Here is a 124,290-nt window from a genome sequence, read left to right as displayed (position 1 = left end):
AACCATGTTATTTGAATTATGAGTTGAATCTAATGTGGGGTGAAGAAGCTTGTCTCGTTACAATAATAGGACTGTCTATGCTGTACATTTTAATATAACTAATCTTTCTTTACATCTGTTTCAGTTTCTTTATTTTGTTTTAAATATTTCATGTCTCATTTTAGTGGCATTTTTTCCGCGAGCCCAAGTTAATTTCTTGGCTTCAGTGATATTATCTCCTGGTAATCTAGCGTGTCTATTATGTACTTATATCCCCATCTAGTGGTAAACATGATAAATGGCTTACTGTTAATGTACAGCCAAAGATTGTCCACTAGGTGACATAATATAGCTATCATTTAAATTGGTCATGGATTTGAAAATGGCTCTGTAAATAATTTTTCTGACTGATTTTCTGTTTGATCTGCACATGTCAAGAGATTGCGGATTGCTCATATTTGTTGGTGTTTATAAGTTGGGTCAGTGTTGTCTGGCCTCTGTCCAGAATGCCTTCAGGAATTCTTTAGAATTTCCTGCTGTCAGCCTGACAAACAGACTCGCACAATATTCTCCCGATGCTGTTTTATGCTTTAATGCATCACTCTGTTTGTCATGATTCTGGAAGCGTGTAAAGAATGTTGTAGGCCACAGAGTCCGAAGCGCTATCCTGTGAAACTGTGCCATGCAAGCAGAGTCAGAATGGGAGCTTGTAAAAGTGGCTCAATGGAGGAGGGGTGAGCCTAAAATTACAACTCACTAGTTTCCTTTTAGATAAGACGCTTAATCAAAGCAGTCAGATGCGTATAATTCACATTACACATGCACAAACACACACTACAAAAGGTCTTTTGATTGTTGTACATCTGTGTCTTTTCTCATGTGTTCTCCTCTGAACCAAAATGACATGCCTGACATGAAAATCTGATTATGTAATTATCAAAGGCTTACATAATTGCTTCAAATGTTTGTTTATTTATTTATTTATTTTAAATCATGTCTGTGAGTGATATAAACTGCCTTCTGCAGGATTATAGATGGTTTCATATTTGTCGGACATATCCATATCTACTCTGGCATTTGATTTTGAAGGTTTTTAATAGACTTACAAACATGAGACAAACTATTTGTGTATGTGTGTGAGAGAGCGAGACGGCCAACAGACAGTACGGTGGCAGATGTGACACACGTTTGGATGTTTTCCATCTATCCAAAGAAATGCCAGTAAATGGGGTGATATTTGATCGTCACATATGCAAGCTATTTCTCTCAGTTTTCCTTTTTTAATTTAAATTACTTGTGTGTGGACACATATCGTCACAGTAAAGATGACCATTCAACTTGGTCTATATATTACAGACAGACACAGTGGCATGCAAAAGTTTGTGAACCCCTTGTAGAAAATGTTAATAATTTTACTAAAATGCATGTTATTTTTTATTTAGGACTGTCCTGAGTAAGATATTTTACATAAAATATGTTTACATATAGTCCACGAGACAAAAAAAAATAAAAATAGCTGAAATTATTAAAATAACCCCCTTCAAAAGTTTGGAAACCCTTGGGTCTTAATACTGTGTGTGGTTACTTGGATGATCTATGACTGTTTTTTTGTTTTGTGATGGTTCTTCATGAGTCCCTTGTTTGTTCTGAAGAGTTAAACTGAGCACCGTTCTTCAGAAAAATCCTCCATGTCCTGCAGATTCATCCGTTTTCCAGCATCTTTTGCATATTTCCAGCTTATTTCCCTTTCCAGCTGTGACTGTATGATGTTGAGATCCATCTTTTCACACTGAGGACAATTGAGGGACACAAACACAACTATTAAAAAAGGTTCAAACATTCACTGATGCTCCAGAAGGAAACGCAATACATTAAGAGCCGGGGGGGGGTGATCACTTTTGTGAAAATTTTTCTTATTTTGTTGAAATATCATTTTTTCCATTTAGTACTGCCCTTCGGAAGCAACAGAAGATACTTGCATGTTTCCCGGAAGACAAATTAAGTACAATTTACCTTGATCTTCAAATTCAAAAAGTTTTCACCCCCCAGCTCTTAATGCATCATGTTTCCTTCTGGAGCATCAGTGAATGTTTGAACCTTTTTTAGTAATTGTGTTTGAGTCCCTTAATTGTCCTCAGTGTGAAAAGATGGATCTCAAAATCATACAGTCACTGCTGGAAAGGGTTCAAATTTGCAAAAGATACTGGAAAACTGAAGAATCTGCAGGACATGGATGATTTTTCTGAAGAACAGAGCTCAGTTTAACTGTTTAGAACAAACAAGGGACTCATGAACAACCATCACAAAACAAAAACCAAACAAACAAAAAAAAAAAAACAGTCATAGATCATCCAAGGGCTCCCAACAAAGGGTTCCCAAACTTTTGAAGGGGGTTATTTTAATAATTTCAGCTATTTTTTTTGTCTTTTGGACTATGTAAACATCTACGTAAAATATCTTACTCAGGACAGTACTAAATAAAAAAAAATAACATGCATTTTATATGATCTCTCTTATTTAGTTCAAATTATTCACACGTTCACAGATTCTGCAAGGGGTTCACAAACTTTCGCATGCCACTGTAGATAGATCGATCACTTACAAAATAGCCAATAAATTAATATTTTTGAATGCACAATTGAATGTAGGCATCACAGCATTACTTTGTGCAATATGAAAATGGATATTCATTTTGAGATTTGCTGAAGATTACATTTAACAGTGTATTAAATTATTAGTTTTTTGAAAGATAAACCTGACCTTTGACATCACCTACAATTTATTTACAGTAATTATAAACACTTAAATATTCAGTATCAGGGGATTTAGATACATTAAAGTATTACTATGGAATAGACTAAAACTGTATGTCATTACCTTTTTGAAAAAGAACACACAGCATACAACACACTGAAAAAAAAATGCTACTACATTTTTTTAAGGTAAGTGGTTGCAATTGTTTCAATTGTTTATTTAAATATAGCTAAAATAAATTGATTGCAACCTCTTACCTTAAAATTTGTTTTAGTAAATTCAATGAATATTTTTTTTCAGTGTACAATAAACATTCCACGTGGGCATTGGAAGTATATAGACCTAAATAGGCTATACATAAAACAAAAAGCTAGGCTATGTAACGTACACAACACATACAAAGATGGGAGATTATATTAAAAACTTTTCAGTCAGAAGTATATCTCACCGTGTCATTCCCATCAGCAGAGTTTAATTTGTAAGAGGAATTATGGAGCTCGGCCGCTAGGGAGTGGATGAGTACATTTCTCTGGCTGTTTTTCAGCTCGGGAGGGGGAGACAGAGAGGAATGAAAGCTTTTCCTCAGAGTTGAGGAGCAGGTTGGGCTTTCGGTCGCGAATGAACGATAACAGACCGACCGGCGAACGAGAGGAGTTTGTCGAAAACCGCTTCCATACTTTACAAACAGCCGCGCGAACGGAGACGAGGGCATGAGGCGGAATATGTGCAGACTTTGCTCGGAGCGAGACATGAGTCTAGGATACTGATTAGAGTTGACACAAGCCCAGCTCCAGTAGCAACTCTATCCACACTTCACCTCCAACCCCCTCCTTCACTCCTCAACCAGGAAATCATCGTGCTGTGCTGCTTATCCTTCTTCCCACAGATTAAACAAAAACACCAAACCCCTCCGTGGGTTCATCCATGAGGATCTCGTCGGTTTCTCTAGTGTTTTCGGCTCTGGAAGTTCGGCTCTACGTCTGAAGAGGATCCGCGCTGTCGTCGAACAATGAGGTAAAGCGAGTCAAAGCACATTTGTTGCCGTCGCTTTTGTGTGTGTACTTAGTTTAGCGCGCTACAATGTAACACACATAGTATCGGTCATGACTGAGGCCGCATGTGTGAGTCCGGTCTGTTACTGACTTTCTGCTCTGTTACTCGCTCCCGTTGGAGGTGGGTCATCGCAGGAGCAAGTGTGTCTTTTCTGAGTGTTTACACACTCCAGCTCGTTCGGTTTGTCTGGCTTTGACAGCCGGAGAGTTATCGTGTTGCCCTGCTAGCTGGTCAGTGAAGCTACTGTGACAATTTTGCACTGATTTTTCCATGGAATACTTTGAATGAGTTTAAATTAAACGAACCGTGCCACCGAAATGAGTGTCTCGAGGTGGTGATTTTAAGCCTTCTGTCAAACGAATGATGTCTAAATCGTTAATAGGACACAGAATTTTGCCATCTAAAGCTAAATTATTTTTAAATAAGTATTTGAAATACCTATCCTTTTACAAATAGTGTTTCTGTTCATTTTTAGTCATTACTAGCCTTGTTCCATAAGAGAATACAATCCTGAGATTTCTTGAAATATTCAGTTTACAATGATTTATCGTTCACTGTACAAGCAGGGTTGAATAAATACAATACTGTGTAGCCTATACCTACTTAGCCTAAATATTTACATATTATTTAATTTATTTGACATTTTAAAGTTACTTTATACAATTAAAAAATATATATAATGTATATTTTAGTATTAATTGTACTTTTTAAATTTGGGGAAATAATAATAGCCTTTATTTTATTTTTTCAATTTTGAAAATACGTTTTTGGGAAATATATTTATACTTATTTCACCAGTATTTAATTTTCCCAAAACTGGGAAATGTTTTTAAGTGTTTTTAAAATATGGTGCACCTTCATTGTGCAGATGTAAAAAATTTTTTGAATAAAATTAAGAACTTTGTTTTACAAAATGCACAATTAAACAAACTAGTATCGATAACTGTATCCTCAGGCGGCTCACACGAAGTTGTTTATTGTGCATGTTGAAAATGCAGCTGTCAAAGGGTAAATTGGCTCTTTGTAACCAGTCCTCTTTTGTGAGCCCTCCCGGTTCTTTCTGTTCTGGGAGTTGGCCGCGGTGCGAATGCACAAATCCTACTGTGGGGAAGGCTTGGCTCATGAATATTAATTAGGTCACGGGACGTTCACCCAGTAGCGAACGTCAGGCATTCTTATTAATATTTATAAGCAAAGCCTTTACCGTAGTAGGATTGTTAATTTGGCGGTCAGGGCTGTACCCGGAACTAACCTACATTTGCGCCATACATGGAGCACTGAAGCCTGACAATTCCACATCCTGCTGCGGCCTGTGCAGTTTTACAATTAGACAGTTCAAGGCCACTTTGTGTTTAGTTTAAATTAAACAAATATACACAATTTTAGTTTAGTGCCAGAGAAGTCTGTGGTCAGAAACCACTAGTGAAATGTTCTTTTTTCGTTTCTAATTTATTATATATTAAAAAAAACCTCTGAATTACGTTATCAGCACTAAAATTGAAATGAAAACAATCATTTTTCAGTATTTCTGAATTTTTTTTTTTTTTGTATTTAATATCTCCACTTTTGCTTTTATAACAGAAAAAGTGGACATATTAAATACTGAAAGGAACAAAAACTGATGATCATGTCCTCCAGAATGATATGAAATTTTCCAGAGTATCTTGTGCTTGAACGGATGCAAGAAAATCTGATCATCTGTACAAAGGAGTTAATGGTCTGTACATAATGTCACACATTTGTTTATGTTTGAATAGTGTAGTCGTGTGTAGGCCAGAATCTTAAATATTTCTTTTTCGTTGTACTTTATGATTTTCTATGTTTTATGTGTTCTTAAAACATTGTTAGTTTATTTGGTTTATGTAAAATTCTATAAAGTGGACATATAGACACTGTGGTGTGCAACCATCCAGTTTTGTTTAAAGGAAGGGAAGCACCAACGCATCTTGAGAATTTAAAACACTCATTTTGCTATTTAAATAACAACAGTAACCTGCATGACGGGTTTTCGTCAGTGTAACTCTTAGATCTGTCTCACACCAAAAAAAACAAACCGTTTAAATAAGCAGATGCCCTAAAACCTCGGACATGCATTTCCATGCAAATTTTAGTTCAGTGATGTTATCAGACATTTACAGGTTACATGTTGCTGTTGTGACACACAGGAAATTTGGCTCAGGAAGGCATACTGGGTCCAAGCAAAGGGCACCGGGGTCGGTGCCGACCACGCGTACAACCGTGAGTTTACTGTGTTGGGTCTGCTTGCATAATAGGTTAAGAATGGAATGTTGTCACATTTACAAGTTTATTGTCCTGTCATGTTGTGGAATGTCAATATCAGAATGCACTGGAGCGGTTAGCGCCTTGTTTTGAATTTCCATCCAATGCAACAATAGCCCCTCAAACTGACCTTGTCATTTGGGAAGCCCAGAATTGAATTCATGGGAACCCAGGCTAAGTCATTGACCTCCAGTCCCTGGGTTAAAATTACAAAGGCAAACAATCAAAGTTCTAGTGATATTCAAAACAATTCTATACACAGTTCTCTTTTTTTAAAAAGTGAAGTAGGCCATTTACTAGTGACTTAGAATGGATCAAACAGTGTGAGTGGCCCAAGATTTACTTTTAATAATAAAAAAGGATGTCTAATCAATTTAATTTAATAAAACCTGAAAGATTTATTAAAATTGTAGCTATAATAGTGCCCTATGAAATGTGGTTTAGAAATTCTGTATTGTCTTTAAGTTTTTCTAGATTCTGTGGTTTATGATTTGATAAAATTTATCATAAAAAATGGTGGTAATTAAATAAATGCATAAAACGTTTACTATTTATTTAGTCTTGTAAAAAAAAAAAAAAAAAAAACTATATATATATATATATTATTATTATTATTGTTTTTTTTTGGCAAAGATTTTATATTTAAAATAGGAGGAAGATTGTGTGATATTCCTTAAAAGAAATTATGTTTTAATAAACGTTATTATATTATTACTTTTATAAATACATTCTACTGTACAATAGTAGTGTGTTTCTGTCATAATTTCCTTGTGGTTTAATATTCACAGACACTGGTTCATAGGGCCCTAACTATTGCTTCACCAATTATACCGCAGGATATATATTTGCACGACTATTAGTGGTGCGGACAGCTTTATGATATTTACACATTAAGTGACACAGAAACATTGAGTAATGGGAAAATATAAGGCGGGACATGTCCCAAACAAATCAAGTTGAGGAAGAACCTGTTATTTTAGGGGTTGAGTGTAGTTGTTATGGCGTGAGTTTGGGGCAGGACTGTCTGTTTTGTCTGAGCAATGAAAGACAAATTTTTGAAATGGAGAACGTTTTTTTTTTTTTTCTCAGTTGTGTTTGGTGCCCCTAGTGGAACCGAAATGACACCCTTCAACTTTAAATGCAAACACAAGTGCACAGGTGGTTCGCATGCAGTTGGCTTTCCACACTTGCTGTGTAATCAGTCCAGTTTGTTCCTGTGTGTATTTCTGTCACTGAGACACAGCCTGTCATCCTGGAAGTGCATGTCTGATTAATGGCAGCGCTGTGATTCACTGCTGTTATCAGACTGATGACTGTGAGGGACTCGCCCAGCATGTCTTTATCTAAATGACTTCCACTCAAGTGCTTCTCCAGGCTAAAGGGCTTTAGGGTGGCACTGGTGGCTTCGCGACCCATGCCAGATGCTGCAGTGCGGTCCTTCTGCTGCTGGTATTTAATTTCTTATGATCCTGGGTGGTTACAGACCATTAGATATCGAAATGATAGAGGAGAACAAAAGCGTCAATTAAAATGGGTTTTTCAATGGCTGATAATGATATCTAGAGAGCAGACTGACTGATGGGTGATATAATGGAGATATAAATGAATGAATAACACATTTTTATGTAGAAAAGATCTGAAATATAGCGTAAAAGACAGACTGGGCTGTTGAATTTTATAAAATGTGCTGCTGATATACTGCGTTATAAATGGTACAGCAGAATCTTTTATAGTTGAGATATTTTTGCCATGCTCTACTTGATTAAACTAACATTTTTGATCAGAATATTGGCATATACAGTGGGGGAAAAAATTATTTGATCCCCTGCTGATTTTGTATGTTTGCAGACAAAAAAATGATCAGTCTATAATTTTAATGGTAGGTTTATTTGAACAGTGAGAGACAGAATAACAACAAAAAAAATTCAGAGTGAAATAAGTATTTGACCCCTTCGCAAAACAAGACTTGGTACTTGGTGGAAAAACCCTTGTTGGCAATCACAGAGGTCAGATGTTTCTTGTAGTTGGCCACCAGGTTTGCACACATCTCAGGAGGGATTTTGTCCCACTCCTCTTTGCAGATCCTCTCCAAGTCATTAAGGTTTCGAGGCTGACGTTTGGCAACTCGAACCTTCAGCTCCCTCCACAGATTTTCTATGGGATTAAGGTCTGGAGACTGGCTCTAGGCCACTGCAGGACCTTAATGTGCTTCTTCTTGAGCCACTCCTTTGTTACCTCGGCCGTGTGTTTTGGGTCATTGTCATGCTGGAATACCCATCCACGACCCATTTTCAATGCCCTGGTCCTGACGGTACATGGCCCCGTCCATCATCCCTTTGATGCTGTGCAGTTGTCCTGTCCCCTTAGCAGAAAAACACCCCCAAAGCACAATGTTTTCACCTCCATGTTTGACGGTGGGGATGGCGTTCTTGGGGTCGTAGTCAGCATTCCTCCTCCTCCAAACACGGCTAGTTGAGTTGATGCCAAAGAGCTCTATTTTGGTCTCATCTGACCACAACACTTTCACCCAGTTTTCCTCTGAATCACTGGCAAACTTCAGACGGGCTGTACATGTGCTTTCTTGAGCAGGGGGACCTTGCAGGCGCTGCAGGATTACAGTCCTTCACGGCGTAGTGTGTTACAAATTGTTTTCTTGGTGACTATGGTCCCAGCTGCCTTGAGATCATTGACGAGATCCTCCCGTGTAGTTCTGGGCTGATTCCTCACCGTTCTCATGATCATTGAAACTCCACGAGGTGAGATCTTGCATGGAGCCCCAGTCCGAGGGAGATTGACAGTTATTTTGTGTTTCCTCCATTTGCGAAAAATCATACCAACTGTTGTCACCTTCTCACCAAGCTGCTTGGCGTTGGTCTTGTAGCCCATTCCAGCCTTGTGTAGGTCTACAATCTTGTTCCTGACATCCTTGGACAGCTCTTTGGTCTTGGCCATGGTGGAGAGCTTGGAATCTGATTGATTGATTGCTTCTGTGGACAGGTGTCTTTTATACAGGTAACAAGCTGAGATTAGGAGCACCTCCTTTAAGAGAGTGCTCCTAATCTCAGCTCCTTACCTGGATAAAAGACACCTGGGAGCCAGAAATCTTGATGATTGATAGGGGATCAAATACTTATTTGACTCATTAAAATGCAAATCAATTTATTACTTTTTTGAAATGCGTTTTTCTGGATTTTTTGTTGTTTTGTATCTCACTGTTCAAATAAACCTACAATTAAAATTATAGACTGATCATTTCTTTGTCAGAGGGCAAAATCAGCAGGGGATAAAATAATTTCCACTGTATATTGTTTATAACTCGAGAACCACAATGTAATGGAAGTCATGTTGTCAGCTGTATGGATATGTCAGCTGTGGGGATGGTGTGCCCTTTGGGTCTACACATTATTGATTGAGCAGTATTGAATGCATTGATAAACTCTGAGCAGATGTTACGCCCAAAGCTCACTGGATGGACCTGTAGCCTGCTACTTCTTGGCAGGTTACTTCATCACCAGTGTGGCTTATAAGAAGGTGCATTTGTTGTTTGTTATGAATACCTCAGTCCAGGGTACATTTCGATTAATGCAAAACCTTAATGCTTACAAGAACAGTAATGAACTATAGTGCTGGATAAAAGCAGAGATGAAGGGCAAGATAGAAATGTAAAATGGTAATAGAATATTGGATTGCTACATTATATTGATGAGTGTTGTACGGAAAAACAAATGGATCATGGCTTTTCGGATAAACAACCAGAAAGAAACCAGTGATGCATAACAATTGTATGGATTCAGGTTTTGTTTTTGGATAGAAAAAGCTGAAAGTGTTGGGCAAAATAAAAATTTGCTGAAACTTCACTTACCCTCAGGCTGTCCCACATGTAGATGAGTTTGTTCTTCATCAGAAAAGATTTGGAGAAGTTTAGCATTGCATTACTTGCTCACCAGTGGATCCTCTGCAGTGAATGAGCACCATCAGAATTGGATCCAAACATTAGAAAAATAATCCACAAATAATCGAATCTTGTCCATTGATTAATGTCTTGTGAAGCGTAAAGCTTTCTGTTTGCAATGAACAAATTAATCATTAATTTCAAATCATTGCTTCCGGCTAAATGATCCAGTCCTCATGTATAATATTGCTTTCTTCAATTAAGAAGTTGTCTTGTCTGATCAAGCACAGTTTTTTTTAAGCAAAAACCGTTCTAAACAAATACGTTGGTAGATTTTGATGTGAGAGGACGATAGGGCATGGACTTTTTAACTAGAGGTAGCGTTACTAAGGTTTATGGACTGGTATTTTGGCCAGAAGCAATGGTTAATGGTGGATTTGTTACTTATAAACGCACAGCTTTTCACTTCAAAAGACACAAATTGATGGACTGGAGTCTTGTGGATTATTGTGATGTTTTTATCAGCTGTTTTGACTCTCATTCTGACGGCACCTATTCGCTGCAGAGGAATCATTGGTGAGCAAGCGATGTAATGCTGAATTCCATCAATGAAGAAACAAGCTCATCTACATATGGGATGGCCTGAGGGTGAGTACATTTTCAGGAAATCTTCATTTTTTGGAGAACTATTCCTTTAATGGAGAAAAACGAGTTTAATTGGTAAACTCCAGCTGATGATGGAGTTGTTCTCTCCTCACAGCAATGGCTTGTGGGGAGGGGTCAGCTTGAGGTCAAATACTGCATATCATTTGGTCTTCATCAACCCTAAGTGGTCATCACTGAATGTAAATCTTACAGGAAATAGTCACTGCCAAGAAAGACCATTAAAGGGGACATGGACCTTAGGATAAGCAAAAAGATGTACACCATGATGATGTTGAATGCTGGATTCTGATTAACTGACAGACTGACTTAAACTGAGTAATGACACACTTGTCTTCTGTAGAGCTGTTGTTATAGCTGAAATTGAAATGGTTTCATAATGATTAACATTAAAACTGTTATTTTCCTGTTCATTACTGGGATGCTACTGAGACACAATCTGTTTTGTATAAAGCGCTGTAAAAATAGATGTGCCTTTGCTTGACAGCCATTCAGAAGTGTTGATTACTTCATAGTTGCAGTTGTACATAGTTGAAAAATAGCTTTGAACTGCATTACAAATCTTAACCACATTAGAGCTTCATATTACTTTGCTAAATTAAGATCCTTACATCCTACCACAGAAGAACCTGAAGACATATTCAGTAAAAAATTTGACAATCAACATGAAAATGACTATGAAAGCGTGTTTCCGCCACTGAATAAAAAAAATAAAAAAGGTAATTGTGACTTTTTCTTTAGAATTGTGTGATGTATACTTGCAGTTCTGACTTTTTTCTCTGAGTTTGTTCCACAATTTTGATTTATTTTCTCAAAATTGTAAAATATAAACCTGCAGTTGTGACAACTTTTTTTTTGTCCCCCCACCCCCCCACCCCACCAAAAAAAAAAAACAATTACCTTTTTAAATTTTTATCCAGTGGCAGAAACAGCCTTCCATGAATGACAATGTTGATATTTATATGAAATTAGTAAAGAAACGAGTTTCTGTTTCTTACTTTCTCAGAAACTTGCTCACAATTAGTTTCTCCACTGGAAATCTACATCAGATTTCTCAGTAGTGAGGTAACTTGCTATTTTTGAAATCGTTGCTAACTCAAATGGCTTTGCTATTTGTAGAGACTCTACTGCCCAATACTGCTGAGAGCGTAATGCACAGTGTGGATTAATTTTCAATAATTCAATGGACTGTCATTAATTATTCTGTACGTAGAGGACATCCCGTCATACACTCTTGTGTTATGACTGAGACCAAAAATGGCTGTTTGATTTCAAGTGTTGTTCGTCATGAACCAGACTCGGTTGTGTAATTACAGCCTTTCTTGCCTCAACATGTCCTGATTCTCTTTGGTATTTTTTTTTTTGGTGCTGGCCCATCGTAAATCTTTGGAATTGCAGCCCTTATGCTAGCCATGAATCATCCATAGGCATTGAAAGCTCAAATGCGTATTGATCTAACTGAGCTTTTATGTATTCAAATGGCTTAAAATATATGAAGAATAACTGCCTTAAATAAAACAAAGCCATTACAGTCTTGCATGCAGTGCTGTACTTTGACATACAAATCTCATTGCTAATAGCAAATCACAGCATGTTTGGAAAAAAAATCTGAATAATTAAGACAGCATAATGGGTTTCTCTGTATGGCTACTTTACAGTAAAGCAGCTTGTAACAGCTGAGTTGGTTATATAGTCATGTTCTGAGGGGTAAAAAATCACATTCTTTTTTGGTTTTGTTGGTTGGTTTTGTTTATGGTACTTGGGTACTTTTTGGTTCTAGACCTTTGTTTATGGTTATTTTTTCTTATCCCTATGAAAAAATATTTCTGTAACTAAGGTTTTTTTGCACTGCACTTCACTTTTACAGTAACAGTGGAGAAACCGTTTTGGATTTGTGCAATTGTGGAAATCCTTGCAAGACTTCCACATTTGCATAACTGATATAATAATAATAATAATAATAATATTACTTAAAATCTCACTTCTCTTTCTGTATTCAAATGTAATATGATGTCTCCAAGATCTATTTAACATGTTAGATCAGTAGTGGGGGTCGCCGTGCACCCTGCGGTGTATTTGCTCGCTGTCGTTGGCCTCTGTTCTGTTAGGAGCCTGGCGCTCGGCCAGAGTCACACCGCTTAGCTTGGCCTCCATACAAAGCCTCTGTCACACCCTCGCCACTTGCTGATTGGTTCATTATCCAGCTCAATTGCTTTTGAATGGCTGGTGAAACAGCCCTTAGACAAGGTTAGGTGCTTGAATTGCCACAAGTTGCTTACAGAATCCTCTAGAGTTAAATGCTGGCAATATCCATCAGTTTTTTGTTAAATGTTTGTGGGTGTTCAAGTCAAAATAACCACATTGCTTGTTTTGTGTCATGTGAATTGACTCTATTCTACAATAACCATGTTTATCAGGACTGAATGCTCTTTAAATAAAATAATTTGCTGACTTTGAAAGATATTCTTCTAAAATAATGTAAATATGGTAAAATGTGTTAAATAGAACTGACAGTACTATTGGAAGCTGGACGTACAATCAAGTTAGTCAAACATTTATTAAACGCACAAAAATGGGCAGGCGAACTTTGTCATTAACAATAGTTCCATTTTCAACAGAAATCGCACACCATCTTTCTAAACTTGTAATGAGAAGTGCTTATAAACTTGCTGTTATCAGCAAAAAGGGAAGCTTTAAGGACTTCCTCATTGCTTTGAGGATCACAATAAATATTAAATATAATAATAATAACAACAACAACAATCATAGTAAAAATATAATTATATAAGATTATACAGTGGTGGCCAAAATTATTGGAACACCAGCTAATAAATGTTTTTATTTTAATTTAATTTTAATTTATTTTTTTATAGTAATCCAGTGAGACAAGATGAATGTTTGGAAATGTAAACTGATATTTCCTACTGACACATTACAGCAAAAGATAGAAATAACTGACTTAAAACTGACTTTTGTTTAGCTGGTGAAAATACTAATAGTTCTAATAATTTTGGCCACCACTGTACATCATAAAATGATAAATATTACTAATTTATATTTTTCTAGTTACACTCAGCAATAAAATATTAAATTTTTAGAAATTGTTATAAAATGTTTTATAAAGATACACTAAATATTTGATGATTGTGAAATTTTGTCTACATTTATTTACAAAATCTGACAGTAATAATATTTGAATCTACAAATTAAGGAAATTCATTAGTAAAAAGATGTTGGGAACCCTGTGTGGAATGCACAGGTTTTGATTGGCCTGCTGATACAATATGATTGGCAAATGACGATGAACTTCAAATGGCCAAATATCAGGCCTTTAATCAGACAAGTACAATACCAAACAGTCGGAGAAGATAGATAGAACTGAACTAATTTGCGGCGTTTATTTTGTGTTGTGGACATCATTGTTTGATTTTTGCGAAATACAAATGCATGTAAACCAAACCCCTCATGTAAAGGAAATGTGTTGCTCTGGGACTAACAAAAAAACGTTAGAGCCAGATTTACATAGAGACATCCAGGCAACCAAACGACTCCTAATCTATTGAACAGCTGAACATGAAAGCTGATGTCTCATGGTGCCAACAAAGCTCCCGATTGAAACAGTGAAATTTATTCACTGGGGTCTGGTGTGGCTTGTGTCGATTCGTTCTTTAACAGCAGGAAGTTGTTGTAGGCCCCAAGCAGTTTTTCACACATAATAGTAACCTTTAAACTGTGACGTATTCTGTTATACCGGTCATAGTACACTTATTTGTTTGAAGACTGTTTCTTTCAGCATATGTGTCCAGATAACACAACACTGAGACCAATGTGCACAGGTGGTGATGTCATAACGACCAGCTGTTCTGCAGAGAACAACCGTTTTAAACACACTCTGTATATTCAGAGAGAGAGAGACAGACTGAGTGTAATGGGGTTTAATGGACCTGGTGGTAAAGGAGTCCATGATTTAGTCTTTATTAGCACAGATGTCATGTCTCTGAGTATGTCTAGACAGATGCGAAGAAATTCAATAGCACTGTATTGGCAAGAAAAAAAAAAACTTTGAAGATCTGTCTGGCGTCACTTCCATAGACAAGGCTTCCCTGGATATGGAAACATAGACATCATATTTTAAATGTTAAAATGGCAATTTCCAGGTCTAGAGAAGTCCATTTGACTTACTGGATGATAAAATGGTTTGACAAAAAGCAAATAATAATTAGTGAGCGATATGTCAAAAAGTTAAAATCTCCAAAAAAAAAAAAAAAATTTTCAGAACGTTTGGCCGATTCTCAATTTTTATTTATTTATTTTTACAATTTTTAACTAGTCAACTTGAAAATGTAACTACAATATGATTCAAATAACCTTTTCTTTGTTAACCCTCTAGTTAAAGAAAATTATTTTCAAAGTGCACCACACATGAAGTTGTCAACATGATGTAAATGTTAAAGGAGACATATTATACTTCTTTTTACAATATGTAATATAAGTCTCAGGTGTCCCCAGAATGTGTCTGTGAAGTTGCAGCTCAAAATACCCCACAGATCATTTACTATATCATTTTGAAAATGCCTATTTTGAGTGGAAGTGGAAGCAAAAATATGCTGTTTTCGTGCAGGTCTCTTTAAATGCAAATGAGCTGCTGCTCCCCGCCCCCTTTTCCAGAATAGAGCTGCACCATTACAGTTCGTACCTGCTAAAAAACATCTGTTTTGGTTCTGATTATCATGTTTATTGCCTGAACTCATGCGTTTTAAACCATATTAGTTTAAACTTTGGATATACGGTTTTCTGAGCGCACACATCTGAAGCAAACATACAGAAAGCGGCTGTCACAGCATGTGAGTACTAAACTAAGTTCTCATTCACACAAGTTTATGTTAAAAACACACAGGAGTTACAAAAACAGTTGGTAATGTCTGTGAATGTAAATGGCTGGGAAAGAAATTGCATGTTTATATTAGATCTGTGTGGCTGCAGCAATATACAGTAAATAAATCAATAAATCCACTGCTCTCTTGTCTCCTCTGAGGACTCTAAATAGTGTTGTTTGCTCGTCTGTGCAGCCAAAGGCAGAACAGTTAGCATGTTTTGCTCAAACTTTCGCCATGGCATTAGAACTGGTAAACTGTTGTCACTTGCAAAATCAAAATGACGGCGCTGTGGGTGGAAACTTACAGATTAAGGGGCGGTAATATTATAATGAGATCCCTTTGCATGTCACTACGGGTGCAAAATCAGACGCGCTCGTTTTTTCAGATGCTTGCAGAAAAAGGCTTACCAAAACAAAGTTACTGGGTTAATCTTTTTCACATTTCCTTGGTTGGTAGATGCACCGGGGACCTGGTTATAGCACTTAAAACCTAGAAAAGTCAGATTTTCATGATATGTCACCTTTTAAACAAATCACTTTTTAAATATCTTTGCAGAAAAGATGCATGAACTACAACTACAACTACAACTTGTCTTATACATATTATATGTTCAGAAATGATGAGGAAAAATCTCAAAAGTCAAGGTAATTCAAATTCAGAATGACTGAAGGTATAACACGAGTTGAATATAGGCCTATATATTATTAACGATGAATGTTCTGTAAAAACAATAGCAGCTTTCAACCTGTCACAATGATGCAAACATGAAATATCAGACATACAGTAATAGTTACAGGTTTTTTTTATTTACTTGCGCTGCTTTTCCATTGTTTTTTCTATGTAAACATTGATGCGTTTGACTGTTGTGATCACGTCTTTTGCAGTGTCTCATGCATGAAACGGCATTCTAAAAATGCAGCGCTCAAGTTAAAAGAAGTCCACTCCCATCTTCTTGCATGTTTTTCCTTTTCCACTGCCCGAGTCGCATCTTTTTCTACACAAAAGTGAATTCTGTGTAAATGGCGCCTAGCGATACGAGCGCGTCATACAGCGGTTAATCACGTGCGCCGACATGCGGTTGACAATATTCCAATGATAACAGTAAAGAGAAAAGAAAGATCCAAAGTGTCTAATTCAAACGTTTGGTAATATTTCTATTCAAAATCACGATTCTTTGATTTCTAAAATATAAAATGGCAAAACATTAAATTCAAATTAATCGATAAAATCTGAAAAATCGCCCAGCCCTAACTACTACTACCAAAAAAAAAAAAAAAAGTTGGACTGATTCAAACTCATGAACAGTGTTGGGTAAGTGACTTTCAAAAAGTAATTAATTACAGTTACTAATTACATCATCAATATTGTATTTAAATTACTTTACTGATTACTCTGTCTGAAAAGTAACTTAGTTACTCAATAAGTAACTTAATTATTCAAATCGCTAATTAGGCTACATCTTAAAATCCCTATAAACCTTAATAGAAATTAAACTGTTTATTCTTTCAATTTGTGTCAAACATAGAATAGTTGAAAAATGAAAAATAATCACGTTGTTTGTATTCACCAAAACTGATTTACTGAAGTCAAAACACGGACGGAATTGGCGATAGTGCGAGTTTCCTGTTTTTTTTTTGTTTTTTTCAAGTTAATTTAGAAAAACGTATGGAGTATTTTTGTTCATTAAATATAAGGTTTATATAATGTATAACGACCAAGCGGCCAGCGGCATACAGTGAGCTGACTTGCCTAAAATAAAATCTATAGATATTCTAAAACAGTTCAAGCATATAACAAGGTTTAAACGTTAAACCTGCGCTATAATAATAATGTGCGCTAACCTATATCCAAGTTTGTGCGGAGAGTGGAAGCTAAAGCGCGCTTTGCAGGACATGGAGGCACCAGCTCAAACACTTGCACTTTTTTTTCAGTGGAAACAACTTAATATAGCCTACGCTGTCATTTTTTTTTCTTTTCTGATAAAGGTAAGAGTAATGCATCATTCGGAACTGTAAAGGGTCTACTTTTATTTGTGTGCACTCACAATACCAACAAAACGTTGTGCTTTTATTAAACAAAGAAAACAAACATGATGCGCTTTCTGCCGTCTCGTCTTGAACAGGAGCGCTTCACAAAAACGAACCAAAGCTGAGTGAATACATGCCTCACAGACATGATAAATATATCTATAGAAAGCTTTAAATTATCACGTAACGAAAAAAAAACATCGAAAACAAACTTGTATTATAATCTTAATCATAATCAATAAAGATGCATTTCTCTCTAAAGGCGTGCGTCTAATGAGGAGACGACAAGTCAGGATCAGCAACTTAATCCTTGCGACACGGACTCAGAAAACATTAGTTTATTAGTAAATAATTCAAATATGTCCTTACTATTTCCCGCGGACACATTCACGGTCATGTTTGCTGGGGCTTTGCGGCAAGCTTTAGCCTATAGCGTGCATTTGAACGCAGAATTCTTCAGCTGCGCTGAAGTCACTTGCTCTCGCTGCTGCTGCGGGACACTAAACACCGTCGAGCCACTCTCAGTCGCGGCAGCACGGTCTCGGCTAATACGGGACGGTTGGCAACCCTACTTGTATGTATCTGAGTATTTAATGTTTCTCTGTGAATCAGGAAAATCTGAAAGTGAACGAACCGGCGTGCGGAGGGTTAATGCCGCTGCATTCAATTTTATCTTTAGATGGTAAATTTAGATTTCAAATACAATATTGATTTTAGAACTGTTGAAATTATTTAGTGTATGTAACGCAAGTACTTTATAAGTAACTGTAATTACCGTATTGACCCGAATATAAGACAATGTTTTTTCCTTGGAAATACATCTGAAAAAACGCGTTCGTCTTATATTCAGGGTCTAGACTTTGACATGTCAATAATACACCCACAACAATAGGTGGCGCCAAAAACGCATAAAACGAGTGTGCCATGAAATATGTAATGTAATGTGTGTTGTAAAGATCGCGAATGAAAACAAATGAAAAAGAAAAGCTTACAGCAGCATGATCGTGACTGTCATGTTAGCCTGATGGGACCAAACTTCCTCTGTAAGTGATTTTAAAACATAAGACAGTACCCAGATTTGAAGACTACAATAAGATTTCACGTCTACTGATAATAACATTTTGGTAGGCTACTATGAGTTGGATAGCCTAATTGTTATATAATTCAGATGGGCTACCTGTTATTTCAATGGTATATCAAAATTCATGTCATTGTTGGTACATTTTACCAGTATTTACCATACTTTCAAAACAAAAATTAGATTTGGAAAAATATGCAATATGAAAATAATTTAAGAATAAATGTGTTTTACAGAGAGAGAAAAAAAAAAAAAAAAACAAGATTTGGTTTTCAAAAGCCTTTTTCCAACAGGTACATCTGGAAAAAGGGGGGTCGTCTTATAATCAGGGTCGTTTTATATTCGGGACAATACGGTAAATTACCTAAAAATGAACAGTAATCCCTTACTTTACTTTTTTCAGTGGATAAGTAATTTAATTACAGTAATGCGTTACACCCAACACTGCTCATGAGTTTAGAATTTTAAACGGATAGGCCACCCAAAAATAAACATTCTGTCATGATTTACTCGCCATCATGTTCCAAACCTGTATTAATTTCTTTCCTTTACTGAACACACAAGAAGATATTTTGAAAAACGTGGGTGACCAAACAGTTTCTGGTACCCATGGACTTCCATAGTGTTTTTTAATAGTATGGATGTCATTGTTGATTTTTTTCTAAATAAAATAGATTTTTTTTTTCAATGTAATACCACCTACTATTCTGGGCTGCGTTTCTCAAAAGCATCGTAAGCCTATTAATGACAATGGTTCTACGATCAACTTAGGCTTATGATGCTTTTGGGAAACGCAGCCCTGAGTAACAGTAGCACATTGCAAATGCAAGGCCATTGGCTTTTCTTATTTTAGCTATTTTAGGTATTTTGTAAAAGCTGTAGTTATTGACTCCCACAGCAGAGACTGCTTTATTTTCTTTTCCCTAGTTTGCCTCTTAGTCAAATGAGAATGCATACAATACAAGTGTTCTTGTTTGAGGTTGCTGTTGGTTTCTAAGGTTAAGTGCCGCAGTCATGGACAGCTTGAGATAAATTGTTCTGGTGTCCTGAGATGTCTGGAGTCTGACCCCAGCGTTGGCCTCGACTCTCACCGTTCTGTTGCAGATCAGCGTTTTCAGACCAGACGATTCATCCCCAACAGATCTCCAGTAATGAATCGCATTTACTGCATTATTAACTCCAGGAATTTCATATTAAATTTGTCTTTCTGGTTCTTTAACTCAGCCTACTTGATATTAACTGCAAGCGCCCCTGGAGTTTTACTGATGAGCGTGTTAGGACAACAGGGAGCGGAGTGATTGGCTGCCTCTTCTCGACTTCCCCTTCCCTGTGAAGGGGGACTCTCCCAGGAAAAATATCTGTCAGGGGGAGATATGCTCCAACCTGTAAAAGGAATTAAGAGCAAAAACCTACTGCTGTGTTTGATCGGCCAAATATGGCTATGTGGAGTGCCAGCCAGGGACGTGAAGGAGGAGGAATGTGTTTGTTCTGTCACTGCTTCAAAGAGCTTTCGCTGAATGTTAAGGAAGCAGTGTCTTAAAGGGCTAGTTTAAAATTGTCATCTCTTGCGCGGCCTCATATCACTTCAAACCCGTATGATGTTCTTTCTTCTGTGGAACACAAAAAGTACATTTTTCAGGATTGTCCTGGCCTTTGTTTTCCATACAATGGAAGTGAATAATCAGTGCCACATCTAATGGTTCAATATTGAATTTGATGACAAATGTTAACTTGAAATATGGTTAACAAGTCAAATTGAGCTACTTTAATGATGCTTGTTTTGTCTGTTTTATTATGGAGTTTGACAGCCCATTCACTTTCATTAGATCAAAATACAGTAGTGACAGAAAGCTTGTGAGCCTTTAAAGGTATAGATCACCTAAAAATGTAAATTTTCTGACCCTCATGTTGTTAAAAATTGGTGTGACTTTTTTTTTCTTCTGTGAAATATGAAGATATTTGGAAGAATATGGATTCCAACAATGCTGGACCCCAGTGAGCTTTAATATATAGAAATAAAACACCTTTTTTTAAAGATGTGTTCCACAGAAGAAAGTAAGTCATACAAGATAGGAATGACATGAAATGTAAGTAAATGATGGCAAAATTGTCCTTTTAAAGACATTTGCATACATTTTTGCATAAATTTAACAAGCAGTCGAGATCTTAGTCCAAGTCATCATCTTCAACACAGATAATCAAATTACATGATGTATTTTACTTAAGCAAAATTACCCAAGAATGAATACCTAGAAAAAAACTAAACCAACCAAATGCTTATCTGTGGAAAAAGTGCTTGTGCTCTTCAAGTCCTTCCCCAACATTTCTGTTGGATTCAGATAAGGACTTTTATTTATGCCTTTCCAAAACATGACATTCTTCCATTTCAACCACCTTCAAGACATTTCCAACTAAATGCAGTGACTTGCTCCTTGCTTTCCTGCCATGGAATGCTGAACACTAACCTTAGCCAATGCTGGAGAGACCTATAGATTCTTAGATGTTACTGTGGAGTTCTTTGTGACGACCTTGACTATTATACATCTTGCTCTTGGAGTGTTTTTGTTGGACGACCACTCCTAGATAGAGTAACAGTAGTGTTGAATGTTTTCCATTTGTAGATGGTGGACCTCAAACTCTTTTTCCAGCCTGGTAGAGCCTCATCAGAAATATCCTTTGACCAAGATGTGTGGCAAATCTTGACCTGTTTACACTTGATATTACGATGCATTTCTGTCAATCCAATCACAAGTGGATTACACTAAATACAGGCATAAATAGGGCCTAAAATGTTTTGAGTTTGTCCACTGTCGATCGCTTGTGAGAAAGCACGCAGAACACACGGGATGAAAAAGCCACTTGAAATTGTGCTTGGGATTTGTTTTTGATAAAAAATATTTTCACAGAGGAGAAAAGCAAAATGAACTGTTAAGGTGACTCTTGCATGATTCAGTACTACTTACAGAGACTCTAAAAGCTGTAGCCCACAGCACTTCGAGCAACAAGCTGAGACTTGAGAGACAAAGAGAAAAGTTACAATAACTAGAGCAAAGCAAGGAAGCGCTGTCACTTCACTTTGCCTCTGTCTTTGACAGGCATCACAGACTTTCCTTCAGCTTTGAATGACCAATTAAACTCTTTAATCTTGATTGAAATTGGTTTTGGATTTATTTGTTTTGGTTCCGTCAAAAGAAACAAATCATAAAACTAAAGAAATTTAGTTTTAGCAAGCTCCAGATGTTTTAAGATATTTTAAATGCAACAATATGTAATGATGCCATCTTGCTTACCAGCTTAGACGTATTCTGTTTCCAGTAACACTTTAGAATAGGGAACACTTATTCACTAGTAACTAAGAGTTTTCCCTGAACAAACTTCGAAATTGCGATTTATATATAGTTAATAAGGTAATTGTTAAGTTTAGGAATGGGGTAGGGTTAATCTAAAATATGTCCATGCAGAGTAAGGCATTAATATGTGCTTTATAAGGACTAATAAACAACCAATATGCTAGCAATATTCATGCTAATAAGCAACTATTTAATAAATTGGTCCTTAAAATAAAGTGTAAACCTGATTCCTAACATCCAAAAGTTCCATGTTACTAGCATGTTTTTATTTTTTAAACCATAGTTCATTTGGACGTCTATCCTGCAGTTATCTTATCGTATTTCTTGGAAGTATACCATGGCTCTCATATGAGAATCATTCTGTGCCATTATAGTTTAGTTGTCTTGCTCAACAGAGATAGCTCTTCCAGTACTGAGCTTGAACCATTGACCTTTGTATTTTCCAGTCTTAAACCACTAAGCCACCTCACACACGTCCTCTTCAATGAAAGAGTGATTAAGAAAAGTTTTATTTCGTGGCTGCATAATGCTGCTCAGTCTTTTAGTTAATATGGAAATGTGGTTAATGAAAAACATAGTGGTTGTAATGTTACACAGTAAATGTTGGATGTCTGTGTGCCATAGCAGTGTAATAATGTAGCAGATTCTCTCAAAATAACATTGACCAATAGAGAGGAAAATACAATATTTGGATTACGGGGAAAAAAAAGGAATTTTGGCATTCTGGTAGGCACATATGTGGTGTGTAAGATTTGTTTTTATGTAATTTCCAGTAGCCTGTCATTTCAACATTATAGCTTCTGAGAACACATTAGAAATCACTTACATGAGTGGAAAAGCAGATCTAGAATTTCACCCATGGAAATATGCTTTTTTTCTCCAGTTCTAATTATGAATAGTCACAAGTATCCAAAAATTTGAGTACTTGGAAAGGACAGCAGTGATGAGTCATGAAAAACAAAAATTTTCATTCAACTTTAAAATATTTCACACCAGTCAAAATTTCATCCTTGAGTACTTGACTGAAATATATTTATGATTAATTTATTTCTTTGGCCATCAATTTCTCTGAAGATGTTGGCAGTAGGTCATTTTCACACCTCTTATAAATAAAATACAACCAAAAGCTAAAACTATTTTAGCCCAGCTGTTAATTCTATTTATACCATTCAATAATTGCTTAACCAGAGGACCTGTGGAGTGTGAGCATTTATTGAAATTTACTTAAAACCCATACAGAGTTAAAACTGTGTAATCAAGACTTGACATCTGATCTCAACAGCTATAAAACATGACACATTGTGCTGAGAGAAAGACCCTTCACGTCCCACAAGTCCACATTCTTTTCTTCTTTTGTCCAAACACTCATCTGCCAGTTTGCATGTCTTATCCTCAGTGAGTCACTTGTAATTACACTGTGACCATTCAGCCCTTAGCTTCCCCCATTTGAGGTGTTGTTGAGCTGGAGAACCAGGTGAACGGAGGGGAACAGAACATATTTGAGACGTTAAAGGAGAGAGAGTTTCAGACACATTAGTGGGCTTGACTCTACTTGTTAGTGTTCAAGGGCAGCTGTCTGCACAGCCTTATACAGACATTTCTTCAGCCATGCTCTGCAGTTTCCTGTTAACTCATTCATTCCTAGGAAACTGGCAATTTGTGGTTCTATAGTAGAGTGTCACATATATTTAAAGTAGAGACAGTCTGTTATGTTGTTTAAATTGCAGATAATTTCTAGAGAGCTGCGTACTTAAACTTTGCACAAAGCGGCTTACTTGAAAGCACAACTAAAACTTATATACTGATATTGATATACTGATTTGTCACTACTTTGTAGTGTATATAAAACGTGTGTTTGCCATGGGACTGTTTCCAAGACAAAGTCCAGCTTGTTTTTAAGTGATAACCAATAAAAACTCAGGATGAACAATAAATTGTCACCATAAAGGAAAGGCAATATTGGCAATTAAAACAGACAGAAACAATTAAACATCCAATATTTTATTTTATAATTTTTTTTATTTATTTATTATTATTTTTATTTTATTTTTTTTTTTTCTTGAATTATTTCTGCCTATTATAAGATTTTAATTGAAATGATTTGACATGGATTTAAATCTATCATCACCTCAAGCTTATAAATTAAAAATATAACTAAATGTCTTTGTGAGAATTTATGCAAAATGCAAATTATTGTGTGAAAGGATACAATGTAAAATGTACATTTTCTGTATGCCCGTTTTTGCCTTGGGTGAGAGGGTATAATGCTGTTCATATTGTGAATATATTAGATCTGTTGTTTAGTTACTGTCATGAACGCTTCATACAGTGTGCATTTGCTTGTTATCTGTCCATGAAGGCAATTGTTTTATGTACAGTATGTGTGTGTGCGTGCGTGCCTTTCTCTTCATTAATAATTCACTGCACACACTCAGTTTCGTCCCTAGTTCCAGCTCGGCCTTCCCATATTAAAAATGTATTTATTTCTCATAACAGTGTGGCTGATTCTAAGCCAAGCTCATCCTGATCTCCCTCCTCCTTCACTTATCCTCTGTTCTTTCTGTGATTGCTGTTATCCCGTCTTTCCTTCCATCTGGTTAACCTAAGCTCCCCTCCAATAGCAATCAACATCTGGGCACGAGGAGTGTGTGTGTGTGTGTGTGTGCACAAACCACTCGACAGGCCATAGAGTCAGTCCTTATTCGGCATTTCTTGAAGCAGGAAGTGGGCTGTGGCCTCTGTGTGATGTCACAAGAAGAGGAGATTGTATCACAGTTTGCAAAACATGAGGGAGAAAATATGGAAAACTTTTAAATATAAGTGACTTTGGTCACTTATGTCACAGGCCTTTTCATTTCAATTTTATATTTATAATACTGTTTGTTTTATGAATTTAATTAATTTTTTTTAACTTTTCAATGCCTTTTATGAATGCCTTTTATGATTTGAAAATCCATTTTACATATATTTAGTCATTTTAAAATGTATGAAAATATAAATAAATATATTTTAATATTTATTTTTAATAGATTTGTGTATTATATTTTTTATATTTTATTTGAAGCATTTAAAAAAAAAAAAAAAATGTTTTGTCCCTCTATTGTGGTGTCATTTCCCTCTCGAACAAGGTTTTGCCCCTGATAAGCTTTTATCAAATGTTAGTGTAGTTGACTACCATTTCAACACAACTGTCAGTGAAACACAAGAAAACAGAAACGTGTAAACAGAATACATTTTTTGAGTCATTTCCAACCGAGCTGTATTTTTGTCAAATTATGCAGTGAAACTAACAGATTTTAAGATTTTGTCCCAAAAATCCTAAATATTGAATTTCCACCACAAAATGCTATTAAACACAACACATAATATGAGATGATGAAAATAAAATAGTAGGAGCAAAATATTACAATAACAGATTTCTGTTGTGATGCATGTCCACTGTTGATAGAAGACAAATGAAATAATCTAATGAGAGCTTGAAAAGTGTATTAGGTTTATTCTCTGTTCACAGGACCTAAAGTGTCTGTAGTTTATGGAACCACTATAAACGTCTATTCATTGTCGTCTTTCTATCCACAGAAGACTCCAGAAATCTGCCTTTAGTTGAGTAATTGTGAGTGTAGGTCAAAGGATTTCATTTAATAAACATGGAAGAATGTGAACAAGGAGCCAGTGCAGCAGCAGCAGCATTTGAGTTTGAAGATGATTTGTTTGTGTCCAATCTATTTCTTAGAGACATTATAAACAGTCCAGGCACAAATGCGCCGCCACACGCGCACACCACAAACAAGATGATGTCAGTATGACATCACAGCCCTTGCTCGATGATATCCTTGTCCTTGTTTGTATATGTTTGTGAGAGACACATCCTGCTGGGGTTTTTTTCCATTCACTATCAGTGGAATTCTGATTCGTTTAGCCCAAAAATTAAAACTAACATTTTTTTCCCCCACAAACCTTTACTGGTTGACAGATATATCACCACGGTCGTTATTTAGCATTTTAGCATAATTGTTTTAGTAAATATTATGCCAAATAAATATTTAATTTCAGGAATTGTTATACATGTCTTATTTACTATGTTTGTCTCTCTAGTGCTGCTTGTGTGGTGGTCAAGAATGACCTTTTTATCTTGTAAAATGAATGTGCTAGGCTATATTTTAGTTTCATAATGTTTTATTTATGTTATATTTTGTAGTTTTAGAGGATTTTTATGATACAAAATATTTATGGAATATTTATGATCCATTTATTACCTGTTAACCAATTTTTGAGCATAGAATTGAAATTTGAAATAGAATTGAAATTAAGTTGAAATTTTCAAATTAAAGAGGACATAGGATGCCCATTTTCCACAAGTTGGTACGATTCTTTAGCATGAAATGTATGCAACATACTTTAGTTAAAATTAGGTCTGGGCGATATATCGAACACGATATTCATGCGCATCTCGTCAGTAAAGCCAGGTCCGTGATTAGCGCTAAATCTCCATCACCTGTTTTCAAATAGAGCGCCATTTAATACACAGAGCCGTAGTTCACTGACAAGCTACGCAATATCGCGTTCATTATCGCAGATGAATCGCCTTCGATAATGAACGCGATATTGTGTAGCTTGTCAGTGAACTATGGCTCTGTGTATTAAATGGCGCTCTATTTGAAAACAGGTGATGGAGATTTAGCGCTAATCACGGAACCGGCTTTACTGACGAGATGCGCATGAATATCGTGTTTGATATATCGCCCAGCCCTAGTTAAAATTCCTCAATGGTCTTGTAAAACAACGACCTATTTACCTATTAAAAAACCGCTCTGTTCTCAGCGACCCATTTCGGTGCATGTCTCTTTAAATGATAATGAGCTACTGCTCACCCCACCCCTCTCTTCCATGAAGACTCTACACGCAAGAAACCTAACAAATGTAAAAAAAAGAAATAATTTAATTAAACATTTAATCTGATGTCCCCTTTAAACTGTTGTAAACTGTGTGAAAATCAAAGCCTTATGGCAAAACATGTTATGTTTAAAATTTGAGGTTGATATATAGAACATTTCGGTAAGAGCTTTCAGTAAGATTTTGTTTGGGCACAGTACCAAATGTTTCCACTAAATGCAATTTGCTTCCCATTCATTTTTGACCATGAACAGTACTAGTGTGACTCCTTTTTTTTTTTTTTTTTTTTCTCAGGACAATTTAACCTATTTGAATTAGTTTCGTACTATTTTGATGATTCAAAATTCTAAAAAAAAAGGTGCTGCATTTTTCAGTAAATTAAATATTGTGTTGTGATATATAGGCCTGTACTGGCTTTATATATCAGTCATCGACCATCTTGCTCTCTAAGATATCTCCATCAGCCATCAAACAATCCAAACTCTACTCACCCTCATGTTGTCCGAAATTGTTATTCTGAAAGCGCCGCACATATACAACAGAATTTCCAGTCAAACAGTTCCTTTAAGAACCGGCTCTGTTTGTACATTTATGTGTGGTAATGTGATACATGGCCAATATGTTTCTAGAACCTGCTTTCTCTCCTGAGCATCGGAATGTTGAGCACTTCCTGTCTTTGTCTGCCCCCATTGTTGGTACTTGCTGGGCTTGTTTCGATCAGACAGACTTCTCCTCCTACCTCACACATTTCTTACCACACTTGTCCCTTTGTTCATTATATCTCAGACTCTCTTCCCCCTTTGTTTGTCATCCTTTTACCAGTATCCAATGCCTGTTTCTCTTTCTTTGCTTTTCTCTCCTATCTTGCAGCAGGTAATATTTATGCACTGTAAATATATTTAATGTCATCTCTCTCTTTCTTTTATTATGCACAGTGAGTCAAGTATCTGTCAGGCACGGGCCACTGTGATGATCTACAATGATGCCGATAAGAAGTGGGTCCCGGCAGGCACGGGTACCCAAGCTTTCAGCAGGGTCCAAATCTACCACAACCCCAGCAATAACGCCTTCAGAGTGGTGGGACGAAAGATGCAGACCGACCAGCAGGTAAACAAACTACAGTCAGCCAGATGTAGCGTGGGGTTGCAGACAAACAAACCATTTTTCTTTGAAGGTAACACTGCAGAGGGCTGACACATTCAGGGTAACTGGAAAAAAGGTCTTTTCAAACTTTGCCTCAAGCTCACACTTATAATAGTCTTCCAGAATAAATCCTTTTCACTTGCTAAAGACCAGCAGCACATACTGCAGTCTAATACTGTGTTTATTTTAATAATGTCAAAGGGGTGGTTCACCCAAAAACTTTTCAATAATTCATTTACTGACCCTCATGTCATTCCAGACCCATATTATTTTTCCCGTCAAGATTACAAAAAGAGAAATTTAGCAGAACGGCTACACTGCTTTTCCCATGTTACAAAACCGAGTGCATACTGGGGTGTCAAGCATCAAAGACCAAAAAAAAAAAAAAGATAAATGTACAAACATGTATATACAAGTGAGCCCATCAAAACCCTTGAACTGATATAATTCCACCAGAAGTGCATTTAATTAATTACAATTCCTATCCAGGATTTTCTGTTTTTCTTTACCTTCCGTCCAAGTCACTGAGCAGAAAAAAAAAAAAAAAAAGTAATAAATTTTTTTTAGAAATAAGAAAGTCGTGATATATACCTTTCAAAGGCAACACAGTGCAACAAAGTACATTTTTTTTCAAAAGAAATTAATACTTTTATTCAGAAAGGATACATTATTTAGATAAAAAAGTGTTCTTGTAATGTTACAAAAGATTTCTATTTGAAATAAATAAAAACATTTCATGAAAAAAGCAGCACAAATGTTTTCAACATTTATAATAATTTGTTTTATATTATGATATAAATAATAATAACAAAAATTGCTCTAACTGGCAGAATATAATTTCTGAGTTTACAGTCCATCCATCACCTGCATCCCTCTATCTTCAGTTCCCTGTTCCCCTCCCAGCACTGTCGCCCTCTATACGCACAGACACGAATGCTCCCCAGAGATGACTACTAAAGTAGATGTTGTTTCCTGTAAGATAGCCAAACCATTTCCTGTGCCAGTTAGGCCCTCCTCCCCCATTCCCATGACTCTACCTCTCCACACTCCATCTGTCTGATCCACAAACTCAGTTCTCTTTGTCTGAATGACTCAGTGAATTTTTTTTCTCTTTCTGTACAGCTCTCTCTGTGCAGTGTCTGCTATTCTGTTCTGTATTTTTGATGGCAGTGCTTCTTTGTTGCTGTCATGTTGAACTTTTTTGGACATTTTCTTCTTCTCTCTCTTCCCTTTCTCTCCTCCGCTCTACTTTGTGGAATTCATGATTGTAATACAGAGAAATGAGGTGTCAGCACATTCACTAAAGGCGAACGCTCACACACTCACTCATGCGTTCTGCGGAGGTGGAGCCACCTCCTGGATGATCTGTAAAACAAACTTTTATTTCTGTTGCAATATGCAAAAAGTTTACAAATCTGTTTGAGCTTTGGGATTGAAGCTTAAGGGTGGGTAGGAGAAAGACTTTTGGCACATTCAAATATATGTAGAGATGTTCCGATACCCTTTTTCCCTTCCCGATACCGATTCCGATACCTAGGCTCAGGGTATCGGCCGATACCGAGTACTGATCCGATACTGTGTATCTGGTTATACAGCTATACTTACTAGCCCTGTATGAATTGATACAATTATTTTATGGTGCGCTTCACCATAGATAGATAGTCTGGCAAGTAAACAAAAATATAATATATAATGTTTGGAAAAAAAGTACACTCTTAACATCAGTCAGTCAAGCATTATAAATATATTATGATAATCAAGTATTATTGATAGAACTTTAGCAATTAGAATTAAAACTTGGTAACCATGTATGAATGCATATTAGTCATTTTAACTGAACTTAGGACTGGTGGTGGTGCTTTTTTGGTCATTCAGTGTTTCTGTAAAATGGGGAAAAACTATCAATAATACTGATAAGATAATAATAATCATACAATGAATTCTACTAAGAACAATATAAACGCACTAAGGAGTAACAAGCTGCTGGATTCATGAATATTAATCACGTTGTCTGCATTGGCTCGAACTGAATTGCTGAAATCAAAACAGGGATGATAATAGGTGAGTGCCAGCCAATGGGATTGTCGTTTGCGCATTAGCTCCGCCTACTACCGGAGAACCCGGCAGTTAAGCTGAAGAATTCCAAAGGAACTCCGTTATTTTGACAGAAAAATACAACAAAGAATATAGTTTACATACCATTCGGAATTGACGCGCTACATATAAAAGACTCTCTCTCTCTCTCTCTGCGTGTGAGAAAAAAAAGCAAAGTGACGGCGAGTTGTCTGCTTCACACTAGAGCTTGGTGCGTCAAATACAGGTGCGCTGCGCATTCATTCAGATGATCTGAAAAATAGATCGCTTGACGGAGAGCGAAACTCTGAAGCGCACAGTCAGAGTGTTCAGCAAGTTACAATATATCTGTGATAAAATCATACATAGCCTTCAACTCACACACTGGCGAGTAAAATCTGATTATTTATCAGCCAGTGGCTAATATTAGACATCATTTAGTCGCCCAGGGTGAAGATTATGCAAGTGATTTACTGGCAGTGTGCTAGCACGTTTGTACTTCTTCTTCGCTGCTCTAAATAGTGGTTACTTGTGGCAACACAGCACAGCTTCCTGTGTTTGCATTCTGAGCAGCGAAGAAGAATTGATTTCCTATTTGCAGCATTAAGCAAAGCTAGCGCGCATAACTATAGGTCCTTTAAGAAAATGGTATCGGATCGGTACATGGGTCCAAGTACTCGCCGATACCGATGCCAGAATTTTTTGTGGTATCGGTGGAATTTCCGATACTAGTATCGGAATCGGAACAACCCTAAATATATGTTAATATAAGTGTGTGCCAAGTTCTTAGATGAGTTGTTCTATGATTGATTTAAAATATGTAAATAATTGTAAATAATCACATATTTGCTGAGAAAATCACCATGATGTAGATCATTTAATACATTATTTATGATGGCAGAGCAAATTCTTAAATAGAAAAGTGAATTTAAAGATAAATATTGTTTATATATTTCATATGGCTGAACATATGTTTGCCACTGACCTGTTTACACTTATATCTTCAATTTTTTTTAATGAACCTTGAGAAACTTGCATTTTTATATCTTTCAGTTGCACTTTTGAACACAAGAATGCATCTTGAATTTGACATTTTTCAAACCTTGTATTCTTAAAATATAATTACTACTTTGTAAGCAAGCAAGTAAATACATCCCAGCAGCTAATTATATTATTGCCATAAAAAGCCCCACAAAAGATAAAGTAAATAAATCCATAAACTAAAAATATATTCATCTCAAGAGGTGTATTAAAGTATTAGTCTCTATGTATTGCATTTTTAAAAATAAATAATATTAAAGTGCCCCTATTATGGGCAATGAAAGGTTCATGTTTTGGAAGTCCCCAACAACAGGTTGACATGCTGCTTTGTGTACAGCGTTACCGGGGAAACCGCTATTCTTACCACTCCAAAAGCTGCACCTAGTGGCAAAGAATGAATTTGCATTTTCATTCAGACCAACACGAAAAGACCAACAAGTGGGTGGGCAATATGCTAATGTTTCAGTGTCACAGTGCTTGGGATTCGTTTTAAAAACGACTCGTTTCAATGATTCGGAGTCGACTCTTTCTTTTGAGAGACAATAACTTTATACACGGTGCACTTTCAGATTTCAAACATTGCAGGATGTTTTCATTCACTTAGAGCTGTGTTACACACTGCATGAAAGGTCATTTTCAAAAATCCATAATAGGGGCACTTTCCCTGCTGAAAAAACAATAGAACCCTGCCCAAAACACAATAGAAAATGTAATGGTTTTAATGGTTATAATGGGAATTGTATTGGTTTTAATGGAAATTATAATGGTGTCTACTGGTATGTAATGGATTCTACTGGTGGGATGTTAAATCATATTGGAAAAATGCCAAAAAAACACTACAAAAAGGAATTTTGTAATGGTTTTACTGGAAAAAGCTAATGGTTTATAATGGTGTTTTAATGGAAACCATTGGACTTTCTGTGATGGTTTCTATTGGGCTTCTATTGTTTTTGTTTTTTTTTGTTTTTTTTAGCAGGGTAATACATCTGGACACCAAAATGAGTGTCAAAAAGAATAATTAACTTCTCAAATTAACTATAGCAGAAAAGAGAAACTGCACTTGTGTATTTGTGTGTTTTTTGACTTACATTTTGACATTTGTGTCTTCTCCTGTACAGGTTGTGATAAACTGTCCAATTGTAAAGGGATTAAAATATAATCAGGCCACACCAAACTTTCATCAGTGGCGGGACGCTCGGCAGGTGTGGGGACTAAATTTTGGCACCAAGGAAGATGCAGTGCTGTTCGCCAACGGCATGATGCATGCGCTCGACGTACTCAGCTCCTTGCCTGATGGAGGTAATGAACATGTGCATTTTCACACCATTGTTACAGAGCACATGTTTTAAAGGGGTAGTTCACCCAAAAATTTAAATTCTGTCATTAATTACTCGCCCTCATGTCGTTCCAAACCTGTTCATTCATCATCTTAACACAAATTATTATTATTATTATTATTATTTTTTTTTATAAAATCTGCATAGACAGCAATGCAAATACCACGTTCAAGGTCCAGAAAAGTAGTAAGGACATCAGTGGTTCAACTGTAATTTTATGACACTGCAAGAATACTTTTTTTGCGCAAAAAAAAGTAAAGACTCATAGCTTCATAAAATTAAGGTTAAGGTCCTTACTACCTTTCTGGGCCTTTAACGTGGTAGTTGTGTTGCTGTCTATGCAAGGTCAGAAAGCTCTTGGACTTCATCAAAAATATCTTCATTTGTGTTCTGAAGATGAATGGTCTTACGGGTTTGGAACGACATGAGGCTGAGTAATTGATGATAGTATAATGGAAAAAAAAAATCAATGCAACCTTTTACAACTGCATTGTCTTTAGGTTTCCCCACACGACCTTTGTCCAATGGACCATCCCCAGAAGAGCTGGAACAACAGAGAAGGTACAAACCAGAGATTATTTGTAGTGGTGTATGTAACACAAAGGTTTTATGTGAAGTAAAGTTTTTAAGTGAAGTTCCTGTTGCATCGTGTGAATTGCCTGAAGTCATGGTTTCCCTGGTCAGTCTTTGACCTCATTTACAGATGCGCACACACATACACACAAGCACACACTCTCAAGGGATTACTGGTATTAACGCTCAAGTATTTAGCTTTCTGTGAGCCCCTGAAGTGATGGGGCAGAAGTCTGGGTCAGGCCTTCTGACACTTAAATCCCCTTCTTCCCTGCCTCATTCTCCTCTTCTTGCAGTCTTGCAGGCAAAAAAAAGAAAAAAGAAACACTGGTGTCTTTTCAAACTTAAAATCTTATTTTTATTGTATTTTTGTACTTTTTTGGCAGCTTAATAATAAAGCAGATATTTATTTAAATAATTGCATTGCTCACATAGCTAATCACTATGTCACAGCTCTGATTTAAATCAAATTCGAATTTAAATTGTTTATGGTCATACTTTTAAAACTACAGCACAGCTGTGGTAGGTTACTATAGTTTAATTTGATTGGTTGAAAGAGTTCTTCTGGCAAAAGTTTGCTACCTAAAAGTAAGTTCACATCTACTGGTCACATTTTTTGGGAGCGAAATCCAGTCATTTAAATAGGAATCACGTAATCTTGAATTACGCATGAGGGTGAAGGATTTCCCCACACAGATCGTAACCAGTTCAAGTTGGTCACGTGACTTTGCCACATTGACCAACAGAAAACTGAGTGGTTTGAAAGCGAATTCTGTGCGAGCTTTGCTACATACATCACTTAATTACAGCACTTTTGATAATAAAGAATGGACTTTTTGGCAATTAAATTTTGGCAAAAATGTGACCATACCTTAACTATTGGTTTAAAACAAGCTGCAAAAGTTATGGCACTGCTGAAAATTAGTGTGCCACTAATAGCATAAAAATGCCCTTGCAATATTATTAATGCAATTTCATGCTTCTGCACATGAATGCATTCAGTACGAGTAGGAACATAATTACTTACCTTGGGCACCTTATATCCCTGACAATTTTAAAGCGACAGCTGAAAGCTCATCTTTTTCGACACTGCTTGACCTCATCCTAAATTTAAAAAAAAAAAAAAAAAACGTCTTTCTCTTTATTTATTCCTTCCCTTTTTTGCTTGTACTTATTTGAACAATGCCTGAAACTTGGTATTACGAGCACTTCCTGTGTCTGTTTGCCTCTTTAAGAAGAAACGCTTTATGTATTCCCCAATTTTAAGTCGCTTTGTATAAAAGCGTCTGCAAAATGACTAAATGTAATTTAATTTACCATCTGTTTATTACCATTAATTACATTTTTTCTTCTATAAGAAAATATCCCTGGCAAGCAGTGGAAAACTGAAATTATTTTCCAAATCTCTGGAATGAGACTGTAATTCCAGAACATGCTGCACTCGTCTCTCTCTCTCTCTCTCTCTCTCTGTCTCTCTCTCTGCCTGTCTAGTTGTTTTGGTTACCTTGATAAAGACTTTACATGGAGCTGGTTGACTCATGTCTTGACTTGACTTGACTGAAATGTTTTGAATGGCTCTCAGAGAGGCTTGACTTAACATGAAACTTGACATTGCAGTCTTGTAAGTGTTGCTACAGAGAGTATTCATTAAATGTTTTTCTGTTTACATGCATGTTTCAATTTTGAAGTCATGTTTTATGTATACTGATCATTTGAGGGGTCTCAGAGTGATTTTAAAAATATATAAACCCACCAAATAATCGCCATCTCATCCCACATCTACTGGAAACTTAAGTTAAGTGACAAAGACTAGGGTCACTCCTATTGAATTTACTGATTCAAGAGTAAACTCAAGATTCAAGAAGCCTGTGTGAGCTCATTTTATATGACAACAATTAATAATTTTTTAAATGTCCATGTATACGTCCATTTAACTTTTTTGACCTTGTAATTTTTAATAAGAATGTCATAAATGGATCAGACTTTTGTAGTCCATTTAACCCTCCTATTATTTTATGAACTTATTTACTTGAAGTAACACCTTAATTTTTCAGTAATATATCAACAAATTTCAAGTTTATAATTCTTTGATGTTGGTCACATGACATGCAGGTAAACAAAATATTTAGTGTTTTATTTATATTTTATTTTACAATTTGTGTTTTTTTTTTTTTTTAAATTAATTATTACCTTGTCAACTCACAAATCTCATTTCAAATTGCAACGTCAAAATAATTGCAATGCCTTAATGTCTTTTACTGCAGATTGGAACTACAGAGGATGGAGCAGCTAGAGCGAGAGAGACAAGAGAGAGAGCGACAGGAAAGAGAACGGCAAGCAGCTCCAGGTCAGTAGAAAGTGTTTAACCTCAACAAACAACATTTTTTGTAGTTGGATTATGAGATCATTGCTGTCTTCTACAAGTAGAGACCAACCACAATGTTCTTTTGATGCAAATTGTTTAAGGATCTGATAACCAAAAGGCAGATTTGTTCACTGCTCAGAATTTTTACAGAAGATTTTAAATTCCTATGAAAGAAGTGAATCTTTTTTTTTTTTGTAATTTACAATCACATCTAATTATTTGTGGTAATGCAAAAAATATTGGTTAAACCAATTTCTACCTTTGTTTCTGAGGTAACTATTTTAATAACTTAATTTTTCTGTTTTGAAAATTGTGCTTTTGTTCTATAGTAGTCATCCCCCCTGCACCACCTTTGGCCCCTGGAGGTCCTCCGGCTCCCCCTGGACCTCCACCTCCTCCTGGGCCCCCTCCGTCTGGACCTCCCCCACCACCTGGACCTCCTCCCTTAGGAGGAGGAGCTCCACCTCCGCCTGCTCCTCCTCTGCCCTTTTCTGGAGGAGGTGGAGGCGAGGAAGGAGGACTAGGTGGCGGTGGTCTTGCTGCTGCCCTGGCAGGTGCCAAACTCCGCAAAGTGCCCAAGGTGAGACAATAAGTGACAAGAGAATCACAATGAGAGAATATCCAGTTGTCAAAGCAACGAGTCACTTCCTGGTAACATTATTTACGGTCTTGGTGACATCACCTGAAAATGAATTTCCTTTTTAGAGGCAGGGCAAGTTATTACATTTTGATGACACATTTTTAAATTTGGAATAACGTTTCCTTATGAATCATCGGAAAAACAGAATGTGTTTTAAGTAAGAAATATGATAAAGTCAGTATTTCATGTCAGAGAATGAATTAAACTTGAATGAACTTGTAAACTAAACGTTTACAATTTTTTAACATTTATTATTAAATACTTAGTACTTACATACAATTATGTAAAACAAAAAAATACAGGCAATGAAATCCATTCACAAAGATGAAATTTCATATAAATGTACCGATTTAGCTTGATCAGTAGTTAAAATGTGTAGCCTGTTCTCCCATGGTGTTTTGCACACGTTCCTTCCTGGCTGCTGTTATTGACTCGGTGCTTCCTCCTGCAGGATGATGTTGGTAGTGGCGGAGGTGGCAGCAGTGCTGCGGCCAGTGTGGCGGCAGCTCCTAAAGCTCCAGACAGCAGCCGCAGCAGTGTGTCTGTGCCCAGCGGAGGAGGAGGCCTGATGGGAGAGATGAGCGCAATCCTAGCACGGCGGTCAGTAGAAAAAAATCCAAAACCATGCTGTAAATGTGTACACAGAGCACTGGAACTTGTCTCAATTTAAAGGAATCAGTTACCAAAATAAAATAAAAAAAGGCAGGAACGGAGCAGTCAAACTAAAATATTCAAAGATAATCAACCTCCGCTGCCCTACTGTTGGAGAAACATGAAGGTCAACTTGGATCACGTGTGCCTTGATAACCAAACACATTATAGCTTTTGACATGATTGAGTTGCAGTCAGACTTGTATGTAAAATTGCTGTTTGCAGATACCGCTAAAAGAACAAGAAACGACGTAAACAATCCTACCTGTTGCAAAGTTGTCAGTGATACTCTTACAAAACTATTTTTTTTCCATTGTGAAGTCTTAAATCAAATTGAAGGTTTAATGGCAAACCTGTTGAAGAATAGGCGAAAGCCTGTCGGTTCATTATGTGATAAGCTGTTTCCTCACGAAAGCAGTTTATTCAGCCTACTGAAGTCTTTCCTCCATTTGACATCCATAAAAAAAGAGAAGAAAAGTTTTCTCTGCAGTTTAATGCTTTCCCCGGATTTCAATTCAGATTTCTTTTCATTGCCACCGCAACTCCTTGTAAATCCTACAAGTAGGTGCATAAGAATAAACAGCAGATTAAAAAAAATATATGGATTCTGGATACTGCAGAATAAGGCGTACAGTACAAATAAACCAGCTCATAAGAGTTGTTTGAATTAGGCTGAATTCATCACACTTTGTGTTTGGTTCAGTAAAAAGAACCGGACTGATTCATTTGAGAGTGGTTGCGCTTTGTTGCGTCACTACGGAGTAGTAGTTGGATGTTCAAGAACTGAAAGTCATTTGGTTTGGATAGTTTTTCATTTAAAGGTGGAACCGGTTCTAAATGAGAATGATTCTCAGTTTCTAACCCTAGATCTGAAATAATTTCACATGCAGATACTAAGTGCACATACTAAGTGGATTAGATTATTGTAATTTTAATCTTGTAAATTGGTTTGGAAATTTCCCCGTGTTCTCTGTTCAACCTGAAAGAAGATATACTTGTATGACTAAAAAATAACAGCCTGAGGTGTTACCAAGATAGCTGTTGATCGAACAACTTCGTAATAACCTTTTAATGTCAAGGCTTTAATAGCAGCGATGTATAGCACTTACATGAATTCCTCCTTAAATTAATTCCTCATTACAAAAATATTTGTTACTTGAGCTGTGAAGAAGTGTGACTTGGGGGATGAAAATCTAGTTCTGCATTACTGACATAATTCCTGTAACTACACGTGCATAACTCTATACTATAGTGTTTTATAACTTCCTGGATTATATGTTTGCATATGTTGCATGCTTGTGAATCACTCTGTCCTAGATTAAATTGCCAAATGTGTGCCACAGTAAAGGGATAGTTAACCCAATAATGAAAATTCTTACTGATCTTCATGTTTTTCCAAACCCATAAAACTTTTACTCATCTTTCAGACACATTTAAATACTTCAATGAAATTTTTAGCCTACGATTGAAAGTCCATTCCACTAAAAGATATACATATAAGTCTTCTGAAGAGACACGGCCTCTTTATAAAAGGAAAATATTTAATTTAGGCTTTTGTTCACATATAAACATTGATGAATAAATAAGTAGATCACATCAAAAATGGTAAACAAAATTTCAAAAGTGCTTGTACGTTTTCATGACTCTTGAGAATGAACAACTTTCACTAGTTGTTGCAGAAGCTCAGATGTACTTGCGTAATGTGAGAACAAACCTCATTGGCTCTTGCGCATCAAGCAAGCACATTTAAGCTCATATTTACCATATTTGATGAGCTCTATATATGTGGACTATATATTAATCCATCAGTGTTTGGGTGTAATGAACTTTCAGTGGAGGGACACAATTATTATTATTTATTTAACTGACGTCATGCTACTGATACTGTTTTCGATTTTGAGTAGTAAATAACCAGTGATATTCCATGAACTCTTTGGTTTTTGTGTAGAAATGTGCTGTAAATGACTGATGTTTTTAGAAATTACTGTTGTCATTGTGTCTGTTGATACAGGAGAAAAGCAGCAGATAAAGGGGAGAAGGCACCCCCCAAAGCAGAGGAGCCCAGTAATGTATGAACACCTTCAATCTTTTAAGGCTCATTATGGATTAGTGCTGTCAAACGTTCAATCCAAAATAAAAGTTTTTGTTTACATAATGTATGTGTGTGTGTGTACTGTGTATATATAAATACATACACACACACAGTATATATTTTGAAAATATTTACATGTGTATATATTTGTATTCATATAATTTGTTATATATAAATATATTGAATATATGAACAACATATTTTTAAAATATATACCTGTACATATACACAGTGTACACGCATATATTATGTAAACAAATATTTTTATTTAATCTGACAGCACTATTATGGATAACTGTGTCAATTCCACAAACAAAGTATTTGTGTGTTTTTTTTTTTTTTTTTTTTCCCCAAAGCAGTGCAAAAACAACCCTGCAGCCAATTCTAAAGATTTCATTATATCAATTGATCGCTGTGCTGATTACCTACATAACGCTAAAACAAATTCCAACCTAATACTTAACCTTAGTGTAGCGTTGATTGATAGGATTATTGTGACTGGAATTATCTAAGATTTTTTTGAAAGTCTAAAAGCACTGAAATTGGCTGCGGGGTGGTATTTGTTTGTGGGGAAAATCCTGCAAAAATTTCCTGTAACATTCCTGTATATCCTGTAACTTTCCTGTAAATCGACCATTTAAAGTGCATGCAAAAGTTATTTAAAGACGTTATCTATAGACTTGAGATGGAATATAGCCTCTATTACTGTATTAATGTAAGTAGTACTAAAATTGAGTTAGACTTGAAAAGCCAGCACTAATACTGAACGCTGAGGAAACACTTTCATTCTCCTCTTGGTCTGTTTCTTTTCCTTTGCCTGATGATCTTCAGGATGATTCCGACATTCAAGGTCCAGGCGGTAAGAACACAATGCATTTGTGATCGATATTTGTGACATTTAGATATTTATTGAATGTTTTCTCATTATCTGTGATTTTTCATTAACAGAATTTAGGAGACCATGGGAAAAATCGGCCACTATGCCCAGGTAAACATTCATTTACAGACACTAGATGCTTATTAGTTATACATAGAACTGAAAACTTTGTTTGTATCAAGTACCAGCACTGTCTCCCATAGTCTGATGTCTGAAGAACTCCAGCTGTTGAGTGTGACTGTCCATAGGGCCCTGTAGTTTAAATTTAAAGTGAAGTGTATATATACAGTACATGTCTCAAACAGGACTAACTCAGCACCCAGAGGTCTGGAGTCACCCTCTTCCTCTATCCCATTTACCAGGTATTTTTACTATAGTATGCTCTCATGCGGTTATGGACTAACACTGCTGGCGCCCCCTGGGTTCCCCTGCTTTCACACACACATTTACCTAAACATGCGATATAGTAGTAAACCACTCAAGTCCATGGATTACACTGATTTCACATAGTTTAAAGCTTTTTAACATAGCGCTTTGCATCATGGCCAAGAACACCCTTTTAATCTTGAGGCTCCATTTATCACAAGAACAGTAAAAAATAAAATCTTGTGAAACATTACTATGGTTTTCTATTTCAAAATATTTAATATGCAATTTAAAATGTAATTTAACTTTTAGCAGCCGTTCCTCCAGTCTTCAGTGCATCATGATCCTTCAGGAATTACTCTGGTGTACTGATTTGGTGCTTAAGAAGCATTATTAATCATATTTTTATAATGTTGCTGTGCTGCTTAATATTTTTATTTCAACTGTGATGCATTTTTTCAGCGTTCTTTAAATAGAATGCTCAAAAGAACCATATTTATTTGAAATAGAAATGTTTTGTAAATGTCTTTACCGTCACTTGATCAATTTGCATCCTTGCTTAATAAAAACGTTATATAAACATTATAAAACATCTATATAACCCATGGTCTGTAGGCTACCATGGTCTTTCTGAATACTTGATTCTGATTGGCTGGAAGGTGTGCATTAAAAGCATGAAATTACAGTTCTGTACTGAAGCGCACACACAGAAACATTCAGGAGCACAGAAACTTGTCAAAACTGCCCTGTGACTTTTATTAATAAAATACCATCGATTTTTTTTTTAAAGTAATAAAACTGTTGGTTTGAGTCCCTGGTAATGGTGCCATGTAGGACAGCGACTGTGCTCTCAGCCAAAACAGTGGTGTGATTCTGTACAGGATTTAGACAATCTTTACTACAGGGGGGTGTCGAGTGAACCTATGAAAGGAAAATGTTACTTTATGGGGCACTTTTATCTTTGAGGACATTCAACAAATTAGTCAGATCATCAGCAAGTTTATCACCAGTGTAGGGATAGATTATAAATATAGTATACACGTATAGAAGTATACAAGTATAGGTACTGTTCTTAACTTGACCCATCATGTGACTGGAGTGGATCTAAGTTTCTGAGCTTGTTTGGCTTCAATTTGTGGGCTTTGGAAAACTCTTCAGTTTCTGTAGTGTCTGTAGATCTCAGTCTTACATGCTTTTTTTCAACAGTATTACATGCTTTGTTTGAGGGTTCTTGCAGTTGCCTTCAGGCTTGGATTTATTTTATTGATTCTGCTGCTGTGCTCTTTTCATCCACTGGGGGCTCTCTGTTACTGACTATATTTCTTTTGTTCCTAAATCTGTGTAGGAGCCCATATCGAAGCTGTCTCCACATCCATGACTTTTTGTCCAAATTCAGATATTAACCCTCCTAAGTAGTGTGCAAGATTAGAATTGGCACCCAAAATTGTTCTTTAAAATATGAAGTTAGAGGTGCACAGACGATGGGCATTTTTTAAAATGTATATCCTTGTAAATTTGTCCAGCTGAAATTGCATACATGCCCTTGCCCATTGAAAGAGGAATTTCTGCTTTTTCAGATAAAGGAAATGCATAAATATAGAAATGAACTGCGCTCATAGCAGCCTTTTTTTGCGATGGCATTCCAGTTGAAGGCATGGAAGTGGATGAGACTTTGATGTTGGTCTTTCCTTTGAATAACTCAGTCTCTTTGGAATTCTTTAGTCTGGCTTATTGCATTTTGGGATGGTGTACAGACCATTGCTTTTGCCTTCTCTTTTTGTTCTTATTTTTCTTTCTCTGTTTCTTTTTAATAAATACTTGTCTTCCTGTATTTTCAGGATGAAACCCAGTAGCCAATCAGCAGAGCCTGAGAGTGGAGAAGGAGAGTCAGAGATGGAACGAATTAAACAGGTCAGAACTGAAGTCGATAAACGAATAGCTAACCATACAGGTCAAAAGTGCCAGTGCTTTGACAATATACATATATATTACTGTTCAGTATCGTTTATTTCTTCTAAAAAAACAACAACAACCCTATAGATATTACAAAGATTTATCATCATGTGAACTCAAATTTTTTTAATACGTGTCCATCTGATGTTTAGGAATTGCTAGAGGAGGTGAGAAAAGAGCTTCAGAAAGTTAAGAATGAAATTATTGGAGGTGAGAAAATCAATTTTTCCTCTGCATTTCTCTTCCTTTTTCAAATGATTATTTGCTGTATTCATTTATTCCTGTGTGTTCTTTCACAGCCTTTATTCAGGAGTTACAGAAACGAGGATCTACATAGTCCCACAGAAATTGATGGGAAGGGATCACTCGGTCCTGAGAACCCAGGGAAACAAACGCATACATACATACATACACACACACACACACACACACACACACACACAAGCGCCCAGGGACTTAACCCTTAATCATTACCATTCAGCCCAAGATGAGCTTTATTCTACCTTTACCTGCCACTGTCTTCTTTCACATTCATCCATTTCCTTTCTCTCCACGTTTAGTTTTACATATTTTGTTTTCCACTTAATGTTTTACATACCGTACACATCGTCACCCTCACGCTTGATTCCTGTAATACACAGTGCAGAAATCCTCACCCATAAACTCAATACTTGCCTAAAGTTATTGTATTCAGGGAATATAGCATATCAACTATCCCAGTGACTGTAACGGCCATATACAGACCCGCAGAGCTATGATGCAACAATGAGGAGGCATAAACAAGACGGATATTGGAGAAAAAGACCTGCAGTACACACACTATCTACCACACACACACACCTCATGACCGGACCGTCATGTCAGGTCCCGCTCTTGTGCTTTTAGTTGGGAGATTTTCACATCAAACCTTGTTTAGGGAAAACAAAAGCATATTTTTCACTTTAACTTGAAGCTCAGAGCTTTGTTTCATGTGTGTGGATGCATGTTTGTGTTTATGGACGTATGGCTGCACTTGCCTCTGTTTATCAGTGCCATCTTGTACGCGGCCACCTGACCGCCACTATCCGGTGGTGCGAAACAACTGTTGTCATAGCTTCAGCCCTCATTTGAGATGTTTTTAAACTTTGTGTTGAGATATGAAATAATATGGCCATGATCATTTTTGTCTGTTGGCCATGCCAAACTGCCTTGGAAAATGCATATAAATATAAATATATATAAGGTATATATATTTGTTTTGAGGGAAAAAGATAGAAAACTTGAGATAATGTTTCTATTTTAATTGAAATGATTGGTGAATGGGGACTTATTGTGATTTATAATGTTTTCTTTTCAGAGATTATTTTCGGATTTCTGTTAAACTTGTTTCCTTTTTTTTTTTCTATAGAATATAGGCTTTTTACACTGAAATATATAAAGAAAAATTGCGTAGAGACACTGGATTAGATGCCTTTATAGTCAAATACAGCTGCTTCTTCTACTGCACTTGTGTCTGCCTGTTTTTTATTTTTTATTTTTTATCATCATGCAACTACATATGACAAGAAAAACACATTTTATGGCCTTGCCACAAACGCATTGGGCTAATTCATTAGATTTTATTCTGTTGATTTAACTGTTAGAGGTGCTTCAGATACAAAAACGGATATGACAGTACAGGTTAACCTAGCATGGTTACATAGGATGAGATATACTGAAGTGAGACCTGAAATAAGCATTATTTCAACGCAATAGTATATACAGTAGTACCATAGTAAAACTTGCTCTTGAGCGATGAAAACATGTTTGCAGCACATGTGTTGTCATCCACACATACTGGGCATAATAAAAACAGCCTTGTTATGAAATCCAGGAAACAATTTCTTTGACTATATAAATGTTTATTTAGCCGTGACTGAGAGAGCAACAGCAGAAGGATAATGAGCTGTTGTTTCCTGTTATGAATGGACCCAAGCAGAGTTGTCAACAACTACTACTATCTCGCTCTGCTTTTAGTAGCCAACCCTGATAAACACATTTGATTTCAGAATAGCGGATTAGAATAACCTCAACAACAGACCAAACCGAGAGCAATAACAATACACAAATGTTACAATTCTTCAGATAATATCTGTTCTTTAGAAATAGTTTTCTTTGTCACGCATGTTTTTCACTTTCCACTGGTCCTGTCATATGGAAATAAACACAGTCATAAAAAGAACCACAAACATGTGTTGTGTTACCGTAATCATCCAGTAGGCTACAAACAGTCTGACCAGTTCGATAAACAAGATTTTAGACAACATTTAACCTGTCACTTCATAATTATTCCAAAAATCAAGAGTAGGCTATATTACATTGTATGATGCTCATAATCAGAGTACAGTTACTTGTTTATGGATTATAGCCTACATATTATTCACACAGTGGCAGTAAATTATTTATAATGTACTGATTCTTCCTAATTCTTTTTTTTTTTTTTTTTTTTTAAATGAATAAAGCACCTCTCAAGCAATTGCCATGTATGAAACAAATAATTACTAAGTTACTAAAACACAGGTGATGGCTGTGAAACACTATGTCTTCATCATATCCAGAGTGAAATGTTTATTTCAAAGAAAAAGTCTGGACAAACATTTTTCAAACCTGAAAGACTTTGGGCATGGCGTTGTTTTCATGTTAGTAAATGTTTGTTCATGAAATGCAGGGATTCCCAAACTTAGTAGAGGTGCGTGTTTGTGAATGAATCAGTGTTTTTGGAACAAATCAGCTGAATGAATGATTCAACGAATCACTGGTTGCAGCGTCCGAAATTGCATGGATGCAGATAGATTCATCATGGTGCCATTACCTATTATTACCTAGCTGCATGCTTTGCTGGAGATAATTATTAATATATCCCTACTAATTTGTGAATAATATGAATTCATACATACTATCTTTTCACATACGGGGTTTCCCTACTATATTAGGACTCAAGGGGTCACTTTTATTTTGCTTCTCAACTAACGAATCAGTGGAGTGAAAGATTAAATGACTAACTCGTAAGGTCAGTCTCTTGTTGCCACCTAACGATGTAACTTGCAGAAAAAAGGAATTGATATATATTCTATTCTATCCTTACTCATATATTCTGTTTAACACATATCTGTTGTGGTGTATTTAATTACCCCTTACAAAAATAATGGGGTGATAACCATATATCACACACACAATTAATTGGTACTCCAGTGCACTTCAAAAATAGCAGCAAAAAAGGTAGTATCATAGAGCTTTTTGATTATTTTAAACACTATTTAGAAAAATACCCACAAAACATGCTCACATTGGAGTAAACAAATTCTCTTTTAACCTCAAGCCTTTGAAAAATAAACTCTGCAGAGGAACTGTGGCAGATAACCAGTAGAGGGAGCTTATATAGAGTAAATGTATATGTTGCAATATTGAAACAGCAATCGACGAAACAATCCGGACATTTACGATTTTCTTATAAAATCACAACCTCGCTATCACATAACCGACGAACAGCAACACAAAAAACGGACCTTTTCAAATTTCGGACGTTGCCCGTGACGTCGCGCCGAGCGTGAGCTGAGGTCATTTCCTGTTTGTGCTCCCGTTGAGTTGCTAGACGGAGGCCTATCCGCGATACCACCACCACCGTAACATCGCGCACAGACCTACAGGACGGCCACGGCGAGCTTTTCAAAAGCCTTAAACGCGTCAAATAAGCGTTGTGGGATGAGTTTGGGCGACCGGGTTCGAGTTTCGGGCCACTGAGGGGCGGTTTGTGAGGATATTCGGCCGGTTGGGTGTTGTTATTTTTGGGGCAGCTGAGTGGTCATTGGCAGAGCTCAATACACAACAGCTCGCGAGAGGAATAAACATACATTTCACGTCTCTAAACACCCTTGTTTCACTCCACTTACATGGGCTTTTGGAGATTTTTACATTTCGGTTAACCAACACATCGCAGGAGAATAAAAGTGGAGGTAAGGGACTAAAACGTGCATCGATGATTGATGGCTAGCGTGATGTTTAGCCTAGCGCGAGTCTCTATATGTAAATTGCACTTAAATGTTTTGTTGCGCTTTGGGATACATTCCCAGACAAATCTGTTTGTTAATATGCGTTTCTCAGGTTTACCGTACAGATAAACCGCATCTCCCGTCGTAGCACATGTTTGTCACTCCGTTTTTCTTTACAAATCAGTTTATTAAATACAAGTAACTTACGCTTATAGATTAATTTAAACCCATTTGGCGCTTCTGCTGATCTCTCCCGCGGGGTCCTTGCTTGCTGATCTATTGTAAGTGCATCATTGTATCTTGACGGAGATCTCAGTCTATTAAGTTAAAAAAAGACCAGCTGAGGTAGTGGGAATGAGAGTATATTATCGATCAGGCCCTTTACACGCTGTACAGATGCATGATGCATGTGGATCTATAGGGTGAACTCACTGTACATGTTGTATGATCGATCAAACTGATGCCACTTTGCCTTTGGTTTTATTAATAGAGTTGCCATGCTGTTCCACGTGGAGTTCAATGCAATTCTGTAGGCATGTTTAAAATATGGAAACTTTATTTAGGTTAAAAGTAGTCAGATGTTTGACATATATGAAATAATGCATCTGTCGGGTTTGTGCATAAGGCCTGAAGGTTATCGAGGTTGAGAGGGGTCAGATTCAGGACATCGCTGTCTGGAATTATTCCACTCGGTACAGAAAGTGTGTAATCATTAGTTTGTTGAAATGGTCACAGCTCTTGTTTGTCTTTCTACTGTGGACTTCAAAGTGCGTGCGTGTGTGTCTGAGAGAGAGAGAGAGTTGTTGAAAAAGAGGAACAGGCAGACCACTGACCAACTGATACACGCACACTAGATGCATGTATATATGCCAGCAATAGAGACGGACGGTCAGTGTGTTTTTAATGCCAGTGCATGTGTTAAGCAGTTGTGTAATGGACTAGCAGGGGCGTCACAAGGTGGGGATTTTATTTTGCAGGGATAATCCAGTGTTGTGCCCATGGTGATAGGGACAACATGCCAGATCTGTGCCAGAGGCACTGCTATGCCAGGAAACTCCTCTGGCACAGACTGATCGTATACTCACAACAACAACAAAAACCCCAGCTTTTTTTTGTGCTGTTTGCAAAAGCAAGAATCTCTTACTATTGTATAGGTTTAGTGAATTAAACAGACACTAAACTTGAAACCATGACATGCATTTTGTCCAGCACTGTTTGTACTACAAATTTGAAAGATGCTATTTCAAATCGTGTTTCTTGTTAAGGAAAGGTTTGTTAATATTTATTAAGAGATCAAAGATAGAAAATGAGCAGAAACTACCACAGATTAAAGAAAGGACCAGAGCCATATCAAGGTGCCAGAAGTTGAAACTGTGCTTTTTGGAATTGTGCCACTCTGCAAAAAAATTAAATCTTAAAACATTTTCTGGTCACAAATAAAAGTTTAAATATTCTTTGATAAGCTGAAATTTTCTTATGAGTCCAAGAAGTTTTTTTTAGAATGTAACCTGTTTATACTATATACTAAGTTTATTTTTCTTACCACTCTGCCAGTTTATTTTTTATTCTCTTAAGCTTAAATGTAACATAATTTGGTAAGATTTATCCTTAAAACAATTTACAGATGTTCAATGCAGTAAGAAGAATAAATTCATTTGGGAACTGACAATAATTCTTTTCATCTTTAACATTTTACACAATGTCACTATTCATGTGGATTTATCTAATACCTTGTTTTAAGCATTTAGAAGGGTTTTAAGCATTTTTAGAGGGGTTGCACCAATCTTAACACTCTGACAGATATAAGCCAGTTATTATTTCAATGTCATGGTCAACAGATAAAAGGACAATATTTTGATAGTTTTGACCCTCATGTTCTTACAAACCTGTATGACTTATGCGTAACACAAGATATTTTGAAAAAGTTTCAGCTGCTTTTTGGCCATGCAATGAAAGTATAAAGGGTTGCAAAACAACACTGGAGCCCACTTACTTCAATTATTAACAAACAAACAAAAACAAAATGTGGGCAGGTTGTGAAGTGATGACTGAATTTTTATTTTTAAACTATTCCTTTAAGTAATAAGTTATATTAACATGATTTGTTTTATATATATGTATATTAATATTATATGATCATGAATTGCAATGCTTAAGAAATTCCCAGAAATGCTTTGGCAGCCACCCACAACATCAGCTGATACATGTACAAACTATGCTCACATTTTCTTCAGGTGGATGAACATTCTGTCCCCGAGTTATCAAGCGTTGTTTTTTTTTACTGCAAAAGCTTGTGCTTTCTAATGTTGCTTCTGAAAACAGCAGGTGTCTTGTCTTGTTCGCCATACAAAGTGGCACATTCACCTGTGGCTCAGACTGGCTTTACTGCAGTCTAATTGGCATCTCCATGGTGATAGAACAGTGCTCTCTCATTTCCTTTCAAAAATGGTTTAAAAACACTTTTCGGTAAAAGAGGCTCATCCTTGTCCCATGTTCATTAAGTGTGTGTTATTCTCTTCACACGTGTTGTGATTTTAAAATCCCCAGCATTTACATTATATGCATATTATCAGAGTAAAAGCCTTGCAAATAAGGACTGGGAATGCAGGTTTCATGGTTATTTTGGTGGTTTAACTCTTTGCACACACTTTATTTATCTAAGCACAATGTATGAATTAAACATGTTTTTAAATTCAAATTAAAGTTCCACAGGAACATAAAGAAGAAAAGTTGTATTTGTTCCTTTTGTAACTGAAGTCTAATTGCATGCAAATTAATTAAGGTAAATGGTTTTAGAAAAAATACACCATAAACATCATATTCATCATCATCATAAAGGTAATACATGTAATTATATTAAACACATAATGAATATAATTTTATATAAAAAATTCTCATATGTTGATTTCAATATGGATACAATAAATTATGAATCAAAGAATGAGGCGTCTTTAAAAGAGAATGTGATGTATATGTCTTGGATTGGTTGTGCTTTCCGACTCTCATGACAGACATGAGATTAATATTTGAATTGTTCACATAAGCCATTTTATAATAAAAGGTGATCAGTGGTCCACTCATAGGCTGCACATTGATAACATCATCTTAAAGATGTCAAAGACAAAAAAACTGAACATGGATTATATCCATCAGCATCCACCCGGATCGAGACCCTGATCCTTCATCAGCACTTTTATCCCACATATAAAGATACTTGTTTGTGAATAATGACTCCGCACTTTGGATTCATTCATGCAGTGTATAATACTGCTGAAATTTTCCACAGCACATCTTGCTTTCACCTCTTTGTTGTGATCTGTTCATTCATTGCTTTCCTCCTGCCCCCGGTTAGACTAGCTCGATATTGGATTGTGCATGGGACTCTGTTTTATTCAGTAAGATGATAACAAATGAATTTCAGCTGTCCCTCATCTGTTAAATGTGAAATTGAGGCTTATCTGTTGCAGAGTGCTGAATGCTGCATTTATGTGAAGTTTACATTACAAACATTTCTAAACAGGTGGCATTCCTGCAGCTTTAGTCAGGTGACCATTTGTGCAAAATCTTTCAGTTGATGAGTTCAGATGTTAGATGCAGTAATGATAATAATGAATTCACATACACAATGTTTTTATTAAAGGACTCATTTACCCGAATATGAATATTTTGTCATTTACTCACCCTCTGTTCCTTAGTCTGTGGAACACTAAAAAATACTATTAAAAAATGAGGTTCTAATGTTGGCGTTATTCTTGTTTTGTACATAAACACTGTTTGCTAAAAATGAGCAACAGATATGTAAAACAACTTAGTCTGTGGTGCTTCCTGTGTTATACTTTATTGTGGTTAACCTTGGTTTATTTGCATGATCCCAGGTGAGTCTGGCTCTGTGGTGCTGAACGTCTGTCTGACCCGAGACTCGACGCTTCCCCTCCCCCAACCTCCCTGCCACCCTGCCCTACGCCCTACGCCCCACACACCCCTAACCCAGCATGAACGAGGTCAGCATCGTCAGAGAGGGCTGGCTCCACAAGAGAGGTGAGAATCGCTTACTCGCTCACTCTTTGTAACAGTCCATATCATATTTTTGGATTGTAAACACCGAGTTGTTGTCTTCCTTGTTTCTGCCTTTTTGTTTTTTCCCTGCTTTCTTCCTCCTGCCATCTACTTCCTTGTATCTTTTCCTCCTCCTGTCTGCAGGTGAATACATTAAGACTTGGAGGCCCCGATATTTCATCCTAAAGAGTGATGGCTCTTTCATTGGCTACAAGGAGAAGCCAGAGACGTCAGACCACAATCAGCCCCCTCTCAATAACTTCTCTGTCGCAGGTCTGCCTCTCTCCACACACACACCAGATTGTGTTTAGTATTCTAACTTTATGGGTTCCCTTTAGGTAGTTTAGTTTTTGAGCTATGGGTTATTTCATTTCTTACCAATTATCATTTATAGAAACTTAAGTCAAGCGATGCATGATAAAGTTAATTGCACCAAATAGAAAATTGGACAATATCAACAGGGTTTTGTTTGTTTGTTTATTTTTATACATTGATTTATATCTGCCAACATTGAATTTTTCATTGTTTTTGCATTGTTTTTGAGATTTTAAGGATCACTATTCCCTTCTAAACACCTGAAGTTGTAGTGGTAAATTATGGCAAAAAACTTTTGTTTTTCTGACCATTGGAATATTTGTAGTGTTTAAGAAAGCCTTTAAATACATAAAAGCATGAAAACACTGAAACTATAACATGCAAAATGAACAAAAACGAAAGAATTTGACTTGAGTTTTTCATTCTAAGTTGAATGTTTGTTTAAATCTCCTAAACCTGGATATCAGCGTATTCGGTCAAGAAGAATCGCCCAATTAAGAAAGCAAGAAGCCATCCAATCAACATTAAATAGCAGTTGACTTTTAATATATGAGGTTTAGAAACTTTTGACATATTCAACACATTTAAATTCAAAATACAACTTTTGAACTTTTCTTTTATATCCTTCACAGAGTGTCAGCTGATGAAGACTGAACGACCTCGGCCGAACACGTTTGTCATCCGCTGCTTGCAGTGGACCACTGTTATTGAGCGGACCTTCCACGTGGATAGCACTGCTGAAAGGTGAGGAGATGAGATGGAGGGTTCTGATGGAATCAGTGTCCTCGTTGTGAATGAATGAGTGGAAGAGAGAGTTTAAAGGGATAGTTCACCCAAAAATGGAAATTTGATGTTACGCAACGGTTTGAGTTAAAAATTTTCGTTTGTGTTCTACTGAAGATACAAAGTCACCTACATCTTGGATGCCCTGGGGGTAAGCAGATAAACATCAAACTATCCCTTTAAGAAGCAGATGCTGAATGGTATTTACTGGAAAAGCAGATTTAGTTCTATTAGCCAGATTTTTGCCAACCAAAACAGCTTATTACTCATTGCCTGTTGCTTAAATTGAATCGTAAAGGAGTTGAAAAACATTTCAGTGGAAACAGGAATTGCGTTTAGGTCATTATGTGACTAAAAAGCCCAATTCTTCAAAAGGATGGCAATCATGTACATGTGATCAGCGTAAGATCATAGAAAATAACAAGAGGAACCGAACTTGCTTTATAGTTTAATGTTTTCTTGGATTTAATGAATGACTAATATGATTTCTTCTTGATGTCAATGCAGAGAGGAGTGGATACGTGCAATCCAGGCTGTGGCCAATGGGCTCAAGTCCCGGGAAGAGGAGGAGCCAATGGACATCAACTTTGGCTCCCCTGGAGACAACAGCCTGGAGGGAATGGAAGCTGCCATTGCAAAGTCCCGCACCAAAGTGGTAAGTACTTTAACTCCAAGTGTAGTCACGTTCTGGATGTTTGGGTAACATGCTTCACTTCTCTATACGAAACTACCTCAGTTGTCTATTGTCCCATGGAACCAGTTTCCTACACAGCTTTTAATTTCATGTCTCTTGTATCACCTTGCACTCTCTGTCTTCAAATCTTCTATGAAAAATTTACCCCAAAATAAACATTTTACTCACCCTCTGGCCATCCAAGATGTAGATGAGTTTGTTTCTACATCTGATCAGATTTGGGTAAGTTTAGGATTAAATCACTTGCCAACCAGTGGATCCTCGGCAGTGAAAAGATGCGGTTAGAATGAGTCCAAACTGAATAAACGCATCACATTAATACACAGCTAATTGAAATGACTCTAGTCCATCAGTTAACTTCGTGAAGCGAAAAGCTGCATGTTTATAAGAAGGAAATTTATTGTTAAGGTGTATTAACTTTAAACTGTTGTTTCTGGTCAAAATATGAGTCCATAATCCATAATAACACTTCTTTCAAGTCCATCCCCTGTTGTTATCTCACATCAGAATCCACCAACATATTTGTTTAGAGCTCTAGGAATTTTCACTGGAGAAAGAAATATTATGGATAGAGTATTTTAATCATAAGCAACGGTTTGAAGTTAAAAACCTCTTAATGATGGATATGTTCATTACAAACACACAGGTTTTTGCTTCACAAGATATTACCGTAATTAATGGACTGGAGTCATGTGGATTATTGTGGTGCTTTTATCAGCTGTTTGGACTCTGATTCTGATGGCACACATTTACTGGTGAGGAGGAGACGTAATGATAAATTTCTCCAAATCTGTTCTGATAAAGAAACAAATCCGTCTGCATCTGGGATGCCCTGAGGATGAGAGAATTTTCAGCAGAATTTCATTTTTGGGTGAACTGTTCCTTTAAGTAGGCATGTAATAAACAAGATCATACAGAATCAGCAAGTCAAAATAATCCCCTTCAGCATTATATGAGACTCCTCCACTCTGTTTTGGTGTCCCAATCACCCTGTTGTGGTTTATTTTGAGATACTGACAGGCTGACTGTGCATTTATCCATTACTTGGCATAATTCTAGGTGATATTGCACAAAACAGTTAAATTGTGAGTTCGCAGGTATGTGACAATCAGTTTGTTGTTAATGTTTGTGTGACTAAAATGTGTTTTGTCTCTTTCTATTAATAGAAAAATATAAAATGTAAAGTTTTAGGTTTATTTATAAAAGCCTTGTTTTAAATATTGAGATTTAATGACTGATCAGATCTGTTTTTAATATGAAAAACTTTGACTCATTATTATTATTTTTTCTTTAGACAATGAGTGACTTTGACTACTTAAAGCTGCTGGGTAAAGGCACTTTTGGAAAGGTGATTCTAGTGAGGGAAAAAGCTACTGGCATGTACTACGCCATGAAGATTCTACGCAAAGAGGTCATCATTGCTAAGGTGGGCAGCACACGAATCAGAACTTTAAAATGCTCCTGAATGATTTGTTTGAGAGTCATGACAAAGTTGTGTGTCTTTTTTTGTCTATTTCAGGACGAGGTTGCACACACAATCACAGAAAGCAGAGTGTTGCAGAACACACGGCACCCCTTCCTTACGGTACGTTCATTTCATTGTTTTTTTTTTTTATTATTATTGCACAATTATCTTGGTTCTAGATTTGTTAATTCACATTGTTTTCAATCTCTCTTTCAGACACTAAAATACGCCTTCCAGACACGAGATCGATTGTGTTTTGTCATGGAGTACGCAAATGGAGGCGAGGTTTGTCACATCCTGTCGCTCCTTACAAAAACAAACTAGAAAAGCCTACACCATTCTGTCTCTTTTAAAATTCTGTTTTGTCTCCTTTTTACGTGTTTCCAGCTGTTCTTCCACTTGTCTCGAGAGCGTGTGTTTACGGAGGATAGAGCTCGCTTCTATGGGGCTGAAATTGTTTCAGCATTGGAATATCTGCACTCTAAAGATGTCGTCTACAGGGACCTAAAGGTTTTCTGTGTTCTCAATGTTTAATGTTCTATATGTAATTGTTGTAAAAATATATATATTTTTTTATTGTGAGAATTGTTTTTTGGAAATTGTGTCATAGACCACAAAGACATGAAGTCTGTGTTCCTTTTTTTACCACAAATGGCAAAACGCTATTTCCTAATTCTCTTTCAATTGCGTTTCTCTCTGCAGCTGGAGAATCTAATGCTGGATAAAGATGGTCACATTAAAATCACAGACTTTGGCCTGTGTAAAGAGGGCATTACTAATGAGGCCACCATGAAGACATTCTGTGGGACCCCAGAGTACCTTGCTCCTGAGGTACTGCGAACTCACTCCATGAACTTGTTTTTTTTCAGTCGATTTTTGGATCATAGTTTGCTAGATTAAAATGTAGAAAAACGCTGTGAATCAGGTCCAGCTCTGATTTGCTCATTTTCTGACCTATTATAATGGAATCTCACAGTGTTTTAAAGCAGGAAACAGTCTTGTTGTTTTGAACCACATTGAAAGGAGAGCAGAAGCTAAAAAGCATCTTTGCAATATTACACAATACATGTCAGGAAGTACTAGATGAAGGTTTAAGGGAAGACAATGCAGGCAAAACCCTGTTTTTTCATGCACCTGTCAAATTTGAGATTTTGGGCTTTTTGGGTTTTCAGAAAGTGTTTCTTCAGACTAGTGGAAAGAAAACATCCAAAAGACACTGTTAAGTGTAGCACTTTATCTATTTGTGTCAATAGATTTCAGTTACAATACATATTTTTAAAGGCCGTTTTCTCAAAATGAGTTGATAAATGACAATGATAAATGAGCCATAAATCTCCATTTCAGTAGCACTTACTTGTCTTAAAGGCATAAGGTTGGTTTAATATTTGGCAGTATTGCGCTCTTAGCTAACAGAAAAGATGCATTTTGTTCCAATGAAGAAAAAAAGTCATTGCGATTAATCCCACCTAACATTAAAGTTTTTAAATATACTTTTATATTGCAATAATTTTACATTCATGTTCAAATGTATTTACAAACAACATAAAGACGGTATATTTTTTATTTTTTTGTTTAATGGCATCTTTTTATGACTGAAGGCCAGTATCACTGATACCAATACTACTGATGTCTCTATAAAAAAATAAAATTAATTTATTTTATTTTTTTTGCCCGTAATATTTAACCATTGACTATAACCATTCAATATTACAGTATAATTGAGAGATAGCAATTTCGATATTTTTTTAAGACTAAAAAATAAACTTCTAATTTAAGTGAACTTAAAACAATCTTCACATAAACCCATTATAATAAATGTCATATTTACCTGTGGCCTTCAGCAGAAATATACAGAAATTGAAGTTATTAAACACTAAATTCTAAATTAAATACAGATGAATCCTTGAAGCTATAAAAGTTATACATTTTTTTCTTTTTTTTTTCTCTTTGATTAACAGACATTACAGCAGCCGGGTTATTAGGTTGTTTTGGCTATTATTTCTTTAAGAGCTGCCGCTGCTGAACATGCATTGTATTTTCTCTCAAATCTCTCCATCGTTTCTGACCCACTTCAGTTCAAGTCTCTACTAATGAACTGACGAATTGAATCGTGTGTGTCAGATGAGGGAGATAGTGCTGGGATGCTGTTTTGAAAATCATTTCGGAGACATGTTCTTAAATGTGACTCGTATATATATATAATATATTACATGCATGCAGATTTAATTGCCTTTTTGATCACTTCATGACTTAACAGACCACGACATTGCATGCATGTGTAGTTTCATTTGCGCTTTGATATGAAATGATACAGGTACAGCGTGCCCTGGCGCCGTTGTGCGTGCAATTGAAGAGCACCAGTTACGAGCACAGTACCGTTTCCGGGCTCGTTTGAGTCCAACAGTGAAGTTGTGAAGTGCGTGTCTGAAACATCTCCCATTTGATGTGGTCATAAAGATGTTCAACAACTGAATAAATGCACTTCTTGTCAAGAAAAAAAAGACAGAAGCAACAGTTGTGAGTGGGGTGGCCAACCCTAGCTCTGCCCCTGTGTTAATTATGCTAAATATTTTTAACGTGTAAAACTGAAAAACTAATAATAACAACATTTCTAACAATAATTACAAATAAGGTTTTACCATTGGGATACGTGGGGGTAGGGGTGGGCGATTATACCGGTAGACACAATTAACCGGTAGAAATTTGTCAATTTGTGGAGATTTTCGACTATCATCTCTATCGCGGTTACATGCTCACGTGACATTGCTGTGCTACATGGTCACAAAAAAGTGTAGTTTGCACACGTTTTAATGCATTGTGGTTTAAAAACAAGTAATTTTAAGCTGTTGAAACGTAATCGGCAGCAAAAGAGAACTCATTTCGCTATATGTGCGCGCCGTCTGAGAGATAGTTTCTGACGCCTGTTTCACACATGCTCCGATTTAATACGTCGTTTATATTAACTGAGTTTAAAGGTGAATATGTCTATGAAAGATTGTGTAATTGTACTGTGATAAAGTGCTTTTTCAGCACTGTAGTGTTCCTCTTTTAAGTATATATGCTAACAACATTTGGATTTGAAATTTTAAAAAAAAGATAAATGTTGTGTCTTTGGTAAACCGCCGCAGATCAGGAAAGCACAATGAGTCCGTGCTGCTTCTGCACCGCATACGTAACGCACACGGACCGCATACGCACTGCAAACGGAGGATGTGTGAAAGAGGCGTGAGCCCTGTCAGAGAGGCGTGCGTATGTAAAGACTACTCATAGAGAGCAGGAGTTATTTTTGCCATTTTATAGGCCTTTAACACTAAAATACACACACTTGTATGCGTTAACATGCCTGTCTTTGTTAGTATAATCATAATTTAGGTCTTAAGTGAAAGCAAACAGCTGAGAAAGAAAACACATGTAATAGTATATTGTATCCGGGTAGCTCTTAAAGTGACAGCAGTCTAAAATTTCTGCTGTCTGTCATTCATGTTAACCAAACTACAAATAAGAGAAAATAATCATATATATATATATATATATATATATATATATATATATATATATATATATATATATAAATAACTGTATCGTGATGTATATCGTTACTTTGAAATAAAAGGTGAACCTGGTAATTATTTTTTTCTTCTCTCATTTAATGTTGTCACTCCGGATTATGCTACATTATCAAAAGCAGTTTCTTGAGGTTTTTAAGCACTATCTGCATGAACCTTGATATACCTTCCCAATATTAAAGGATGTCTTATTTAAGCTTCTTGTTTTTTTGGTTTTTTATTGCCATCTCTAAAACAGACTACTTCATTTTTCATCATCTCCTCGTTCTTTTCTGTAGGTATTAGAAGACAACGATTATGGCCGTGCAGTGGATTGGTGGGGTCTGGGCGTGGTCATGTATGAAATGATGTGTGGTCGGCTGCCGTTCTATAACCAGGACCATGAACGTCTGTTTGAGCTCATTTTAATGGAGGAGATTCGCTTCCCCAGAAACCTCTCGCCTGAGGCAAAGGCCTTGCTGGCTGGCCTTCTCAAGAAAGACCCCAAACAGAGGTAAGAAGAGCATCTGTTTCCACTTTTGTTATGAAAGAGGATCTTGCGTATGTTTTAATAACGTGTTTTTAAGGCTTGGAGGAGGTCCTGAGGATGCCAAAGAAGTGATGACACACAAGTTCTTCAGTTCCATGAACTGGCAAGATGTCCTTCAAAAGAAGGTAAGAGTTTAAAGATTTTTGACACTTTGACAGATTCTCTCGAATCTCGTTTACTTTCATGTTCCAATATCGTGTGATTGATTGCAGCGTGATCGGAAGACATATCTTCAAACCCAACATTGTTTTTTACTTCATTAGACATTTAACAGTAAACAGTCATTTATGCCGATCTCTGCATGTGGTTAATGAGGGATGTGTGAAGACCAAATGTTCTCTAGAGCTCTTTCTCAGACTCATTTCTCACCCTCCTGTTGTTTTCTGCAGCTTATCCCACCCTTCAAGCCGCAAGTGACCTCAGAGACAGACACGCGCTACTTTGACGACGAGTTCACTGCACAGACCATTACTGTCACGCCACCTGACCAATGTGAGTACCTCAGTTCTTCCTCCTTGTCTGTCTGCTTGTGACATGTCACGATTCTTTGTGTGTCTGAGAAAACGATTAACAAGTGGAAAATGACAGCAAATATTTTAGCCCTCAAAAATGTTTCAAATAAGTGGAGCTCATCCATCCGCACTCATCTGCAGTTGAGTATACTTTGAAAGCTGTGCGGACGTGGCTCGGAACGAGACGGAACAGAACGTTGAAAGTCAAGTATACACGGGCCTGAAGTTGCACTGAATCAAAAATGCATTGTTGAGAAAAAAAAAGTTGCATTGGTGTATAACTCGCTTGATAATTGATATTATTACTTTCAGAAGTAATGTAAACTATCTGTAAATGATGTACAAACATAAGCAATATGAAGATTATTTTGGCGTTCATTATAAACAACATGTAGGCTATTATAAAGGCCAAACCTACTTAAAGGGATAGTTCACCCAAAAATGAATATTCTGTCACTAATTACCCGTAAGACCTTAGTTCATCTTCGGAACACAAATTAAGATAATTTTGATGAATTTTGATCTGAGAGCTTTCTAGACACTAGACAGCAATGCAACTGACATGTCCAAGGCCCAGAAAGGACACTTAAAATACTCCATGTGACAGAATTTTCATTTTAGGGTGAACTCTTCATTTAAGAGGAATAAATGATTGAGATGATTTGGTTTTCCATTGCTTGCAGATGACAGTCTTGATGCGGAGGACCCAGATACACGCACACACTTCTCGCAGTTCTCTTACTCAGCCAGTGTGCGGGAGTGACCACTCCCCTCCCCACTCTCTCACCCTTACCAGCAAACCGGACGCCCCTCACATACACAAACGCAAACTCATACAAGGACACGTGCACCAGCAACCCAAGCCTTCTGAGGAGTGGGTTCTAGGCGGGAGTACGGCATCTGTGAATGATCCTGAACAGGTGGTACCCTCTGGTCAGTCCTGGTTTCCGATTGGCCTTGCATCCAGCCAGTCGTAGCCTGACACTACACACTGCAACACAATCCATCAATGAATCACTGAATAAATCTCAACCAATCAGGTACCATCGAAAACACAGCTCAGCACCAGCAGGTTTCAGGACACGTGCTCACACTCAAAACACTGGACTACGGGACTAAAGCCTCTTGTAAACACAAATATCGAACACACTCTAAATCATCTTGTGGGGACATGAGAAATCAATTTGGACTTATTTCCCACTGATTGTTACAGTTTTAAAGCCATATTTCTGCAATTGTACAAGTGCTCTTTCTGGAACTAGCTGTTACCAATAGTGTTTTTACAGCGGGAGGACCGATGATGGGGTAACACGGAAAGGAATAGTGCTGTTTCTCTGCCTGGGTAGCGAACCGAATGCTGTGCGTGTGCGTGCGTCGACGGATGCGTGTTCTCAGTCTACATCTTCAACTGTGTGTCTTTTTGTGTTTCCATTTTGTACATGGGCATAACGTTAAGGAGTTGAACGGGGGTGGGATTGTTAGGGGTTTGGAGACTCTCACACACTATAGATGTGAAAATGTTTGTGCTTTAAAGGGAAGAGAGAGAAAGGAAGACAGCTCTAGCGTGTTAACAGAGAGGCTGTGGTTTCCTCCACATCCAGGAACCTTGAAACCGGCTTTCTGGAGAGGCTTTTTTTCCAGTTTTCATCTGCAGCCCCAGAGGCTTGGTGTTCCAAGGTTAGTGTATCATAGAAACTGTCCATCATGTTGTTTTCAGTCTCTCGAACGTTTTGCAGGCATTGATGTTAAAATTTAGAGACAAACAACCATAACGAAAAAAAGGATTTGAATGTCCTGTTATTTAACTGCAAGAGCTACTGCATCAGCATGACCGACTGGTTAAAGTAGCAAACAGTGGAAACGAGTACCTGCGTGCTACGCCATTGTTGTCGTAGCCTTGACACTCTTTTCCATTTCTCCTTTTTTTTTATTAGTGTAGTCAGAAAAAAAATGGATAGGATGTTTGAGAGAAAATGTTCAAGTTCATCTCCAGATGTTTAACGTAGGTGTGCTTCCCCAGACAGAAGCTGTCGGAACACACCGCTTAGATGTGTGAGGTGTTTTCTTCTTTTGCCTTTTTAAAGATGCTTCATGTGCAAGGAACATCAAACGATTTTGTTTTATTCCTTATTTTATTTGGATCATTATTTTTTCCTCATTCGCCCACTCCCTGAAATTAAATTGTCTTGATAAAATATATATATAAATATATATTACAATAGTAAAGGTTTTTTGTTTGTTTCTTTTGTCCATTTTTCCATTTGTGTGAATGTGTGGTTCACTTGTGCATGTGTGGGTGTGTAATAAGGTAGTCACAGTATATATTTGCAAGGGGAAATGAAAAGCTTCCTTTGTTGAGATTAAACATGATATATTACCATCCCTCCGCCATAAACTTGCTCATACACAAAGGTCCTCACTGGTATCAACAGCAGGGCCGAACTGAAGTGCTTCTATGGGTCTTAGGTGCATCGACTGAGAGACCGCCAGATGGCGCCATTTGCCCGTGTCATTAAATAATACATTGCTCCGGACATGACTAACACATGCACACTCTTAATTCACACCATTAATGATGCTCAATTATAGTTTTTAAAATAAACTTTTGGGTGGAGACGTGAGGGGTGAAGATCTAAAATGGCCTGCTGTAGTGCTTTCACCCATTTTTCTTGTGTGTATATATACCTACCTGTAGGACAAATCAGCTTTGAAGTGAAATTATTTTGCAAATTTAACCATCGACTGTTCTGTTCTGAATGTGATGAACAATCACGAATGTCATCATTGATGCTCGGTTTGCTTTTTTAGTGCAGGGGATGCAAACGTTGGGGGAAACTTGAAATATTTCAGCAAACTGATTTTTTTTTTTAATTATTATTATTATTATTTTTTGGCTACAGAGTGCTGTGGGATATGCTTTGCTATTAGGACATACATGCAAGTAAATTCTTTTACCAAAAAACTGTATGATGTCTGCCTCCTTTACTAACCCAACAGTATGTCAAATTAACCAAGTGGACAGTAGATTTTGAGACACAAAGTGTTCTTCGGCTAGGGCTCAAGGGCTAAAGAATTTTCACAATTTTTGTTTTATTGAAGACGTTTATAATTTAAACATTTATATATGTATATATACACACAGTCATGGCCAAAAATTTCTACACCCTTGGTAAATATGATCAAAGGCGGCTGTGAAAATTTATCTGCATTGTTAATCCTTTTGATCTTTTATTTTTTTTAAATCACAAAAATCTGGACTGGAATGGAAGCTTGGTTTTGTGCTCAGTGACCCATTTTTGTGTTGTTTTTGAGGTTTGTGTTTGGATTATTGTACGGTTGGAAGATCCAAACATATTATAATATTTCTAACAGAGTCAGTCACTTATTGATTTTTTTATCTGTTGGTATTTGATAGAATCCATGATGCCATGTGTCTAAACAAGATGTCCAGGACCTCCAGCAGAAATATAGGCCCACAACATCACAAATACAGCAGTATATTTCATTGTACACATGGGGTACTATTTATCCCTGTGTTCACCAAACCCATCTCGAGTGTTTGCTGCTAAAAAGCTCATTTTTTAGTTTCATCTGACCATAGAAGCCAGTCCCTTTTGAAGTTCCAGTCGTGTCTGATAACTGAATATGCTGGAGTTTGTTTTTAGATGAGCGAGGAGAATTTTTCTTGAAACCCTCCCAAACAACATGTGGTGATGTAGGTGCTGTTTGACTATATATATATATATATAATTTTTTTTTAAGGTTTTCTGAACCCCGAGACTCAACTATTTTCTGCAATTCTCCAGCTGTGGTCCTTGGAGAGTCTTTAGCCACTCAAACTCTCCTTCTCACCGTGCATTAGGACAATATAGACACACGTCCTCTTCCAGGCAGTTTCGTAACATTTTATGTTGATTGGAAATTCTTAATTATTACCCTGATGGTGGAAATGGGAATTTTCTCTGCTCTAGCTCTTTTCTTAAAGCCACTTCACTAATTTGTGTAGCTCAATTATCTTTTCTATATCAGAAATATATTCTTTGGTTTTTCTCATTGTGATGGATGATTAAGGGAATTTGGGCTTTGTTTTCCCTCCTATTTATATTTCTGTGAAACAGGAAGCCATGGCTGGATAATTTCATGTTCATAATCACCCTGGAGTGCTCAAAAATGTGAATATGAATGGGAATATACTTCAGAGATATTTTACAAATAAGAATTTCTAGGGGTGCCAATAAATGTGTCCAAGGTGTATTTGAGAAAAACATTCATTTTATAATGATATTTCCCCCCATTATAAATTCTTATTGTCCAATGAAAGGTTAGATTTTTGTGATTTTTTTTTAAATAAAAGATCAAAAGTATTAACAATGCAGATGAATTTTCACAGCCGCCTTTGATCATATTTACCAAGGGTGCCAATATTTTTGGCCATGACTGTATATAATATGGAGTCCGTTTCAGCAGTTGCCTGGATAATAATGTACAACAGTCATTTTACCAAAGAATGAGGGTTGAGCTTTGTCATCTTTACAGCTGAAGTATCAGAATATATATATATATATATATATATATTTTAACTTCTATGATCTCAGACAGTGGAGAACCCTGCGAGTCAAAGATTAAGAACCACTGCTGCTATGGATTCACAACCAAAGATTAATTTTTTTCTTTGGCCATGGCAGTCACAGTGCTGATTGCCTACACACAAAAAAAACTAAACTACATTAAACCCTACACTACTAACTCTTAAACCTACAGTATCTTAAACCATAAGCTTAAAGTGATAGTTCACCAAAAATGAAACTTCTTTAATCATTTCTGTCACAAAACCTGGTCATATTGTGTCATTTCATGCCTGTTTGACTGACTGACTTAAGTGGAACATAACAGAAGATATCATAAGGGTCATTCTACAGAACCGTCCACTTTTGGCATGGCAAGATGTCTTAAAATTTATTTATTTTTTTAACATTTAAACTTAGACCACATTATTAGATTGCCTTTGACTTCATGAATACACATAAATGACAGCTTAATTATTATTATTTTTTTTTAGCTTTTTTGTGCAATTATTTCAAGACCACATGCATCATTTTTTGTCACTGGTGTTACCTTCTTTAACAATATTAAAAGTTTTTATGAAATATTATTTCTTTTTTTTTTCAGTACATGTAGTCAGAGTTACAGAAAAATGATGAAAATGCAAGAAATAAGTAGATTGTGTTTTATTTATTTAACGTGATGGACAAAAACAGTACAGTGACACATGAATCACCAGTGACATAAGACCTGATATACTGATCTTCACTGGTGTTATCCATAAGGAAGCTAACACCAGTGACAATTTTAATGAAAAATACATTTTACAAAATGTCTGCTGCAAGGTATCAAGCCACATGTCGTCAATCATGGTATGCTCACTAAATTAATTAGTTTAAATCATTTGTATTCTAGGTTTTTTTTTTTTTTTTTACAATTCCCTAACAATAAATAGGTCATACCAGTGACCAGTCAACTAAAAGCTTCATATGAAATCATGAGATAAATTAGAAAATTTGTCATAACAGAAAAGAAACAGTGGACTAAACATGGGCCTTTTTTCATAGATGTTTAGAAAATAGGAAGGAGGAAGTCGAGTGATGTCATCAGTGTGATTTTTTTTATTCCAAAATAAAAGACTTTTGTTAAGCGGTAACACCAGTGACACAACTCCAGGGGACCACTATTTTCATTATATATTGTATCATATTTATTTAGCATTTTGTTTTGTTTTTATGCCATTTACATCATATATTTGATAGTTATGAATATACTTTTGTATTGGTAGAAAATCCTGTATTTGACCTCAAAATAAAGCACTTTCCCGCTGTACATGGCTGTGGGGACGAGCAGTTTTGTAGTACTTGGAATTCTGTATAATTAATTTAAAAACAATAATGCCACATTGATGGCTCAGGAAGGTGTAATTGTTCAAATAACATATTCTTTCATTTTAAAATATATAAAAAATTGTAACCCTAATGTGTATTTCAATTCTAATATTTCTGTAAAGTCTAGGGACAGAGAAGTGGACGTTTCTGTAGAATGACCCATAAATTATATATTGTCACCAAAACTTTTGGGTTACCAACATGATTCAAAATATCCTCCTATGAGTTCTGTAGAAGAAAGTAAGTCATACAGGTTTGGGATGACATGAGGGTGAGAAGATGACAGAATTTTAATTTTGAGAAAACTCTCCCTTTGATATTACGGTGCGTTTCCACTACAGCGTCTAATCTGTGCCCAGTGCCGCTGGCAACGCTACGACGCCACTGCTTTGGAGCGTGTCAAATTCACGGCAGGGCACGCTTCTGAAAACAATGTTTAACGTTACACCCTATTTAAGGTTCGTCTTCTGCTTTTCACAGCGATTGGTTGTCGGCGTTTGGTGCTCGATATTTGCATAAAGTCGAGGAATGCTCAACCTTGTTGACGCTCTCGGCTGCTCAAAGCTTTCTCCGCGCTGCTTTCAATCCCATAATGCACCGCCTTCGACTTCCATAGGAATGAATTGAAAACCTTCGCTCCGTGCCAGTGGAAACGCACCGTTAGTGTCCTATAGAATTGGTCAACACATCTTGGTAGATAGCATTTCCACTAGGTCCACCAGGTCTGACAAGAAATGCACAGAATATTGTACCTTTCGACATTTTATTGAAGACACTGAGTGTTCAGAGAACTGGTTGCATAAAGTGAACCCTCTGTCTAAAGCCCAAGACACACTGCACGCTTTTCGGCTGTTCCAGAGGAAAGATTGGCATCGTGAAAAAATCGGGGCCAATCAGAAATCGCCGCGATTGCTTCACGATGCCAATCTTTCCTCTGGGACAGTGTTTCGGGCTTTACAAGTTCTCCAAAAGCTAAACGGTCTCAATTAAGGATGAGATTGAAAGTGTGGGTTGCACAGCAGGGACGTGCTGAGTTCCTCAGGGGCAGGGGCTCAAATGTAAAAAAAGGCAGTAGCCCCTCACTGCAGAACAAAGATCAAAGGAGCGGGGTTGGATCCACATCAAGGGAACCATCTTTTTATTTATCAATGAACCCAAAAAAGTATCACAGGTTCCAATAAAAACAAATTAAAAAATAAGCAACACAACGGTTTCCAACATTAATAATAAATCAGCATATTAGAATGATTTCTGAAGGACCATGCATTGAAGAATGGAGTAATGATGCTGAAAATTCAGCTTTGAATCACAGAAATAAATGATATTTTATTAAAATAGTATAAATGTATATTAAAATAGAAAAACATTTTTAAATTGTAATAATATTTCACAATATTAGGCTACAGTTTTTTTCCCCTGTATTTTTGATCAAATAAATGCAGGCTTGATAATGCTGCATAATTATCAAAAATGGTAATATAATGAAGTCCTTTCATGTCACCATTTCGCCAGCCTACACTTCACATAATAGGCCTGTAGGTGGCACTTGGGCTTAAATAACTAGTTTCATCAAATAGTAAACGGTGTAAATCATACATAAATATAAGTGAATTGAATAGCCTACTGATTACCATTATTATCGCTGCACGGTTTTAAGCAGTGCTTTTGTAGTCATTTAGCATCTGTTTTCTCAGCGATGTAATTTGATTTATAAAATGAGACAAACCTTAGATCCAGATCGCTCCACAAATAAGTTCGTCTGTCCATGTCATTTTCAACCGATTTATGAATAAGAACGGAAAATAACCGCTCCACTTCACATATTGTCCAATGAAATTTGAACTTCTTGTGCCAGATGATGATTGGTTGGTGTATTATACATGACAAACGGGCATTGATGAATTATGTAATATTCTAAAATATATAATTTGTGGATTTTTAATTAATTAGACACACTTGCTTTGATTATTGATGAAAAATGTTTAAAATATTATTTGGTTTATTTTTTCCTTCCGTCGACCCATAGGCACTCACTGAAAGAACCATATATGGCTCGAGAGCCTCGGTTTCCGAACAGCTTGCGGAATATCAGTCAATCGAGCAAAACGCACGAAACCCATAGCAACGCCTCATTATTGACAGATATGTAAAAATAAACAGGAATTTTCAGACTTTTGAGCGATTAGTTACTGTTTTGTACAAATTGTCATGTTAATTAGAATTCAAATGCATTTTGTTTTATTGACCACAATATCATTGCTATTTGTCCGAGAGGCGCACTTTTGAATAATTTTGAAAAAGGGCAGGGGCTCGAACAAAGCCATACAAAGCCTGGTTACAAACAAATCTGTTCCTCTCAAGAAAATTGGTTAGTGCAAACCATGACTCAATCCCAGAAGCTTTCATAGGAAACAAATGACAAAGACGTAAAAATAATAATAATAATGAAAAAAAAAAAAAAAATTCACAAGGGTACAAAAACATTGCTGATGACCTGGGTGTTAATGAATCCATGGTTAAATACCCTTAATATGTGGAAGATGTGGTCTTTAAGATATGGAAAATTCTGGAATGTTGCTGGCAGACATCTTGTGAAGATCACTCTAATAATACAGTGGACAATCCTGAAAGAGCTGAAAAAGAACCCAAGAATAGCAGCAAAGGGCCTCCTGAAAACTTTGAAATCTGTTTCATGTGTCCACTATCAGAAAAACACTGAACAAGAATGGTGTTTTTGAAAAGTCAACATGTAGGAAACCACTGCTGCCAAAAAATATTGAGCCATGTCTTCTGTTGGCCCAAAACCACTTATTACATGTTCCACAACACTTCTGGAAAAATAATCTGTGCAGTTGTGACAGAAGTGAAGGCGAAAATGAACAGTTTTTTAATTTTTGATGACAAAAAAACCCGGTGTTATGGACCAACTTGGGATCGTGTTAACTGGGGACGTGCGCGTGCACGCTAATAGTTTTACCTGAGTTTCCAGCAGATGTTGGGCCTCCACAGATTTGTCAAAGGGAATATTCAACGGAACAGATTTTAAAGCTTTGAATGTTTGTATCATTATTGGACTCTGTTGTTCCCCTGTCGATGTTCCAATGTATCTGACGCGGTTTAAGGGAAGTTTTAATGCGCTTTCATGTCGCGTCTCAGACCACGCCCAGATTAATTTGTTTAGGCTACCTTCGTTTCAACAGATTTTTTTTTCCCAATGGCAGTTGTAAATGCATTAAATAAGGTGTTTACTTAAATGAATTTGAGCATCAATATTACTGTGGTCAAAGGAATGTCAAGCATTTCATTTTCTTTCTTTTTTTATATTGCTAAAGAATGAGTGATAAACAAGCTATAGTTTTGCATTATGCATATAATTTTGAATTGGTGACAGATAAATTGCAGTGAATAATCCTGAATAGGGAATGTTCAACAAACGTATATTCATAGTTAGGTGTTGAAGCAAAATCATACACACACACACACACAAAAACACTTTTAACAATACATAGCTTCAAAGCAGCTTTATATAAAATGCTTTTTTTTTTCTATGTCAGAAATGACTGTCAATGTAATGTCCATATTGCAGAAATGTACAGTTTTATAATAGAGGTCTGTCAAGTCAAGTGGATCTGGGTAGTTAACATCATTCAGTTAAGCACAAACATGTTTAGGCAATGATTTACATATTGTGATCATAATGATTACAATATAAGGATAATTGTGCAGTTTTGCATGTTGATTCTTAGGACCATAATTTTTTTGCAGGGGTTGTTATCTCTTCACAGGTGTTAGGGTCATCTAAAATCTTCACAAAGGCTGAATCCAAATGTTAGTGAGGTTGTTACCTTAAATGAAGATAACTGGCATAATTCAAAGTTATATATATAAAGAGGCCCACACTCATTATTTGTGCAACTGACAGACTTTTGTGTCATATTTTTAGTTCAAGAAGTCTGCAATAAAGTAAATATTGAAGGTTTTCCTATTCTAATTAATGTTTGGGAGAGAGGTATCATATTCGTGTAAGATGCCAAATGAGGTTAGTGATGTATACTGTCTTTTGCAATATTAGCCATATATGTAATAATAATTCATCATCACAGCATCATATGTTCTGCCTGTGTCAGTCATGAAAAAGTTGTGGGTGCTGAGTGATTGTCACATGGAAACTAGAAAAAGAAGCTATGAGGCAGTAAGAAAGATCCTACAGCATGGTTCACTTTTAATAAACACCTGTCAAACACTTTAAAAATATAAACATGCCATACATGTAACATATATCGCTCATTCAAATGATGGAAAAATGCCTTCCTGTGTTCATCACACATACTTAAAGAGTTTGGCTTTGATGCACTGCACATAACATGTTTTCTATGGTTGGAAACACTAGTAGTCTGGCAAGAGACCAGTAGGCCTATATGTAAAATGAAAACCAGGAGTCATGAACTTAGAATTTACTTTAAACAAAGTGTTCTCTACATGTTCAATGAAAGACAACAGATTCACAACATTTATATTCAAGCACCTAACTGAGCATAATGCACAGTACAATACAGACACACTATTAAGCATATGAAGTTAATTTAATTGATTATATGATAATAAGAAACTGAGTACAGAATTCTAAGCAGAGTTCTAAGCCAATGCAAAATGTTGATTTCAGATCAGTCATAAATCCAGGATGAAACTTTATGTCCAGGTAAGAGGATAGAGAGGCACCAGAGCTGACTGTACAAGCAAGAAATCTCAGATAATAAAATCAGCTGAGTAAAATCACACAAACTCAAGCCAAGCCAAAGTAGCCCATCTCTCTCTCTCTCTATAATCACTCAGAAAATAAATAATTTGATTAAGAACAATAGCAAACTCAATGAACAGGCTTGTCAATAAAAAATTAAAGGACTTTGCAATTCATGTTTGCTTTAGGTAGCCTAGCTACTGCTAATTTTAACTTAATCTATATCTGTTATTTAGAACACATGACAGCACACTACAGACACAATGTGATACAGTAGGCTAATATTGAAAAGAAAATACTTAAATTTTTTACTTCATGTTTGATCATCCATTGAAACAAATGTCCCTTGTTAACGTGGGCGTGGTTGTGAGCGTGAGATCGGAGCATGGTCAACTTCCCTAAAACTGCGTGACATACGCAGGTACGGATACCGCGGAATCAAAACGCTTTATTATGCATGATGCCAATGTATACAACTGTTGAAAAACGATTTTTAATCTATGACCCGTGGAATATCGCAGTGACGAATCTGTCGCCGTCTAACATCTGCTGGAAATCCAGGTAAACATACTTGCGTGCACGCGCACATCCCCAGTTAACACGATCCCCAGTTGATCCATAACACCGGCACACCACCTCCAAAAATTCCCAACTCAGAACATGGGTGCTTTGCAGTCATTGAAGAAGCAATGAATCCTAAAGCAAATCTAGACATTTTACAGGAGAATGTCAGAACCGCAGATCATGTCTTCAAGCTTTAGATTGGGTTGGGGGATTCAACAACACAATGACCCGAAACACACAGATAAATAATCATGTGTGGATGATAAATTAGGTAGGGTGACCATACGTGCCATTTTTCCCGGACGCATCCTGGCCAGGATTTCTATATTGCCTAAAATATCTAGGATTTGGCTTTGTTTGCGTGTGCAGACCGATCGGTGTCTGACATCGGTTCCTTATATGTTTTCAAAACGCTCTCGAGGTACTTTGAATCAAAGCAATATAAAAATCCTGGCCAGGACGCGTCCGAGAAAAATGGCATGTATGGTCACCCTAAATTAGGAAATATGTGTTTTCCTGTGTCCTGACCTTAATTCAATTGTGATGCTGTGGCATAAATGGACCGTGCTATCAAGACAATACTGGTAAACTGTAACACATTTATGGGGAGGAATTCAAAGCTCGTCAATATTATCTCATTATATTAATTTATCTTATTTTATGTGTTCATTTGGGAATAAGACATGCTCTTACCATGTTTGGGAAATATATGGTATTTGGGTCTGTCCAACTCTGTTTAAAAGAACCCAAATACACAGAACCTCCAGCGACTTGCATAACAAAAGCAAACTTGTGGCACAGGGCGGGGCTTAGTGAAGGGTCAATTAGTAAGCTTTATTAGTACCACTGGTGTTAATTAGCTGATGGTATGTGCCAGTGTACAGCTGCAGATTCAGCGTGTGCAGGTAGCTGCAGTGTCCAGGTGAATCATGGCTCGAACTGGGTTTTGTGATTCCAGGCAACTGTTGGACCTCCATATGGTGAGAGTGCTTGTGAAATCTCAACTTTAATTGCTAGACCTGCTGTGTAAATTGAATAATGGCCAAAATGTGACCAGAAAATCTGTCAACAGGAGATTTTGTGTAAATTCACCAGTATCTGCACACTCAGAAATAAAGGTACAAAAGCTGTCACTGGGGCGGTACCTTTTCAAAAGGTATATGTTTGTACCTAAAGGGTCCATTTTGGTACTTTAAAGGGACATATTAGTACTTGAAGTGTACATATTTGAACCTAATAGGTACAAAAGTGTACCTTTTGAAAAGGTACCGCCCTGGTGACTGCTTTTGTACCTTTATTTCTGAGAGTGTGCTACATTATTATGGATAACTGAACACATACTGAAGTTGACCAAAATAATCTGATTTCATGTGTATTTAGTCATGAGATCAGTTTGAATGCTGACCTGGAAGGCCACTCCCGTGGTTGTCTTTCAGAACTTCTGTGCGTTCTTAGAATGGCAGGTTTTATCTTGTGTAAACGTGGTCTGTGGTTAACATTCCTGGAAGAAACTATTTGTTCTAAATTAAATTACATGGTTATACCTCAGATGTGAACTTTGAAATGGTTGTTCTTTAAATAAATGCAAGAACTTTAGTTGACTTCAACCGTTTCAGAATTAACATTCATTTGTTGCAAAACAAAACATTATTTTGCTTGTATTAGGAATCCATGGTAATTTTCTTCCAGGGTTTAAGACTGAAAACTAATACTGTATTCGGGTCACTCTTCAGTTGGGGTGGCAAATGAGAGGCAGAATTTGTAAAAATGTTTGTTTTCTTTTTAATAAAATGTATTACTATGCACTTAAAATTAGTTTAATATGCTATATCCACTAAAATTGAAGCTTAAGAACATTTTGATTTTTAAATAATTTCAATCAAACTGGTAACACACTCACTTATGTTTATGGTGTTACTAATATTTTAACTACAATTTTGGTTTGTTCTAAAATGAGCAAGGATATGCAACTTTAGGTAATAATAAATAAACAAGTTACTTTAAGGATTCAGTTTCATCGATCGCTTAAATTTCAGTTTTTAAAAGAAGTGTTTAATTGTTCATCATGGCCCCTATTTCTGCCAAAGGAGAATAGTTGCTTTTAAAAAGAAAAGACAGGAAAAATGGTCCGTGGTACCTTTTATAGTCTTTATTCTAAAAGATTAAAACCACTTTACAGTCTAAAAACATTAACTTAGAGTAAATGGCTCCGAAGGAATTCTGATATGTTTTGAAGTAACACCACAGACTAAATATTGCGAGTTATTATAGAGTCTGTGGTGTTACCAGGAAAGACAGCAACACCACAGACAAATTAGCTAAAACTTTCTCAAATGGAGGCTGCCATCATTATGATTTTAAGATCAGGGGACATGTTGGAAATATTAATAAGAATGTATTTATCAAAACTGTTTAAAATGTCAGATCTGCAAGTTATCAAAACACCACAGACACTACTAAAATGCGACGTATGAAATTGTCAGAAATTTTGCTAACTTAAAGAAAATTGATAAAGAATGTACTCCCCATGCACCCCCTCAGATCAGCCGGCACCTGCAATGACCTTTACACACAGCAAGTAGTCCAAGTAGAATTCCCCTTTTAGGGGCGACATCCATTGTTGTAACACCACAGACATGAATTTGGGGGACACAACTCTTTTTCTTAAATAAAACAATGTATTTTTTTTAAACCATTTAATATAACTGTAAATGAACATGCATATTTTGATGCAATCTCTCAAACTCGATTGTGTATTTTAAAACAAAAATGTAACTATTGCAGTGCACAAATTGTGTTTACCCTACAGAATGCAAACATTTTATGATTTATTGGTCTTTAAAGTTTTTCAACTGTTTTAAAGTAGAGGGATGCCACTTGCCATCACAAATGAAGAATGATCCATTCCTGCAGGTCTTTTACATGTATTGAAAACTGCTGCTCTATGAAGTGTTAGTGCTTTACAAGCTTATTGTGAATAAATGAAACCATATTGTGCTTCGAAAGACTGACGACAGACTAGCGCCCCTGCGGACGCGGGCAAACTCCTGTGTTCTGAGGGAGCGCAAGGTGTTTGCTGAAGGAGAGGAGGTGGGACCCGGGCAGCACTACAAACCTGCACAGGAGAGTCGATGGGTAACTGCTGCTCTTATGTCATTATGTGCCAAGCTGTGACTTTGCTACCATTTGTAAATGGATAGAAAATCAGCCCATTATACAGGTGGATCTTCAAATGATGTGCTATCACCATTCTGCCATCACAGGGTTAGCGTTTCTGTTTTTCCTCAAGGTCCGAAGGATTCCCATATCTGCAGAGGATGGGATCATAATGGACTACGCTCCACAGGATGAGTCAGGACCTTCAGGTAATCCGAGATGGCTTGAGTAGTTCATGATTTGGCGCATCATTCTCAATTTAGTATATTTAAGTCTAGTTACCATTGTAGTATTCTAATGGTACTACTACAACTTAATCCAACAACTACTTTCTTCAGGCATCAGGCTAGATATTAATTTAGTTAACGCAAATGCAATGACTGCATGTTGATTTGCTATATTTGTGTTTTCTGACTAAAATGTGTTTTTACCTTTTGTAAAACTTACCACCACTATGCTAAGGTGTTGCTGTTCGGGGTAGTAGCTCAGAGTGCTCCAGCCATGGATTCCTTGGAAATTTTCATGTGGGTTTTTCTTGTTAAAATTGGAAAAACTGAAAACCCCCAGGAATATCTCAAGGGAACCAATGGTAAATTAGTCTTCTGGGTTTGACGTCAATACTCCAAGCAATCTATATTCTGGACCCTAAATATAACTTTGATTCCTCCAATTTAAGATTCTTCCCTGATTTTTTTTATTTACTTTTTTTGGATGCTCAATTCATGTCTCTAGCACAAACTGTGTTCCCTAAAGTTTAATTTTTACACTGCAAGAAGAAATTTTACCTTCTGGCAGGTATGTTATCTGTTGAATTTACAGATATTCCTTTAACCCTAAAACGACACAATGCAAAGCCTAATAATAAAAAATCAATATGGAAAATTCCATCACATTACCTGCATTGAGTTTCAAGCAAACGCATTACACTAAGTTTTCTGGATTTCAGAAAAATGTTATGGCCTTTCTCAATTGTATTTTTTTTTTTTTTTTTTTAATTCTTTTGCAACAATGCTAGATGTCTATGAAGAGGAGGCTTTGGTGAAGTATCTGAACAGGTTGCCAGGTCCAACTAGTCTGCGAGAACTGATGCCTGAGCTTCTGCGCAGAGAAGTGGAAGTAGCCATCAGTAAGCTGGGGCTCCTCTATGACAAGACCTACGCATGGGACATCTTTTCAGACATGATGGTAAGGATGACATGCAAAGTACTGTTGGTTTTTCGCCATCATTGTGGTCATGTTTGTTTCCTCTGCTTGCAGAGAAGTCAGCTACTATGTACTCTCCCAAACGCTGACCTGCCCAAGCATTTCAGTGACACTACGAGAGCTATCTTGGTGGACTGGCTAATTCAAGTCCATGTAAGTGCAATATTCAGATTTGTGCGACCTGTTTGTTCAGTTTCTGACCTTGAGTGGCTGTGACTGAAAAGGAGTTAACCAAGTTATCCCGATTACGTGTTATATAATATACACTACTGGTCAAATATTTTGAATAATTTTTACTTTATACTACGGGGCTGTTGAATGCTTGAATCTGATTGGCTGCCGAACGTTCTAAGGTGTGCAATTATTTTCAGGGAAACGCACTGCGAACGTAGTTCTAGGCAGCACTTGACCGCATTACATGACCATATCACTTCGCCAAATGATTTCTGTTATTTCAAAGGTCTTACAACACTGAAAAAAATTATTCATTGAATTTACTCAATTTTTTTAAGGTAAGTGGTTGCAATCAATTTATTTTAGCTACATTTAAATAAAAAAATTTTTTTTTTTTTAAATAACTTTCAACACAGATACAAAACAGAAACAAACACACACTGCCAGATATACAACAAAAGAGAATACAGAAACAAAATTATACACAAGATGACAAACAGAGCATTGTATCACCGATCAAAATTTAAAAATAAAACCTGGGGCGGAGTACATGAGTAGTCTATACACTGTCATACCAAACCGCAAAATGTCACAGGTAGAAGCATTTATGCAATTAAGGTAAGGTGTCCATATACGATTAAAAGCATCTGTTGGAGAATGAATAATACAGGTCAAGAGTTCCAGAGGAATAATCTCCCTAATAATAACTGAATGCCAGCCTTTGATGGAGGGAGGCCTATCACTGATCCATGACATCAGTAGATTCTTCCTGGCAGCAAAAGTTAACAGACTAAAGTCGCCTTTCAAATTTATTAGAAATAAGCTTACAGGGAAAACCCAGAAGAAGTGACAAAGGATCCAGATCCAAACCAAAGATGTTATTTAATTGAGCCACAACTCTGGACCAGTAAGCCTGAATCATGTGACCGTTCCATACGCAATGAATATAATCTCCTATATTAGACTTGCATTTAGGGCAAAGTGGCGAGTGAGATGCATTGTATTTATGTCTTAAGTGTGGCGTTATATGTATTCTATGTAAAATTCTGAGCTGAATGGCTCTTGCCCTATTACAAACTGAGAGCCTGTTAGCTTGGAGCCAGACTGTCTCCCATTCCTCTTCTGGAATAACCACCCCCAGCTCTCTTTCCCAAATCAGTTTTAAATATGAAGTGCTAGCTGCACCATAGGAGCATAGAGCTTTATAGAAAAGGGAAATCAACTTGTATGGAGGAGGGTCCAGAACGATTTCCTCAATGACTGAAAAAGAGTATTTAGAGGTGAGTGTAGTATTTTTGAATATGTAATCTCTAATTTGCAAAAATAAAAAAAAATGCTGTCTAGGCAAATTATATCTTGAAACGAAGTTATTGAAAGATGCTAGGGATCCTTCCTCAAACAAGTCACCCATCCTACATATACCAAGAACAGCCCACAACTTAAAACCTGAGTCTGTAGTACTTGGCAGGAACTCTGGATTATTCAAAATTGGCAGAAGAGGGGAGGTTATGTCGCTCCTGCCTTCCAGCCTTCGAATAGCACGCCATGCCTTGAGAGTATTGCGTACTAGAGGACTATTACACAAAGTTCTGCTAAGCTTTGAGTTATGAACAAATAATAGATTTCGTAAGGGACAACTGGACTGTGAGGATTCGAGATCAAGCCACACTGATTTAGGGTCTTCAATAAGCCATTCATTAATAAATCGAAGTTGGCAAGCCAATTGATATAATCTAATATTTGTAAGGTCCAAGCCGCCCTTTGCACTAGAGAGCTGAAGTTTCGATAATTTCAATCTGGGTTTCCCTTTGCTCCAGATAAATGAATTTAGCCACCCATTTAACTCTTTTATAGCCTTATTGGACAATAAAACAGGGATCATTTGGATACAGTAAACTGGGCAGGACATTCATTTTTATCAGAGCCACCCTCCCCAGCCAAGACTGAGGGAGAGCCATCCACCTGTTCAAATCATCACGGATTTTTCCTAGCACTGGTGTGAAATTAGCTTTGTACAATTGCTTGAAAGTAGGGGTTACATGTATACCCAAATAATCGAAACCATCTTCAGAGCATTTAAAGGGAGAGGAAAGAGACTGGTTTGTAGACTTCGTATTACCTAAAAGCATGGCAACTGATTTAGAAAAATTTACCTTGTACCCAGAGAATTGCCCAAACTCCTGAATAAGGTCTACAATTTTTGGCACAGACACCTCAGGATCTGAAAGAAAGAGCAGCACATCGTCCGCATATAAAGAAATCTTGTGCTGCCGACCTCCCAAAGACACCCCGACACAGCTGCCTCCTGTCTTATCATCTGAGCAAATGGCTCTATTGCAAAAAGCAATGGGGAGAGGGGGCATCCATGTCTGGTACCCCGAAATAAAGGAAAATTGTCAGATCTGTGACCATTAGTAATGACCGCAGCAAGAAAATAAACATTTAGTTGACTAACTTTGAACATATATATTTTTTTAATTAAATGTAGCTAAAATAAATTGTTTGCGACCATTTACCTTAATTTTAATATTATTATTTTTTTTTTTTCAGTGAACGACACTGGCCAAATAAATATAGTAAACAAAAGGATAAAAACGACAGATCATGTACATGTTTTGCCACAAAATTACACTATGTATGGAAAGCACATACTCTCCCGCTCTCTCTCCCTCACAGACCGCACATACATAACGGTTAGTTGCACACACACTAACATAGCCTATCACACTAATGTTGTTAGCGCTACTCCTGACGATTTTATCAGTAGTTTAACAATTTAAAAACTACATGACTTCTTACAAGTGCGGTAACAACAACGGCGCTGTTGGTGAACAAAAGGAACTAAGTTTAACTATAACGTTACTAGGTTTAAAATGACGTTTTGGAATTGGGAACGGAGGCGTTGGATGAGATGTGGAAGAAATAATCCTACTCACAATAGCGATTCAAGTAGAAAAATCGGACGAATGCCTTGAAATATATCATCTGATCGATGTCTTGAGGTGTGGCAACTGTAGTATAAGCGGAATAATTGACTTCGGTCCGTTGAGTTATTATGGTGTAACCACGACGCGAATAATTCAACGGCCCGTCGTCAATTATTCCTTGCATATTTAAGGTTGCATTAGTGTTTGATCAAAGTAAAATACAAAAAATTTAAATTGTGACATACTACAATTTAAAATAACTATTTTAAAGTAATTGTGACGCAAAGGCTGAATTTTCAGCATCATTACTCCAGTCTTCAGTGCCACATGATCCTTCAAAAATCAATGTAATATACTGATTTGGTGATAATTTGATGTAATAATAATGGTTCTTATGTTTAAAACTGCTCTTTGCTGAATTGACTGTAAATTTGTATTCCTACAAAATTTCTTTTTTTTTTTTTTTTTTTTTGTCCTTTCTGAATAAGGATTAAGTACTAGCCTACTGACCCCAACATTTTTGGGGCAGTTTCATGGCTTTCACAAATATTAAGCAGCACAGTTTTCACAACTGTTTTCAGTGTTAAGAAGAAATGTTTCTTGAGCACAAAGTCATTAAAATGATTTCTGAAAGATCATGTGACACTGACTTCTGGAGTAATGGCTGCTTTGCTTTTTTTTTGTTTTTTTTGTATTTTAAATTGACATTTCATGTTTGTATTTTATTTAATTTTTTTTTTCCTTCAATCAAATAAATGCTGCCTTGGTGAGGATTTAAATTTTAACTTTTGACTAAATGTGTGTTGTGTGTTTTTGATGTTATCGCAGTCTTTTTGAATTTGTGATTGATTGCTTGTTTTCACCTCAGGAAGTGTTTCAGTTCTCCGAGGAAACGTTGTATCTGGGAGTTCACCTGTTGAATCGAGCACTAAGGCTCGTCAAAGTGTCCATCTCTGGCCTGCAGTTACTGGGTGTGGTTTGCCTTTTTCTGGCTGCTAAAAAAGAGGAATGTCTGTTACCAGAGGTACTTAAGTATTTAAGCAAATGTTTAATGGAAGCATGACACCATTAACATACGCTAGACATGTTAACATGGTAATGTTTGTCAGGTGTCAGAGCTCTGCTATCTGATGGAAAACGCCTACAGTAAGAAACAACTGCTGCGGATGGAAAGGAGGGTTTTAACTGGGCTCAAGTTTGATCTCTATCACTGTCCCCCTCTTCATTTTCTTCTCATCTCGGCTTCCATTGCATGCTGCAGTGACAAGGTCAGTTAACTTCATGCGTCTAAAAATATTTACTTAATTGTGAACTGAGTGTAATGTTTTTGGACACTTCATGTTATTTGCAGTAAAACAAACAATAGTTTAAATAACTTTTTTCCCTCAAGTACATATGTGACTTAATTAGTCTTTAAAATATGGCAAAAGACTGGTTAAATATGGTTATTTTTCTCTATGCGATGGTCTCTATGGTCTAATGTTATATATATATATATATATATATTTTTATTTTTTTTTTAAATTGGATTGTTGGAGTTTTGTATTTGCCTGATGAAGGTCATGGACCGAAACCTTTTTTAGTTAATATTTTCATACATTTGCAAGTGCAGATAGTGTGTAGGATTTATTCTTTTGCTTTGAAGTTGGACCTTTTTTGGTAGTTTTTCCCTACGCACCTATCAATTGCTTACAGGTGTGCGAGGGTGATTTGAGGAAATTAAAAATGGAAATTCTGTTATTTACTCACACTTCCTTTCCTTTTTAATGAGGTTGGGTTTTTTTTTTTTTGCTTAACACCAAAGATTTTTTTAGAGAATGTTGGTAACCAAACAGTTGACAAGTCAAAAGCCCCCATTGACTTTTGTAGTAGTTTTTATTTATTTTTTTTTTATTTTTTAATCATTTTTCATACTATGGAAGGCAGTTGCTACCACCAACTGTTTGGTACGATCATTCTTCAAAATATCGTCTTGTGTGTTCAACAGAAGGAAGTCGGTCATACATGGAGCAACAGGGAGAGTAAACGAAACAATTAATTTTTGGGTGAACTATCCCTTTAAGCTGCCTTTTTATTTCACTATTACATTATCTGCAAGTACCAGTGTTTCAAATACTTATGATTTGAAGCACACTTTTTAAAATGAAGGAAAACGACCTGTTTGTGCTTTCTATTTTTTTCTGTTTGTCTCCGTGTGGTCTTGTATTAAAATATGGTCCTAAATCGTCTGTTCAGGTGGTCTGGATGGCACGATACCTGTTGGAGCTCTCGCTGTTGGAGGGGCAGTGTGTGGTGTATCTGCCCGCCCAGCTGGCAAGTGCTGCCCTCCGTCTGGCCCGCAGGATCCTGCAGGAGGCACCCTCTCCTGATGGAGAAATGGCCTGGTGCATTGCCTCTAGTATCCACATAGGAAGGTCAGGACAAGTAATGCAATATTCCCCGAAGTTACTTCATTATTTTAAGCTTCTTAAAAGTCTGCAAAATCCACAATTTAAAAAGCAGAAATGTTGAAATTGAGCTATATTTCAAATCAATCTTATCTATCTTCCCACTATCTCTGATGCAGCGAAGCAACTCTCCTCAGTATAGTGCAGATCATGGCCACGGCCGCAGCGAGAGCACATGCTCGTGAGACCCGTGCCACTTTCATCAAGTTCTCCACTATACAAACCCTTCATGTCAGCATGCACCCTGCCCTGAAAGCCGCCCCTGGCCTACTGGGCCTGTCGTGCCCTCCGACGTGATGCTCTCTAAACACCAGTGAGGAGGCCAAATGGAGCTGGAAATGTTCAGGACGGCTGCATAGCACTGCTACTCTAGGGAGGGAAAGAAATGCTGAATATGGCCAGTCAGGAGGATTGTGTTGCACTGGACATCAATGAACATTAAAATGCCTCTGTTGGAGAGCTGAAAACTCAATTTGTACTGAATTGTTTTCTGTAACTTTTTATAGTAGTCTTAAGTCATTGGATGTAAAAGGATAAAGAAAAAGTGTATTTATGTATTTTGTAGCTTTTAAGTGTTTATCAATGCTATGGTGAAAAATGTATATACTGGAATATGGTGTCTTATGAAATTAAAGCACTTTGAAACATGTAGTTTTTAAGTGTTTTTGCAAATTTGGGATTTCCAAGTATATTTTAAGATTGTGAAAAATAAAAATGATCTGTCTTCACAAACAGCAATGGAAATTCTATTCTTTTCCACAATGTAGTATTATTATTATTTTTTTTTTTCTTGTTTCGGTGCACTCCACTTTTTTCACATGACTCTCTCTCAGCAGGGGCATCATGTGCAAAGTTGCCAGATTTTCATGCTAATATCTAATTAAATGTACTATTATTTTATACTATGCCCCCCAGTTGTAGGTCTATTACATAAGGTACATGACAAAAAAAGGTACACCCAGAAAAAACAACTATTGATCCGTTGTAAAAATGGAGAAAAAAAAAAAAAAAGGCCCAGGCAAGATGACCTCACTATCACTAGATTGAACTAGAAAGGGCTTAAATGTTAATGGGCGTGTAGCCTTAAGTTTGTGCTCGACCTCTATCTGCTGTAAGGCGCAGTTTGCCTGTAAATAAATCATTATTCTACATTGTTCAATATCCCTCAAATCACGAAAAAGTAACTTAATTACGCCGAAAAATACGGACTTGGCAACTCCGTTGTCTATTTTTAATTTTTTTCTTTATGACGTCACTTGAAATAGAGCAATTTTTCATTGGGCGTCAGTGCACAGTACCGAACATGTGCACGCGGCTTCTCTGCTCTCCTCCTCACATGTCCGCGCACACCCGCGCTGCTGATTGGCTGACGGGAGCCCGCTGCGTCATTCCGCGTTGCGAGAACCACGTGGCGCTGTAGTAGAACAGCTGACCTCGAGAGCGCTGGCACATTTTACAGGCGCGTGTGAGAGACCATGCCTGCGTCCCAATGTGCATAGTATCCACCCTATCTGCTCTAAATAGTATTGAAAATGTCAGATCACACAGAATTTGGGATGGATAGTATGCACATCGGGACGCAGCCTGTAAGATTTCACGGAGCGAAGCGTTAGCGTTTCCCCTGTGCGCCCTGATTTCTCCGGAGTTTTGCTCCATAGTTTAGTCTGACGCGCATATTTCTTTGAGTGCCATTATGTTTCACACATTGCACTCTTATCACTTTCATTCATTGGTTCCATGCCCCACTTGCCAATTTTTAATTGCCAGAATGTTAATTAGTAATCTAAATGTACTCATAAATGATAGTCAATAGAAAAAAGTTATGATAATGTATTGGTTTTAACCGCAACAACCAGATAACTATTGCCTGTTGATATGGGTATTTATCTCTACATTGAGTTAAAATAAAATATTTGTAGAATTATTGTACATTTTAATTAGCCTAAGTTGTTCGAATCGGATAAAGCTAAAATATTATAACTGTAAACGCGTACAATAAAGATCATTAAACAACAAAAAAATAAATATAATAAATAATTGTTATGCTGCAAGCAGGGGCTTCAGACGGGGTAATAGTGGAAATGAGTAACAGGGGCCCTTTGGTGAGGGGTATACTGATTATTATTATTATTCATATGATTGATAAGGTGGTGTGTGACTGGGGGCCCAACATTTGGTGCTACGCCCCTGGCTGCAAGCAGTGATTTATGTTGCCAAAACCAGCACTTCTGCCCCTTATTAAAAATACAATGTTGATGGCTTTTCATTTTTGGGGTTCAAACCTAAAACTTTTTCGTGTCCACTCTACTTTCTTTGGTCATATTGCATCGAATTAGCAGCATCCAATCTGAAAATCCTTTGTGATTGACTGACATAAAAGCTGTAATATCACACTTTGCCCTGCAATGACAAGTGTTTACTGGTCATACACTTTCCTGTCTTTGACTCAGCTGGTAATCAGTGGTCAGGAAGATTACAAAATAGCTAACACATGGACAGCCAAATGTATTCACACTCATGCGTGGTTTCTTCGCCACTCCTCTTGTTATGTTTCGTGTCCGTTCAGTCGGGTCCTCTCAGACCGTCTCGTTCCTCCTCTCCACGTGCCTGATCACAGGATTGGCCATGCCACTTATTCCCTTGCGTCACTCGTGTTTGGGGAGGGATTACGTGGAATCTCTTTACCGCTATTGGTCCGGTGGTGTGCTAACCACCCAAATGGGCGTGGTCCATGTATGCGGGGCGGGGCTTACGGCAGGTGGAGTTGTGTCAGTCTGCAATTTTGAAGTAGGGGCTGGAGGAGGTTAAACAACCCGAGCTGGAAACGATCAGAAAAAGTACAGGCAAACGTAATGTGTCTCGGTCACGCTGGGTGGTCATCCTTATCAGCGAGATGACGGGAGGTGCAGATTGCCCCTGGACAGGTAGTTAGGAGTGTGTGCTCCTCTGCGAAAAGCTGAATACTCGGGACCAGGATCAGTGTTGTACATTACTGAGGTAGGCAATGCTGGTGTGATGTTTTGCTCTGTTGGTGCTTATTTTTGCCCATTTGCTCTGATAGGTTATCTGTCTGACGGGATATCTTAAGGTCCGTCTTTATTTGCACGTAAAGGTTGTCTATGCTGGTGGTAAAGCTCGTTATTTTGACCGTGTATGTGGTGTGAACAGGAGGAAGTGCAGACTGAGCTCGGCTGTTGTAGTATTACATAACAGTCAGGAGGAAGGGAGGGCTGTGTGTGTGTGTGTGTGTGTAATGTTATTCCATCCATGTTATAAAAGCAGTAAGCCACAAGATCCCATACGTTACAGTGATTTTAGACTTTAGTTTTGCTTTAGTGCCATGTGCCCCCCACAAAAAAACAAACAAAACAAAAACCAACAAACAAAAAAAAAAAACCCACTAAAGTAAAAAAACGAAAGGCTAAAATCACTGTAACTTATGGGATCTTGTGGCTTACTGCTTTTATAACATGGATGGAATAGCATTATGACAAAGCACAATTAAATAATAAAATTTATTTTTAATAATTTATTAAATAAGAATTTTTTTTAATGAAAGTAGTAATAGTTAAATTAATAATGATAATCAGAATGAACAATTAGCAACTAATAAGTTCCTACTTATAAGTTTGAAAAATATATGCAGGAAAAGTTTTCTTGTTTTTGTTTCTTTGTCAAAACTACACCATCATGGCAAAAAAAGAGAGAGAAAAGTAGGGCTTCTGCCTTTGACGAGATCACATGGCAAATGTTCCAGAATTCATGAGTGTTATTGAGCAATGATGGCAGCATTTTATAGCGGCAAGCACAATTAAATACAATCATAATTTAGAGTTGGATGTAGGCTATCCGATATGTAGTTAAAGTGTCTTTGACCTTTTATAAATGCCGTTTATGTGCACTAACATGTTGGTAAAAAGCGTTTTAACTATCATCAAGTACTCCACATGTCTGAAATGTTGGTCAAAGAGAATGCATACATTTTTTTTCAGTTGTAGAGTCCTTTGCTCAAGTGTTGAAAAGATGTTTCATATGTGTAACACATGCCACAGGCTGGGGATCGCAATAAACAATTGTGTATTAGCAGTGAGTTCAGTGTGAACTTATATATAAAATGTATGTGCGTAGTCACTTAATGTTCAGGCGTGTTTTGTGTTCTCTTTGTGGTGTTGAGTCATTTAGAGAAAGGTTACATTTTGCACAGTAGCTCTGAGTACACTGTAATTGTCATGACAGAAAAGACTTGACTCATTCTGAAAAACTGACTAGTGACACAATGTGCGCCTTGTGTTTTGAATTTACATACATTTCCTGTAGAATAAGTGTTCTTATAACCTTTAAGCAGTTCACAGAACACAATATACACTTTTTCCCCCCCCTTGGATTTGTAAGTAATACTTATCTAATTAAATAAAAAAATAACTTTCCCCTAGACTAATTTCCAAAGTTCATCCTTTGTTGCCATAAATGTAGCTTTTTGGAATTAATCTCTTCAGTTTATCATTGCTACTGATCAAGCATGTGTGTATGTAAGGACCTTGAGAACAAACTCCATGCCCCATGTTAGAAATGGGTAAAAATATTCTGCATGAGTCCACTGTCTGCCCAGCTATATCTCTCTGCTTTCAAGGCCCGGAATGCCCAAGGAACCAAGAGGAGGTGCCCAAGGGTGTGTAGGGGAGAGGGAACGCATCTCCCGTCCAGCAAGTAAAAATGCTAAAGACAAAAGCAACAGTGCCGCGGTTTTGGCCTCTAGAGCGAGAGCACACACTGAACAGGAAACAAATGGACGTGACTCGCGCTGCTCTGAGAAAGACTCCGGTTACTCGGGTGAGTATTGATTGACTGTTAAATTCACCCTCTAAGAGACTAGTTCACACTATTTTTACTATTATGACAAACAATACAGTTTGCTCAAAACTGTATAAGAATAGGGTTGCAAAATTCCGGGAATTTTCAAGACTGGAAACTTTCCATGGGAATATATGGGAATTAATGGGAATAAACTGGAAATTTGCTAAATTGCAGAAACTGGGAACTTAAATGTAGTTGAGAACAAAAACTTGCAGCATAATCTTGGTTAAAACAACCAGATTTAATGCAATTTCAGTTTAATTTCTACTCTACACATTGCACAATCGCACAGCACACTGCTTACTGCGGGGCTATTGAGGCCACACCCCCTACATGCACTGTGCTTATCTACCATTACATGCACAGATCATTTCTTAAATCCTGCATACAAAATATCAAAATGTCCATCTTGGCGAGTATTCATATAAATTACATGAATATTACAAAAAATGTTTAAAACTTCCTTGTGCTGTGTGTAATATACTGTGCAACTAAATTAGGCTATACCATAGTAAAAACAAATACACTGACTGAACAAACATTTAGGTGAGATAATAATAAAACAAAAGTCTAAAAATGACCCTCCCCCCACACAATCCTCTCTAGTCACCTAAGAGGGGGATTCCCCTCTATTTTCTCTGCATTTGAGCCCAAAGACCACATCTAAGTTTTGATATTCTAAATCAGGGGTGTCAAACTCAGTTCCTGGAGGGCCGGTGTCCCTGCAGAGTTTAGCTCCAACCCTGCTCCAACTCACATACCATGTAGTTTTCAAATAAGCCTTAATGACTTGATTAGCTGGATCAGGTGCGTTTAATTAGGGTTGCATCTAAACTGTGCAAGGCTCCGGCCCTCTAGGAACTGAGTTTGACACCCCTGTTCTAAATATATTTGATCTATGGGATTCCCATTTAACTAGTAAATACCAAAAAGTGTTTTATACAGTTGCTAGACAGTTTATGAGGTAGGCTATGTGCTATATAGCTCAAGCTGTGATGCTCCTTCTGCTAGCAAGTTTTCTGTTATAATACAGTAGTGCAGTACTGGTCAAAAGTTTGGACACATTACTATTTTTAATGTTTTTAAACATTGCATATCTTTTGCTCATCAAGCCTTCATTTATTTGATCAAAAATACAGAAGATATTGTGCAGTATTGCCGGTATCACAATTTAAAATAATGGTTTTCTGTTGTAATATACTTTAAAATATAATGTATTTCTGTGATGCAAAGCTACAGTATTCAGTGTCACATGATTCTTCAGACATCATTCTAATATGCTTATTTATTATCAATTTTGGAAACAGTTGTGCTGCTTAATATTTTTTATTATTATCATTACCTGTGATTCTTTTTTCAGGATTCTTTGATGAATAAAGAGTTTTTTTTTTTTTTTTAAACACATTTATTTAAAATAGAAATCCTTTTTTAACAATAAACTACCATTCAAAAGTTTGGGGTCAGTATCCCCGGCCAAATGTCTTTTTTACAATTTGTATTAGTTTGCATGCAAGTGAGCCTATAATCAAAAAAATGTTTTTATTTATGTTTGTATATGATACAGTTTTATAAATTTCCAATTAATTCCCCAAAATTCCCGTAAATTCCCATAGATTCCTGGTAAGTTTCAAATTTGGAATATTTCCAAAGTTCCCATGGAAAGTTTCCGGAAAACTTCCTGAAATTTAACGGAAATTTTCCGCCCCTTTGCAACCCTAATTAAGAACAACAAGTATCCCAACATACAATATACAAAAACACAAAGCAATCCTCCTTCAGGATTCTGTGAATGTCTGAATTTCAGATGTTGTTGTGTTTTCTGGTAATCACCTGAACATGCAGAACATGAGGATTTGTATTTAAATAGTCTTTTTGCAGTTTAATATTCACAGACAATCGCCTATATCACGATTTGGTTTAAGTGTACTAACCTTTTTTTTAAAAAGACGTCCTTACTGAAGTGAAAGGTTTGGCTGGTGTCACTACAGTGACCTGGGTCGCCAGTAGCAAACAATGGAGTATGCTCTGTTGGACAAACCAAGTAATTACATCATTTACAAGCATTTTATCTGGCATATCTGCGCCATATACGCCAATGCAGATATATCTATGACAGGCTCATATCGGCCGATAAAATCGGCAGAACTATAAAACGGTCGGGCTCTACATGTGACTGCAGTGGTTTAACTGTAATGTTATGAAGCTATGAGAATACTTTTTGTGTGCTAAGAAAACAAAAATAGCAACTTCATTCAACAATTTCTTCTCTTCCGTGTCAGTCTTTAATGCGCGTTTACGAGAGTACTCTCATGAAAGTGCGTTGAAGAAAGCATTCCAGTTAATCCCAAAGGTGTTCATTAGGTCACATCATATTCAGAAAACACTTTTCCTGGTTGCATTTAATGACAGTGCCATGACAGTGCCACTGAGTCCCTTGATATGCCTTATTCACCTGTTTGTATAAGGACATTTATTGGCAATAGGTTTGATTTTATGCACATGCAGCTGAAAGAGTCAAACCTCTTCATAAAGTGTAGTTTTATGAGGCTTATGTAACATCCGTGAGAAAACTTCAAGGTTCCGGCATTGAATGGTCCTTCATTGGACTCGTCATTAGTAGACTGAAACTGCCACCCCTCTTGCTTTTGTATTTCTCTTTCTTTGTTTCCCATCTTTCCTCTTGCCTTTTCCTTCTCTTTTTTTTTCTGTTCCGTCCAATGCCCTTTTTCCTCCTACTGCTCTGTTTCTTTTTTCAGACACTGGCTCAGACTCTTTGCAGATTGACGCAGATGACCGGCAGAGCAGTGTGAATGAGCCTCAGGTCTGCAAGGGTTTGGGTGGGGCGGAGCAGGGCCCCCTGCAGGGAAGACACATACTGGTGTCTGGGACACCTGAACTCACTCCTATATTCATCATTAAAAATGTGGTGTTGAAGCAGGTGAGTCAATCCTGAGACAATGAAGTTGAAAGAGTAAAGGCGCTTTTCCACTGCATGGTTCGGCTCACTTTTGGGGGGTTTTCCACTGTGTACAGTACCTGATACCTGGTACTTTTTTCAGTACCACCTTTTTTTCAGAGCCATACCGTTATCAAAATGTGACGTGTAAACCCTGCTGATCACTGATTGGCTAGAGAGAATCGTCACTACCTGTGTCATTGAATTTGCGACACGAGACACCAGACCCGCTAGATTTAAATCTAGCCAGCGAAGGATTGATTTTTTTTTTGAGTGAACGCAACTGTTTTGAACGAGCGCACCTTTTTTTAACAACCAAAAATGGAAGTACAGGCGTTCCTCTCGAAGCGGAATGAAAATGTTTGTATGTGTATAATCCATGTGTGTAATCCCACGCACTCTAAAGCGGTACTAAACTGAAGTGGAAACACAAACCAAGCTGAGCCGAGTGGTACCACACAGTGGAAAAGCGCCATAAGACGCTCTGTCCCAAAACACTTACAAGTTTCCTTTTTATTGTGTGTAGAATGTAGACAACAAGGCAGCTCATTATATTTTAAACCAAATCCAAAGATAAAATTAATTTGGCAAATGAGAGAGAGTTAAAAAGAAAACAGAATGATGTGTTGCATTGAAACGCATGGTAAGAGGTGTCCGAAGGTCCTTAGTGCTTATGATGAACACAAGACTGGAAGTGAGTCACATAGAAAAGAACGCATCCTATAAAACAAGATTTTGCTGTGAAATGTGCTACATCATTTACTTGTGATTTCTTGATGTAAAACTGCTCTGTACAAGAAGGAATTCTGTCTCTCCTCCTCTTTTTCTTTTTCCCAAGCCTGGGCAGTCTGGTCAGGACCACATCCTTCCTTCATCTCTGTCATGGGATGGAGGTGCTACAAACAGTCAGGGTCCCACCCACGTCCTCTTGCTACAACAGCCTGGCATTAATCAAAGCGCCCCAATGCACATCCTCAAACCCCAGCCACAGAGATCCGAAAGCAAGGGTGTAAAGAAGAGCAAAAACACTTACCTCCCCATCTTAAACTCCTACCCTCGAATCGCACCGCACCCGAGTAAGAAAACCCCAGAGAAACCAACGGCCAGTAGAGGAAGTAACACAGAGGAGCACAGCCTGAGTAAGAGAGTATGCACTGAGGAGAAGAGAGATGAGGTGTCTACAACCACGCAAGCGGCCAAGCAGCGTCTGCACAAACAGCCAGAGAACAACTTGCTGTTGCAATCTCATTCCCTCTCACGTTCACTGTCTGCAGGCCATGAGACCCTTTCTGGCTCTCACCAGCACCAGAGCCCATGCCGCCCATCTAGTCCCTCTGCTTCTCTCAACGTGAGCTCTCCGTCCATCTCAAGCACTCAGACGCTTTCCCCACCTTCTACCAACATCCTCATCCAGGGCAGAAAAGAGCCCCATAAGCATTGCCCAGAACCGAATAGTGACTCTGGCAAAGGGTCAAACAACCTCAAAGGGACAGCACGGCGTCGTCGCTTCCTCAACACAGTGGAGATTCTGAGCCAGCTGGGACTACTGGACATCACCTTAAGGACGCAGGATCTGCTGCGGCAAAATGCGGCCACCGAACGAGACATAGCCCAGCTCCGCCAACATGCCCATCTGCTTTTCCAGGCCGTCCAAGCAGGTGCTGATGCTCCGGCTGCCTGGGAGAAGCTCCAACAGGTCATGGCTGAGTCTGGGCACTATCCCAGCCTCAAGTGCCTCCCTACAGACAGCAGCAATGGAGGGTCTCAATCAAAGGTAGAAGTCGAGGCAGCCACCAGCACCAAACCTGATACTCCTGTGGTGTACAGATATGGGCTTAATGGCACTGAAGAGGTGGCGCCCCCATCTCCTCTTCTAGCTCCAAATCCATATGCAGAATGGCAGTTGACAGGTCAATATGCTTCTGTCAGTGATAGCACCACCGCTTCTGAGCAGATCAGAGTGCATAGAGGAAGCGTGAGTCCACCAGATCATCCCATAATGCCTCCAGACAGCTCTACACATGGAAACCTGCTTTAGACTGCACCCAGAAACCTGCTGAGCACTTGGCCTTTACAGCAGAGAAACAGCAAGGGAGACTTCAAGATACTTTCTCGAACATCTCAAACATGATTTCAGAGGTGTTATCATTTCCCCAATATTCTCCACAGTAACTCAGGGCTGTGCTCAAAGACAGTGTCTTGACTGCGCTGCATGCCATCTTCCTGTCTGTCACATTTCTACTCATCTGCATCAGCCATCACCCAAAGTGTCTGATGAGAGCTATACGGAATTTAACGCACATGCTACAGACTGCCACTCATCTATCTCCATCAGCTATTCTGCCCCATAATGGAATCCAGAAGCAACTTCAGGTTTTCAATGGCCATTTGCAAGTGTTTTTGATAGCAACACTTCATGCATAGTCGATCACAGAGAAATCAAAAATGACAGCCTGTTTCCTACTTTGTTGATTTATATTAGAGACTAGTTGAATAATTTGCAGTCGCTGTCAGTTTGTAGCATGTAGCGTTTCTGAAGAACATGACGACTGGGAATGGTATTTTGCAAAAATGTGGTAATAATTAGTGATGAGTTCCCCTCTGTGAGGAAGAAAAGAAAGATGGTGCATGAAGGTCCAGAAAAGTCCACACATGCAAAGACACTAAGAACTGTGTAAGAATTATTCCCATGGTGATCTTGCTAAAGTCCATGGAGTTTTGTTCTTCTATGCAGTGCACACTTCATTAATCTCATTGCATTGAACTGCTTGCTTTACATCTTTGACCATGGACCAAGACGCCCATTACTCAAGCCTTTTGAATTGGGTTCGCTGAGATGAAGGGTCAAATTTGAGTGTTTATATGAGCTGTATTTCCCATTCATTTGATCACAGATCATGACGTTTTTGTGAGCTTTCTTGAGTTAATAGTGATTTGTGCCAGCCTTAATGTATTCTGCAATATCTTTATATTTCTTCCCCAATTCTCTACTAAAGCACCACGCTTTTTGGCACATTTTTGATACTCTTGACATGACATTAATGTATTATTTGTTGTTGTTGTGGTATATTTCCTTTTACTTACTTGCTGAGTATTTCTGAGTAACATATGAATGTGGAGTCACTGATTTGTGTCTAAAGAAGTCTTCAGGCTCACACAGAGATTTTGCAGAATTCTGATGTCATTTACAAAATTATGACAAAAGAACAAACGTAATGTCCGCACACTGAATTTACTGCTCCATAAAAAATTCCAAGATAACTTGTTATCTGTGCCTGACGATGGTCGAAACGTTGCAATAAAGGATTTTTTTATGGAGCAGTCAATTCAGTGTGCGGACATTACGTTTGTTCTTTTGTTATAATTAGATTTTTTTGTCCTGCACCTGAGCCCTATTTGGGTTTGTGGGATGTGTGCAACTTTTTTTCACTTTGGCATTTACAAAATTATGCACATCATCATTGCATATTCATTAATATAATATGTTGGTTAATTTGACTAAGGTTTCAGCATTTAGTACTTTGGTTTATGTTTCAGTAGAGCAGAGCTTCAGATTTTTTCCCTAAAATACATACAGAAAATAAGGAAAAATTGTTTAACAACCTTAGAGTTATTTGTGACTGATTTTTCTTCTTTCATTAGCTCTTTAATTTTCTTTTTATAGATATTAATGGTGTGTTTGTACACAGCAGTGATCTTAAGTCTAAATAAATGGCAGTACAGGATGGATGTTCTGAGCCGTGTGTGTTTGAGGGCCTGGTGAAGCGAAAAATGAGTTTGTGTTTGAAATGAATGGCATGCTATGGCATGATCGATATTTGTGCTGCCCGTGTAGCACAAGAAGTACAGTATGTAATGCAATTCTAATGCATTTTAAGAATGTTTGTGTAAGCTTTATTCTGACATGAGTGATATGAAACAGAAGATGAAAGTTTGCGTGTGTAAGTATATGATACTTTCAGTGTTTCCACACAGTATGTTTGCTGAAGTCAGAATCACCGCAAAAGTTACACTATTACACTACATGCAGATGCAAATAAAAAGCTTCATTAAAAGGCCTTTGGTTTTTTTTGTACACGCATTTAATGCCACATTTGTTGAATATAAATACACTTGGTCCTGCTTGGTCCTTTTCCGAACCGAGACGGAGTTGCCTGAGTTTTCAGGATCACATGACTTTTTTTCTGCCTGAAGAGCTCATCAGTTTTTGTCGTTGCAGATAAAAGACACATTAATACTTTGCATGCAACTTAAATTAATTGTCTAAAGCTGTCTTATCTGCATTAACAGTTACTTAATGTAATGAATCTATTGAAATTCTAAGGATTAGACTCAGCAAAAAAATACATTTTATATGTTAATTTAGATTAGTTTGTAAAATAATATGCATAATATAATATTAAAATATAAATAACTGTATTTTTAAATACATTAAATTATTGAACACACATTTTTGGATGATTACAATTTAAGTTTTTTAATAGCTAGTAAACTAGTAATATAACACATTCTCAACAATTATGCTTTAAGCAGTGTATTAGTAGTTAGTTAGTATGCTGTACAAGTCTGTAAAAATAGGGCACAGCATGAAAGAATTGTTTTTTTTACCTGCATTTTAAATTACACATTGTGTTTTCGGGTTACCGGGTTACAATGGATAATAAAATTACTAGTATCTTTTCCATTTTTCTTACAGTGTACTAACTGATCAACAATCGCAGGTACAAGCTAGAAGCTACTAACAAAGTGTATCATAAATTATTATTATTATTATTAAATTGAACAACTGCAAATTACAGCTAACTTAATTCACGTGATGTGTGTACTGCTATGCATCTTTGGTTTCCTCTTTTTGTGTAGTTTGAATGGAAAATGTGTGCCTTTTTATTGTGTCTGAGTCACTTATCAAAAGTTGCTAAAAAGTTGCTAAATAAATTTAAAAAATGGCTATATTTGTTGCTAGGTGCTTTTGGAAGAATAAGTTGCTAGGGTAGTCTGAAAAGTTGCTCAATTTAGCAACAAAATTGCTAAGTTGGCAACACTGAATTGACCAGATGCGCAGAGCGCTCTCTAGAACTTCCGCATAGTTTTAGTTTAGTTCATTTTTGCACAAGAGTAAAATAGATACAATAATAATAATAATAATAATAATAATAATACAATCCATATACTGTGCAGGGAGAGGCAGAAAACCCAAAGGGCTTATTTAGAGCCTCCACCTAAACAATGAAAAAAAAAAAAAAAAGAATCATAAAACTAAAAGAAAAAGTTTGATTACAATAACAAATATATAAATACAAATGACTATAAATTAATTACAACATATGTTTTATTGTACTTAAGTATAAAGTATAGCAAGTGCAGGAATCACAAAGTCTCATGTCATTTTATAAATAAATAAATATGCCCTGGCACCAACAGCATATAAGGGAGAATTATTTAAACTAGTTAACTACAAATGAAATAAGTTCATTATTAATGGTATAACAATTAAATAATGCATTAAATATTTTGAAATATTTTTAGATTTAATTTAGTAACTACATTTTTGAAGTTTTATCTTTAACTGTAAAAGCTGCTAAATATATTCAGTCAACACAGACTTGTTACTGTTGTAGTTTTGCTACTCTAAATTTAGTTTGAATCACTTAATGCACAGCTATATTTTGACATTGGCTTGTCTTCCATTATCAAGGTCAATCGTAGCAATGAGTCCCTGAACAATTTAGCAGATTTAACCGCGTAATATTTAACACCTGCGTTTGTCATTCCTGAAATGGTATATGTGGATGTTCCATTGGAGAACACAAGTGCTGTGTGTGTGTGTGTGTGTGTGTGTCATCAATCCATTATCAGTGCCTTTTTGTGCAATTTTTTGCACTAATGCTGTGTGCCGCACAAATATTGCTGCTCCCATGTTGTTTACAATGTTACTGCAGGTTGTGCAACATACAATGAACAATGTCTACATCAGGGTGAATAAACTGCAAGTACTATTTGTTGAGTAAAACAAATACAGTGGAAAAGTGCACCTTTTAGAATGAAAAAAAAAATCCTATAGGATTAAAATCCCATTAAAATCCTATAGGAATGATCCTACAGGATATTTATGTTTTGTCCTATAAGACTATTCCTGTCGGAATCCTATGGGAATGGTTCCAAAATATGATAGAAATTCCTATTAGAATCCTGCACAATTTTCATGTACAATCATGTAGGATTTTTTGACAAGGGGTGATTTTTAAAAGGCATCACTTTGGAAAGAGAATGGCAAAATAATTTGTTTAAAAATAATGTTTTGAAAAAGACAAACAGCTTGTCTTGTACAGCTTCTCCTCAGCTGCTCTTCACATCTCTTTTTCTTCAAACACAGTTTGAAGTGTTTGGAACTGAAATCCTGTGAACTGTTTCCAAGGCAACCCTCAAGGGTCACCACAGAATATAACAACAGACAGATTTAGTTATAAAGCTTTGTTTATTTTCTTCATTTACTTAAACCTGTACTTTAAAGTATTTTTATGTAGCCTACAGTGCATCAACCATACCCTGGTCTCCCCATGTTATAAATCATGCAGGAGGAAATTATGCAAACCTGTAGGTTAACATTAGGTCAGGCGACTGTGAAAGGAAACACAACCACACAAGCCACTGACTAGTGTTGAATTAATGGTATTACATTTATTTGGTGAATGATAATTTGGGAACCTTCAAATTATGTACAAAAAGATATATGTTGTCAAATGGTCTTCGCCAGGGGGCGTATTACAGAAAGTTTCTTATTTTAGGTCTTAATTTAAGATATATGTTAAATTAGGATTTGTCGTAAATTCGTATTACAGAAACAAATCTTAACTTGATTTGGGACTCTTATCCTATCTTGCAAAATCGTATCTTATCTCTAGTTAGGAAATCTTAAATTGCATCTTCAAGTTCTACAATCCACTCTCAGCTCTCTAACCAAGCAACCAACACTGCGCGAGCTGCTGATGAGGTAAACAAATATGGCGTTATTTTAATGACAAATTTAGCGCGAAAGCACATTAATATAATGCGCGAGCGCGAATCTTTCCGCTCGCATTTGTCATTAAAATAACGCCATAAATAAAAGCTACTTCACTTTGAAAATCGCCTTTTGCAAAAAAAAAAACGTAAAGCAAACTTCACAGCCTTCATTCAGAACGAGCGCCGCACGCCAAACAAACGGAGCTCAATTAAATAGGAGCGCAATAATTCTGACTAAAATATACATTTTGCTGAAATATTTGTAGTTGGACAATAAATGTGACATGTAGAATTTTAAACCTACAAGTAAATGCATTTTTATGATAGCACTAACTGTAAAGTGATTGTAATGGGGTAATCAAAATAGCCTAAAACAAGCCTGTGCTTTTGTCCATTTTCATTTTTAGTTTATTGATTTTAACTTCTGCTTTAAAAAGCATTATTTTTGTTTTTAGATTGCAATGTTAGATTGAAATGTGATTTTAACCCTCTTTTGCACATACTACACTGTAAAAAATAAGTGTAATTTTAACTGTAAAATTTTGTAAAAACGCTACTGAAAAAAACTGTTAATATGTTAACAGTGAGTTCCTGTACTATATACAGGGGAAAACTGTAAAACATTTAACCAGACATTTCATGTAATTTTACAGTGAAATGCTGTTAATTGTACAGTTTTTAGAAGTAAAAATAACAAATCAATGTATAATTTACAGTCAAAAACTGTAAACTGATATTCCCAGAATTCCCTGCGTGACACTCTACATTTGAAAGTATTTTGTTTAAATAATCATGTTTTTTAATAGTTTTTGTTATCAATTATGTACATTTGGGCTTTATGTTACATGTTCTGTTGTTTAATGAAAGTTTATTGCATTATTTAAGTATCATGTGTGTTACCATGATAGTGTTTTGTGTTTGCATGAATGACCCTGTGCACCTTCTATATATTAGTATATACTTCTGCTTGTGGCGAAGCTACCTGATTCTTCATGTGGCTTTCTCTTTTACCACCTCTTTTTATTATGGTGGTTGTCAGTATGTTAAAGGTACAAAACAGATTTTAGTAGCAGTGTGTGTTGTTTAATTTAGTGGTTTACATTCAAATTTCCCTGTTTGTAAATTACAGTTGTGTTCTGTAAATGTGTTTACAGTTTTTTTCTGTATTTTTTACAAAATTATTCTGGCAACCACAGCTGCCAAAATTATTTTGTAAAAACTACTGAATTTTTTTACAGTGTATATATAGGCTTACATGGTAACATTCACTTTGTTTTCATAGGCTTTAATATGTATTGTTTCGTTAGACAATATTGGGCGCAGTGTTAATTTCGTCGACGAAGACAAAGACGAAAAATATCAATGACAATGACTAAATCAAAAATGCCTGCCAAAATTAACACTGATTGGGCGGTATGTGAAATAAATATATATTAAATACAGATTTTTTTTAAATACAAAAACGAAAATACCGAGATATATAGGCTACCATATATTGCAATTCAGCCAAAAAATACAGAGATATGAATTTTTGCCCATATTGCCCAGCCCTAGTGGCAGCCTGTAATTACTTAAGTGTTTTGTCATCAAAATGTAACATGTTCAGGGTCCTCCAAGAGTCTTTCTACCATTAAACTTCTCCGTTTTTCATTTTCAATCATTAATAAATGCAATACCAATGTTGGACAGCGCAACTGTAATCAGTTTTTCCGTTAGCTTTCAAATAATTTTGAAGTTAGGACAGCTGTGGGGTTGCCCTGAAGTTAAGACAGTTTTTAGGTTTTTTTGTCTAGTCAGGAGTTTTCTGTAATACCCCTTCCTATCTGTAGTTAAGATAGGATAACGCACTTAGCAAATGCTGTTCTGTAATAGCGTTTGTCCTAAATGTGGTCCTAACTGAAATGACCACGGTTATCAAACGGATAAGATGAGAAGTTATTTCTGTATGCCCCCTGGTCTATATATCTCATCTCAGTAGCTATAACATTAGAAGTGTTGGTTACAACTGTAATGAAATAACATTTGTCAACTCTATATTCCATGCTGAATTTACAACATAACCCCACACTCATATGCTATAGTTGTTTGTAGGGTAAAAGAGTTAAAACATGCAAAAATCTAATTCAGGTAAGAGTCAAATATATAATCAATACTGATTTTCCCAAAAGGATTGAATGGTTGTATGTTCTCAACACAAGAGTATGTTTTGTGATTTCCAGATATGTAATGGTTTAGTTTGTGTTGCTCCTGACTAAGTCTTCCACCTCTGTGGTTTTAGCTCGTTGCTTACAGGTGAGAGGGAGGTTTGTGTCAGGAATACACAAGTGGCGCCAACGCTGTCAAGAAACAGACAAAGAGAAACAACATTAGAATTGAAGGTATATATTTTTGGTTAGTGTTTTAGCTTGCTTTGGTTAAATTGCAAGTAATTCCCCTTGGAATTGCTCTTTCCCTGTTCATTTCCAAGGGCTTTGGACAAAAGATGCATTAATGTGATTGATGAATGTATCTTCATCCTCACCTGTTTCAGGCTTCCTTTCCCAGCACACATTCGGCCTAGCGCCCATCCAGGCACCAGCAGAATGGAGGACAAGGCCAGTAACCAGCCTAGGGCATATGCCCAGTCCGGGTACACATACCAGCGGTTAAAAGTGAGGGGCTTGTACTCCACCACAGAATAAACAAAAGACACCTGAGAATAAGCAGAAAAGAATTATGTTGTGAAGAAAGAATGGGAAAGAAAAGCAAGATTAAGAACAAAGTGTGAGCTCAAATCAGGCACATCACTAAAGAAATAATCACCTGTTTTTACACATTGTTTGCAAAACACTCATAATTGTCCATAATATATGGAACATTTTAATTGGTTTTATACAAATTAATATTACTAATTTGTATTAAGTCAATGAAAATGTTCAGCTAGTATAATGATATAGTGAACATAGATAGTAATGAGAGGCTTGATTAATTATTTGTTAATTTACTTTTTTTCATTGATTTCATGGTGGCACCAAACATGAAACTACAAAACTGAAACAACTATCACTTGTCATTAAGGATCTGCCTTGATGGCACCGAGAGCACTGACATTGGTTTAGAGAATTGTTTAAAATTAGTTGAGAAAAATGGTAAGATGTCTGTTTACTTTTTGACTAATTATAATCATCTGTGAATTCCAAATAAAGATACCTACCAGGGACACGAGAGGAGTCAAGTATTTCCAGCACAGCATGAATATGTAATTGGGCCGTGACCTTGTCATGTCTTCAATGATGTCAAACATCCTCTCAGCCCCTGTGGTATGTAGAGGAGAATTGAACAAATACTCTGCAGTCTTTGACATTTTGTATTGAACTTTTCTTTCTATAATAAACAGTCTCTGTTAAGGTACAACTCACCAAAGATCCAACCCATGGCCAGAGACTCGAACACAGATAGGAACAGAATACAAGCTCCATTACAGGCATAGTTGTCAAACAACTGGAATACATACATCCCCCCCTGCAGGTCACAATACAACAATACAATTTTACATACAGCTAATAGAACGTTTGGATAAAGGTTGATATTTACTGTAATGCTTCCACAATTCGAAATATGCTTTAATTATAGTTCAGCTGTTAAGCATTTTGTAATTTTATTGGTAATATCCAGAATGGTAGTTCTCAATGTAAAACCACTATTGATATCACTGATCTATACAGTGCATGCGTAATCATTATGCAAGTTGATATTCTGATCATATATTTTTTCCAACCACATTTTACAGATTCCAGACCACATCAATTAATTTTGTATTTAATCATTTATAAGTGATATATAATTGTACATGAAGACTGAAAGTGAAAAACGCCTCATATTCAGGTGTGCATAATTATTAAGCAGGTTTTCTTTTACAGATAAAATGAGCCAAAAAAAGAGATTTAACTCTGAGTGAAAAGTCAAAAATTATTAAATGCCCATGAGAAGGATGCAATACTAATGCAATGCTATTGCAAAGTTAAGGCATGACCATTGGACAGTGAAATGCTCATTGGGTCAGAAAAAAACAGGTGGAGAAGAAAGACATGTTAATGGCAAAAGAATTAAGAATTCATGTGAAGAATTAGGTGCGAAACCATCAGGAACCCTTTAGTCTTCAGTGCCACCATTTTCCAGAACTACAACCCACCTGGAGTCTCCAGATGTGCAAGGTGTCAGACTTTGCTTGGGTAAAAAATCCTAAAAAAAAATGACTAATAAGAATCACATGCTGAAGTGTAGAAAAATACATGAAGACTGATTTTTTTTATAGACAGATAAGTTGAGAATGACCCTTGAAGGACCAGCACCACATCCTTTTGTACCACCGTTTGAAGAATTTATCTTCCAGAATCTGGCAGTAATTTTTGGGAGTTCATTTTAAGTTCATTTCCCAGACAGCAAGCAGTGTCGGCCCAGATCCGGCCCACAACTGGCCTGCATGGATTTCACACGGGCCAGATGTGGGCTGGATCTGGGCCAGAACTATGTTGCTGTCTGGGTTCCTGTCCTGAAGAGATGGACTAAAAATGAACTCCCAAAACTTACTGCCTAAGTTCACTAAGCAGCGTCTTTCGCATTAGATTACTGACACAATGACCCTCTGCAAAGAAGCGCTCAGAGTGGCTTCACCTCTAGGAGTTAGGGCCAACTCCACTAGAAGCTGGGGTGCACCCTTGCCTGATGTTTGTGCAGGCTGGTTCTCCTCACACACAATGGGTTTTACAGTCTGGATGAGGATTCAACACCAGGATCCCAGATCCTTCAGGGTATTTCAGGAGTCTATTTATGGTCTTGATGATGCACTTCACTATACGTCATCACAGCTCAAGACAATCAGAGATTGATGTGTGTACACACGTGCTTCATACACTGATCACGTTCCCAAAGCATCAACGCCATGATGCAGTGTCTCCTTTCCTTCTCAGGGAGTTGGGTGTTTAGATTTATTCAAGTTTGTATATCATAATAGAAAATGTATATTGTAACTTGGTGATTGTGTTTTGAGCTATGTAATAAAGGTTTGTTAAAACTCATTTCTTTCTCTCTCTCTCTCTCTCTCTCTCACACACACACACACTCCTCTGACCTCTGTAACCATGATGAGTTGTCCAAAGAAGCAAGAGAGACAGAACAGCAGGAGAAACGTTTCTCGGCGTCCAGCTTTGCGCAGCACCATGGGGAACATGTCCATCGCTGATGTAATTATAGACTCCATTCCAACAAACTTTGAGGGATGCAGCACAAAAGCATTAGAACAGGGGTTTTCAAACATGTTTTTTTCAGTTTCAGTTCAGTTAAATATGTAAGGGATAATTTATAGCTAGTAAGCCATTATCAATATAAATAAATCAGGACACATCCCACTTACAATGGAGTATTTAAATAAATGTTTTAAACAATGTTTGGAGTATTTAAAAAGCAGAAGATTATGGTTTTATTAAAAACTCTTAAATTAATTACTCTAAATATGTATTGTCTGAGCTTTAAAGTTGTTTAAATCGTAATTTTTGTAGTTGTTTTAGGGTTTATGGTGTTGCATTGCAATGTGATGACAATCTACATTTTAAGTGTGGCTGAAGTGTCCAAATGAGTCCAAATTACCATTTCAATTTTACTTTACTGCAATTGTAATTCTTCAAGAAAAAAAACAAAACTAAATTATGTATCTACAAATGTTTATTTATATACATAGTTTTAGTACTATCAATTACAATTTAATATTAACCCAAAAGCGCTAATTGAATATGTGTGTATGTATCAGTTTTAACTCACCTGTGTATCTAGGCCCAGCAAAATAATCATGATGAAGAAACAAACAGCCCACAACTGAGGGAGAGGCATCATAGCTACTGCTTGTGGATAAGCTATGAACGCTAGTCCTGGACCTAACAGAGAAAGAGTGACATAATTTTATTTGCATTTAGCTTTTACCTTCTATGTTTTATGAAGTGTTGCAATACCTGATTCTGCTACCTCCTCTATGGGGATGCCCTGGGCATTAGCCATGAAACCCAGGACTGAGAACACAGCAAAACCAGCCACTAAACTGGTGGCACTGTTCAGAAGGCAAAGCCACAAACAGTCCCTGATAGACATAGGGTTTATGGTGTTACAAACATATAAACACAACAGATTTAGCTATTCATTTATGCGTTTTTTAAGATTAATTTTATAGTACCAATAGTGACCTGTAGCAGTTGTTGTAGTATTGATTATAACTTCCTAGTGCAATAAGAGAGCCAAAACACACACTGTAGGAGAAAAAGATCTGAGTTCCTGCCTCCATCCAAACCTAAACACACACAAAACACCCCAATTTGTATACAGTCAGGTCTATATATATTTGGCCACTGACATAATTTTCATAATTTCGGCTCTGTATGTCACCAGAATAGAATTAAAACAAAACAATCAAGATGAAATTGGTTTTAGTTGGTTTTATTTGTTTACAGGGGCAACACACGTTAATAAACACGACTGCCCTAGTGAAAAATAAATATACTTAAATGTATTTGAAATACATTTATTTCATGCTAAGTATACTACAAATACATTTTCATATTTATGTACTTACTAAAATGCCCTGAAATTGTACTTTTAGTATACTAAATTGGTATACTTTAAGTCTACTAAATTGGAACAACTAATTTTGTACTTAATGCACTTTAATTGTGCGGAAATAGTGCCGAAGTCCAATTAAAGACATACTTAGTATATTTGATTGTGCTAAAGTGGAACTATTGCAAGTATACTTTAGGTACACTTTAAATATTTTGCATTTAAAGGGTGATATTATACAATCCTCATCAAAAGTGACATTAAAACACATTTTTGGCTTATTAATAAGAAATGTGCATTGTGCATAAGTAATACTCCAAATAAAGTGCCATTAAAATTTTTATATCAGTAGGTCTCGACTTATCTGTCAGTAAATATGTTAATAGATTTGAACTATACTTAGTATGAAATAAATGTATTTTAAATATATTACTTTTTACTAGGGTGTAAATGTGCCAGAATTAGCCAAAAAGGCTATTTTTCATTTGTAGACCCTTGACAGAATGTTAAAAAGTCACCCTAAAAACAAAAACATGGAGTTGGGATGTTGATGGGATGGAGTTCCACTCCCTTGCAGCTTTGACTGAGAATACAGACTGACTAAATTTACATCTTTTGAGAGGAATAATACAGTCCCCTCTTTCCCCACCCCTAGTAGACCAGTGAACAGTTGATCTAATATTCACAAACTGTTTTAATGGTGAAGTCAGGATATGTATTGTCTTGAACAGTAGACAGATATGTACATATTTGATCAGGTTATTCCAGTTTAGCAAATTATATATTTTTTAGTATTGAGCAATGATGAAACTGAACTGATTTCTTATCAAGAGTTTTTAGTGATTGTTTATACAAAGACTCCAGTGGTTTCAAAGTAGTTATACTAGCTTGCGACCAAGTAGTTAAACAATAAGTGATATGAGCAAAGGACCCAGAATAGATCCTTGTGGAACACCAGTGGATATACTTAGGGGGGGCTGACTTATAATTCTGTATACTGACATGTTGTGTGTGACCTGATAAGTATGATTCAATCCGTTTTATAGTATCTGGAGAAAAATTAAAATCTGATAATTTAGGCATAAGAATTCTGTGGTTTATAGTGTCAAAAGCCTTCCCGAGGTCTAGAAACACCGCCCCAACAACCCATCCTTTGTCTAATAGAGACTTAACTTTTTCAGAGAAATAACAGTTTGCCATCTCAGTTGAATAGTTTGCTCTGAAGCCAAACTGCATTGGATGTAAAGTAAAATAACTATTATTCAAATAATTAGTGATTTGTGTTGCCATCAATTTTTCTGCAACCTTTGAGACTATATGTAAAATACTAATAGGTCTGTAATTACTGGCAGAGTGAGGATCTCCACTTTTGAATATAGGCACAATAACAGATGAGTTCCAAGCACATGGGAACAGCCCCTGAGAAACTGAAAGGTTGATAATTTTAGTGGTAGGATTAACTTGTGACTCACTAAGCTCTTTAAACATTACTAGATCCATACCAAATATATCCTTTGCTCTGGATGGGTTAAGAGATGTAATTGTTCTTCTGACATCTAATTCAGAGACTGCCCTTAAAGTAAGGGCTTGTTCCACTGTATTAACTGGACAAACGTCTGTATACTTAGGAGAAAAACATTGTGCAATTGTGAATAACGAGTCAACAAAGTAATAATTAAGTGCTTCAGCCACATCAGCTGGATTATTAGTCAACTTCCCATTTACCATCAATTCATGTGATGTCCTATCTTTTCTTTTATCTCCTTTTAAATAGTTCAACTGATTCCAGATTATTTTAGAATTAACTCTTGCCTCTTCAATTATTGTCAGGAAAAAAATTAGCCTTTGCTTTTCTCAGTGTCTTTACTACCGTGTTCCGTAGCGTAACTAAATGATCTTTTCCGATTAATAAATCACCCCATTTAATCTGATGGACTGCCCTTCTGAAGTCATTTAGTTTGCGTTTTGGGATGCCATAAGAATCATATTTCCTTACGAATGAACTGAATCTCTTACTAGATAATTTTCTGGCCACAAAGAAAATTGAAGTGCAGACTTTCGCTTTAATTCAAAAAGTAAAATGCTTAGGAATTACAACCATTTTATACACAGTCCCCCCATTTTTAGGGGCTCAAATGTAATTGGACAAATAAATATAATCATAAATAAAATGTTCATTTTAAATATTTTGTTGAGAATGCTTTGCAGGCAATGACTGCCTTAAAGGGTTAGTTCGCCCATTTAAGACATGAAGTTGTATGCAATCCTTACCAGCACTATAGTGCATACACACTGACCCACCCTTTAGTCACCTCCCTGGTCAGAGTTTTGGCCGCTGGAAGTTTTTCAAGATAGTACTCCTGGTTAGTTTCCGGGGCCTCAAAACTGTGCGTTTTTACGTGAAAAAATTATTTGCTTTTCAAAGCTTGATTAATTTACATCACAAAAAACACGCCTGACAAAATTCATACCTCAGTTTTAATCGGCACTATTTTCTTTCCATTTCTATCAATCCGCGCTGCTGTCAACGTCAACAGTGCGCACGTTCAGTTCAGCTGTTCCATAGTGTTTACACAATCGAATGACAACGACATAAAAAGTAGAAAATGAACAATGGTGCGAACTTGTAAATTCCCAGGCTGTGACCACAAGAATGTGCCGGGATCACCGTTCAGATTCCATCGTTTTCCAGTTTCGGATATAGCTACGAGACAGCTTTGGCTGGTTGCCATTGGCTACTCTGCGGGAGATAAAATATCGAGAATCAAGGATTTCCGTGTGTGCAGTGCTCACTTCAGCGAAGACGATTACATCCCCAACCAAGGAGGAAAAAGAAAAAGAAAATATTTTAAAGAGTTTTGCTGTACCAGTAAGCTCTATTTACTAACTTTATGATCCAATGTCTAAACTGTACGGTAAACAAGCTGAAAATTACTTTCATCATCATCTGTTCCGTCTGACATTGTGCTAAAATTGGTTTTGTCATCAGAAGTTTCGTAGTCAGACATGTTGTCAGCGAGTCGCGCTATCAACAGCTGAACTGAACGTGCGCACTGTTGACGTTGACAGCAGCGCGGATTGATAGAAATGGAAAGAAAATAGTGCCGATTAAAACTGAGGTATGAATTTTGTCAGGCGTGTTTTTGTGATGTAAATTATTCAAGCTTTGAAACGCAAATACTTTTCACGTAAAAGGCACAGTTTTGAGGCCCGGAAACTAACCGAGTACTATCTTGAAAAACTTCCAGCGGCCAGAACTCTGACCAGGGAGGTGACTAAAGGGTGGGTCAGTGTGTATGCACTATAGTGCTGGTAAGGATTGCATACAACTTCATGTCTTAAATGGGCGAACTAACCCTTTAAGTCTGGAACTCATGGACCTCAACAGAGACTGGGTTTCCTCCTTTGTGATGCTTTGTCAGGCCTTTACTGCAGCTGACTTTAGTTGTTTCTTTCTGCCTTTAGGCCACTGCAGAATATTCCACTTTTTTATCTTCAAAAACTCCTGTGTTGCTTTTGCTGTATGTTTTGGGTCATTGTCCATTTGTACAATGAAGCGCCGCCCAATCAACTTTGCTCCATTTGACTGAATCTGCAGACAGTATATCCCTATTCACTGCAGAATACTTCCGGCTGCTTCTGTCTTCTGTCACTGGAAGCCATGCATGCTCATGCCATCACACTGCTCCACCATGTTTCACAGATGATGTTGTATGCTTTGGATCAGGAGCTGTTCCAAGCCTTCGCCATACTTTTTTCTTACCGTCATTCTAGTACAGGTTGATCTTAATTTCAGCCGTCTAAAGAATGCTTTTCCAGAAGTGGTCTGGCTTTTTTACATGTTTTTTTGGCAAAGTCTAATCTGGCCTTGTTTGCACCTTGAGCTCACTAGTGCATTTTTTTTTTCTCAGAATGTGCCAAACTGTTGATTTGGCTACTCCTAATGTTCTTGCTGTCTCTCTGATTGATTTGTTTTGTTTTTGAAGCCTAACAATTGACTTTTCACTTGTATGGAGAGATCCTTTGACCACACAATGTGGGTTCACAGCAATGGCTTCCAAATGTAAATGGCACACTTAGAATCAACTCCAGACCTTTTACCGCTTAATTGATGCAGAAATAATGAAAGAATAGCCCACGCCTGTCCATGAAACAGCTTTTGAGTCAATTGTCCAATTACTTGTTGTCCCTTGAAAAAGGTGGGAGGTAGATATTAAAGAGCTGTAATTCCTTAACCTTTCCTCCAATTTTGATGGGAATACCCTCAAATTAAACCTCAGAGTGTGAACTTTAAGCCCATATTCACTATAAAATTGTAACTTGAATATGTTTTGGTCAGCAGCTAAAATAATAAAAATTGTGCCTGTGTCCAAATATATATAGACCTGACTGTATTAATATTATGTTTTAATGTTGTTACTCAGAAAAAAAAAAAACTGTTTGTACAAACTGCAGTAACATGGTCGTATTATAAATATAAAATGTTTAGGTTTTGGTCTAGCCTTGCATTTATTTGGTTATAAAAGTGTCATAAAAGTAGAGGGCAGGTGGTGGGGTTACCTGTGGGTCAGAGAGACGAGCCGGTTCAGGGTACAGGTAAAACACAACACCCTTCAGAGCTCCAGGAAGAGTCAACCCACGAATCAGCAACACCAGCAGCATCACGTAAGGAAATGTAGCTGTAAAATACACCACCTACAGACACAATACAATAATATAATAATATTGACACTGAGAGCAGAATAAATCATGAATGCTTCTCGAAAAGACAAAAAAGAAACTAAATAAAAAATATTTTTAAAAATGGCAAGAGTTTATTTGATTTTATGCCCAACGTATAAACAGGAATTATAGACAATATTCACTGAAATATATTCTTGCTTACCTTGCCTGTAGATTTGACTCCTTTCCAGATGCAGAAATAACATATGATCCACACTGCAATGAGACACAGAAGAATCTCCCAGTTGATCTTACCAATCTCCTCAATACCTCCAGAGAGAGACAGCACTCTGCGTCTGTACAATGTGATTAGAAAGAAACCATTCTTTTTTATATATACAAATTATTATTATTATTTATTTATTTTTCAGCTTATTGCTAATGTTCTTTGAAAATTCATTATCATGTGTTTATTTACTCCCAGAACTCAATAGCTGCAGGTGTAGAATGAATTAGAGTTGTTTGGTTGAGGGTCAGGTTTTGTTCAGCAAGATTTACACAGTCATCTATGACAGAGAAAAATAAATACTGTTTTTTTAAATAGCATATTCAGCAAAAGAAAATACTATATATATATATATATATATATATATATATATATACATATATATATATATTTTTTAATGTAATGTTTATTTATTTAGCAAATTATCACCTGTGTTCCAGGTGTTATCACAGCTGGCCCATGGAAGTTGGGAATTGAAAGAGAAAATAAGGTAGAATAGTGCCCAGGCCAGAATGATATTATACATGCAGTTGTAAAGCAATATCAATTGTCCTGCATAGCCAATACCTGACAAAAACAAACAGAAACACTGACTGAAAGAGAATCAAAAGGTGCTTTATCAGCACTCACGGACCCAGGACAAATGCAAATTTGAAAGGGCCAAATATTAACTAAATTATATATTTTACATATACAACCAAGGGGAAGCAGCCAAGGGGCCCAACCAGTATTAACACGCCACAGTATAAAGGCAAATACAGTTTTGGCAATATCAAAGTCTGAATTTTGAATAAGATTTGCATTAAAAAACTGAGTATTTAATAGTTTCATCTTTTTAATTTACAAAGAATGAATTATTTATTTGTAAATAAATTAAGATGTATGTATTAATTCTTTTTTATGACTCTCACCCCCAGCCAGTGGACAGAGCCTATGCCAACATGTAATGGGACCTTCCTGTGTGTACTGTCCCATAGCGGTCTCTAGCAGGAACAGAGGCACCCCACAGGTAACCACAAACACCAGGTAGGGTATCAGGAACGCCCCTGAGAACACACCAGTGCTATACATTATCTAAAGGGGTCATGAATTGCATTTAAAAAAAAAATAAAAATTATAATGTTCTCTGAGGTCCACTTAAACTGTTGGTAAGATTTTTAAATTAAAGAAGTCAGATTAGAAATAAATGGTCTTTTCTACCCTGGTTTGACCCTCTGGTTTAAACATGCTCTTTTAATGATCTAATCATAACCGTAAGCATAGACACAACATAAATATGAGATTCTTTATACAATGTAGACCATTTCAATGATTATAAGGAGAGTTTTCTTGCCAAACTGAAGTAACTGACAGCTCCAGTGATTAAAAAGTGAATTCTTTGATCTATTTCTGTATATTATTAGACATGATTTGAATAGGTTGCACTGTACAAAAGGAAGGTCCCTGGTTTGAGACCCATCTGAGCCTTTCTGTGTGGAGTTTGTATGTCCTCGCTGTGATGGTGTGGCTTCCCTCACAATCCACATACTGTACAAGCAGTTTGAGGATGTGTGCCTGTGTGTTAGATCGGTTACCCTGACCTACCTAAACAAACGGTTTGAAGAGGCAAAACAATCATTTATCACAGATCAGAGAATTAACACAAATTTGGAAAACTTAGCAGGCATCTAAATACATTTTTTTTAGAATCACTTTTTCCAAGTGATCCTATTTTAGGATCTCTCCCTTGACTATCACGCACCAGTTATGTTCAGCAATGAGCAAATAATCTGTATTTAAGCTGTACCATACCTCCTCCATTCCTGTAGCAGAGGTAAGGAAACCTCCACACGTTACCCAGACCAACCACATTCCCTGCAACAGCCAGAAGAAACTCTGCTTTACTGCCCCAGTACCCTCGCTCCTCTATTTGCCCTTCTATTCTGTTCATTTCTTCTCTCAGTTTTCAGCACTTCTCTCTGATCCTGCTGTCTTGACTGCTGCAGTTCTATGGTGGAGGAGGATAAAAGGTATCATTTGAGAAAGAAATAGTGGGTGAGTCTAAAGACAACATTTATTGTTCATCATGATGCTTGGCAAGCCTCAGGTAAAATATGTAAAGCAAAGTCATTCATTTCAAGAACATTTAAATATGTAAAACATCCTATGGAATATGTTCACTCAATCAGCTGCTGCCGCCACATGTTAACAGTTTTTAACTAAGTGAGGTTTTATTTAGATAAACCTTACACCTACACATTATTATTATTATTGTTAGTCGTAGTAGTTGGTTTTCATAGGTTTTGGGTTTTCATATGTCATGGGTTTTCTTTAGAGATACAGCAACCATACCTTTAGGCAAAGTGAACAAAACAGGTTCAAACCGGAAACTATGATTTTCAATTAGACCAACATAAAAATGCACTTCAAATAAATAACATGATTGGATTTTACTTAGGTCATTTATAACTTTTACCCAATCAAAGAACACTGCTTACTGTTTACATGTAATGGGCAATTAAACATAATCAGTATAAGATCATTCATGTCAACTGGGTCACAGAGAGAACAAATTTTAAGTGACACAACTTTTTATAGGCACAAAAAAAAATAAAAAAATAAATCAGATTGATATAAGATTTTGCTCAACTTTTCTCAATAAGATTTTTCTCAATAGGCTCATATTTATTATTTTACTATTCATGTCAACACCTTACTCATGTCAAAACAAAAATCCAAATACCTCTGTGTGCAAAATAATTATAAATGCTGAGACACAGGCAGCTGTAAAAAGTCAAGCGATCAAAGAAACATTATATACTGTATACATACACACACACACACACAAGGACACATTTACAAACTTGTGAAAGCACAATAGCACAATGACACTGTAATAACCTATGAACAGCTGATTATATTACAAGATTACTACAAACATGAAATAAACAGCAAGAGTGAGCACCTTAAGTAATAGTGAAAAGAATGTTTTTCAGTACATGTACATGTTTTACAATATATTCTCCATATCTCTTATGTTTCTTTAGTTTGTGTTTCTCTTAAGTTCTCCATCTCTGCGATGAAGGCCTTTTCTAGTATTTCAGTTTGTTGCTTACAGGTGAGAGGGAGGTTTGTGTCAGGACTACACAGGTGACGCCAACGCTGTCAGGACACAGACAGTGAAACAACATTAACCTTTTAGGTTGATTTACTCTTGGTTTGTTATGTAATTTAGCATCGGTAAAGTAGTTAAACACACACATCCCTGCCTTCATGATATCTCAGTGTCTTGTAGGTGAATATGTTTAATCTCACCTGTTTTAAGCTTCCTTTCTCAACAATTAGTTGTCCAAGTGCCCATGCAGGCACCATTAGAATGGAGGACAGGGCCAGTAACCAGCCTAACGCATACGCCCAGTCTGGGTACACATACCAGCGGTTAAAAGTAAGGGGTTTGTACTTTACAAGAGAACAGACAAAAGACACCTGAGAATGGACAGAAGAGAAGGAGAAAATGGCAAAGAATAGATGGCAAAAAAAAAAAACGAGAATGAGATCAGACAAATGTGAGAAATAGTTTATAAGCCTAAAACTAAATAATGACCATTAAGACATAATGGAAATGCTTTTCGTAAAAAAATCTGTGAACAGATGAATGAATGCAGAGACACTCACCAGAGACACGAGAGGAGTCAGGTATTTCCAGCACAGCATGAATATGTAATTGGGTCGTGAGTTGGTCATGTCTTCAATGACATCAAACATTCTCTCAGCCCCTGTGGTGTAAGGAAGAACTCAGCATCATTTTTTAATAGTAAAAATAATTAAAAAGTAAAAGTGGTCAAATGAATGATTTTGCTTCATTTGATTATTTAAAAAAATGATGAGTGACCCTGACAAGAAATGTTCTGTTGCTCATTTAATGTTAGAAGTAAATTCAGAGTAGTAGGTGCTACACATGTTTGACAGACTTCACAACATGGTGTTTAGAATTCCATTAGTTAGAATACGTTTAGAATACCAATACTCAACATGACTAGGCAGGCCAAGTTTCCGATTACAGAACGGTAATGTAATGTAAGTGTGGGCAGTCCTGTTTAAATGTACTAATCTGCCTGACATCAAAATTGACATTGGCAGCTTATGTTTAGTAAATGGTCTTTGAAAAAAAAAGTTCTGGCTACCCACATGCTACTAACATTATGCATTCATGTATTACAATTCTTTTATCCTTTAATCTTTACGATTCCTTCCTTCTTTCACATCACTTTTATCTCAACACATCTGGGAAATGCTATTCTTCATTTTAAGGTCGGTTTTTGTAGCTTGTGTGCTACTCACCAAAGATCCAACCCATGACCAGAGACTCAAACACACAGAGAAAAAGAAGACAGGCTCCACTGCAGGCATAGTAGTCAAACAACTGGAATACATACATCCCCCCCTGCAGGTCACAATACAACATTACAACTCAACAGAACAAAAGGGTGTTTGGAATGTATATTAGCAGTATACCTTCTATTTTCAAAAGTAATAGCTTGTAACAGAATACAGCATACAGTGTTAAAGCTTAGGTATTATGAAACAGGTTAAACAATGTTGTTACATATCTTCAATGCACTGCACTCCTCAATTATGAAAATATATTAAAAGGCAGCTCATATTTTTACTTTTAATTAAATAAGGAAGCTTTTTATTTGTTAAAACTAATTTTGTACATTTCAGTGTCTTTCTCTCTCACACACACACACACACACACAAACAAACCTCTGTAACCATGACAAGTTGGCTGAAGAAGCAAAAAAGACAGAAAAGCAAGAGGAATATTTCTCGACGTCCAGCTTTGCGCAGCACCATGGGGTACAGGTCCATCACTGATGTCATGAAAACTTCCATCGCAACAAACTTTGAGGGATGCAGCAGAACACAAGTGCATTAGAATAGTGAAACACTTTTGTTTTGAGTTATCTCTGTGTCCAGGTTTGAGTTTGATCTCACCTGTGTATCTAGCCCCAGCAAAATAATCATAAGGAAGAAACAAGCAGCCCACAATTGTGGACAAGGCATCATAGCTATTGCCTGTGGATAAGCTATGAACGCTAGTCCTGGACCTGAAAGAAAGAACGAAACAAAGAATCTGTTGTTTAGTTTTGTAATTATTTAGTGTTTTTTAGCATCCTTTTTTAAAAACAATGTTGCAGTACCTGATTCTGCCACCTCATCAATGGGGACACCCTGCTTTTGAGCCATGAAGCCCAAAACTGAGAACACAGCAAAACCTGCTACCACACTGGTACCACTGTTCAGAAGGCAAAGCCATAAGCTGTCCCTGATAGGGAAAACATAGATTATTGCAATACATAAATACACAAGTGGTGCAAAAATCACTGTACCTCTGCCTAAATGTTATGCTATGTAGAAGAGAAAAGAGGAGGGCCAAACACTGAACGCTGTGGTACATTGATTAGTTAATGTGACTGACATTCCTATGCCCTTTGAGATAGATACCAAAAACAATAATTCTGAACTAACCTGTAGCAGTTGTTGTTATATTTATTGTAGCTGCCTAATACAGTAAGAGAGGCTGTACCCAAAGCATAGGAGAAAAAGATCTGAGCTCCTGCTTCCATCCAAACCTAAATGCACAAGTCAAGTGAGTGAGTACTTGGGAAGGGGCTCAGGAAATTGTAATATGTTAATGCTATTTATTATACAGCACATTTTGAATTGAATTTTCTTTTGCTACTTTTTTTTGAAAACATACTTTCTATTGTTTGTGAATGCAGTTTAAATAGACTACGTGAAACAAACAAACAAACAAACATGTCTTTATACTATCAGCTGATCTAGTCCTTGTATAGGGGTTATTAATTCACATGCCAGGAAAGGGCAGAAGGTGGGGTTACCTGTGGGTCAAAGAGACGAGCCGGTTCAGGGTACAGGTAAAACACAATCCCCTGCAGAGCTCCAGGAAGAGTCAACCCACGAATTAGCAACACCAGCAGCATCACATAAGGAAATGTAGCTGTGAAATACACCACCTACAAGCACAATAAGAAAGTGCCAAAATGATGCATCTGTCGCCTCAAAAAATATCTTACTAATTTCATATAAGAAACAAAATACTGTAACATTCAGAATGAAAATAATAACAAATTAAAACATAATTTCTTGTTTAAAAGTTGCCAGTGCAGAGGACAACAGACCAAATTTTGTGAATTTTGACATAAAATGTTTAAGCAGAGATTTAGACAATATTCTCTTCAAAGATAATCTTGCTCACCTTGCCTGTGGATTTGACTCCTTTCCAGACACAGAAATAACATATGATCCACATTACAATAAGACACAGTAGAATCTCCCAGTTGATCTTGCCGACCTGTTCAATACCATCAGAAAGAACCAGCACTCTGTTTCTATCAAATTTGACAAAAGAGATAACAACAAACTTTAGTTTTATTACCTGTATATGTATGTGTGTATATCTATGTTTTTTTAATTGTTTGCAAGGATTGATTTCACTGTAATATACGGTAATTTATGCTTTTTTATTTACCTCCAGTATTCAGTAACTGAAGAAGTTGAATTAATCAGTGTTGTCCGGTTGAGGGTCAGATTGTTTACAGCAAGATTCACACAGTCATCTAAGACAGAGACGATGAAAATCTTTTTGCAAACCACTGGTCCAGCATATTCATATACTGTATGATATTCAGTAGACATTACTGAGTTCTTTCTGTGAGGTTTGTTTCAAATGTTCACCTGTGTTCCAGGTGTTGTCACAACTGGCCCACGGCAGTTGGGAGCTAAAAGAGAAGATGAAGTAGAAAAGTGCCCAGGCCAGAATGATGATGTAATACATGCAGCTGTACAAAATAATCAGTTGTCCTGCATAGCCAATACCTGACAAAAGCAAACAGATACATTGATCAGCAGGGACAATTAGTGTGCCAAATTTCACTAACTTTCACATACAGGTGCTGATATGGATTTCTATATGGATGAATATTGTCTCGATTGATACACTGTCTAACATTATTTTAGAAAATGCAAGTGGTGATTGCCTGTACCCTAACAATTGAATGCAGACTTTAAAAAAAAAAACAATGCATTAATTAATTTGTTTAAATCTTTTGACTCACCCTCAGCCAGTGGACAAAGCCGACGCCAACAAGTAATGCCCCCTTCCTGTGTGTACTGTCCCATAGCGGTCTCTAGCAGGAACAGAGGCACCCCACAAGTAACCACAAACACCAGGTAGGGTATCAGGAACGCCCCTGAGAACACACCAGTGCAATTATACATTATTAAAATGCCACAGAAACCTAAGGTATAGCATTTATTTTTGTTGCAAGTAAAATAATGAAATCTCCAACAAACAAACATTTGTGTCTTTAGTCTACTTCATACCTCCTCCATTCTTGTAGCAGAGGTAGGGAAATCTCCAAACGTTACCCAAACCAATCACAATCCCTGCCACAGCTAAAATAAACTCTGTTTTACTCCCCCAGTATCCTCTCTCCTCTATTTGTCCTTTGATTTGTTTCATATCGTTACACCGTTTTGATCCTGCTCTTCAGACTGCTGAATTCTACTTAGCTGCACGCTTATAAAAATGTATCAAGCTATTCATTGACCTATCGTCTCCAACTGAAATGACAACCAGAGTATGAAATAGGTAATGGGGCAGGTCTAAAGCAGATGCAGATCAGGTTGCTACTATCTTATATGATATACTTCAGGTCAAATTTGTATTTCAAATTTTTAGTTTCAAAAATATTGTTAGCATATATGTAAAACCTACAGTCTCCTGTCTTGGACCACATTTGCTTAAAAGTATGAGGCTCTATCAATGCTAAAGTCACAGGTTCAGTTCCTAGAAAATGCATCAGCTGTTACAATGTAAAACGTCACTTTGGGTAAAAACATCTTCCAGATATGTAAATTTAAGTGTATTTAATTACAAAAAGCTCACTGAAGGTATAGCAGCTGTGGGTGAGATACAGGTAGGCCTATAAATGTATAAATACAGGTATAAATATAGTGAATTGGTGGGTTTTTGTTAAATGTGAGCCAAAATCATTACAATTAAAAGAACCAAAGACTTAAACTACTTCAGTCTGTGTGCACTGAATTTATTTAATACACGAGTTTCACAATTTGAGTTGAATTACTGAAATAAATGAACTTTTCCACGACATTCTAATTTATTGAGATGCACCTGTACATGGTTCCACAGAATATGATTGAATGAGTAATTAATACCTTTAATGATTTAAAAAAAGAGAAAAATCTATTGTTTCAATTTGGAAAATGTAAATATTAATACTGTGCAAGTATAGATCATTATGCAGCCTTTCTGTTCACTGCTGTTAGTAACATGATTATTTGTCCTTTATAAGTAGGTTCCAGATTGAATTCAACTGTATCAAACAAGTATAAGACTTTCTGGGATTTTCTCATGTCTAAAATTAATTGTAATACTTTTCCAACAGCATGCTAAAAAATATGCTTCTTATTTGTTTTCTGCTTATTAACCCTGTTGAAAAGTTCAGTCCTGAAAAGTTAAACCCTGCTTGAGCATTAGTGAATGTTTGCACCTTTTGTTAGAGTTGGCATGAGTCCACCTCTCTATGCATGATAGCTTCCACATTTAGCCTCAGTGGCCACTGCAAATTCTGTTGCAGCACAGTGTATGGAAATTATGAGAAAAGATGGATCTTATAATCATAAAAGATTCCAAAAACTAAAAAGATGTTGGAAAACCAAACAATGTGCAGGACCTGTAAGATTTTTTTTAATCTTTAAATTTTTTAAAGTTAAAGGGGTATTAAACAAGGTTTAAATTGCAATGTGAAGTCAGCACATAAACACAGTGAGATCTGTAGTTGGCTGAGCAATGTCAACTTTCATTTTTAAACCTTCCACACATGCAAGCAATAGATCTAAAAATGCACACAGGAATCCAGAAATTCTTGCTACAGATGCGAGCATCTGCAAAAAAAATTTGGCTACCGGCAGTGATTTTCAGCAATTTCTACCACTGGTCACACTAGTAGATAATGATTTCTGAGACCTTATTTTGAGTCTGAACAAATGTTCAGACATATGGAGTAATACTGACAATATGTTCCTAAAACCTTTTGTGGTACTGTTGTGCTTTTTTTAAAAATTCTAACCTGTTCACGTGTAAGTTATAATTTAAGGGATGTACAGAGTGCAGCGTCCTAATTTCATCAGGGAAATATTAACTAGATCACAGGTGACAATTATACTGAAAAAGTTCACACAAGTTTGCTCTATCAGTGAGAGGTGTGAAATCTGAGTCAAATTACAAAAATGCATTATTTTGTATATAGATTTTAAAAAATAAAAAATAAAAATTACAATAGAAATAATAATAATAAATAAATAACCAAATAAATGATCAGTCCTGTCAAACTTGACTGTGGAAACTGTGGAGTTAAACTTATGTCACAATTCTGTGAGGACAAGATTATATGTTGAGTATGGAAAAGGCATTTTGCATGCATATGAACTGACACACACATAAACACACACACACACGCATTTGTTTTTGTGAAAAGTGGGGATATCCCATAGGCGTTATGGTTTTTATACTGAATACTTGTTGATTGTAAAGGACTGTTTAAAACACACACTTCCTCCATCAGTCTTTGTCTGGCCTCATATATTGGCAAACAAACTCTATCTGTATAGTGTAGTTTGACTACTTACCTTCTCTTTACTTACCTCAATCGCATATGTGTTTGTCCTACATAGTCTCTTTGCTTGCTCCAGAGTTTTTTTATTTATTTTATTTTTTAGCGCTTTTCATGATACAAATCATTGCAAAGCAGCTTTACAGAAAATTTATTTTCTATTTTAAACTTTCTACATTATATTTAGGAGTAGCTTATCAGTGGTTGATGTCCATATGGCAGAAATGTACAGTAAAATTCATGCAGTTAGTTAATGACATGTAATCAAACAGACAATAAACACTATTAACTGCAATTATTATATTATGCTGCGATTAAACTTATAGAAAAAATTTGGTAGTTTTGTATATTTGAGGGTTGGCATCATCTCTTCTCAGGTGTTCGGTCATCTCAGATCTTCGTTACAGTGTTATTCCCTTTGTCAGCTCCAGTGTTCATTTTCCATTGTGGAATTTCTCTATTTGATGAACACACTCATTAGTGGCAAATTGAGTGCACATCATAATAAAGTACCTGTTAAAATTTTAAATTTTGTTCTTGCTATGGATCTCTTGTACTATGGTAAAAGGCTCTTCCCCTGTAATAATGAATAATAAATAAAAGTTGTTAGTGTTTTACTGCCACATTTTTCTCAAACTGCATGCATAGGTACTTTCAATTATATTATTTTTATACATGTACAGTGGTGTGAAAAAGTGTTGGCCCCCTTCCTGATTTTTTAATTTTTTGCATATTTGTCACACTTAAAATATTCAGATCATCAAATAAATTTTAATATTACACAAAGATAATGCAAGTAAATACAAAATGCAGTTTTTAAATGATGATTTCATTTATTAAGGGAAAAAAGCTGTCCAAACCTACCTGGCCCTACGTGAAAAATTAATTGCCCCCTCCTATTAAATCATGAAAGAACTGTGATTAACCACATTATTTTAGAAAGCTGAGTTAAATTTCTCTAGCCAAACCCAGACCTGATTACTGCCAGACCTGTTGAATTAAGAAATCACTTAAATAAAACATGTCTGACAAAGTGAAGCATGCTTAAAGAGCAACACATCATTCCGCGATCTTAAGAAATTCATGAACAGATGAGAAACAAAATAGTTTACATGTATCAGTCTGGAAAGGGTTATAAAGCCATTTCTAAGGCTTTGGGACTCCAGCAAACCATGGTCAGAGCCATTATCCACAAATGGAGAAAACTTGGAACAGTGGTGAACCTTCCCAGGAGTGGCCGGCCTACCAAAATTACTCCAAGAGCACAAAGACGACTCATCCAGGAGGTCATAAAAGAACCCAGAACAACATCTAAAGAACTGCAGGCCTCACTTGCCTCAATTAAGGTCAGTGTTCATGATTCAACAATAAGAAAGAGACTGGGCAAAAACAGCATCCATGGGAGAGTTCCAAGGCAAAAGCCATTGCTGACCAAAAAGAACACAAAGGCTCGTCTCACATTTGCCAAACAATATCTTGATTATCCCCAAGACTTTTGGGCAAATATTCTGTAGACTGATGCGACAAAAGTTGAACTTTTTGGAAGGTGTGTGTCCCGTTACATCTGGCGTAAAACCAACACAGCATTTCATAAAAAGAACATCATACCAACAGTCAAACATTGTGGTGGTAGTGTGATGGTCTGAGGCTGCTTTGCAGCTTCAGAACCTGGATGACTTGCCATAATTGATAGAACCATGAATTCTGCACTCTATCAGAAAATCCTGAAGGAGAATGTCCGGCCATCAGTTTGTGACCTCAAGCTCAAGTGCACTTGGGTTCTGCAGCAGGACAATGATTCCAAACACAGCAGCAAGTCAACCTCTGAATGTTTCAAGAAAAACAAAATTAAGGTTTTGGAGTGGCCAAATCAAAGTCTGGACTTAAATCCAATTGAAATGCTGTGGCATGACCTTAAACAGTCCATTCATGCTCGAAAACCCTCCAATGTGGCTGGATTAAAACAATTCTGCAAAGAAGAGTGGGCCAAAATTCCTCCACAGCGATGTGAAAGACTCATTGCTAGTTATCGCAAATGCCTGATTGCAGTTGTTGCTGCAAAGGGTGGCACAACCAGTTATTAGGTTTAGGGGCAAGCACTTTTTCACACAGGGCCATGTGGGTTTGGATTTAATTTTCCCTTCATAATAAAAAACTTCATTTAAAAACTGCATGTTGTGTTTACTTGTGTTATCTTTGATTAATATTTATATTTGTTTGATGATCTGAAACATTAAAGTGTGACAAACATGCAAAAAAATAAAAAAATCTGGAAGGGGGCCAACACTTTTTCACACTACTGTAAATCTACCTAAAATTCCCCAGTAACAACAAAATGCAAGTCAATGTCTGCTCAGGTGGCAACATCTGACCTCAAAAAGGGTGGTTACTCAACAGTGACACAAATCGAGATGGCATGTACCAATCTCAATTTATGTCTAACTTAAGCACTTATTGGCTTACAATGTTTGATGCAACAAATGATTGATGGAATCTCTAGAATCAGCCAGAATTAGAACATTCAAGTGAGAAAATGTAAACAAATAACATGTTGTTGGCCTAACCCATATAGAAATGTAATATTTGACATACTGTATTTTGTCCTATATCAAGAGTGATATTGCCAATTGGGTCCCACTTTATATTAGGTGGCCTTAACTACTATGTACTTACATTTGAATTAATAATTTGGTACAATGCACTTATTGTGTACATACATGTTTTTACATTGTACTTATATTTTTAAAAATACCTGTATTTAATTACATCTGTAATTAATTTCTGTAATTACATTTATAATTACACTGTTGACCCATTCCTTACACCTAAACCCACCCTAAAACCTACCCATACCACCAAACCTGTCCCTAACCTTACCCCTATCCCACCCCAATAGCAGCAATAGTGTTTTGCAATACAATATGAACACAATAAGTACATTGTACTTATTTTTTGATGTAAGTACATAGTAGTTAAGGCCACCTAATATAAAGTGTGACCGCCAATTGTTACCTATAAGGCCATATATAATTTTCACGCATTCTCTGGGTAGATGAAGATGTACATTTCTAATCCTAAAAGTAATTTGTTTATATGTACATATGTTAATAACATCTATGATGAATTTATGTAGCAACCGCATATCAACAATGGGTTACACTTTATTTTGATAGTCCACTTTAGACAATCTACTAACTATAAGTAACATTGCAACTACATGTCTATGGAAGCAGAATCATGACAATAGTTTTTGAAACATAAAGCATGCTGAATTCCACAAATCGAAAAAAAAGATGCATTGCAATTAACAGTGCTTGCATTTTAATGCCTTGTATTTCCAGGGCTTGCATTTTTAGGTCCTGAAATTTAACATAGTTGTTTATTTAAGCTGTCAATATTTCAATTCAAAATATTTCACACACATTTTCATAATTAAAAATTCAATAATTCATATTCACCTTCCGGAATTCACTTCCAAAATATTCAATCTGTTTAAAAATACAATGTATAATATTCGACAGGCAAATTTCGATCATTTTATTTCACTTTCCAAATTCGCTGCCACAAATTCAGTGGTTAAAATTCGGCAGAAAATTCAGCGTTGCACATCCGGGAACAGCAGGAATAGCAGTAGAGCACCGATGCATGATCTCCAGCTGATGTCAGCCGCTCACCAGCAGGTGGCGCAAGCCGCTGTTGATGAAGGTCATATGTGGAACAAGTCATTCATTTACAAAAATTGATGTGCAGAAATGGAGCAAGCGCTAAGTAGAAGTTTTGATTATCGGCGCCAGTATAAACGTGGAAAACGCTGATTGTGCGTATGTTTAATTCAACATCTTCGCTGTTTCCCGTAAAAGTTTGCCTACATGTAAGCAGCTTTCTCTACCACAAAGGAGATTATAATGCTCTTTTACCCTAAGCTGAAGTACAGAACTAACATTACATCTGAGGAAGACATATATGGCTTTCGTTTGCTTAGATTCAGTAACTTTGTATCATGGCTTGTGTGACGCTGTGCTGTAATACTGGGGTTCCCCTCATACGTCACACTCCAGGATTCCCCAATGACACGCCTCAGTGGATTAATACAGTGATATAAGACCTCAGATTTCAGAATACACTTTATTGATCATTATGCAAACTATATACAGGCAAGCAAATGAGGTCAGAAGAACGCAACGTGCTGAATTTTCGTTGCTTTCCCTTACCACTGATCTGTCGACTGACAGTCCTACAAAGATAGCAATACCACGATTAGTTTTAACAGTAAGTAACCACTTTATATCGACATAAAAAAGGAGTTCAAAACCACCTAGGTGTATTGTTGCTGCCAGGGCCGTCCTTTGGGCATTGCAACTGGCTCCTGCGGCAAACGGACCGAGAGGGGCCCCGCTCCCTACCTCGCACCGGGCCCCGCGTCAGCCAGGAACGGCCCTGGTTACTGCAAATGTAAACTGGAGAAAGCATTGACACGCTATCGCACCCAAGGGGCCGTCTGACAATTCCACCGACTGGGTTAAAACATCCAATGTATTTAAATTAAAATGACTTTTAACATTTAAAATAACACACTGTCAAATTGTATTTCAATTCAAAAGCTTGAATTGCTCATAGTGATTTACTACAGATGATATTTTGCCAATACCTTACTTTATATATACACTGAACAAAATTATAAACGCAACACTTTTGTTTTTGCCCCCATTTTTCATAAGCTGAACTCAAAGATCTAAGACTTTTTCTATGTACACAAAAGGCTTATTTCTCTCAAATATTGTTCACAAATTTGTCTAAATCTGTGTTAGTGAGCACTTCTCCTTTGCCGAGATACTTCATCCACCTCACAGTTGTGGCATATCAAGATGCTGATTAGACAGCATGATTATTGCACAGGTGTGCCTTAGGCTGGCCACAATAAAAGGCCACTCTAAAATGTTGTTCAGTGTTTTTTCATGTTCCAACGGTTGTAGTAAGTTGTAGATTTTGCCAATATTTCCCTTACTGTATGTACAATTCACAATTGACCTATCGTAAGCCCTGCCCCTCTTAGTTACTGTTGCTCCCTCAGACAAACAAACGGAGTTGCTCACTGTATGACAGCTACAGTGTGAAAACCTTGTCCCACGATGTTTTTGCACAATTTTGGACACAGAAGGCCATCAAATGGGAATTAAATATTCCATGGAGGTATTTATAAAATATTTTAAAATAAATACGGTGGGTAACTCGAAGCGAAGTCTCATATTACGATCGGTCATCACGATCGCGGATGACAACATGCAGGATCAACACTGTTCATGTATCGCAGGGTACGATTAAATTAATGTACATTTAACCAGTTTAATATGGAGAGTCACTGAAATGTAGACCTTCGTTTTGACCTACACTGTAAGACGCGATAACAGTCCGCTATTTAGGTTTGTACATTAGCATGGACTCACTATAACTTTAACATTAGCTAGTTTTAAAAAAGATGCATTGCAATTAACAGTGCTTGCATTTTAATGCCTTGTATTTCCAGGGCTTGCATTTTTAGGTCCTGAAATTTAACATAGTTGTTTATTTAAGCTGTCAATATTTCAATTCAAAATATTTCACACACATTTTCATAATTAAAAATTCAATAATTCATATTCACCTTCCGGAATTCACTTCCAAAATATTCAATCTCTTTAAAAATACGATGTATAATATTCGACAGGCAACTTTCGGTCATTTTATTTCACTTTCCAAATTCGCTGCCACAAATTCAGCGGTTAAAATTCAGCAGAAAGTTTCTATTTCCACGACGTCTCGGCTGGAACAACAACATACAAACTATATGACAGTAGATAATCTCAGGTGATTATATGCTTTATTCAAAGTAAAACGTGTCTAATATGAGTTTAAGTATCATATTGCATGACCCTATAGCCATACTGAAAGCAACAACAGATAGTTTACCTCAGATCTTGAAAAATAAATTAAAGCAAAGATGACCGTTAAAACTGTGAACTCACTGCGAACCAACTAGTTTATTCCATAACAAAGATGTTATCACTCAGTATGTACATTTAATGATGTTAAAAAGCTTTAATATTTATGAATTAGATTATAAATGTATCCATTTCGTTGCAAGAACAGTGGCTTTCAGAGAGAGCCCGCCCACACACGCTTCTGATTGGCTGTGATATTTGATTGATTCTGTCGCGTCGCGTCTGGTGTGGACAGCCAAATTGCTTGTCGCTGGAATCTTTTTGCGTCGCGTGTAGTTAGGACACGGTGTTAGACTATGGAAGGCCAAAAGGACTATGAATTTTAACACGTATTTAACGCGTTAACACGTATTTGAAAAATCAGCACGTTAAATACGTGTATTCAACGTGTTAAATACGTGTTAAATACGCATGCGTTAAAAATCAGTTTGAACGGGTCAGTGTCATGGGCTGCTGAAGACTTGGGTCAAACTATTTATGTGAGCTTAAGGGGGTGTACCATTCATAGACCATTCCTACCACCATTTAACATGCTATAGATCAGCTTATTCAGCCTAATTATTTTGTCTTTTGTCTTTTTCCCTTTTCTTTTTGTGTATAGCTTATAGAAATAATATATTTAAATTGCTGTTTTAGGAAATATTACATAAAAATTTAATTTCCTCATTTTTCTCCACTCATGCTTTTTTTTTAAATAAACACATTAGTAGACATTCTAGTTTTAACAGTGATCAAACATAAGTTATCATCAAAGCAATATTTTTGTGGGGAAATCAGTTACAGTGGAGGTAAGCAATCAATACAGGTTTAAAATAATATTTTTGTGCTTACATTTACAGCTATCGCCAGCAGGTGGCACTTATTGAAACCTCAAACCTTTTATTTTCAAATTACAATAGAACCAATCGACAGGAAGCTACTGTAGCAAAATATTAATTACGGTTTGCAGTGCATCAATAACCGGACTTCCAACAGGCTCTGCAAGAATGTTCACAGCCTGCAGTTGTTGCATCTGTACCTGGGTTGGACTGAATTTGTTTTTACCTCCACTGTAACTGATTTCCCCTCAAAATGTTCATGCTTTGATGATAACTCGTCAGCAAGTCGTTTCCCATCATGCTTTTGATCAGCATAGTCGGTGGAGAGCAACTGCGCGTTACTGCTCAATACGACACAGCCGCCTCGCCACTGCGTAAAATCGTTTTTTTGGCACACGTCAGCATGACATCAGGACAAGGCGGACGTAGCTCAGACTCTTTTTATTTATTTATTTTAAAAGATGTTTATAGTAACTATTATTTATTTGTTTTTCTATTTCTATTTATTTTTGTTATTACTATTATTGAGGTATTTACTGGTCTGTATTCTGGTTGTGTATGTATTTTATTGCTTTGACTGTATCCCCTGTGAATGTTATATGTTTAATAAAAATAAATAAATAAATAAAAAACTCGGACACTTTTCTAACCGGCATGCATCTCTGCGCAGATTTTTGATGTGCACTCAATTTAATGTTTACAGTAAATGAATTATTTACTCAGACTGACTAAATATATATTGCCAATAACTCGCCTTAGACAATAATTTCCCTAAGTATGTACACTACACAAATATTTTAAAGAAAAAAAATTACAGTAATTCACCAAAATGGGATTTTTCGTGTTCCAAATGTGTTACTAGTGACCAGACTGACTTACTACAGTTGAAATTTTGCCAACATCTTCCTCACTGTACATTCAGTATATAATTATTCTTAAGAAATTACTGTAATTCACAAAGTTGTTTTGTTTTGTTTTTTTAAATATATGCTCCAAAAGTTGTAGTACATTCCTAGTGACTAGACTGACTTACTATCGGTGAAATTTTGCTAATACCTCCCTTAATGTACATAAATTACATCAATATTTTATACTACAACCTTTGGAACATGAACAATTCCTGTTGAGTTCTTACAGATTTTTTTTGTTTTTGTTTTAAATAACTGACCTATCAGTAAGCCCCTCCCCTCGAATACAGACTAGCCAATGGCAGTCGAGTATCAGTTGCATGGGGAGCGGAACTTGGACATCTTTAGATTTCCGTGCCATACATTGAAAAGAGAAACATTGGAAGATCCGAAGCTCGCATCGGTTTTATGGGGTTTATGCTTCCAAAATGGAAAAACGATGTGCCTGGGGTACTTGTAACACTGATTCCAGGTATCCTGAGGGGATGGGCAATATAATTTATTTTATAACATTTCCTGAATCCAAACAAAACAGAGCATAATGTCCCTAAGTATTCACCCCAATACAAATGAAGACAAAAACGTTCATTTTCTGGTTGTCATACACTCATTAAGTTAAAATTTTCATCTGCTCAAGCAGAACGTTAATGTTATCTTGTGCTTTAGCAAGGTATCTCTGGCTAAAACTAGCTAATGTTAAAGTTATAGTGAGTCCATGCTAATGTACAAACCTAAATAGCAGACTGTTATCGCGTCTTGTACAGTGTAGGTCAAAACGAAGGTCTACATTTCAGTGACTCTCCATATTAAACTGGTTAAATGTACATTAATTTAATCGTACCCTGCGATACATGAACAGTGTTGATCCTGCATGTTGTCATCCGCGATCGTGATGACCGATCGTAATATGAGACTTCGCTTCGAGTTACCCACCATATATATTTAAAAATATTTTATAAATACCTCCATGGAATATTTAATTCCCATTTGATGGCCTTCTGTGTACAAAATTGTGCAAAAACATCGTGGGACAAGGTTTTCACACTGTAGCTGTCATACAGTGAGCAACTCCGTTTGTTTGTCTGAGGGAGCAACAGTAACTAAGAGGGGCAGGGCTTACGATAGGTCAATTGTGAATTGTACATACAGTAAGGGAGATATTGGCAAAATCTACAACTTACTACAACCGTTGGAACATGAAAAAACACTGAACAACATTTTAGAGTGGCCTTTTATTGTGGCCAGCCTAAGGCACACCTGTGCAATAATCATGCTGTCTAATCAGCATCTTGATATGCCACAACTGTGAGGTGGATGAAGTATCTCGGCAAAGGAGAAGTGCTCACTAACACAGATTTAGACAAATTTGTGAACAATATTTGAGAGAAATAAGCCTTTTGTGTACATAGAAAAAGTCTTAGATCTTTGAGTTCAGCTTATGAAAAATGGGGGCAAAAACAAAAGTGTTGCGTTTATAATTGTGTATATATAAAGTAAGGTATTGGCAAAATATCATC

General features: G+C 36.7%; 6 protein-coding genes across 10 annotated transcripts; 4 read left to right on the top strand and 2 right to left on the bottom strand.

Moving 5' to 3' along the window:
- The first annotated feature begins 3,257 nt into the window (after positions 1–3,257).
- On the top strand, positions 3,258–43,442 carry vaspb (vasodilator stimulated phosphoprotein b). 4 transcript variants are annotated; one of them, XM_058751390.1, is made up of 14 exons: positions 3,258–3,747; positions 27,782–27,953; positions 32,222–32,402; positions 32,941–33,001; positions 35,278–35,360; positions 35,708–35,958; positions 36,470–36,618; positions 38,681–38,738; positions 39,593–39,620; positions 39,710–39,749; positions 39,944–40,000; positions 41,843–41,915; positions 42,110–42,167; positions 42,257–43,442. In XM_058751390.1, exons 1-14 carry the CDS (start codon positions 3,743–3,745, stop codon positions 42,292–42,294), a joined length of 1,254 nt encoding a protein of 417 aa, XP_058607373.1. In that variant the 5' UTR covers positions 3,258–3,742; the 3' UTR covers positions 42,295–43,442. The 4 variants fall into 4 exon arrangements, with proteins under 4 accessions (XP_058607373.1, XP_058607374.1, XP_058607372.1 ...); XM_058751391.1 differs by lacking the exon at positions 3,258–3,747 and having other exon boundaries at positions 27,774–27,953; positions 35,711–35,958; XM_058751389.1 differs by lacking the exon at positions 3,258–3,747 and having other exon boundaries at positions 27,774–27,953.
- A 1,976-nt stretch (positions 43,443–45,418) lies between these two features.
- akt2 (v-akt murine thymoma viral oncogene homolog 2) lies at positions 45,419–60,110 on the top strand. The gene is made up of 14 exons (XM_058751297.1): positions 45,419–45,928; positions 49,840–50,002; positions 50,165–50,293; positions 50,968–51,079; positions 51,626–51,773; positions 53,107–53,238; positions 53,332–53,397; positions 53,494–53,562; positions 53,665–53,787; positions 53,980–54,108; positions 57,122–57,336; positions 57,410–57,497; positions 57,762–57,864; positions 58,568–60,110. Exons 2-14 carry the CDS (start codon positions 49,957–49,959, stop codon positions 58,645–58,647), a joined length of 1,440 nt encoding a protein of 479 aa, XP_058607280.1. The 5' UTR covers positions 45,419–45,928; positions 49,840–49,956; the 3' UTR covers positions 58,648–60,110.
- A 9,831-nt stretch (positions 60,111–69,941) lies between these two features.
- Positions 69,942–79,757, top strand: ccnp (cyclin P). The gene is made up of 9 exons (XM_058751601.1): positions 69,942–70,099; positions 72,126–72,254; positions 72,409–72,484; positions 73,291–73,460; positions 73,533–73,631; positions 77,448–77,603; positions 77,689–77,847; positions 78,815–78,993; positions 79,146–79,757. The coding sequence occupies exons 1-9, from the start codon at positions 70,049–70,051 to the stop codon at positions 79,321–79,323; spliced, it is 1,197 nt and encodes a 398-aa protein (XP_058607584.1). The 5' UTR covers positions 69,942–70,048; the 3' UTR covers positions 79,324–79,757.
- Positions 79,758–81,797: 2,040 nt separating this feature from the next.
- si:ch211-132b12.7 (uncharacterized protein LOC564531 homolog) lies at positions 81,798–90,891 on the top strand. The gene is made up of 4 exons (XM_058752025.1): positions 81,798–82,023; positions 83,657–83,856; positions 86,637–86,818; positions 87,675–90,891. The coding sequence occupies exons 2-4, from the start codon at positions 83,664–83,666 to the stop codon at positions 88,872–88,874; spliced, it is 1,575 nt and encodes a 524-aa protein (XP_058608008.1). The 5' UTR covers positions 81,798–82,023; positions 83,657–83,663; the 3' UTR covers positions 88,875–90,891.
- A 5,148-nt stretch (positions 90,892–96,039) lies between these two features.
- On the bottom strand, positions 96,040–107,312 carry LOC131524159 (sodium- and chloride-dependent GABA transporter 2-like). 2 transcript variants are annotated; one of them, XM_058750954.1, is made up of 14 exons: positions 107,160–107,312; positions 106,280–106,414; positions 105,798–105,935; positions 105,561–105,648; positions 105,306–105,438; positions 104,981–105,115; positions 100,051–100,154; positions 99,823–99,947; positions 99,635–99,747; positions 98,949–99,086; positions 97,237–97,339; positions 97,032–97,132; positions 96,360–96,530; positions 96,040–96,174 (listed from the first exon to the last, which is right to left on the bottom strand). In XM_058750954.1, the coding sequence occupies exons 1-14, from the start codon at positions 107,296–107,298 to the stop codon at positions 96,070–96,072; spliced, it is 1,728 nt and encodes a 575-aa protein (XP_058606937.1). In that variant the 5' UTR covers positions 107,299–107,312; the 3' UTR covers positions 96,040–96,069. The 2 variants fall into 2 exon arrangements, 1 of the variants encoding a protein (XP_058606937.1); XR_009266932.1 differs by lacking the exon at positions 96,040–96,174 and adding an exon at positions 98,010–98,059 and having other exon boundaries at positions 96,398–96,530.
- Positions 107,313–108,006: 694 nt separating this feature from the next.
- On the bottom strand, positions 108,007–112,949 carry LOC131524158 (sodium- and chloride-dependent GABA transporter 2-like). The gene is made up of 14 exons (XM_058750953.1): positions 112,758–112,949; positions 112,490–112,624; positions 112,110–112,250; positions 111,904–111,991; positions 111,631–111,763; positions 111,254–111,388; positions 110,880–110,983; positions 110,552–110,676; positions 110,346–110,458; positions 110,115–110,252; positions 109,689–109,791; positions 109,023–109,123; positions 108,663–108,833; positions 108,007–108,509 (listed from the first exon to the last, which is right to left on the bottom strand). Exons 1-14 carry the CDS (start codon positions 112,894–112,896, stop codon positions 108,381–108,383), a joined length of 1,755 nt encoding a protein of 584 aa, XP_058606936.1. The 5' UTR covers positions 112,897–112,949; the 3' UTR covers positions 108,007–108,380.
- Positions 112,950–124,290: the final 11,341 nt, after the last annotated feature.

Source organism: Onychostoma macrolepis, chromosome 18 (assembly GCF_012432095.1).
Source record: "Onychostoma macrolepis isolate SWU-2019 chromosome 18, ASM1243209v1, whole genome shotgun sequence".
Lineage (NCBI taxonomy): Eukaryota > Metazoa > Chordata > Actinopteri > Cypriniformes > Cyprinidae > Onychostoma > Onychostoma macrolepis.
Note: the sequence above shows the minus strand (reverse complement) of the source record. Positions and strands in the feature narration are given on the sequence as shown.

Excerpts from the sequence above, each read along its gene's own strand:
- LOC131524158 (XM_058750953.1), bottom strand. The coding sequence starts at position 112,896 with ATGAAACAAATCAAAGGACAAATAGAGGAGAGAGGATACTGGGGGAGT. Across the intron at positions 110,459-110,551 it reads TGATGAGGTGGCAGAATCAG|GTCCAGGACTAGCGTTCATA; the intron begins GTACTGCAACAT and ends TCTTTCTTTCAG. Across the intron at positions 108,510-108,662 it reads AGAAAGGAAGCTTAAAACAG|CGTTGGCGTCACCTGTGTAG; the intron begins GTGAGATTAAAC and ends GTGTCCTGACAG.
- vaspb (XM_058751389.1), top strand. The coding sequence starts at position 27,774 with ATGCACAGTGAGTCAAGTATCTGTCAGGCACGGGCCACTGTGATGATC. Across the intron at positions 36,619-38,680 it reads AGCGCAATCCTAGCACGGCG|GAGAAAAGCAGCAGATAAAG; the intron begins GTCAGTAGAAAA and ends CTGTTGATACAG. Across the intron at positions 40,001-41,842 it reads TCCTCTATCCCATTTACCAG|GATGAAACCCAGTAGCCAAT; the intron begins GTATTTTTACTA and ends CTGTATTTTCAG.
- ccnp (XM_058751601.1), top strand. The coding sequence starts at position 70,049 with ATGGCTCGAACTGGGTTTTGTGATTCCAGGCAACTGTTGGACCTCCAT. Across the intron at positions 73,632-77,447 it reads ACTGGCTAATTCAAGTCCAT|GAAGTGTTTCAGTTCTCCGA; the intron begins GTAAGTGCAATA and ends TTTTCACCTCAG. Across the intron at positions 77,604-77,688 it reads AGGAATGTCTGTTACCAGAG|GTGTCAGAGCTCTGCTATCT; the intron begins GTACTTAAGTAT and ends AATGTTTGTCAG.
- LOC131524159 (XM_058750954.1), bottom strand. The coding sequence starts at position 107,298 with ATGAACAGAATAGAAGGGCAAATAGAGGAGCGAGGGTACTGGGGCAGT. Across the intron at positions 105,936-106,279 it reads GCTCTGTCCACTGGCTGGGG|GTATTGGCTATGCAGGACAA; the intron begins GTGAGAGTCATA and ends TGTTTTTGTCAG. Across the intron at positions 99,948-100,050 it reads TACTACAACAACTGCTACAG|GGACTGTTTGTGGCTTTGCC; the intron begins GTCACTATTGGT and ends TATGTCTATCAG.
- akt2 (XM_058751297.1), top strand. The coding sequence starts at position 49,957 with ATGAACGAGGTCAGCATCGTCAGAGAGGGCTGGCTCCACAAGAGAG. Across the intron at positions 53,239-53,331 it reads AAGAGGTCATCATTGCTAAG|GACGAGGTTGCACACACAAT; the intron begins GTGGGCAGCACA and ends TGTCTATTTCAG. Across the intron at positions 57,498-57,761 it reads AAGATGTCCTTCAAAAGAAG|CTTATCCCACCCTTCAAGCC; the intron begins GTAAGAGTTTAA and ends TGTTTTCTGCAG.
- si:ch211-132b12.7 (XM_058752025.1), top strand. The coding sequence starts at position 83,664 with ATGCCCAAGGAACCAAGAGGAGGTGCCCAAGGGTGTGTAGGGGAGAGG. Across the intron at positions 83,857-86,636 it reads GAAAGACTCCGGTTACTCGG|ACACTGGCTCAGACTCTTTG; the intron begins GTGAGTATTGAT and ends TTCTTTTTTCAG. Across the intron at positions 86,819-87,674 it reads AAAATGTGGTGTTGAAGCAG|CCTGGGCAGTCTGGTCAGGA; the intron begins GTGAGTCAATCC and ends CTTTTTCCCAAG.